The following is a 144,179-nucleotide window of genomic DNA, read 5'->3' as shown; positions in this document are numbered from 1 at the left end:
GTAACCAAAGGCAAACTGTGGACTGGTAGTTTTAGACACTGGTCTAGAGTTAGTGGTATGAATACAGATAGAATTGTAAAGTGTTTTATGGTCTTATATGAATGCAAATAGTAAGAAAATTGGTGTTATAAAATTATAGGGAGAAGTGTAAAGAGTGTAATTTTGAATGTTATAGTAATTTGGATACTTTCTTTTGCAAAAGTTTATCAGGTGGAAAATGTACTATTTGATAAGTTTAAAGTAGATTGGCAGAAGAGAATATTTTACAAGATGCTGCAAAAAAGTTAAGAAAATATAAGCTTTTCAAGGACATTTATGAGACAGAAAATTGTTTTTGCAAAATTCAGATGTGGAGTTGCTCCATTAAAGATAGAAACGGGCCGGTATGAAAATAAAAAGGTTGAGGAAATAGTATGTTTTAATTGTACAGAGGTGATTGAAGATGAAAAACACGCATTAATGGTATGCCCACTGTATGTATATTTGCGTTATTCAACTTACATAATGTTTACTGAGATTTTAATGTGTAGTAACAGTATTTAATTAGTTTTTTAACTGAAAATGAAAAAAAAAGTAAATTTATTCAAAAGCCCTGATTGTTTTAAAATAGTTGCCAAAACCTGTTTTAATATTTGAAGTAGAAGAAACTCTTTCATATATTCATAGTTTGAATGGACAGTCATTCCATAGTACATTAGTTTTATGTTTTTATATGTAAATTGTAAATTTGATAGTCTCTCATAATTCTTTATAGAATGGTACTTGTATTTTAATTATACTCATGTTTTGTATATATAATTCTATTGTTTATGTTTTACAAGTGGTAAGAATTTAATAAAATACTGAATCTCTGAATCTCTCTTGTTTTTCTGTTTTTCTTCCTAATCCTATATACACAACTCTATACTTACTTACTTCCTGCCCTTTACGCCACTGGCATGTAGGACAGCAACGAAGTTCCTCCACTCTTGTCTATCATTGGCAAGTTTCTGTAATGTGCCCCAGGTCTTCTTATGTTCTTTGACTTCTGCTTCAATGGTGCGTCTCCAGGTGATCTTTGGGCGTCCTCTCCTGCTTTTTCCCTCAGGTGTTCAGAATAGGGATGTTTTTGTGTTGTCTTTTGGGTCTTTTCGCAGGACATGTCCTAACCACTTCCATCTTCGTTTCATAATGATGGTGGCCATGTCTTCTTGTTGGCATCTATTAAGAAGGTCCTGATTACTGATCTTAAGAGGCCAAAATATTCTTAGGATCCTCCTCAGACTCATGGTGTGAAAGGTTGAGAGTTTGTGTTGGTCTAACTCTGTTATCCTCCAGCACTCTGACCCATAAAGCAGGATAGGCAAGACGCAACTGTTATACAATTTTAGTTTGGTGCGGATAGTGTACTGTCCTGATCTCCAGACAGGTTGCAAGCTATTAAATGCTCCTCTTGCTTTTGAGAGTCTAAGGTGGATGTCGCTCTCCGCACCTCCATCAGTTGTAACTATACTACCGAGGTATGTGAATTTGTTGGTAAAAGGTAGACATTGTTCGTGCAGTTTGATAGGTGTTGGTGTGTTTACATTCAACATCATAACCTCGGTTTTCTTTTGGTTGATGTTTAGCCCAATTTGTCCTGCAAAATTCTGAAGTTTCTTGGTCTTTTCTTGTATGTGTTGGTGGGTGTGCGGCAAAGTCTAGATCTTCCAGGATGGAGAAGGTATTCCATCTGATGCCTCTTGGTGTATCTTTCGTTGATTGTCGCATCACCCTATCAATGGCTATGATGAAAAGTGTTGATGACATAAAACAGCCTTGACGGACACCAGCTTTTACATTGAAATACATGTCGCTGTTGTTTCCGACTCTGCATCTGAAGTTCGTGTAGAAACTTTTGATGACGTCTATAAGTTGTTGTGGTATTCCGTATGATCTAATTATTTTCCATAACCTTTCTCTATGTATGCTATCAAAAGCTTTTTCAAAATCTATAAAGTTAATATAGAGTTGTCTCAGCCATTCAGTGCTCTGCTCAATAATATTGCGTAGCGTGAAAATTTGGTCGATGCAGCCTCTACCTGGTCTAAATCCAGCTTGTTCTTTTCTCAATTCATCTACAGATCTTGCAATTCTTTTGATGACAACTTTGGCTAGTATCTTACTTGGGACAAAAATCAAAGTAATACCTCGCCAGTTATTACAATCATTTAATGACCCTTTCTTTGGTAATTTTATGATGGTTCCTTTGTTCCACTCATCTGGTACTTTGGTCTTATTCCAGATATCTTGGAAGATGGGATGGAGAATTTTTGCGGATAGGTATGGATCGTTTTTAAAGAGTTCTGCATTGAGATTATCACTACCTGGTGCTTTGCCACTTTTCAGACTTTTGATTGCTGTTATGATTTCAGATATTTCTGGTGGTTCTATATCTATGTCAAGCTCTACTTCTGCATTTTTAATTTCCTGTTCTTGAGAAGGTGGTGGCCTGTTAGGTAACTCTTCAAAATGTTCTGTCCACCTTTTTTCTTGAGCGCTTTCTGAGGTTAATATGTTACCCTGTTTGTCTTTGACAGGTAAATTTGGAGATGATCTATTCTTCCCACATATAGTTCTTGTAATTGTGTATAATTTACTCTGTTCTCCTTTCTGTGCTGTTTCTTCTGCATTATTTGCTAGCTCTTCCATAAAATTCCGTTTGTTTGTTCGTACTAGTTTCTTAACTTCTTTTTGTATTGAGCTGTATTCTTGTTGGAGTCTTTCTTTTAGCCGAGGTGATTTGGTCTTATCTCTTTTGGCTTTAGTCTCTCTTCTATTATTTATTGTTTTCCAAGTTTCAGGTGTTATCCAGTCCTTATGTTTTTGCTTTTGTCGCAAACCTAAACACTCTTCGCTTGTTTTTGTATATATGTCGGTTATTTTGTTCCATTTTTCATCAATATCATCCACAACATCTTCCAAGATATTTGACGCTTCATAGCGATTTTGAGTGTTATCAAGATGTTAAGTTTCATAACGTATCATAACGAGTGGTTGTAACTTTCTTTCCAGCTGCTCTGAGCTTGAGTCTGATATTTGCTGTAACAAGTTGATGGTCACTTTCTACATCAGCGCCTCTTTTGACTCTTACATCTAGCAAAGATCGTCTCCACATTCCATTTATCATGATGTGGTCAATTTGATTTCTGTCTCTTAAGTTTGGTGAATACCACGTTAACTTGTGGATATCCTTATGAGGGAATAGTGTGCATCCAATGACATAGTTGTTGATGTTGCAGAAGTCAGTTAATCTTTCACCATTTTCATTCATACTACCACATCCATGTGTACCCATAGTTCTTTCAAAGTTCGAGTTGTTACTGCCTACTTTTGCATTCAGATCACCCATGATTATTTTGATGTCATGATGTGGGGTTTGATCTAACTCTTGTTGAAGTTGCTCATAGAATGCATCTTTGTCTTCATCGCTGGCATCATTTATTGGAGCATAGCACTGAAGTAGCGTCATATTAACTTGTTTACCCCTCAGTCTAGCCATGATCAATCTGTTGCTGACTGGTTTCCATTCCATCAGGGTTCTGTCTACTCCTTTCTTTAGAATGATGGCTACTCCCTTCTGATGTTTCCCATTTTCTCTTCCTGAGTATAGTACTGTTTTACCTGTTGTTGTTTTTATCTTTCCAGATCCTGTCCATCTACTTTCACTGACACCTAAAATTTGTAGTTTGTACCGTTGCATCTCAGCTGTTATCTGTGCGAGCTTGTCTGTTGCATACATCGTTCTCACGTTCCAACACCCGATGTTTGTATTGGTTTTTACCATGTTGAGGGCCTCCCTAGTCATGTTGGTAGTCTCCTCTCGGCCTTTTCTACCTACAGTCATGAAAGCTCCACTGTTGGTGCGGTGGGGGCTCTCCTCCACAGTTGTAGATTTTTTCTTCGTTGCTGTTTCCGCAACATATCTTTTTTTTACAAGTTAGGGTTGTTAGCCCTAAGCTTAACCCCCATAACTTGGAGGACCAGTAGATTTTCTGTAGGGGAATCCTTCCCTTAGATGGATGCATCACCATGCTAACGAGTACCATCTTTACGGATTTTCTGTCTGGGTTTTCTCCCATAGCCTTTGACTGTCCAAAGCCTTCTACAAGGCAGTAGTGTGATGCTATTTAACCCATAGCTGGATCAAGGTTGATGAGTGCTAGGGCGTATCCACACGCCGATGGGTCTACACACTGCATCTTTAGGGTCCTTGATAGTCCGAGATCCTCTACAGTTTAGCCTAGGATACTAGACCCTAGTTACCGTGTGCTGTCGCGAGGAGGCACTGTAGAGGTCTTAGACTGGTAGAGGCTTTGTACTGACAAGAAAGACTTATGCACTCGGCTTTCTTTTTCACCTACAAGTAGGCTAGTCAGCGGCAGTAGTAGAGTCTTCGACTCCCCCTGCACAAGGCGCATATCCAATCCCTGTGATAATAATCACTAGTACACCACTCTATAGGGCATTAGTTAAACCAACATAATGTGATTACTAACAAAGAAATAAAGTTACATGGCTTTTTGACTAATATTTCTATAAAAACATAATATCAAACGGTTAAATTAGCTACACCTTTTAATTGAGTAACTGTTAAAAATACACCGGTAAGGCCAGAAAGTGTCAATTTTTTTATTACATTTTGGAAACTTTGTGCAGTAAACAGGAATGTCTCTAGACCTACGCATTTCGGTTCTTAAAAATGCTATATATAATTAACAGAAGAAATATGCAATAATCAATTATGCAATAAGTGGAATCTTCTGTATATAAATTGGCTTTTCTAGAGTAATGTGTAGTTGAATATTGCAATTGTAGATTTCATTCAAATACATAGATAAGCGAATCTGTCTTCTAAAAAGTCCATTGCAACATTTCCCGCTAAATTTGGGACATATTTCAGGTCCAGCAATGTCACCTGTCGGATATACATGTAGTAGAGACTTTGCCTTGTATTATGGAGAATGAACTTCATTTAATAATGTCTTAAGTAATAAACATAAAAGTAACACATTCCTTGATATAGAACCCAAACCATATATTTAGGTAACCCGGATTTGAGCATTTAAATTTTCAAAAAAAAAAAATTAGGCTGGAAATAAAATTTCTGACCTTAAAAAAAATTCCTTAGGGATAAAATTTGTAATACCGGGACATTGATATTTGACATTCTTTGGTAAAATTGGGTTGCCGAAGTGACCGAATTTTTTCCCATTGAAACCTATGTATAAAATTGTTACTTCGGGGGTCCACTCTGTCTTCCCATAGAATACTATATTGATTGGTACTTGAATTAAATACTAAAGTACTGGTAGATAGATAAATAGTTTTGTTCGATTAAGTAATTCTTCGTCTAAAAGACGGGCACACTATGAATAAAATGTGGCACATGAAGAAAAAAAAACACAGAGATTTTATTGCATTAACCAAGTATTTATACCTGATAACCCCCGAAATAAACATCGAAGTGTCGGCAAATTTTGCCGTTTATAGATATTGATAGGTCTTAAGTTGAAATGCACCATGCAAAAATGGCGGGAAAATTTTCCCGCAATTTTCTCCTTACATATGCAGTAAAAATATCTACTTCACAGATGCTTCAGGATAAATTTAAATAGCTTTTAAGTTGTTTTCTAGATGTATTAAATATATTTTAGGCAAAAAAAAAAGACCAAATTGAGAATTATGATGTGCCACCCATTGCTTGATTCTTTCACCAGCATTATACTGAATAAAATACTGTTTAAACTATACACTGAATGGTATTTAAATATCAGCACAAACAATACAATTTGCATAAAAACACATAGATAAAGGACAGGATATAGAAAGTATGAATAGCCATGCCATGATGATAAATTACATCAAACCTTGAAAAGTAAGGGTAAAAATGACGAAAAGATAAAATGTTGATATCTAATCGGGATAACCCTTGAAAGCCACTTGGCTTATTTCCAAAGAGGTCCCTTTGCGTCTGCATCTTACTCATAACCACGGAACAGATTGATAAAGTATGAGAACCTGCGAAAATAAGTACAAACGATAAAGTACAAATATAAATAAAATACGTGCCCACTTTAAAAAAAGACTTCCATATGTTAGACGGTAATCTTTAGTTTCATTTATAGTTTCTGCCTGCTTTTCACATCTAAACTCAATCTAGTACCAGCATGTATAGTCTTACAATCGCAATCCGCTGGAGGAAAGTGTTTTTAACTAAGACTCGACATATTTCACACCTGAGGTTTGTACTATTTCTACCTTGTTTGTGCTACACTTCACTGTTTTCAGTTACCATTATATATTTCCAGACTCCAGATTTTAAAATAACGTTTCTTCAACCCGGATTTCAAACTTGCTGTTTTGAATGACTTTCTCATAATGTTTCTTACTGTCAGGCTCTAAGCTTGCTGTTTGATACGATTTTAGCATAATGGGAAAAAGATTTTCTTTGAAATTTTCCACTGTGGTTGTAGATTCAACATGTTCATCAGAATTTTCTTTTTTTAGGTTCTAACAAGCCCAGAATTTCTGTATTGCGAACTATCAGTTTTGCAATAGCTATGTATATCACTTGTATCATTTTTGTTCATCAAAAGATACTTTTCAAATGTTATAATATATTAAATATCTACTTTCATGAGAGCTGCTAGTTAAAAGTCATTACTGTCATATTTTTCCATTTTCCTCTACACCGGAAGTGATATTTTTTAGCAAATCGGCGGGTGTTTCTAGAAAAGCAGAGAACGCTTACCTTACCGGTGCACCTGGTCCATGTTCCCAATTTTAGTGGAGTTCAGGTTACTCATTTACTTTGGTTTCTTTGTACGCGTTGTTTTGGTTACTTCTTGCATGTTCTTTGTTGTTTGAATCCTGTTCAAATCACGTGGTTTCCCTTTCAATAATGCAAGAAGTAAACCCAAATAATCTCTTACAAATGGCTTTTATGTATGTACCCAAGTTTAAAAGATCTGACAGTTGTTCTTTAACAACGTAAAAAGTGGGAATTCTGTTCATTCATACTTAAGTTGACACCAGGTCAGAAATACCGTATAGGTGGGTATTCATTTTGGCGAGGTTTTGCAGTTAGTCTATAACGCCAAATTAAAGTCCGTAAAATATTTTCTCTGTGCTTATGCACTAAGTGTAACACTTATCTGCCGAAAAAAAAATTCATACATTTTTTCTATGTCAAATTTTACACCCCCCCCAAAAAAAAGCAGCCAGCGGTAGACTGCACGATAAATGAACTGTTGCAGCTCTTTAGTGGTGATTCACGCAATATTTTTAGGTAACCTTTTTATTGCTGAAACACACAATGGATATAATTAAAATTGGTAAAATAGGGTGGTGAAAGCGGATAATCATTGAATGATGCTCATTTAAATACAGAATATGCATTTTGGCCCTTTTATTTCCTGATAACATTCATGAAATGAGATTGAAAACTGTTTCTGCTTTTAATCGGATACTGTTTTAAGATGTTCCTGTAACTTATTCTAAAACTCGAAGGAAATAATATTTTATTAGTTACTGTCCTCTACTTTCGGGAAATCTACTAAATAATGTATCCAATATTTGGCATGCATTTTTGTTGACATTTTTGGAATGAGTCAAAGCGATTTCCATTACCACCACATCCCCAGTACGTAAATGTCTTGCATCGTTTCCACTTGCTATCGTAGTAATATCGTGTGATTCCTTTACTACAGTGAGTTCCTGGGTTAAATGGAAGCTCGCACACTAAAATAAAGAATTGTATATTGTATTATCAGATATGAATCGCGTATGGTCAGGAGGTTTAAAATAGAGAAAACCAGTTGCAACATATTTTGTTTTTGTAACGTTGATAAAGTTAATGCTAATATTATGCATGTATAAAAAACATCAAGGATGCAGACCTAGGGCAAGTGGCACAACTCTTACAAATCTTTAGAACGTTTGTATTCAGCATTTTACACCAATTTCATGTTTAACTAATTTCATTCTGTTTTAAATGAAAGCTTGAAAGGTTTTAGTGAAATTGAATATGATACAAACATATCACTAATTTCAAGAGTTATATCCCTTACCCTAGGTCTACTTCCTTAAACAATACAATAAAATCATATTTTGATATGCAGTTGCTAATAAATCTTCAAAATTAGAATTATATAAACTATATACAGATAGTAAAATTGACGTATTGCAGGAAGCAAGATCCATCCAAATGAGATCTGTATATATGAGGGTGTGTGCATGTATGGTACCACCTTTCACCTCCAACCTATTTTCCCCTACCACCCATCCACCTTTCTTCCCATCTCCCATTCCATTCGTCAACCTTCTGCTCAATTTATCTTATCTCTTTATCCCTTGTCTCCCAATTCCCACCCCTTTGTTGATTCATATCTCCCTTTGTAAATGTCAATATAAAGACAGTTAAGCAGTTAACGCGCCCTATTGACCAGTACTGCAATACATTAACATAGTATTTTGTCCCTATATGTATATCAACGCTCTTGTTTCATGATATAGATACAGCACTAAACGGACGGATGTTTATCTGGTTTCATGACCAGTAAGGGAAATGGCGGGTGCTGCTAGAGTAGCAGATGGCGCTTACGCTTCCAGTGTACCTGTTCCATGCTCCCAGCTTCCAGTTTTATAGTAGAGTCCAGGTTGCGCATTAACTTTTGCTTCCATTTGCGTAATACTTTTTTGGCTACTACATGTTCCTTATTATTTGTGTCTATTTTCGTTGTCTAGTCGTTATCATGATCGTTGATTTCCATTTCAAATGAATTCTTTAAGTAGCAGTCTTTGTAAGAATCATGCAAAATCTGAAATTGTGATACACCCCAAAAAAGGCTACATATTTTTATTTTTATAATTACGTTGTTTTAAGGGTCTATATTATGAAATGTGTAATTATTCATTCAAATCTACCTGCTCTTAAGAGATAATCAACATTGAAAATCCAATAGATTATATTGTATTTGAGTCTCATTTACAGAATCATCTCCCTTAATTTTGTATTGTACAGTGCATTCTATACATTTTTATTTCCTATGAGCACAGGTTATACGAAAAACTACATGTTAATTTCCGTTGACTAAAGGATTTTAAACAAAATATCAAAAATAAAAAGATGTAGGCTTTTTACACATGAATCACATTTTGCATGATTCTTAGCTGGAGTGCTACTTAAGACGCCTGTTTACATTGGATGTGCTTTTTTTTTATATATATTTTTCAATTGTAAGAGTTCATTTTTATTTCGTGCTATAAAGACCTATATACCGTTGATGAACTAGCATGACATTACTCCCGTGAGATGGAGCAAAAGAGTTTTCCTCGCGGAAATTGACTAACCCCACAGTTTATAAACGTAAAGTATAATTTAGATTTTTGTCTATGTCTGTGTTAAGTGCCAGACTTTGTAAGAACCAGGCAGTTTGTGAAACATGGTAGGAAAAAAAAACCACCAATTTGAAAGTTTGATTTAACTATTGGCACCATTAGAATCAAAGAAAAGACAAGATTTTCTGTATCATTTTGGTAAATTGAGTTTTATTTTCATTGAAATGCACTGAAAATTAACATTTCAAGGGCAGATAACTCCGTAAAAACGCTCAATTTTCTAACTTTCTATTGAAAATTTCTGAGCAAATCCAGCGATGCAGAGATGAAATAATGTTCTTTTCATAAAGAGAAAACATCTTTGAATGAATTTATATCGTCAGATCGGTGGGTTTTTGATACGAATATTTCTGATTTTTCCCATTTTGCCCGATTCTTACAAAAACTTACACTCAAGGGTATTTTAACGAGTAAATATAGAGAATTTCTACTTGTTTAACTTACTTTGCGATATGAAACATGTCAACTTACCGTTACAGTACTTTTCTGTACAAGTAACCTTGCCATTCGTATTACAGGTACATGTATTACAGCCATCATTGGCATAGAAAGTTTGCCATATTTTGTATGTGTTACCATTGTACTTGCATTCGCAAGCTTTGTTGGTACAAGTGACAACATTATGATTTGTACATGTACAAGTGTTACAACTGTCAACAGCTGGAAAAGTTACACCAACTTTATACCATTTGTTGTTGTAGTCACAACCGCATTCAGTGTCAGAACAGTCAAATTGTCCATATGAGTTACAAGTACAGACTGTACACTTGTCGGGTTTAGTATAGGACTTGCCCACATCATAGGTCTTGCCTCCGTATTTACAACAATGATTATCAGAACAATCAACATTAAGATTTTTCTTACATGTACATGTATTACACCCATCGCCTTTTGGAAAGGTCTGGCCTATATTGTAATATATTCCGTTGTATTTACAACGACATTTCACATCGGAACAGACAAATTGTCCATATGAGTTACAAGTACAGACTGTACACTTGTCGGGTTTAGTGTAGGACTTGCCCACATCGTAAGTCTTGCCTCCGTATTTACAACATTGATTATCCGAACAATCAACATTGAGATCTTTCTTACATGTACATGTATTACACCCATCGCCTTTTGGAAAGGTCTGGCCTACATTGTAATATATTCCGTTGTATTTACAACGACATTTCACATCGGAACAGACAAATTGTCCATATGAGTTACAAGTACAGACTGTACACTTGTCAGGTTTAGTATAGGACTTGCCCACATCATAGGCCTTGCCTTCGTATTTACAACAAGGATTATCAGAACAATCAACATTAAAATTTTTCTTACATGTACATGTATTACACCCATCGCCTTCTGGAAAGGTCTGGCCTATATTGTAATATATTCCGTTGTATTGACAACGACATTTCACATCGGAACAGACAAATTGTCCATATGAGTTACAAGTGCAAACTGTACACTTGTCGGGTTTAGTATAGGACTTGCCCACATCATAGGTCTTGCCTCCGTATTTACAACATTGATTATCCGAACAATCAACATTGAAATCTTTCTTACATGTACATGTATTACACCCATCGCCTTCTGGAAAGGTCTGGCCCACATTGTAATATATTCCATTGTATTTACAACGACATTTCACATCGGAACAGACAAATTGTCCATATGAGTTACAAGTACAGACTGTACACTTGTCAGGTTTAGTATAGGACTTGCCCACATCATAGGTCTTGCCTCCGTATTTACAACAAGGATTATCAGAACAATCAACATTAAGATTTTTCTTACATGTACATGTATTACACCCATCGCCTTCTGGAAAGGTCTGGCCTATATTGTAATATATTCCGTTGTATTTACAACGACATTTCACACCGGAACAGACAAATTGTCCATATGAGTTACAAGTGCAGACTGTACACTTGTCGGGTTTAGTGTAGGATTTGCCGACATCGTAAGTCTTGCCTCCGTATATACAACATTGATTATCTGAACATTGAACTTTTCCGGTTTTCTTACATGTACATGTATTACACCTGTCGCCTTGTGGAAATGTTTCTCCCACAGTGTATTTTGTTCCTCTGTATGTGCATCCACACTGTACGTCAGTGCAGTAAATAAATCCGTACTGTTTACAGGTGCATTTCTTACATCCACCATTTTTATAAAAGACATCGCCTTCGTTATAAGTCTCCGAACCGTCCACACATCCTATAAGAAAGTACAATGTATTGTAATTATATACAGTAGCTTATAAGACTTGCAGAATTGTGCAAACAGTATTCGGAATGGGAAATTTACTGAAATATTTACACGTTTAGTTACATTAGAATTTTATTGAAAGAGATACTATGATAATATGGACGGCAGTGGTAGATCCAGGGGGAGGGCGGCCTCCTTAGAAAATTTCAATTTTAAAAAAAATGTTGAAAATTTGTTCAAGATATCCTCAGAATGCCGGATTTGAGGCTTAATATTTCAAGATTTTCTCGGGGAGGGGCATGCCCCCAAACCCCCCTAGAAAATTCGGATCACTTCGAGATCATCACCGGTGATCCTGTCAAGAATTTTTTTTGTTTTTGTTTTTGGGGCCTCCTATACCTAAAACTCTGGATCCGCCACTTTTGTGGGGCCTCCCATACCTGAAACTCTGGATCCGCCACTGGACGGAGCGGCAGCTACATCCTATATGTAATGATGCTCAGAAACATGAATGGTATAGAGTGTTCATATCACAACTCATATGTTATGCCAGAGCTTGCAGAAACTACAAAGTTTTTTTGTATCGCGATAGAATTCTAACAAATAGGCTTCTGGAACAGGGTTATGTTGCTTTTGTTAATTTGTTTGTATGATTTTAGTTACTTTATGTTCTTTGTTGTGTATGTCTGTTTTCTATGTCTGGTCTTTGTTCCTGGATTACATTCTTTTGATTACTGCTATAACCTTGGTTCTCTTGATGACTCTTTCAAAATCGTCGGAAGTGTCGTATTTAGGAAATGATGACAGATGTATGCAATTAGGAAGTGATAACTTTTAACGCAGACGCATAGGAAGTCTCGATTATTCATGTTGATCAGTGATGTAAGACATTCAAATATCATTTGAGACCAAATAGCTCCGTCCATCAAAGACAAAGCCTAAAATCATATTTTATTAGAAGATCGTTCTGCTCTAGTTATTTATTATTGAACTTTGACCACAAACAATTCAGCCGTTATCGGAAATCAATTTCAGGAGTAAAGAGAAACTTCTTAATTGGGTGTACACTGTTTGAATATTCTCTGAAAGAAGTAGTTAAGCGGAAACAGTAAAAAGAAATGTACGTTGTTTTCCTGATATAATATATATATATATAACTTACTAAAAAAAGGGCATCAAATGTCCTTAAAAAGTTTATACATTTGTTGGGCATCAAATTACAGTATATTGATTTTTAAACCACAGTAGTCCGAAGTGGTTAACCTTCACCTAAATATTTTTAAAGCATTAAAAAGGGCTTATATTTCTTATGAAGCTTGTCTTATCTTGCACATTGTCACAAATAGTACAATTTATCACTTGTACGTTCAAATTTTTTCAATTTAGGTTATTCAAAGATCATTCTCATTGCTATATATTTTGTGTAAACGAAAATCCATGTTCTATTGTACAATTACTTCTGTTGAACAATTTTAGGAAGTCCAAAGTGTTCATTCATGAAAATCAATACATTTTTATTATTCAGAAAAATTAAAGTCGTCCCGATTTTGGTGAAACAATAACCCATTGGTTATTGTTGTGACTGTCTACGCGCCTGTAATTAAGTGTGAACGTTGCTTCATGTTATGTTTTAGTGAAGTTAAGAAAAGGATTCGTTTGATAGGTGAAGTGGAGGACTAGGTCTACATAGCGACAGACGTTGGTTCCTTCTCTTATTAACAGCTGGAGACAATTGTTCGGAATTCTCAGCGCGGGTTATAATCAAATGAAACGTCAACATGTTGCGTAAAATCATTCACTATCCTACGATATTTCCGGATTTATTAGTCATTAGAAGAATGTCTGCATGCAGTGTCTAGACTTAATTTCGAATTTAAGATAAAGCTCCGAGTCTGTTTTGAGGAATAAAGAGAATAGTTGAACTGATGTGAACTGCGGCGTTTTTTTTTGTATTAGCTTAGTAACATTCGAAGGTTAAGTATGCAGTTTGAATAAATCTTGTTATTTTCTTCAATGATGACGTTTTATAAGTACCAATCCATACAAAATTCATACCCTACTATAATAGAGGGTATTCATTGAGTAGAACATGTTCTACATATGTTAATTTTTACCTAATGATAGTCCATTCTGTATTTAGATCTGTGTTTTTGAGAAACCATACAATCATCTCCCACTAAATTCAACCAAAATCAGACTAAATCAAGAACAATAACTCTTGCAATTTGCCAATTTCAAGTACAATCAGATTTTATTATCTCAAGTACAAGAATTAAATGACATGCTAAGACCGATGTTATGGTCTGCAACCATTACTTATTAAGAAATAAAAGTGAATTTGGTGCGCTTATGACATGAATGACCTTCTTCAGTCTGATTTATATATATATATATATATATAAATAAAAAACCTTATACTTAAAAAAATATGACTCTTGTAGTTCTACGTTTACAACAGCCATATTTACTGTCTATGTACTGGTACATCTAAAAATAGTTTCAGATTTATGTTCATCATACAGTGTATATTAGAAATGAAACTGGGCACACGCGTACTTAAAAGACTGTTTCAGCCGTTATAGTATAAAATTATTTGTCTTTGCTTAATACAGGTCGTTTATAATGTAGAATACTTTTATACCAGCCTTTGAAAAAAAGATTTGCAAGTGACTTACAATGTACATCACATAGTCAGAAAACGTAAATATTCGAATGGTAAAAAGTAATCATAATTCTTATGCAACTAAATCTGCTGTGAAAAAAGCCATCAGCATAAAAATATGTGCGGATTCGAACAAAAATTGAGGAAGTCCGCTCTGGAATTGATAGTTTGAAAAATCATGACTGCGACATTTGATTAAATGTTGTATTGAAATGTGACATAAATAAAGAAAATAATGAATTGAATCAGAATTACTGCAATGTGCATGACGTTCCTGAGTAGTTGAGGCGTATTTTGTGGCAAAAAGGAAAAAAAAATCCATTTAAAAACAAACTGTTACATAACGAGGAGATTTTCTTATTTGAACTTAACTTCTTACCTGGTTCCTTAAAGTACTGTGGTGTTGTTTGAACCTGAAAACGAAAGTATACAAGATCTGTCATTTAATGTGTTAAAATCATTGTTTTAGGATTCTACTTTCCCGTCACCTGGGGCAAGTGAAAATTTGGTTTGACCGGAAAGACATTGATACATGTGCCGAGCATCGCATGCGAGGCTAACGATAGACGTTCAGTCAAACCGGGACAGGCCCGCAGAAATGAGTCAAGGAAGTGAATTTAAAGTAAAGTGGCCTTTACATCTATTTAAATTTAAAATACACAATTCAAAAACAAAGAGATCAGTGAAATCAGTCCGGATTTTGACTGATCCGAATTTACAATGATATTTTTACCGGTTAAAATTTATCCGACGCGGTCGGTATAGTTTCGCTTTTTACCCTTTGGCCATATAGACGCTCTTCCATGGAAACGCAAGTCACCTGATTGCAATTCTGTTTCCCGATTGGCCAAAATCTGATAACATAGTGGCGTTCGAAAAAAAAAACTGTATCGAAATTTCGTGCCATGTGTTTCCTGAATGAAATGCAGAAAATTATAAGTAGAAGGAACAAAATTTTACCCCGTCGTCTATCTTTTTTTTAAAGATAGTACTTGTTTACGTTTTCCTCATTATGGCATCTGTGCTGATTCAGAAAAAAAAACAACAAATAATTGTGAAAATTGAAGTGAAATTTTGTTTGAAGACCTAACGAAGTACTACACATGTATTATGATATAAAGAAACAAAATGCAAAAAGAGCAATCTTTGCCTAATAAGGCGCCAACATTTATTCAGTATTTAAATGGTGTTAGTAACAAAACACTTTGATAAAACAGTTAAATAAGGAGTCGAAAGAGATTCTGGGAGGGAAAATCAAACAACTGTTTTGTGGAAAAATTTTTGTATATTGTCTGTATAAGTAATCAGCCATTGTAATAATATCCTTACAAAGGTCACGTTATCTCAAGCACCAATCCTCTGAACGCATTTGCTAAAGTAGTGAGGGACATAAAGAAAAATCAAGATAGTTGCTTAACTTATTTAAATGGTTATTCTTCAACATAAAATCAGTCATTGAAATAATTTAACATTCATATTTTCCTCATTTTGGGACCTCGGCTGATTAAAAATAAAACACAAATGGTATTTTGTTAGATATCGTATATTCATGTATTATAAGGATTTAAAAGGAAGAATATCCATAATGCAAACATAAAAATTGAAAAATTTCCTAAAACAAAAGCTTGGCCTAATAAGGGGTCAGTCTAACCATGAAAAAAATACAGGTCTATCCTGCATCACAAAAGGCCAAGATTAGGTATAATTAAATTATAATATAAAAATCATATATAACAAGCTGAAGTATTCATATAGACAATTATGAGGTATAAGGAAACGCATTCCATGGCCTCAAACACATGTATTTTCTCATTTAAATTTTTGGTTTTAATAAACCGTTAAAAAATATGTACTGCAAATTTTAAATAGCATATTTACACATACCGGTTTTCAGACAATACTAAAACATCCCAAGGCATCGAACTACTGTATCTTTAGTTTTTAGTTTTTATTAACCGTAAAAAAACCAATTTGTACTGCAAATTTTAAATAGCATACTTACACAGATGCAGATAGCACACAACACTACCAAAAGACCAAAACACTCCATAATGGTTAAGTGGCTTTTCTGCCTATCAGTATCATTTATGCGAAACATCCGTCTTATATACCATTTTTTTTATGTTAATGATAATTGTACTTAAAGACCATTTAACAGCCTTTCGCTTGATATCCTATTAGAGACCATTACATTCCTGATATGACAGATTTTGACTCACGGAATTATTGCAAATATTATACTTAACTGATTCTTTTTTGCACCGTACAATCCTCAAAAATGTCTCTTATGGCAGATTGAACTTCACCGATATGCATTTAATTGCAAAATTATGCAGCGTTTGGTTTAACGGAGGACATTTATTAAAGTAATCTCATTATTCAATGATACTTATGTAACAGTCGTGGTTAAGTTTAAATTGTCATATGCAGTGATTGGTTGTGTGCAGATACCCACCCAAACAAGCGACAAGTTACCACTTATTACATCTAAAATGGCAAGAATCGGACCTCGGAGTCGTCCCTCAAGGGAGATACTTAGAGATATTTAGAACCAGCAAAGGGGCATGCGTACGATAATGCGAACAAACGTAAACGTAGAACTGAAGGACAAAATCCCGGTGATGACAACGCTGTTCAAAAGAAGTCGTATTTAACAGGTGTGTATTTGACATTTATCATTCTACCCTTGACATGCAGAAAAAAAAAATCAGCGTTTTAATTTCTGATTTTTCCCCTTTTTTATAAAAAAAAATGGCGGTGCAAATTTTGTTGATATTTTTCAATTTCATTTTAAAATATTTCAAATGTTAGCTGTATTTTGTCACTCATTTTCAAGAACCTCGAATTAATGGTTTAATCCATTTGAGGCTTAAAGAACAAAATCTATAAGTGGACATTGCAATTCATTATCACAGGCCTGTAATTTAATTCTGTCAAAAAATGAACAGTTGTAATAGATAAAATAATAATAAGTAATGATAATAAAGAGTAAACCTATCAACTATTTTATTCACGCAGATTGACCCGTCGTTATTGACAACCCATTATTCTTGGGATACTTCAGTCAAGTATATCAGACGGCCGTGTATCCAGACCGTAGATTGAAAAAAAACCCCATAGTATTATTACGTAAGGTTTTTCATATTGGCATAGTTGTAGGTCTGAGGCTAGCCATAGTGAACTGAGGCGTAGACGGAGTCCAATATTTCTAGCCGAGGACCAATTACGCAGCCAATATGGAAAACCTTACGCAATTATACCTTTATTGATTAACTAGTCCAATACGCTAGGGCAATATGGATTTTAACCAGTCCAATATGACGTATTGGACGAGTAAAAGCCGTATTGGACGGCTAAATACCGATCATTGTACAAATTGACAAACTACAGATTCCAACTGGTGGGTTATTTATTACCTTATTTCAGTCTTTCACTAACTCCTTTTTACTTATACAAACTTACACTTCACAGACTCCTTGACAAAATCGAGTACTATCAAATAACTTAAAAAATTAAGTGCATACTCATAATATATACTGTAAACGTATTAATTTTCGCGGGTGAACAGATTTGCGGGTATCAATTTTCGAGGTTTAAAAAAGATAAGCTTTATATAGTATTTAAAGGCAATTTCGCGGATACAATTTTTCGCGATTTTCTGTCCGCCGCGAAAACAGCGAAAATTAGTACGTTTACAGTATCACAAGGCAGATTGTGTATACAGTAATGAATGACTTCTGGTTTACCATAAAAAAGCAGGAATTTGGTGACACGCAACAAACGTACCAGCGTATAACCTAAATACAAAACGCTTTATACATTTAGAGGTCACAACAAAACGCACCTTTAATAGGATCGAAGAAATTAAAGGCCCAAATAACTACATGTATAACAGATAGTTGTAGATTCCACTTAATCAAAATATGAAGTAATTAAACGACTCATTAGGGTATTAAGTCTCGTCACGAGACTCCGTGGTTACATGAGGGTGGGTACTCGTCTACCATTCAAATGCATGGGGATTCATCATTATCATAGCACTGAGTTCAGTAGAAAGAGCAAAATATCTTTTTGTGTACAAATACTGATAAAACATGACAATTAATCGAGTTCTACAAGATAAAAATGTTAAGAAAAGCATAAAATAGAATGTTTTGCATTGTGATGATGCAGCGTTTTGATTTCCCGGAAGTAAACGTTAAAATGCACATCGGTCTTCGGATTTCAATGTGTTCTACATAGGAAATTCAGGAACAGAAATTGAACCTAGAACGAGACTTACAAACCCTATAATGACCAACATCTCCTGAATGTGAGCTGGCGCATTAAAGCATTAAATGTGTGATACATCTGCCAGCATTGTGAATGTGTAGGTTGAGAAGCATTTCTGTCGGTTGTTGCTTTTCAATGAGCTCGCTTCAATATTTTAATATAATAGGTATCTCTTTCATTATTATTTTGTTCTTTTGGTCAAATGTCATTTGAGTACCAATAGCTCCGTCCCTCATTGGCAAAGCCTGTTATCACATTTCGATTCCTACAATCTTGATATTACTAGAAAAGGAACAATAGTACCAATTTTTACCATAATTTCCTTCTACATGTTTCACTTTCTGTGCCTCAAACATTAAATAATCAAAACAGTATTATTGAAATGATAATTTCTATGTGTTTCATTAGAGTTCAGTTTTCAGATATGCAATGTAATTTACATTTGTACCAAACTTTATACAGTGAAACCTGTTTAAATAGAACCATGGATATAAACCCATAACCTGTGTAAACCAAACATTCCCTGAAGTGCTTTTATATCAATTTCAATACTTTTTGAACCTGTGTAAACCGAACGCCTACCGTACACGATAAAACCGCTCAGTCCAAACGTGGTTCATCCTCCCAAGTCAGGTTTTTGAGTCCGCCCTTGCTCCCTCAAACCCCTGATATCACTAATTCATATTTAGCGGGTATCGTCCAGCCAATTCCGATTGGTTGCTTCTTTGGGTGCGAAACACCAATGAAAATTGATTTGACATAAAATGTCTGTGGAATGGTAAACAATGATACGAGTAACTGATAGTTGTAAGATGATTCAATATGACCAAAAATGATAACTGTAGATTCTGTTTAGAGTCTTTAGCGACAAAAATGACGTTATGTGTATGTAGCCATTTTGTAAGTTATTATCGAAGAGTTTCTATTACGAGTGATTTGATTGGATTTTGGATCCGGGTTAAAGTTAGGTAAGATACTAGATGGCGCTGGACGATATCCGCTACATATGAATGAGTGATGTCAGGGGTTTGAGGGAGCGAGGCTGGACTTAAAACCCTGACTTGGGAGGATGAACGTGCTTCAGTTAGACAGTTTCACTGTAACAAGTTTGATAAATATATTAATTAGCAGTCTTTGTAAGCTTCATGCAAATTCTGCAAAACGTGACATATCCTCAAAAAGGCTACATATTTTTATTTTTGATATTAAGTTTGTTTTCTGGGCCTATATGGTGAAATATATAATTATTCATTCCAGTTTTTCTGCTCTTAGGAGATAATCCATATTGAAAATTCAACAGTTTCTATTGTATTTTAATGTCATTTACAGAGTTATCTCTCTTAATTTTGAATTCGACCTTACAAATGTTTAGCTGTTATAGAGTTGTTAAACAGTACAGGAATTTGAATTTTAATTCGGTGCTTCAGAAATTAAGCCCAAGAGCCATTACTGGCGCAATACGTGTTCTGTAACGAGCCTTTTTATATTGTTTTTACACTATTTTTTAAAATTATTAGACGTTGAAGTCTTTTTTCTGATTAATGTTCAAAAAAGTTAAAGCAGGGCCATGTCCAGACACTTTGGAAAAAGGGAGGTGCCAGCCGAGGTTCTTCAGAAAGGGAAGGGGTACTAGGACATTATTTGCCATTCTTTGTTAATTTTACACATGAAAATGACAAATTTTCCAATTAAAAGTGTTGGGGGGGGGGGTGTGGTGCCAAATCCCTGCAGCCCTTTGGGTCCGCCACTGGTTAAAGCATGTTAGTTTCTCGTAAATAGCGCGTGCGTTAATTAGCACTATTATACTGCAGGTTAAGAAAATAACTGTAAGTCTTTCGTCGTTTGTCAGCGTTTACATAGTTTGATATGTTTTCCTATGAACTTTGACCTTTGAACTGGATGTCTTATAAGTTTTGATTTCTGTCATATATAAATGTGATACAGAACGGAAGGGCTAAGCAACATGTATGTTCGGTAGAACATTTTAAGTGGTACTCCATCTAAGGTTCATGCAAATTCAGTAATATATGAATGTGATTCATCCCTTAAAAGACTACACATTTTTATTTTTGTGATTAAGTTGCTTTATAGATCTACATGATGAAGTGTATTTCATTTCAAACTGTCTGCTCTTAAGAGATAATTCACATTGAAAATCCAACAGTTTCTATTGTATTATAGTGTCGTTTACAAAGTTATCTCCCTTAATTTTGAATTCTACAGTACATTCTCTACATATTTTATTTTCTAAAAACAAGGGTTATATGAATAGCCACATGTTAATTTCTATTTACTATAATATTTCAAACAATATCAAAAATAAAAAAATATGTAGGCTTTTCAACCATGAACCTGATTTTGCATGATTCTTAGCTAGAGTACTACTTTAAGACTTTGATATTCCTGTTATTTCCTCTTATTTCTTTCTTTACTGTTTTATATGAAAATTATATTTAATCTCATCAAAATAATTAAAAAATATGAAAGTTAAGTAGACAATGAAATTATTTAACAAAGAAGAATCTAATTGGAATTTTATTGGAAAATGGGAATGTTTCAACAGTCCTGTCCTAAATAAAAGCTATCGAAAGGAAAGAGAGGAATACTGGATACACAGATTAGGTACTGCAATACCTTTCGGGTGCAATGACAGTATCAAAAGTATACGAAACCTTAAGTAAATGCTTACACGTATGAAAGTTTTAAGATGGTCAATGAGTGTCAATGCTACATAAGTTTTTCAAATAGCCGGATGTAGCAAAAACAGTCTACTATACAGGATAAATATGTTGTCGTATCAGCAGACAAAGCCTAAAACAACATTGTTTTTGTATGTAAAACATATTACATCCAATGTTTAGTATCAGAGGTAGACTTAGGAAATAAAAACAGTAATAAGACCTAAACTGTTACCACACTATCCATAGAAGAGAAACCGTAAATATGTGCTATTCTCTTTTGGTCTCTCTACCAAAGATGATGATTGTGATCTACCGGATTCCTAAACTCCACAACAATCCATACAGCACTACATAGCCGGATTTGCAAAATGTACCATGGAACCTCTTTCAACTCTTTTTAACTGATATACTCACAGCTGCCAATGAGGGTTTCCAGTGTTACCACGACATTTGTTACTCCCGTAGTGGTATTAATTTTATGTTGATCCTGAAAAATTCGGAAGATCTTCTGGAAACCCTCCAATTCCTGACTATTATACATCGTTGTTACTCAAAAAGAAAAGAAAACAAAAACAAAACAAAAACAAAAAAAAACAAAAACAAAAAAAAAACAAAAACAAAACAAAAACAAAAACAAAAAAAAGACAAAACAAAACAAACAAACAAAAAAAAAAAAAAACAAAAAAAAACAAAAAACAAAACAAAACAAAAAAACCAAAAAAAAAAAAAAAATAAATAAAATAAAATAAAAACCGGTACACCTAGATACAAATATGTACTTCTTGGTTGAGATTCCTCGTACTTGTAAAAAAAACAATTCCACATCTACTTCTTAAAATACCGTAGATGTTTTCAACTTTCTGGAATTTTTAATCGACAGCATATTTGTCCAATGTGGTAGACGTGTTTTTCAACAAACAGTCAACATTCTAATGGGAACAAATTGTGCTCCTTTACTTGCTTACCTATTCCTTCACTCTTATGAGCTGACTTTATAGCTGATCTAATCCAAAAGAAGGATTTTTAACGTTTTGTTAGATCCTTTAATCTCAGTTTCCGCTATATAGATGACGTACTGTCGTTAAACAATCCTAGTTTCGAGGATTTGATACATCGCATCTACCTCCAAAGAAATTAAGATAAAGGATATTACAGACACTGACACTGTGAAGTCAGCCTCATATCTTGACCTACATTTAGAAATTGGTGGTAACGGAAAACTATTTATCACATTATTCGAGAAACGCGATGACTTTTCATTCCGTATTATCAACTTTCTATTCATCTGTGGCAACATCTCTTCAGCACCTGCGTATGAAGCTTTCATATCACAACTCATACATTATGCTAGAGCTTGCCGTAACTATGAAGACTTTTTGTATTGCACTAGACTTCTTACAATAAGGTTTCTAGAACAGGGTGTTTTTGCTATAAGATAGAAGTCATCACTACAGAAATTTTATAGTCGTCATCATGAACTCGTGGATCGTTACGGTGTATCCATTTGCCCCATGAAAACTAATTTGTTCAGCGTGTCATTGTTTTCCTTTCGTCTACCATGGACTTGACGACTTTTTATGAGCAACTCGGCGGGTGTTTCTAGAAAAGCAGAGGACGATTACCCTACCGGTGCACCTGGTCCATGCTCCTAGTTTTTAGTGGAGTCCGAATAGCTGTTTTTCATGCTAGAATCAATCTTGGTTCCCTTGATTATTTTTTCAATCGGGGAATTGGGTATGGGTGGTGGTGGTGGTGGTGGTGTGTGTGTGTGTGGGTGGGTATATAATGTGAATGCGGCCGTAAGTGAACTCTTTTGCGCGATGTATGATGTATTCGATCGAGCCCCTAAATAAAAAAATATAGACATGGAAAAATAATTTACTTCATTTACTGATATTATTTCTATTCTGTTATACTAAATTCAGTTAGAGGAACTGCTAATTCTTCAAAAACTTTGGAGGGTTCATATTTTGTTTGTTTCAAGCATATTCCATTGAATCTGTGTCATCTGTTATCGGCGGATCTAATATATAATGTATCCTTTGTTCATGCACTTTTTCCGGCAAGCTTGAAAGGAGTTAAAACGGTTTCCATTGCCACCACATCCCGCGTACAGAAATGTTTTGCATCGCCGTAACTTGTTGTCATAGTAATATTTTGTGGTTCCTTTACTACAGTGGGTTCCTGGGTCCAATGGAAGTTTACAAACTGAAAAATTAACATGTAGTAAGTGGGGATCTATAGAAGGCCCGAGTCCAACTACGAAACATATGAAAATTAATATATCTTACATGTACATGTAAAATACAGCGTTTCGGTATTATATATTTAAATAGCATGTTTCAGTCGTGCAAATTATGTAACAGGGGATTAGTATGGATACTAATTTTTGTTACTAAGTTGTTTTTGGCTTGTATCATAAACTTTGTAATTATTCATTCCAACGTGATTTGTCTTAGGAAGGAAACTCGTATAGAAAATCCAATACTTTCTTTTGTATTTCATTGTCATTAACATCATTTATAACTCCCAAGACCAATAGTTATTTGTTAATTTCTGTTTTCTATAACATTCTAAACAAAATATCAAAAATAAAAATATGTAGGCTTTCCAACCATGTTTCACATTTTGCTTTATTCTGAGCTGGAGCGCTTCTTCATATGTACATGTAGATATTACCAAATACTCTCAAATAACTTGTTTTCCAATTTAGTTAAATATCTAAATTGGTCACTGATTATTAATCTTTGATGAAATATTATATAATTCAGATTTAATAATACTTCTTTGAGTATTAGACACTGAAGACGAACTTGTAGACTGACTCTTGAATTTTTGTATTTGTTATTAAGTGCTTCTCTGTTTAAGAATCAGACAAAATGTGTATAAGGTGTGGCACATAAATGAAAAAAAAAAAAACAAAAAAAAAAAAAAAAAAACGCAGAGATTTTATTGGACCTCATAACCTAAAAATAAGTATCAAACTGTCTGTAAAGATATTGGTAGGTCAAATTCAGTTGAAATGCAATGCGGAAAAATGGCGGAAAAATTCCCCGCACTTCTTCCCTGTATAAGCAGACAAAAAATATATACGGTAGACGCTTCAGGGTTTTTATAGCTTTTCGGGTTTTAACTAGATGTATTGAACACGTTGAATATAGTTGGGGCAAAAAGAACCAAACAGAAAAAAAAGATGTGCCACCCATTGCCTGATTCTGACATAGAATTGTACTTTAATGTTTTTGAAGTTAGAGCGATACGCCCTTAATACAAAAAGTAAAGAAAAATAATAATAAAAATGAAAAGTACCAATTTAAATATATAAAAAAACGGATGACGAGATTGTGATATTTTTTATACATAATCTTGGTTTTTTTACGTGAAGTTCTACGTCACTTTAAAATGTTTTGTTCTATTGTTTTGATTCGTTTCAATATTTTGGGGTGTGAAATAAATTTCCTTTAAGTGAGTTTCATTTTTATACATGAATGATATATGTACAGGCATGAATGAATATCTTTTTGAATTTTTGTACATTATCATACTGGGTATAATCGCTGTTCTGCTGACGGTAACATGTATCTATACACACTTTAAACTTACCGTCACAGAACTTCTTCGTACAAGAAACAGATCCTCCGTAACTACATTTGCACGTGTTACAGCCGTCACCCTTTGGGAAGGTTTCTCCGACATTGTAATATTTACCATCGTATTTGCATTTACAAACTTTGTTAGTACAAGAAACAGTTCCTCCATAAGTACAGGTGCATGTGTTACATCCGTCACTCTTTGGGAAGGTTTCTCCGACGTTGTAATATTTACCATCGTATTTGCATTTACAAATCTTTTTGGTGCAAGAAACGGTCCCTCCGTAGTTACATTTGCACGTGTTACAACCGTCACCCTTAGGAAAGGTTTGTCCGACATTGTTATATTGTCCCTTGTATTCACATTTACAGACCTTTTTGGTACAAGAAACAGTTCCACCATAATTACAGGTACATGTGCTACAGCTGTCACCCTTAGGGAAAGTTTCTCCGACATTGTAATATTTACCATCGTATTTACATTTACAAATTTTGTTAGTACAAGAAACCGTTCCGCCATAATTACAGGTACACGTATTACAGCCGTCACCCTTAGGAAAGGTTTGTCCGACATTGTAATATTGTCCCTTGTATTCACATTTACAGATCTTTTTGGTACAAGAAACGGTTCCACCATAATTACAGGTACATGTGTTACAGCCGTCACCCTTAGGGAAAGTTTGTCCAACGTTGTAATACTGTCCATTGTATTCACACTGGCAAATCTTTTTGGTGCAAGAAACGGTTCCTCCGTAGTTACATTTGCATGTGTTACAGCCGTCACCCTTTGGGAAGGTTTCTCCGACGTTGTAATATTTACCATCGTATTTACATTTACAAATTTTGCTAGTACAAGAAACCGTTCCGCCATAATTACAGGTACAGGTGTTACAACCGTCACCCTTAGGAAAGGTTTGTCCTACGTTGTAATACTGTCCTTTATATTCACATTTACAGACCTTTTTGGTACAAGAAACCGTTCCACCATAATTACAGGTACATGTGTTACAGCCGTCACCCTTTGGGAAGGTTTCTCCGACGTTGTAATATTTACCATCGTATTTACATTTACAAATTTTGCTAGTACAAGAAACCGTTCCGCCATAATTACAGGTACACGTATTACAGCCGTCACCCTTGGGAAAGGTTTGTCCTACGTTGTAATACTGTCCTTTATATTCACATTTACAGATCTTTTTGGTACAAGAAACCGTTCCACCATAATTACAGGTACATGTGTTACAGCCGTCACCCTTAGGGAAAGTTTGTCCAACGTTGTAATATTGTCCCTTGTATTCACACTGGCAAATCTTTTTGGTGCAAGAAACGGTTCCTCCGTAGTTACATTTGCATGTGTTACAGCCGTCACCCTTTGGGAAGGTTTCTCCGACGTTGTAATATTTACCATCGTATTTACATTTACAAATTTTGCTAGTACAAGAAACCGTTCCGCCATAATTACAGGTACACGTATTACAGCCGTCACCCTTAGGAAAGGTTTGTCCTACGTTGTAATACTGTCCTTTATATTCACATTTACAGACCTTTTTGGTACAAGAAACCGTTCCACCATAATTACAGGTACATGTGTTACAGCCGTCACCCTTAGGGAAAGTTTCTCCGACGTTGTAATATTTACCATCGTATTTACATTTACAAATTTTGTTAGTACAAGAAACAGTTCCGCCATAATTACAGGTACACGTATTACAGCCGTCACCCTTAGGAAAGGTTTGTCCGACATTGTAATATTGTCCCTTGTATTCACATTTACAGACTTTTTTGGTACAAGAAACAGTTCCACCATAGTTACAGGTACATGTGTTACAGCCGTCACCCTTAGGGAAAGTTTGTCCAACGTTGTAATATTGTCCATTGTATTCACACTGGCAAATCTTTTTGGTGCAAGAAACGGTTCCTCCGTAGTTACATTTGCATGTGTTACAGCCGTCACCCTTTGGGAAGGTTTCTCCGACGTTGTAATATTTACCATCGTATTTACATTTACAAATTTTGCTAGTACAAGAAACCGTTCCGCCATAATTACAGGTACACGTATTACAGCCGTCACCCTTAGGAAAGGTTTGTCCTACGTTGTAATACTGTCCTTTATATTCACATTTACAGACCTTTTTGGTACAAGAAACCGTTCCACCATAATTACAGGTACATGTGTTACAGCCGTCACCCTTAGGGAAAGTTTCTCCGACGTTGTAATATTTACCATCGTATTTACATTTACAAATTTTGTTAGTACAAGAAACAGTTCCGCCATAATTACAGGTACACGTATTACAGCCGTCACCCTTAGGAAAGGTTTGTCCGACATTGTAATATTGTCCCTTGTATTCACATTTACAGACTTTTTTGGTACAAGAAACAGTTCCACCATAGTTACAGGTACATGTGTTACAGCCGTCACCCTTAGGGAAAGTTTCTCCGACGTTGTAATATTTACCATCGTATTTACATTTACAAATTTTGTTAGTACAAGAAACAGTTCCGCCATAATTACAGGTACATGTGTTACAGCCGTCACCCTTAGGGAAAGTTTGTCCAACGTTGTAATATTGTCCTTTGTATTCACACTGGCAAATCTTTTTGGTGCAAGAAACGGTTCCTCCGTAGTTACATTTGCATGTGTTACAGCCGTCACCCTTTGGGAAGGTTTCTCCGACGTTGTAATATGTACCATCGTATTTACATTTACAAATTTTGCTAGTACAAGAAACCGTTCCGCCATAATTACAGGTACACGTATTACAGCCGTCACCCTTAGGAAAGGTTTGTCCTACGTTGTAATGCTGTCCTTTATATTCACATTTACAGACCTTTTTGGTACAAGAAACCGTTCCACCATAATTACAGGTACATGTGTTACAGCCGTCACCCTTAGGGAAAGTTTGTCCAACGTTGTAATATTGTCCCTTGTATTCACACTGGCAAATCTTTTTGGTGCAAGAAACGGTTCCTCCGTAGTTACATTTGCATGTGTTACAGCCGTCACCCTTTGGGAAGGTTTCTCCGACGTTGTAATATTTACCATCGTATTTACATTTACAAATTTTGCTAGTACAAGAAACCGTTCCGCCATAATTACAGGTACACGTATTACAGCCGTCACCCTTAGGAAAGGTTTGTCCTACGTTGTAATACTGTCCTTTATATTCACATTTACAGACCTTTTTGGTACAAGAAACCGTTCCACCATAATTACAGGTACATGTGTTACAGCCGTCACCCTTTGGGAAGGTTTCTCCGACGTTGTAATATTTACCATCGTATTTACATTTACAAATTTTGTTAGTACAAGAAACAGTTCCGCCATAATTACAGGTACATGTGTTACAGCCGTCACCCTTAGGGAAAGTTTGTCCAACGTTGTAATATTGTCCTTTGTATTCACACTGGCAAATCTTTTTGGTGCAAGAAACGGTTCCTCCGTAGTTACATTTGCATGTGTTACAGCCGTCACCCTTTGGGAAGGTTTCTCCGACGTTGTAATATTTACCATCGTATTTACATTTACAAATTTTGCTAGTACAAGAAACCGTTCCGCCATAATTACAGGTACACGTATTACAGCCGTCACCCTTAGGAAAGGTTTGTCCTACGTTGTAATACTGTCCTTTATATTCACATTTACAGACCTTTTTGGTACAAGAAACGGTTCCTCCGTAGTTACATTTGCATGTGTTACAGCCGTCACCCTTTGGGAAGGTTTCTCCGACGTTGTAATATTTACCATCGTATTTACATTTACAAATTTTGTTAGTACAAGAAACAGTTCCGCCATAATTACAGGTACACGTATTACAGCCGTCACCCTTAGGAAAGGTTTGTCCGACATTGTAATATTGTCCCTTGTATTCACATTTACAGACTTTTTTGGTACAAGAAGCAGTTCCACCATAGTTACAGGTACATGTGTTACAGCCGTCACTCTTAGGGAAAGTTTGTCCAACGTTGTAATATTGTCCATTGTATTCACACTGGCAAATCTTTTTGGTGCAAGAAACGGTTCCTCCGTAGTTACATTTGCATGTGTTACAGCCGTCACCCTTTGGGAAGGTTTCTCCGACGTTGTAATATTTACCATCGTATTTACATTTACAGATTTTGTTAGTACAAGAAACAGTTCCGCCATAATTACAGGTACACGTATTACAGCCGTCACCCTTAGGAAAGGTTTGTCCTACGTTGTAATACTGTCCTTTATATTCACATTTACAGATCTTTTTGGTACAAGAAACCGTTCCACCATAGTTACAGGTACATGTGTTACAGCCGTCACCCTTAGGGAAAGTTTCTCCGACGTTGTAATATTTACCATCGTATTTACATTTACAAATTTTGTTAGTACAAGAAACAGTTCCGCCATAATTACAGGTACATGTGTTACAGCCGTCACCCTTAGGGAAAGTTTGTCCAACGTTGTAATATTGTCCCTTGTATTCACACTGGCAAATCTTTTTGGTGCAAGAAACGGTTCCTCCGTAGTTACATTTGCATGTGTTACAGCCGTCACCCTTTGGGAAGGTTTCTCCGACGTTGTAATATTTACCATCGTATTTACATTTACAAATTTTGTTGGTACAAGAAACTTTTCCTTTTGTTAGACATGTGCATGTATTACATCCATCGGCTGATTTAAAAGTTTGTCCAATATTATATTCAGTTCCCTTATACACACAACCACATTTGACATCAACGCAGGAGATAAAACCATATTGTTTGCAGTAGCACTTCTTGCAGCCGTCATTTTTGTAAAAGATATCACCTTCATTGTAAATCTTCGAGCCATCTTTACACCCTGTAGTAATGTAAATTAAAATATGATGTTACTAATAGCGACAAAAAGATACCGAAACCGATATGAATATGAACACTATTCATTTCATTTCAAATCCAAATTTTTTTTAGAAATTACTGTAAATTAAGTGATTTTGTCGTGGATTTATTCCGATTATAGTCACCAATAATAGGGTGCGTATGGAAGTCTATTTCTGTCATCAAGATAAATAAAAGTCGCGAAAAATTATCCCGAAAAGTCGTGATGGTGTATTTGTCGACATAAATGACAATTTCATCTCAAAAAGTCACGATAATTTTTCGTGATAGTTAAGATAATTATGTCGACCGTTCGAGTTAATTATCATGACTTATAGAGAGTCATGCCAATATGTAGCTTTGACATAAATATTTTTGCGAAAGCTTTTTACCAAAATCACGACATTACAGCTAATTTTTGTGACAAAATGGAGACAAGTTATCTCAACTTGTCGTGAACGTATTGATATCTGTCGACATGAAGTATCGCAATTTTATAGTTTAAAGTTATGAAAATGCCGAGTAGTGTCAGCTACAAAATGTATATATTGTGATAAATCATATTGACTTTTTTGTGAAATAGCTTGAATTGTTGACGTAATATTTCGACGAACGTGAAATTTTGTCATAAGTTATCGTAACTTACCACGAAAAACTAGCTTTTGTCGAGATATAAAGTCAATAAGTCAAGCTATTTCACGAAAAAGTCAACATAATATATCGTAATTCACATGTTTTGTTGTTGACACTACTTTTCACAACTTTAAATTCTCAGATTGCGATAGTTTATGTCGACAAATATCTTAGACATCACAACTTTTACGAACAGTTGAAATAATAAATCACGATTTGTCATGATAATTAGCACATAAAGTCGTTGTATTAATATAAAGTTGTCACATCTTATCGTGAAAATATTTTATGTCAAAGGCATAAGTTGTCGTCGGTTCCCTTAAAGTCGCGATAATTCATGTTATTATATCGAACGGTCGACATAATTATCTTAACTATTGCGAAAAATTATCGCGACTTTTTGAGATAAAATTGTCATTTATGTCGACAAAATACCCAAATTATCACGACTTTTCGAGATAATTTTTCGCGACATTTACTTATCACGATGACAGCAATAAACTTCCATACAAAGGCACAAGTTGTCGTCGGTTCCCTTAAAGTCACGGTAATTTATGTTATTATATCGAACGATCGACATAATTATATTTACTATTGCAAAAAATTATCGTGACATTTTGAGATAAAATTGTCATTTATGTCGACAAAATACCCAAATTATCACGACTTTTCGAGATAATTTTTCGCGACATTTACTTATCACGATGAGATTCGCCAATATGTTTAAATATGTACAATTGGGATTTTTCTTTGTTTGCAGTTAATATATTCCTAGCGACAGATCTTCACCTTCAATTAACAAATACATCACGAAAACTCCATTTTTTTTATTGCTGGTCATTTATGCCGCATTGTTTTACCCCGAGCGATAGGAAGGGAGTAAATAATAACATAAAAGGCCAGCCCGTGGTAAAACAACGATAAAATGGATTTATTTCTATTCTAGTTTCTTCAAATTTTTGAATAGAAACAGTCTATGAGAATGTTGGTCATGTGTCTATCACTTTTTTTACCATGGCTGTGGTCTAAAGAGCTCTGAAGCGCGTCATAAAAGAATTAAAGTTTATTCTGTTAATTGGGATCTTGAAATACAAAAAAAAAAAAAAAAAAGTTTTATACGCCCCCGAGCGTAAATGGCTGTATTATCAACTAGGACATGTATACTTATGGGCAGAAAAGGCATCAATATCCAGTTTGTGCATGTAAATTCAGGAATTTAAAAACAGTACATTGGCAGCTGCATTTTCGTACACTTCGACAAAAAATAAATGATGCATGTCACAACAAATCAATATTATACAACGTCTCAGAATGTGACGACTCTATTCTCTACACTGCTCCATCGGATCAAATTGATACAGGGAAGATATATTGATTTGTTGTGACATGCATCATTAATTTGATCCTCTATCCTACATAATAACACCTAGATGAACTGTTCCGTACTACTATACATCGTGTACTAAGTTACAGCCCTAGATTAATCCTACCAGGAGGAATCACTCGGCCAACGAAAGCTATATTTTTATATAGTCTAGCTGGCCGAATCGTCTAGGGCGCTGGACTTAGTGCAGGCTGTGTTGCCATAGATGTCACAGCGGTATAAGTTCGAGTCCCGCGGAGGGAACGACAAAAATTTGATTCGCAAATTTGACAGTTCTAACATCGTTGGGAATTTTTCAGACCTATATATATGTGTGTGTTGTCAAGTCATGTGAATATCTTCTATCTGTATGTTGTACGTGTTGCCTTGTATCAGTAAAAATTTTTTGAGGTTAAATTTGGAAATATTCTTCTACAGTGGGTAAAATGTGGATAGCTTGTGTGGTAAAATTAGGGAGACATTACAGTTTCAACCTAAAAGCGCCAAAATCTATCCCTGGCAACCCATGTTTTGCAAATTTTCGGGGGGGGGGGCGCCCGCCCGCCACGCCCCGCCTGAATCCGCCCCTTTGTATGGAGAGGACATATATATTGGCGTTACCTGCTATCCAATCCTATTCAATTTATTTATTGAATAAAATATGTTTAAATCATCAAATCAGAGCTGACAAAAAAAATATCAGTTGTTTTTTATTAATGTTTCGTAGCGTTAAAAGGTTTCACTTTCATCATATTATATATAATTGTAAATTTCGATATGCTGTACACATGTTTCAAGGAGTAACCTCTCATCAACCGCATTGAAATAAAAAATGTAGGAAGATCATAATCAAAATATTAGTTGTATACAATAAGTACTCATAATCAAAACTACCGGAAAAGGAAGTTAAATCCATCACCGAGAGGTTCTACCTCATTCAGTGCAAGGAATGAAGCCTCAGTGTTTTACGTATTTTTAAATTTGGAATACTTCATGATTTCATAAACAGGGTAGATAAGTCTGACTACTGGGTTGGTAGAAATAAAGAAAACAATGTCACATACTATAGATGGTTGAGCATTAGCTTGGGGAACTAATAGCTTCTAATGTAGATCAATCATATCGCTTAACATATAACACGGTTTCTTGTATTACATCCTTTAATGTAGACAATCTTAGTCGAGATAAAATATCTCAATATCAAAACTATTAGCTGGTTGCGTATTTTACTTAAGTAGCAGTCTTTGTAAGAATCGTGCAAATTCTGTAAAATGTGATACACCTCATAAAAAACTACATATTTTTTTTTATGTTAAGTTGCTTTATACGTCTATATGATGAAATGTATAATTATTCATTCCAATCTGTCTGTTTTTAAGAGATAATCTACATAAAAAATCCAATAGTTTCAATGGTATGTTAGTGTAATCTCCCTTAATTTTGAAATCTAAAGTACATTCCATATGAATTTTATCTCATATGAACAAAGGTTATATGAATAACATGTTACATTCTAATTACAATGACATTTTAAACAAAATATCAAAAAATGAAAACATGTAGGCTTTCCAACCACGAATCACATTTTGCATGATTCTTACGTAAAGTGTTACTAAAAAGATAAAGAAAACATGAAATGAATTGGATTGCACAGCACAGGTACGAAGTTACAATTGCCAATTAAAGCATTGACAGAGGAGTGTAAAGCTGCAAAGACCAGACAGGTTATAACTGAGAGAGACAGGAACGATGCAAAAGTGAGAGGCGCAAAAGTTAAGATAAAACCAGAGGGAATGGAAAGCAGAAGATAGGACCAGACTAAGACACCAAGTCATTATTGGTGTAAACGAGCTTGGTAGACATATGTGACATCAACGCCAAGGTAGGACATAGTAAATTTGAAGAGTCGAAGGGAACTGATACAACAAGAGATGCGTCTGATTGAAAAGGCAATTAGAATTTTCTTTTGAGATTCAATCCTTGAACCGATCAGCGCAACGATTTGACGGATCGATGACCGTTGACTGATTGATCGCTGACGGATCGATAACTGATGACCGGTGACCGATCTGATCGCAGTTTTGTTATGTAAAATGATGTAAGATTTGTTTGAAATGAAAGTAATGTAAAATAAAAGTATAAATTGATTTTTAAATCTATTACATTATGTAAATATGTGTAAAACTGATAAAGAAAACAACAAAAAACGTAAACAACGGTGACCGCTCTGTGGTCACGTAATGCGATCACAGGTATAATGGATCGGTTTGACGGATCGATGACTGACTGGAAACTGATCGATGACCGATCGCAATTTTTGTTGCACGGATCGGTTCAGGTATTGTATGACATTCTACAAAGCCCATATAATCACCATTCATGGGGTTTGATAGCGGACGACCAAAACTACGTTCTCTGCAAAAGCAAACTTATTACGTTAAGGCATATATCGTCGGCATGCCCAGTGGCGTTGAGTGTTGGTAGATATACATGGAGACATTAAAGATGGTAATAGCAAAGTGGTAAACCATAATTTTGGGAGGGTTTGAGAAAAAGCAACCGAGCAGAAAGTGTAGGCATATTTTTAACAATATCAGACGACTGGTAAATGACTGTAAACCTTCAGCAGCGCATGTGTTTAGCTGTAGAATTAGCAGCAACAATGTTGATTTTAGACATAGAGCTATGTTCGATGGGAAACAGACAGGAAGCCTTGTCGGATCTTACAGTCCCTTGAAAAGAAATGATGAAGGAGGCTAACAAAAGATAGACTGCAAAATACCAGCAACACGTAGATGATTGTAAATAGCGTGGAATGGAGGACTTGAAGGACACTCATTGTTGCAGGCACTTAGGACTTTGGGAGTGGTTGGTAGAGAGAAGAAGAGGCATATTTCAAAAGTGTGCAGAGAGGCAGAAGTTGCATCCCGTCGGACTTGGAGAAGGAGAGAGAAAATGCAGTTAAATAATGAAAATTGATAGTAATGAAAAATATGCCATGGACTAAGATTATACTTTGAAGCGTTAGAACAGAACAGCTGTTACATTAGCCGAAACTTCGAAGTTGTGTAGGCCATCCAGTTCCTGGTTCAGACTGGTTACCTGAGCCGATGCATCACTGGAGGTTGCTAGATTGTGGTGGAATAGCACCGAAACAGCCAAGGAAGAAGGACTCCATCTGATTAGCGTTCCTTAGATGTCTAAAAGGTAATGAGTTTTTTTTTTAATTTACTTAACGTACAATCGAAACACAAGTAAAAGGAAGGTTAATATTAAGGCGCTTTAATTGGACGACAGTAGTGTTCAAGTTAACTAAATAGGAAGACTATTAAATAATTCAAACAAAACAGATTGTAAACTTTCCCGTTGGATTCTTTAATCCCATCTTTTAGAGGAAATTGATATCGTGGTAAAACATTCGGTGCCCAAGTATATTAGAACACTTGTTTTAAGACACTCGGGTAGACTTTTACAATGCGAATTTTTACTAATGCGATCGTCGGACTATCGTATTTTTACAAAAAAAATGTCTTAAAATATCTAAACTGCCGCGTCTATTTATTTGGAAGTTACATCCAGCACAAAGAAGTAATACCAAGTGTTGTCCAAAAATGAACCTCAGTGTGCTAGGGATTTTTTATTTTGTAATACTGCGAATTTTGTAAAATAATCTGTAATATAAAATCATTGGAAAAAAAATGAAATACAGAGTTAAATGCTATTTAAATTTGGGAATTCTTTTGTGTAATTGTAACAGGGAGTAGTCATCTGCGTTCATGGGAGGAATTATCATCTTCGTCGATACATCTTTTTGATAAAACTGATGTTTATTATACAGTGTTTTTTTGATAATATTGTTTTAAAAATAATTGCAAGGGATTTAATATATTGAATTGAAGACTGGAAGAGAGTGAAAAAAAACCCACACATTCTGCGCAAAAGACTTTTGTTTTTTTTTATTTACAAAACCTATCGTTCACAAATACAAAATTTGAATCGGCACAGTCGGAGAGTATTTAAATGTCCTTCACTACACAAAATAAACAACGAATTTTATCCCGCATGACCAACATGTAAAGAATATCACAGCGTGTAGATTTGAAGGATCACTAAATACAACTTAGATGTATATAGACATTCATTGTTTAATATAGAAGCAGAAAGTTTTTTTCAAAAAATTATTTATGTTGTCGAAGCTCTTTCCACCTTCAACATAATGTTATATCCCATGAATCAAAATACTAGTTCGACTAGTAGTACTTCTAGCGACATTATTTCATGACCCCTTTGGTCTATTTCTAGTTCGACTAGTAGTACTTCTAACGACATTATTTTATGACCCCTTTGGTCTATTTCTAGTTACATTGGCCCGCACCATTTACAGTAAGGGCACACTATCTTTAAAAAAAAAATCCAGCAAAGTTTGGTTCTTTTTTGTGAGGTTGTTTCAAGGGTGAATAGGTTTGGAAATAAAAGTATGAAAACAGAACAAAAAGTATTTAAATTGTTGATTCAGGTGAAATTACCCCAAAAGGAAATGTACATTTTCTTACATTTTGACTGATGAAAGTACTTGTCCTGCGAGTAATCTTGTCAATTGTCATCTGGAATTTTGTGTGGTAGTCACAGCGAAGAAGAAATTTAACAGACGACGACAGATGCATATAATGACGATAGTTCATATTGCCTTCAGCCAGATATGCTAAAGTGTAAAATATATAAATGAAGAACAAGGTGGAAGGGCTAGGAGCAAATTTGAATTAAAAGTAGGACGATGATGTATAGTTAAAAAATACATGATAAAAAGTCAGGTAAATCAAGGCCATGTAAGAGTAAAATATAAAAGTCAGGTAAGTCCCCCAATAGAAATCACATGGTTGCTCCTTTACTGAAGACGCCATGGAATGTTGTGGATTACTTTTATAGTAGACAAACTAATATGAAAATATACAGTGTAATCTTAAAAAATAATATATTTTTTTTAATTTTAAGTGCTATCAAAACGTATGTCCTCAAGTTGCAAGAAAGTTTTATCATATCCCATTTTATTAATTGTGGGCTATATTGAAATTATCGTGACAGTCCGTCAGACCGTCCTTCCAATACACATTTCTGTAAAAGAATTCTCAGCTTCTTTTGGAACCAATACTTAGATATTTAGTATATCAATTTCGGATTAATACTCGAATCGTGCCTACCCTTTTCAGATGACTCTTTCTTTCCTGTTTATCGTACGACTAAGATACTTTTAAGTAACATATTTCTTGGTTTCTATCGGCCAATATAATATGTATATTACTTGCACCGTGTCTCTCATTACAGAAATATTTGAGTTTATTAAGCTACTAATTGTTAATCCCTAGACTTTAAGTGGTATCTATTAAAACTTTGATTATGTCTAAGGAGGTAGACCTAGGGTAAGGGACACAACTCTTGTAAATCAATAGAACGTTTATATTGAGCATTTTACATCAATCTCATGTAAGCAACAAATAACTTTGACTCATTTCATTCTGTTTCAAATTGATCTGCATTCAGATTCATAAGTGAAATTTAATATGATACAAACATATTACTGAATTCAAGAGTTATGTCCCTTACCCCTAAAGTACTTTTGTAGTTTTAAATAAAAAGTGACAAGCTTTTATCGACCTTCCATGTAATATAAATCTTCGTATTAAGTCACTATTAATTTAGGAACTAAAATAATAAATCAAAGACAACCACGAAACTTGACATGTATTCAATCTTGTATGTCTTTCTTCTTGCTTTTGGTTCGTATGTTATTTGATAATATTTGAACAAATTCATTGAACAACATGTAGATGTACTGCATGCCGATTTCTTTATATAAAATTAGTATTTTTGTTTTTGAAAACTGAAAGTTTCTTATTTCGATTCGTTTGATAATGAGTACATGTACATACTATCTCTTGAAGCCTATTTGTTTTTCTTTTATCTTAATTGTCCAATGTGGTTGGTTCGAATACTACTGACGACGATTACCCCATTGATGTGTGTAGCATACCAAAAGCTGCAATCGTTAGATTAGATTATTACTGTTTCGAATTTCTTATCACGATATTTAAGCCTATGTTATAATTTATGTGCGTCGTTGTCGTCATGAACATTCATAAACCACATTGTCTACCCCGTTCAGGTCCGGGTGTTAAAAGAATAGGCCTGTAGCAGCGCTAAGCTTGTCGTAAAAGGCGATTAAATAGTGCTCAGAACTATGTGCACACAGCAACTGGGTTGTGTGTCCCAGGTGGTGGAATGGGGTACCCCTGGCGTGTTACATGCTGGGGTTGTCAGGCTATAATACGGAAAATCTGACCGCAAACCATAGTGATGCACCGTGTTGGGAAAGATGCCACGTTCCTCGCACGTTAAAGAACCCTACTGTGGTATTCTTCCGAGAAGGAACCGTTTGGCTCCGGTACAGGAGGCTAAATTGCCCGACCTACCCACCTCTCCCTATTTCCAGTGGCAATCAAAATTTGTTGACCCCATTTTCCTTGTGTCCCATCCCATTTTTTATTTCAGCATCATTTCATGTTTATTTTACCATCCACTTCATGTTCATCGCCTGAACATAGCTGAAATACTGCTGCTCGGGCGTTGAATCCCATCAATCAATCAATCAATCAATCAATCAATCAATCAATCAATTAACCAATCAATCAATCGTCCTGAAGCCTCATTGCTTTGTTATTTAATTGAGTCATCAGTATTCTTTAGAAATCTCCTTAAGTAGCTGTCTTTGTAAGAATCATGCAAAATCTGAAAAATGCGGTACACACATATTTTTATTTTTGATATTAAGTTGTTTTACTGGTCTATACTGTGAAATGTGTAATATTTCATTCACATCTGTTTTTAGGAGATAATCAACACTGAAAATCCAATAGATTCTATTGTATTTTAGTGTCATTTTTTTCCCTTAATTTTGAAATATTTCTATCTTCTAACAACATGGGTTATATGAAAAACTTAATGCTAATTTCTGTTTATTATGGCAGTTCAAACCAAATATCAAAAATAAAAATATGTGGGCTCTTTACCCATGAATCATATTTTGCATGATCCTTAGCCAAAGTACTACTTAAAAAGTTATGAACACAACGTCTGTTTCGCACCTATAAAACAAAGACGCCCCCCCCCTAAAAAAATGATAAAAAAACACAAAAATTAAAAAAAACCCTAAAAAATCTGAATAAACTTACCTGGTGTTGTTAAGTACTGCGGGGTTGACTGAACCTGTAAAAAAATATTTCTTAAATTGATGTCCATACAAAATAATACATTACTTTTCGGCATTTCTTATTGTATTAAGTGTGGTGTCCTTGAAATAACATTTGGAGTATTTTTGTGAACCCACCTATGATTTTGTTGGATAATACTTTGTAAACAGCCAAGCATTACTGTACACATGTAAATTTTCGCGGATTCTGGCCAGTGAATATATTTGTGAGTATCAATTTCTTAAAAGTTGTTAAATTTCGAGGAATCTGACCAGTGAACATATTCGCCATTACCATTAAAAATGGTAATAGTTATGTAGTGTTTTAAAGCAGTTTCAGGAATATTATTTTTCGCAATCTTCTGTCCACCTCGAAAATAGTGAAAATTAATACGTTTGCAGTACTTCACATAACTGGTCAGTGCAGTTGTACCATTGATGTAAGATAATTTCCTTGATCATGTTACAATAAGCCTTTAATAGCCAACTGGGTCCATCATGAATTTTTGGACCTAATTCCAATAAGATCTTGAAACATCCCCTAAATCTGCCTTTTAAGGACCGCAGAAAGTAGTGTCATGAAGTTGATTTTTTAATCCTCTTTTAACTGTATTATTAGTTGCAAATTAATGGTTGACTTTGAGTTACTTAAAGTCAGTGTTTGAATGACATTTATTTTGTATTAATGATATCGGAAATGTGGAAAAAGACAGCCGTACATAAACAAATAATGATTCACGAATGGCGAAATCAAATAACAAAGACAATCAATTGAGGCCATAGAACTTTGCTTTCAAATCTTTAACGTCTCGGTGCATGTCCAAGAAACAGTTACAATTTTGAATCCGAAGTGTTCTGGTGCTTACATTTTAACTGAAATGATGAATTTATCGCACACATTTTAAAATCAGTTTACGCAAAATTAGAGAAGTTTTTCCCCATCACATTTCAAATCAATTCACTCGTAGTATTTTATGGAAGACGGTATAATTTCATTGAAGGAAAATGAAATCATAGGAACACAAAAAGTGTTCTGAAAGATTACGCCCATTGGTTGTATTACCACTGTTAACCTCCGTGTTCTTAGTAAGAAAGTAAGAAATTAAAGAGTTTTGTCTTTTGAACTTATTCCAAAACGGGTGTTAAGCTTTGTTTTGTGCATTGACTGTTCCGACGTAAAAACCGTGAAAAATAGTATCCGAAAAAATGATTTTCAACACTGTATAACGCTTATCAGTTTTTAAACCTTGAAAATTGAAACTCGCTAATATGTTCCCTCGACACAATTTGCAAAAATTAACAAATTAACACATTTACAGCATTTGAGCCAACAAAATACTTACATATATAAAGAGAAAACAAATCACTACAAATGAGCCTAAACCTCCCATTATGGTTAAAACTTATTCTGAACATACCATCTGCAACCGAATAATCTTACTTTTATACAACTTTTTAAAAGTTTTCAACGATTATTATGTAAATGATCATTTGATTGTTTTACCGGTCGTTAATGATATCCTCTTATAGAACATTAAATTCATGATGTAAATGGTCTTGACCCATGGCATTATAGTAAATATTTACTACACTTATCTGAACTCTTTTTTACTGAAAAATCTTCAAAAAAGACTTTGTTTTATGAGTGATTTAACTCTGCCAATATGAATTTTATTACAAAATTATACAGCTTTTGACTTAATCGGTCAAATATTATTATAATTTTACTAATCTTATTATTTTTCTATACTTATGACATTGTATATTGTAACAGTCTTGATTGAATAATGCAAGAAAAGTGTTTATTCAACATAGTTTTATTTTTCGGTGACTTTTAAAATAAAAGATTAGACTATTTTCCTCTTTTGAATTTTTAACGGAATGCTCATTTGAAATTGAAATAGAGTTTTATGTAACAGGCGGATATGCTAAATATAGATATTTTATCACAGTAAATTCAAACATTATTTATGAAGTATGAAGAGACAGACCTGAATATTGCATGAAAATAATATATCCCCTACCTAAGACATAATGGAAGACGTAAAGAGGCTGTCCATGTAAAAAATCAGGCAGATCCTATGTCATAGTTGGCATAGTGAAATTTTTATCCCACTTTGTCAAGTAGAAAATGAATGGCTCAGAATTTGACTTTAAAATTTACCAAAAATATAAGTCTCACTAACCACTTCCAGGTCAAATAGCCATTTTATTTAGTACCAAAAACACACTGAATATATATCTATGTATTGTACAGGAGTAATCAAGGGAACCAAGGCTATAGCGGTAATCAAACGAATGTATTCCAGGGATAAAGACCAGACATGGAAAACAGACATACACAACAAAGAACATAAAGTAACTAAAATCATACATACAAAGTAACAAAAGTAAATCAGCAACTCGGACTCCACTAAAAACTAGGAGCATGGACCAGGTGCACCGGTAGGGTAAGCGTCCTCTGCTTTTCTAGAAGCTTCCGCCGAGTTGCTCATAAAAAGTAAAGTTCGGGGTAGACAAACGAGGAAAGGAAAACTATGACCCGTTGAATAAATCAGTTTTCATGGTGCTGATGGATACATCATAACGATCCACGAGTTCATGATGACGACCATAAAACTTCTGTAGTAATGACTTCAATCATGTAGCAACATAACCCTGTTCCAGAAGCCTATTCGTTAGAGTTTTAGCGCGATACAAAAAGTCTGCGTAGTTTCGGCAAGCTCTGGCATAACGTATGAGTTGTGATATGAATACTCCATACGCAGGAGCCGAAGGGATGTTGCCACAGATGAAAGGAAAGTTGACAATTCTGAATGAAGTCATCACGTTTGTCGTAAAGTTTGGTCAGTAGTTTTCCTTTACCATCGATTTCTAAGTGTAGGTCAAGATATGAGGCTGACTTCACAGTGTCTGTAGTATCCTTTATCTCAAGTTCTTTTGGGTAGATGCGATGTATCAAATCCCCGAAATTAGGATTGTTTAAAGATAATACGTCATCTATATAGCGGAAACTGAGATTAAAGGATCTAGCCAAACGATATTCTTTCTTTCTGATCAGATCAGCTATAAAGTCAGCCTCATAAGAGTGAAGGAATAGGTCAACAAGTAAAGGAGCACAATTTGTTCCCATTGGAATGGCCGACCGTTTGTTGAAAGACACGTCCACCACACTGGACAAATTCCAGCATTTCGTAATCATCTTCCTCTGTATATTTGGAAGATGATTTGGAATTATTTCTTACGAAGTATGAGGAATCTCTACCAAGAACTATATATTTGTATCTAGGTGTACCATCTTTTTGGGAAAAACAACGATGTATAATGTTTTTAAGTCGGGATTTTAACTGAGTATGGGGAATAGAAGTATACAGTGTTGAATAATCATAGGTTTTAATGCTATCATATTCAGATAATAGTCTTGAACATATTGTCTTCAAAAGATCTTTCGAATTTTTCAGGATCCACATTGAATTAATACCACTTTTTAATGATGAATCGCATATTTATAAAAGTTGTACGTTGCTATATCACACTCTCTCAAATAGCAAGTTGTATATGCATTACTTTCCATTTACATATGAACACCAATGTAGGAGTAATCTGGTTAACTATAGCTCATTAAATGCATTAAAACAACCGCAAAAATGTACACATATTGCATTTCTACATTAAAAGCAGTTCATTTTGTTCAATGCATATTGCAATGAATTCATACCGGTCGTCGCTTCATAGGAAAAATGCAACATATACGATGTACGATACACGATATACGATTTACGATACACATTTTTTCGCGATCCGATTGCTGTATGTTTATAAAATCACCTGCAAAGCACGCGTTTCTCATGTTTCATTTACTCATAATCAACATGAAAGATACACTTTAAGAACAAAAGAATTAATTCAGGTAGAATATGTATGTATTATCATATCGTGGTTACATGTTTTCCATAGGACTTATAGCACAAAGAATATATATTCATATCGAACAACAAATGTATTACCAAATGTTTTAAAACATATTTTGTATCTTGTCATAGTAAGTTATTTTTTTCGAATCAACTTTTCTTGAAAGGGTCAGAAGAAATATTGCTTACAAGGTTAAAAGACTAAAGTCAGACAAACGGACGCCATAAGTTACTCCTTTATATCGTTTAGATTGATTGATGAAGCATTTCATTCGATCACAAATAAACACCCATAAGATACATCAAACCTTATAATTGTTAGTCTTCAAGATGCCACTTTACTTTCTAATAATGTACCAACTTTAATCTTACGGAAGTACTTTGATTCCCTAAACAAATGATTAACTGAGTTATTTAATTTATGACCTATAGTAATAAAAAATGTGTTAGCTATACATCTGTAACATACTGGTTTGACGTATATCATAGAGGACACAAATCATTCATTAAACTTATTCATTTAACAAACTGTGTCTTTGGGTGTCATTTAATCCCGTGTCCGGTTTCATTTTCATTAAACCCTTCCCCAACTCAAATTGGACCAAGCAGATCACCAGAAACAGGAGATTTAAGTAAATTCTCAACTTGAAATTTTTTTATGAAACCGGATTCTAATCTCAGAAATTTGAAAAAAAATCAAATAAAACGGTAAATGGATTACCTTTTCGTAAAGTCGTAAAATTTGTTACATTATACTGTATACACTTTTTGATATAGAGAGCAGTGTATTCTTGAATGTTCCCTGTATAAAACGTTTAGATATTTCGCATGTGAAATACATTTTATATTTTCACTCTCGAATTTTCTCTCGCCCACCAGAAATCTTTTCTTTACTACATTTGACGTCACTGATGACTTGGAATAGCCATACGCCGATCCCATAATTTCATTTTAGATTTCTTGGTAAATAATAATGAAATATTATGAAGATTTATGTAAAATGTTGGGTAATCAATTCGTTAACGTGTGAATCCAAACTATATATATTGGATCCTAGTACGCTTGTCCCTGAAATATTTATATAAATTTTACATAATCACGTCAAATATTTCCTCCTGTAGTACATTTCTGATGGTTCGGATGTATTGATCAATTCGTTTTGTCTTAGTAGATATGTTATCTGATACTCGGGCAAACTATTTCAATTATTTTTCACGCACATTTTATTCTATATTCATCCTTTTGAAAAAAATAGACCAAATTCCTTTATATTAAGCCCTCGAGTGTAATTCACAATACATATTTCTGTAGAAGTAAGTAAGTAAGTGAATTAATTTTAAGGAGACATGCGTAATAACACATATATATCACAAAAACGCAAACACTAATATATACACCCGACCCAAAGGATGTATAAGTCACTGTCAGGAAGAATGCCTTATTCGGATCACTAACTTGATAATTAACTTATTTCGAACAAAGGTAAAAATAATTTTATAAATTAACTAGACAAATTATACATTCAAGCAAATCTTGAAAAAAAAATAAAAAAATAAAATAAGTTATCAAAAGTAAATAAAGGATTAAATAGTTACATTCAGCAAATCCAAATGATACCAGATGGCACTGGACAGGACAACATCATTGCGAACGGGTTGTCCCAAATAGCTACCTTCTTTTTAATCAAACCAATATAAAATAGGTAAAATGATGGATGGGAAAATTAAGTAATTAAGTAAAAACAAACAATGGCAGCCCAGTGTTAAATGATTATTATATTAGCAATATTCTATCCCATAAACTCATGTATCAAGTTAAACAGACACTTTCACAGATATAATGGCATGATATTATATAAATTCTATGGCGCTCTTTGAACGATTTGTCAGTATATTTCGGCAAATTTCCATTGATAGTTTGTCATTAGAGAGTTTCATTATTCCTTACTAGACCTGTCTCTGAAATCACTTTCTGATAAGATATTATGACGATGATTTTTTTTTATATAATGTGAATTGAAAATCAAAATGGCGCTCTTCTTCTACTGCACCTTGATCGTAGAAGCGACAAAAGCGTTTATTTGGTTGCTCGCCAGTGTACCTTCCAGTTTCTATTCTAAGGGTCAGAGTACACACCTTGACTTCCTGAATAAAGACATTTAGATTTGTCCATATTTATAAGAATACGCAATCTCTTACACCAATCGCCAACAGTTCGTAAATCTATTTCGAACTTTGCCAATCTTGTTCATTCTCCAATCATGAATTTCTAGGTTCATATAGTTTTTTCACCTGTTTACATAATAAAAGTACTAAACCACATCTCAAAATTTCAATTGTTATGAAATCCAATGGACTACTCCAAAGAAAGATAGTCCAACTTACATTTAACATATTGCTCAATTTGGAGTGAAGTTTTTGTCTTTGTGAACAGTAATTCTGTTTTGATTATCCACTGTGAGTGACATGGTTAACAATTTTAAACAATTTTGCAGAAGGTATGGGACTAACAAGTTCTTATATTTTTCTGCTACCTTACATTTCTTTGCGATAATATTCATAAACAATCCACCGACAGTGATTATGACTTATTTACACAAATTGTAATCCTTTGATGAAAACGTAAAGGTTCAAAGTCGTGAGAATTTTTTTTATAAATCTGCTGTATCAACAAGTTCTAATTTTTGTGTTTTGTTCTTTGATTTTCAAAGGTGTCTTTTAGCAGTGTTTAAAATTGCTTCTTTTTTTTAATTGCAAAAAAAAAAAACATTTTGATTGAACTTGCAATGGAAATAACAGATAAGATTTACTAGCATTGGGAAAACTACAAATGTGAAATAATAAGCTAATTACAATTTGAAATATAATTTCTGTGGGGCTGATCCCTAGTAAATTTTAATCTAAAACATAATTTCTACGGGCTTGTTCCGAGTAAATTAAAATCTGAAATATAATTTCTGTGGAGCCATTTCCAAGTTAATTATGATAAATTGATATGCTCATTCAGCTAATATCTTAAAGTAATGCCTACAGCTTCAGAAATTAATGACAGGTTTTGCATTTGATTTGAATATTATTGCCTTTGTTAATATATATATATAGTCCAGAGGACAACTTCAGTGGTTGAGTTATATTTTGTATCAATGAAAGGATGTTTGAAATTCAATAGATATCTTGAAGACATGCACAAGACGATCAGTATATCTGTGAAATAAATATCGATTATTTCCTTTCACAGATGTAAACAACTATGAATATGAATATTGTCAGTAAGGGTGTTCTCTACAGGTATGATTATTGTCAGTAAGGGTGTTCTCTACAGGTATGATTATTGTCAGTAAGGGTGTTCTCTACAGGTATGATTATTGTCAGTAAGGGTGTTCTCTACAGGTATGAATATTGTCAGTAAGGGTGTTCTCTACAGGTATGATTATTCAGTTTCGGATCTAATTCATCTACTAGCGGTAATAACAATCATTACAACATTAGTTTTTTTCACTGAGGCATTATTTCTTGCATTAAAAATGGTAGCTCTAATAATCCATCTCCGTTGACTAGTTATAGAAAAACTTACCAGTGTTGGATTTGGTTTCCTGGTTCGATATTTTTGGTTTTGAGTAATAAATGTTTATTCCTCATTTTAAGTATTTCGTTATACTGCTGCCAATGGGAGGTATCTCCTTGGAACACGTATACCGCATACCAAAATGTTCAATATTAAGATGGTTTTGGTTTTGTATTTACGTAACATCGCCAGAATATGTATGTAAATGGCATTTTGACCTAAATAGAAACAGCAACATTTTTTATTTTGAAATGATATTTATATACTTATATTATTGATTCATATTGAAAAAAATATACGTTATTTGTAACATTAGCAAACAATTCCTTTAATAATATCCTACGAAACAAATCCTATAAAACAATTTATTTTAATCGCGTTTTAGGATATCAATTTGAAAACACTACCTATGGCCAAATGATTATCCTATCTATTGTATAGGTTTTCCTTGTCGATATTTTCATTATGTATTTTAAATTCTGTGATTGGCAGATTGTTATCAGAGTTTTGACGTTCTGACGGGAGAAAGTCCGAAATTGAAATTTTATCGAATTCATTTCACAGTGTGAATTATCAAAATTTATTACACATGGAACTTTTGATAAAATACTGCATCTATATGACAATTCACAATAATAATATGACGATGGTGAAACGTTAAACGCTCTCGGAGAAACATACTAACACTTAAGTCCTTTCATAATTTTTGTAATTGGTGAAAATGTGTAATGATATGCGTTAATTATGTCCTTATGCATTCTCCTATTTTTATGGTCTGAAATAAGTATGGGCCGAAATATCCAATTAATTGTGGTTTGTCATGGTCCGATGTGTTTTGCATTGAATTGTCCAGTATTGATTACGTCAATTCGTAAGCATACGGGTGCCATGCTTTGACTTTCCTATCTTAAACAAAGCTCAGATTCGATTTGTATTTAATCATCGAAACTGGTGAATGTATCATCGGCTAGAGTGGTCTGCATTTACCAAGAATACGAAAATGAAGCTGGCATTATACTGGTTTTATGCTCCTGATTTTACATGCACAAACCGGATATTGATGCTTTTTCTGCCATTAAGTATGCAGGACCCAGTTGATAATACATCCATTTACGCTCCCACGGGAGAAAATAAAGTTCTATAAACTACCTATCTACTTCAACAGCATTAGGTCCAAAAACCACGAAAGTATCAAATTCAGAATAGGCGATCGCTTTATGGTAGGAATTTAAAGATTCACGAATACTTGTGTGCCGGATAACACAAGTTCCATTGTATGTAAGGAGTGATTGTAACTAATCGAGAAGTTTTTTTTTAAAGTTCACTTTGAACAGAATGAAACATCAACTCGTTTATATCGAAAGTTTCATCGATTACCTCGTCAATAATAACTTATCTGGGAAAAATAATCAATATAGAAACAATGAACAAACTGAAAATACCACACGACCATACTGAAGTAGAATATAAAAAAGAATTGATCAGCGCAACGATTTGACGGATCGATGACCGGTGACCGATCTGATCGCAGTGTTGTTATATAAAATGACGTAAGATTTGTTTGAAATAAAAGAAATGTAAAATAAAAGTATAAATTGATTTTTAAACCAATTACATTATGTAAATATGTGTAAAATTGACAAAGAAAACAACAAAAAAACGTAAAAAACGGTGACCACTCTGTGGTCACGTGATGCGATCACAGGTATAATGGATCGGTTTGACGGATCGATGACTGACCGGAAACTGGTCGGTGATCGATGATCGATCGCAATTTTGGTTGCACGGGTCGGTTCAGGTACTGTCGAAGCTTTAAACTGGACTGGTTCTCTTTTTATCACGATTTTGATAGTATAATCGGAGTTATATTTTTTCCGAGGCGGGGTAGGTACTTGACAACAGCCACAGTCGAACAGAAAAGGAAGTATATTTTTATTTTCCCTTTTTTAGAAGAAATATGGGAAAGTTTGTCCCACGGACAAACAGACTGTTTTTGAGACAACTCGTACTATGGTAATGATAAAGGAGATATAAAAGAATTATACTTGATACTTCAAGAATTATCAAAAGACCAATGGGCCCGTCCATAAAAATAAAGGTAATAGCGACTATAACCCATTTATAATGGAGTAAATTTTATGAATAAATAAATAATATTTAAAACTTAAGTATGATTGGCTGTTAATATCCATGATCCAAATACTACCTTGAATCATCAAGTATAAATGACAACCTGAAGAAATGACATTGATTTTTTTGTGTATCACATTCGCACAAGCTACCATTCGTTTTGCACAAAGTACAATACTATAGGAATAAATGGTATTTTGTTTTTGATATTGACTTTATCACAGTTGGGGGTTAAATGAGAACTTTTTTTTATCGAATTACCATTGATCGTCATGATTTATGATTCTGTCCAGTCATATTTTAGCACGTGCGTCAGTACATGAAGCAGAGGACGGTTGGCATTCCACAAAATTAAGCTGTTAACGTCTGTTGAGCATTATTATCGGGATTATTATGAGGATTATTTTAATGCAACAATGGTGAGTTACGATTTTGCCAAAAATCCTGAAAATAAGGTCACTCCCGAATAAGAAGATTTGTGATTGAAAATGTACATGTATCGTATTTTTGTATTTGTCTACGATATTGTTTACAGTAACGGTTTCAGGTATAGATTTGCCGGTCGTTGCAACGTCATAGTAAATCGTTATTTCATTAGCCTCCCCAAAAAGGGGAGCCTACGCAGTCAATTGACGCACGCTTATTGCACACTGACCCGATAATTTCTTGTATTAAGTCAGTTTGCCGTTCCAAGAATTATCAACAAGTAGACATCTAAGGAATTTTGCTCAAATTATCATCACTACAGAAGTTTTATGGTCGTCATCATGAACTAGTGGATCGCCATTGACTGGACGACTTTATATGAGCAACTCATTGGGTTTTTCTAGAAAAGCAGAGGACGCTTGCCTTGTCTTGTCAATACACCTTGTCAATGCTCCAAGTTTTTACTGGAGTCTAAGTTGCTCACTTACTTTTGTTACTGTGTATGTATCATTTTTGTTATTTTATGTCCTTTGTTATTTTTTGCTGTTTTCCATATCTGGTCTAAATTACATTCTTTTGTTATCCGCTAGGATCTTGGTTCTCTTGATTACTCTTAGAAGGCATGGCAAATAAAACATGTAATAGAGAAAACCTTAAAGAATGTTTTCTTATGTTATTTCTGTGACGAAAAGAAAAAGATAAATGTATATTTCTCTGACTTTCTAGAGAGGAAAACTTTTTTCCGCAGAATAGAAAATTTAACTTATAAATAGAAAGTATCAATATTATTTGAAAGGTCCAACGTCAACTTTGCAAAAAATTCCGATGATATTGCTGCATTTTGAGTACACCAACTACTTTTAATTACGTAATTTTTTTTAAGGAATGAAGTGTTTTTTACAGTCATGAATGACATATCATAGGTATATCTCGTAAACAAACATGCGAAATTTTTCTTGTGAAATATGGTGGTTTTTTGTAAATTACCCGTAAAAATGAGTGTAAAGAAGCGAAATATTCGAAATCAAGAGTACGGCCCATATATTTCGTTTTATATTTCAATGTATTTGGCTCATTCTAACAATATGCAAAGTATTAGACAAATCTGGATGTCCTTCCTTTGGTTACGTCCCATTTTAACCACAACTTAACGAATTCCATTGGGAAATCGGTTAAAAGTTTACGTTATACCATCAAGAAAAAAAAAACTCTTTCAATTTTTATTTTTATTTTCTAGTTCTGTATAACATCTTGAGATTTACTGCTGTTCTGACTCTGTCTTTAGAAGTTAAATATTTTGGTTATTTTCCGTAACCTAAAAAAATAAAAGAAAGGTGCCTTATTCACAATGTAACACAATGTCAAATTCTGTACACTCAAAATATTGATTAAAGGAGGTAGATCCAAGGTAAGGGACATAACTCGTGAAATCAGTGATATGTTTGTAACATATTCGATTTCACCAAAGCCTATCAAGCTTTTGTTTGAAGCAGAATAAAATCAATCCAAGTTAATTAGATGCTTTCTTAAGACGGATGCAAAATGCTGCAAACAAACGTTCCGATGATTTTTAGGAATTGTGTCCCTTACCCTAGGTCTACCTCATTAAGCCACATCCCTGGACCAATGTTAAAACAAACCAGTAAGAGGCATAGTTGAAATAGTAATTAACACTTTATAACTAATTTAAAATCCCCCTTTTAACATATTCAGTAATATTCGAACTCACGATACTCAAGTGTTAAAAATCATTTTTAAACAACATAATCAATCTGGAACAAAATTATATGCTATAATGACACTAACATTCACACTGCATACTGAAATTCAGTATTGAGAAAAAAAGAGCAAAATAAAAAAGCGAACTATTAGACCATACATGCGTAAAAAGATAACAGAGATAAAGTGATATAACGAGTTGCACACGTATTTTTTTGAATGAGAATCAACACAAAATGAGATATTTTGCACTTTTTAGCAGAGATAATTATGAATAGGGTCACTTTTCATGAATTTGTTTTAAATCCAACAACTCTTAGAAGCCCAACATGATTCCACAGAATCCCCTGTTTTAAACAGTTTTTTTTGTTAAATGGCGGCCAACAGTGGTGTTCATGGCAGCTCCCACTTAGATCAAAATAGTAATATGTCTAAATTTTCATTCTATTGGTAATGAGGCGAGTTACAGCCAATAGTCGCCGCGGAATGATGATTTTAAGGCCCACGTATTGACATGCACATAAGACCAAAATCAAACTATCGCGAATTGTTTTCGTGTCATTATACTAAAAGGCTCCACCCCGTTCAAAATAATATACATTCAATGGACAGAGTTTCTTCCCAAGTAAGATTGATTTTATTGCTAATCTTGATCACGAACTAGGGGATATTCCAAAAGTTTCGTACATTAAAAGTTCAAGAGCCCAACCAATAATTTTGATGATTGTATTACATGGTGTAGAAATTCACTGATGAGTGGATAAATATATCCAATGGTGTGCTCCAGGAAATCTACGAATGACTGGTCCTTAACAGACAAATATGCTATGATAACCAAAATGCTCCAAAATATATACAGTTATGTGTTTATACTACATACCACATGTTTTGTCTGTAGCGCAAACTGCTTTAGGTGTTGAGTTAACCAATTTACAATGGCATGTGTTACATCCATCCTTTGCTGGGAATTGTGATCCAATCTTATGCTCTTTACCATTGTATACACAAACTGAAGTAGTTAACAATATCATTATAATAATATATTTTTATTACAATAAATAAACATTATTTAAGGTAAATCTAACCTAATATTTCTAGTTGATATTTGCTTTTAGTTTTTCTCAATGATTACCAAGAATTAACACACTTTTGAATTCTAATGTGAAAAAAAGTCACCGAACATGACTAGGAGATAATTGAGTCTTATCAAAGCCAATATTTTACAACATTTTATATGGATTCTGTAAGGAATGTTTGATATTTTGCAAATTTCTCAAACAGTTGTAGATCAAATTTCTTATAATTTTATATAAAGAACACAAATAAACCAAATAGAGCATTTTGCAACCAAATATTTCAACTTGAAAGATGCTTGTTGAAAATGATGCTTTTAATTTTTCCATTCTGTATTTTATGTACAAAAATAATTTGAAATAATTTAAAGATATTATATCATTTCAAACACTTTTAGTTGATAGAAAATATTAACGTTAGTACGATTTTGCAAGATGACAGAAAAGTTTGCTCCGTGTAATAGGTATGATCTACCTTAATAACGGAAAGCATGATGAAGGCGACAACTTTATAGCAAGAGGAAGGGGACAAAGCCAAAGAAACGAAAACGGAAACAGAAAAATAAATAAAGCAAGCAAACATCAGCATTGTTTCTCTTCCAAGCCAGGTAAATGTCTTTTATCTATTGTGAGCATTTGTAACGTTCAAAATTAATTGAAATCTCCTTTATGTATATATATAAAAAGGTGTCTGATTGTAATAAGTGTCCTTTACCGCATGACTTTTTAGTACAGGCGACAATTGAAGATGACCCGACAACTTTAGTACATTCACAAGTATTACATCCATCCTTGTCTGGGAATGTTTGGCCGATCTTGTACATTACACCTAAGTATTCACAGTCTAAAAAACATACAAATTAAACCATTTTACCAACCATATGTAAAGGGTTAAAGTTTAATAAACAAAATAGCTTTTCAATGTAAATAGCAAAATATTTATAATATAGATAGCAGTGTTTATCGAACGTTCCCAGTGAAAGTTCGATAATTCACACTGTGAAATCAGCTCGGTAATTTCATTTTGGGACTTTCTCCCGATAAAACGACAAAACTTTGATAGCAATTCGCCAAACACGGAAATTAAATTCATGTTGAAATTATCGATTAGCTATGAAAAAAATCTATATAATAAATAGGATTATCAAGTAGTCATCGTGTATAACAAAATTATGATCACTCATGCCAGGAACGCTTGAGGATTAAACTCGTGATAATATTGTGGTTATGCACTCTTTCAAATAAATTATCCTATTAGTATATAATTTATTTTATATAGATATATATTTGTATATTACATTATTTGTTTACGTATTTTTCTGTAACAATAATGTCTGAATAAAAAGAAATTAGAAACAAATAAAAAAACCTAAATAAATAAATTAGTCAATAAATGAAGACCAATCTCTGAATTAGCTTAAATGATACTAAATATTAGATGTTGATAAAATTATTTTGTTTTCAGTACTTACTGCATTTATATAATGTGCAAGAAATTGTTCCGTCAACCTTACAATCGCATGTGTTACATCCGTCACCGACCGGGAAAGTTTGTCCGATTTTATATTCCACTCCACCTTTTGAACAGGCTGAAAATGATAGAAATCTGCTTTCATTTCTGTTTCAAGGAATTAACAACTACTAAAGGATTAAGTGATCAAACGTACACTACAAAAAAGGAAAATTTATCGAAAAGGGTTAAAAAAAATCTCGAAGAGGACTTCACACTTGATTTTTTTTTCAGAAATCTTCACTGAAAAGCAAATAATTTGAACAACTGAGGAAAGATCAATTGCCTTCGCAGAATATGAATATGAAGTAACTCAGTGATAAATAAACAATCTTTACAAATGTAAATGACAGGCTCAGATAGCAATAATTACAATGTATTATGTGTAGAAGTTCTAAAAGCAGATATGTATATTATCCCAATATTTGGGAAATTCAATATAGACATATAATGCTTATTATTTATACAGAAGTTTTCAGAAAGTTAATCAGAGACACACACATTTGAATCTCGCACTTTCGTGAATGTTCTTTATTGCTGAATCAATGATATTAAATGATAGGAACTTACAACATGGCTTATTTGTGCAACTAATAATTCCATCGGGGTTACATGTACATTGATTGCAACCATCTTTAGCTGGAAACACGTCTTGATAATTGTATTTTACACCATCCTTGATACAGCCTGAAAAATAGGAACAAGTAAAGTTCAGTTTTGTATTCTTTATAAATCAACAATCATTAAAGTACCAGGTCACATGAAATGCAGACATTGCCATTGGTTAAGTGATACATGGTGAAGAAAAACCAACCAAACAAACCAGGCTTTTTCAGTCTATATATGCTATACATTTACATAACGATAATCATTTCTGCAATCAATATAATTTTTATCTCAAAAGCCCAACAACCACATGAAAAACTAAGGCTGGTGTTACGTGACCATTAACTGTTTCTAAACAAGAAATAATAAAACAAATGAATTCGTAGGGTTTATGACATGCATGAATCACCTTCTGTCTGATTTTTAGAAAGACTGCTACTTAAATTGTTCAGCTTTTGCTTTGACGTTTACTAGAACTGAAAACTTGAGTGTTTAAGTTTTCTCAATATTATCTCCATCACAGAAACGAAATGTTTACATAATAAAAACTTCACTTCAAGACATATTTTATGCAAATGACGCGACTGTACAAAACAGTCCTATCAAGACAGAACCTATCAAAACTTCTAATTGACCGTATCGATTATCTGTGAAATTGCTACGTTATTGATATGCATTAAAGAGATCAAGGGCAAGACAACATGGATGCTTTTTTACTACTGGGTAACACGACAGTCTAATTTTGTTCTTTGTTGAGGACGACACAAAACTTTCTAGAAATAATGATGGTATATTATCAGAGCATATTAAATCTACTTAAAAAAATAAACACAACACAACACAACACACAAATGACAAAGATAGAAAATGCATGTATTAGCTGAGCAAGGTCTAGTTGACGTACGAAAATTGCATTTTGCCTTTTACTTATCCAAGTGTAGGTTATCTCTCACAGTTAATATATTGTTGCTTTGCATGTCATCATCAACAATTGAACTAAATCAAAATTTCTATCTAAATTTCAGAGTAAGCCATCATAATGGCATTTAAACTTACCGCAAAAATCAGTTCCACATTTAATTGTCCCGTCAACAAGACATTCACATTTATTACATCCATCACCAGCCGGAAATACTTGTCCAATTTTATAGACAACTCCCCCCTTTGAGCAACCTTTAAGAAAAGAAAGACATATAATAGTTCGGACATTGATTCCGTCATTGAGTTTGAGTTTTCATCTGTACTTGTTCGGTTGTTATGTATTAAAACAACATGGAAAATAGGTCTCGTATTGAAATGTATTAAATTGCTTCCAAGTTGAGAATGTTTAACAAAGAATGTAGAATTATGAATAATGAATGCTGTCTTGGAGTTTATTGATATTCAAACTCGTCCTTTACTCTTAACCTTTAACAATAATCCTTTTGAATGAGTTTTTTACTCATTCATACATCAAGAAACTCTCCCAATATAGCTTTTATTAATTAATTAAGCGAATTTTAAGTATTTTACCACACAATCATTCGCTTATTAATCAATACTTTACCTAAAAAGAAATAAGTTAGGCCAATATTCTAGTTTTATTAAATAGATTCTATAAAAGGTCATCAGTAAGTATTGAGTAAGATCAGTTATGTTTTGTTAATCAATTAAATACTTACTGCATGGTTTATTTGTACAAGTTATAGTTCCGTCTGTATTACAAGTACAGGTATTACAACTATCAGATGCAGGGAATGTTTGTCCAATGGCGTATGTATTGCTTCCCTTTTTACAATCTGAAATATTTGCATGACATCATTACACTCGTTGACAAAGTTAAATAAGGTGTATACAATAACTTGTTACATTCGTAATATCATCAATTAGTTTCGAAATGTAATGACTTGCAGTTGTTTCGTCACCTCACCTTAAATTGTAGACATAACTGCTAGATAATCTAACCTATAGCTGTTACTCATATTGAAAAAACGATGAAAAACTTTTGCTTGGCCAATTTAAGAATAACTTATTTTTCATGATGAAACATAGCAAGTACAAATTGTCACCAATGTTTAAAAGAAGACGTCCTCATAATGGTAATCTGAACAAATTGACATAGGATTCAACGAGGGACTGATATCGGTCGTACCGGAAGTGCCTTACAAATACCGAAATTAAAATAAAATCGCAAAACTCGACCCAGAGACAAGTCATCTACTTGGATGATATTTATTTTACGATAAAGAACATATCTGTTGAAACGCTTCTATAATTTCGTATAATAAACTAAAACTTATTTTACAAACACGATATGGAAAATAATGTCATTTTGTCCTAGTTTCTGATGTAAAAGAAAATTAAACTACCAAAGTGGTGCGTCATTTATATCATTTTTCGACCACTGCCCGAGTCTTAGAGAGACTGATACCTAAAGGATAAATACTTACTACATGCATTGTTGTCACAGACAATTTTATCTTTGGTACATTTGCATTTGTTGCATTCATCTCCTTTCGAAAATACGTCGTTAATCCAGTAAGTTTTGCCATTATAATAACAGTCTGAAAACAAAGAAGACTTAGTTAGCATGTTCGATAAAAAGAGTAAAGAAAATCATACGTATGAAGCAGTTATCAAGGGAGCCAAGAATCTAGCGGAAATAAAATGAATGTAATCAAGGGACAAATACAACACAGTGACATCTGACACACTCACAAAGAACTTTAAATAGCCAAAATAATACATACAAAGCAACAAAAGTAAATGAGCAACTCGAACTCTACTAAAAAATGGGAGCATGGACCAGGTGCACCGGAAGGGTAAGAAAAACGATGATATAGAATGATTTGTTTTGTTCAATTTACATTTGCCACATACTGAGACAGAGACAATGAGACAAGAGAGTTTGTATTCACTGTAGATTAACGTATAATAACCCGAGATGTTAAGGCATGCGTTCGTTAGACAATAACTTAAGATTGAATATATCAGGATCATGCTACATTTAAACATGTCATGTAAACATGTCGTCAGCTTACTGCAAAAACAAAAAAAAAAGAAGATTGATGGCACTATTATAGTGTTTGGTAAAAAAGCCTCGATCTTATTGGTCTTATTGAAACTATTCCTATACAGCATTCTAAAACAAATTCTTTATTGATATAAATGTTCTAACTTTAAGAAATAACTGACAGAGACCCCATGTTTTGATCACTGAATGATGACATAATTGACCAGCACACACGGTAAAAATAATTTAATGGAGTCTTTGTTAACTATTTCGAGTCTAATACATGTAGTACCAAAGTTAAAGATCTTTGATGTAGACCATATTAGAATCATGAATACGACTATTCTAGAAGCCGCACCATACTTTTAGTTTCATTTAACGGCCCCGTAAGTATTAATTCACCAAAGTTAATATTTTATATATCTAACATACCTCCAGGCTTTACACATGATTTGCCACATGTACATCCAAGATCACAACATTTGTAAGCTAGAATAAGAAATAATACATTGAAAAACTTAATAAAATATGATACTTAATTTTGTTATGGCGTTTAAATATTTAAATGTGTTTTATCTAATTTTTTGTATGTTGACTTCATGCATTCTTTAGTTATGTACCATTCTGTGTAAGAATCAGGCAATGGGTGGCACACCATCTCCCCCAATTAAGGCATTTTTGCCTAAATATTTTCAGTACATCTTTAAAACAACCAAAAACTTGATAAAATATGATACTTAATTTTGTGATGGCGTTAAAATATTTAAATATTTATCTAATTTTTTTATCTTGACTTCATGCATTCTTTAGTTATGTATCATTCTGTGGAAGAATCAAGCAATGGCTGGCACAAAATCTCCCCCAATTAAGGCATTTTTACCTAAAATATTTTCAGAACATCTTTAAAACAACCAAAAACTTGATAAAATATGATACTTAATTTTGTTATGGCGTTTAAATATTTAAATATTTATCTAATGTTTTGTATGTTGACTTCATGCATTCTTTAGTTATGTATCATTCTGTGTAAGAATCAAGGAATGGGTGGCATACCATCTCCCCCAATTAAGGCATTTTTACCTAAAATATTTTCAGTACATCTTTAAAACAACCAAAAAGCTATTTAAGTTTATTCTGAATCATCCGTGACGTAGATATTTTTGACTGCTTATATAGTGAAAGAGTGGGTAAAAATTTTCCCGCCATTATTCCTAGTGCATTTCAACTGACCTGACCTATCAATATCTTAAAAAGGCATTTTTTGCAAACGCTTTGATGGTTATTTCTGGCGGTTATCAGGTATAATAAATTGGTAAATGCAATAAAATCTCTGCCTTTTATTCCTTTATGTGCCACATGTTATTTACATTTTGCCCGATTCCTAGACGGAGAAGTACTTAAATATTTTAGCGGTTTTGATTTGCTGTTTATCTAACTACATATATTCTAAATATATCGACATGATATGCATAATTAAACTCACATATTATCTGGAAAAACTCATAATTAATTTAAATTGCTAGAAAACTAATACAATATAATTCTAACAAATTTTGGTATGCTTTACATTTGTTTTAGGAGTAACCTCTTATCAGCAACAAATAAACTTCAAAATTAGAACAAAAATGAATAGCCAAATCATATTTTTAATCTTTATACTTACTTGGATTTGTTTTGCAATCGGCGTCTACCTTGCATTCTCCAGGCTTAGCACAAGCACATATCGGTGCTACACCTCCTACTATCATTGTTATCGGGCATGTTCCTGGTCTAACTTCTACGCGGTATGCATGTACCTAAATATTACAATGAATAAGGAACACATTATTGTCATAATTTTATACTATCTCAAACCATGTTTTTTCCTTTTGCATTTACCAAAGAAAACTCATGCAGGCACCTAAATATTACAATTAGTAAGGAACAAATTATGTCTTAGTTTTATACTATCCCAACGCGTGTTTTTCTTTTGCATTTACCAAAGCAAGACCCGTAGACCACAAAGGGTACGCTGTCGCAGCTGTCGATTAGTAAAAAAAGTTTATCCAAAGAGTCAGTAAAGAATTATGCCATGTGGCGACAACAACAATAAAAGGCAAGTAAAACAAAGTTTAATTAAGATGTAAAACGATTCTATCCTTCAGAAGGTTTTTTAAAAGTCACCTATTTCGAAGTTTTCTTTAAACAAATGAAAATGAGAGCGTTTAATTTCATTCTTTTCATATTAAAATGTTTCTTTTAATATACTTACTGTGGCCACAAGGGCTGTTACAACGAATACTGTTTTTATCATAATATCTCTAAGTATTTAACTTCACTTCCAGATCTTACCTTTTCTGCGATTAGTTCCAAAATCTAACCTGTATTTATAGCATATATTTTCCGTAAGAAATAAACACAATATAATTACGTAATAACAAAAATAATGACAATGCGGTCATTAATCATATTATTATGTCGAAAGTCTACAGTTTATACTTTATGCAAAGCATAATTTATATCGTAAATTGTGACTTTTGAACAAAGTTAACATTAAATGTATTAATCAAGCAATGCGCCATGCATAATTAGTGTAATTTCTAAATACTTTGACTAGAGTAACTGGAAAAACTACAAGGAAATGCCAGTTGGTACTAAGAACCCTACAATTCTAAGTACAAATGTATGTGATTTCTATATAATTTGCATGGGTTACTTGAAACGTTTTGAGGAAATGAAAACTGTTGATCCAGTTACCTTCAATATTAGCCTAGTGTCATACTGAGAACATGTTCTAAGTGCTTGTCGGATCCCAGGTCATATATTTGCCCCCAAAGGTCAATTGTGGCTAAGACTGTTTTTGTTTAAGTTTATTCTGAGTCATGTCTTCGTTTATTTTTCATCTATGCACTCATAGTAATAAAACACGAAGTCCTCATAACGGTATTTAATGCGAAATAAAGTAAAAGCTTGGAAGCACCGAGAGCCTGATTTCAGATAAGATGCGACGTCTTTCGGAGCTTTGCGTATAAAATTCTGTGTTCACTTATCTTCTCCACTAAAAAGCGTTTATCAATGGTTCTCAATAATTATATAAATTCAAATACATTTTTTTTTTGTTTTCCACTTGCCGTAAGAGTAGAACTTTCTGGCTTTAGCCATATTGGCCGAAGTACAAACACTTAGTAATACAAGTTTCACTAATTAGCGCAAAGAAGTGTCAAGAAGAGGCAAGAAGTGACAGGAACCACCAAAATGTCTAGAAAAAGCGACATAAGATTACGGGTACATTCTGCCTCATATTATTGCAAATTACGTAATGCTGTTAACATGTTACAAGGAGTTATTCCACAATAGCAGCATGAGAACAAAATACACCGGAAGATATAAATTCAAAAATAAATGTATACAAGACGTAATTAAATTTAAACATATCGTCAAATCAAACATTGACATGTTCTACAATGTGCAATACAGGGCGAATAACCCAAGTTTTAAAGCGCTTTTGAATTTGTTATACTGACAATTACGGTAAATTTGCATTGTAAAAACTCGGATCAGACTAGTCTTACGAATGGGTTGATGAATACCTTCTGGTATCAAACCAATTGTTGTAAAATACAAAATTACGGCACTGACGACAAAAGCACTCCTAATAAATGATGTATAGCATATATTGATACATTGTACTTAAGTACGGTTCCATATAAAATTCAAACATATATTTACATGAAAGGATAGGTTGCACATGATATTTTCGTAATTGTAATAAAAGTGTTTACATTCAAGAATCAAATTCATAGCTTACATTGCGCAGATAAACCACTAGTTTATTTTTTATAACCCATTTAATTTGCAGTAGTAGATAATATCTATGAATTAGCTCCCTTTTTACATACCTTTCTAGTGCTTTTTTGAAGATGATATCTCAATAGAAGAAAAATATATAAGTATGAAGAGTGTAACATCTAGTTTAACAAAGTAAAAAAAAAAAAACAAAAAAAAAAAAAAAAAAAACAAAAAAAAAAAAAAATGAGTAAATTAATTTTTAATTTCATATTGAATGATAATTTAATTGGATACTGACGATGCAACTATATACCCGTGTAATGTGGTTCAAAATTACTTTATGAAGTAGTTTAAGGTTTAAGGTTTAAGGTTAAAAAACCTTAGCATGGGGAAAGTATCAAACTTTTGAATAAATGTATCAAACTTTTGAAAAATTCAAAGTTAAAATTTTCAAAACGATTAATATGTTGACCTGATGATAATTAGATTATTAAGTTGAAATTAGTTAATGATTTTAACGAATAGAAATACAAATATACCAACCATTTAAGTATCGCAAGTATTTCAGTATGCTGTACAGTTGTTAACCTCTCATGAGTGGCACTATAATCAAATACTAAGGGACTTCTATATTAAAAAACAATGTAACACAAGAAATACTCCAGAACTAAAAAAATGAATTGGGAAATCAAATCTAGCACCGATACATTCCGTAAATTTCAGAAATAAATATATGATATATAGTTTGAGGTCTTTCAAGTCTGATTCCTTGTTTGGTATGTTTGACCTCGGGACCTAATTCAATAGGATATGCGACATTTGGTAATAAGGAATGGTGAGATGTTATATGGTTTAGATGGGAAGTTTATATCATTTAAGAGCTGTAATACATGTTTGTTATGTAAGGGGTGACGTTGAATATTAATGGGTAAAAAGAGTAAGGTAAATAGGAAAATGAGAATAGGAAATGGAGCAGTGCAGTGGAAGATTGGAAAATAGAGCAATGGAGAACGGGTAACGAAGCAATTTTGGATGGGGCATGAAGCAATGGGGGATGTGGAATAATGAATAGTGCGAATGGGACGTATATTATCAAACCGATGATCGAAGTTATAGCGGTAATGAAAAGAATGCAATTCAGGGACAGAGACCAGACATGGAAAACAGACACACACAAAGAACATAAAGTAACTGAAATAAAACATACAAAGTAACAAAAGTAAATGAGCAAACCGGACTCCATTAAAAACTGGGAGCATGGACAAGGTGCACCGGTAGGGTAAGCGTCCTCTGCTTTTCTGGAAACACCCGCCGAGTTGCTCATAAATAGTCGAGTCCGGAGTAGACAAACGAGGAAAGGCAAACTATGACCCGTTGAATAAATCAGTTTTCATGGTGCAGATGGATACACAATAACGATCCACGAGCTCATGATGACGTCCATAAAACTTCTGTGGTGATGACCTCAATCTTGTAGCAACTGTAGAGCTTTATTTGTTTCTAATGCTGCAGTTGAAGTTATTCAAAGCATATTTACAGCATACCGAAATTGTCAATATTAATATTATTGTTATTTTTGTATCTCATAGCTTGTCTTTATTACCTGCATTGAAATAACTTTAATGTAGATGGCTCGTAATAATGACAAACATTATCATTTGTGATTTTCATGAAACACTTTGCTAGTACTTTGTTTAACTCCGCGACGGGGATATCCTTAATATAACCATCACCATACTTCGTCAAGTTCATCGAAATATGTTTATTACTTATTGACTTTTCCATGTTTGGTTTTACATTTTCAAAATTATCGATTTATATTGTAATCGAATAAATCCCCTCGGTGCACGGTCATGTTTTTTTAGCAATATTAGATGCGTTTCAATTACGGAAATGACCGAATACATAATTACGAATGAACGTCAGAAACCGCAAAGAGTTAATGTAACCTGGACACTTTAAATAACAAATTTTTCAAAGAATATAATGTTACCGTTATTCTCTATTAAAATATGATAAACACATATAAAAGTATGACGACAAACGTGAGTTTTAAAAAAAAGTTTAAAATTCTGCACAGGCATATTCCAAATTTCACTTGTCAAAATATGTTTCTGTAATTTCTTTTTTTTTCTGTATGTTTTCTTTAGAAGAAAGGACTCAAATATCATAATTACTTCTTTTTTTTTGTTATATGTACCACCTGACTCATTGTATCTTTATGAAAAAGAAAAGACAAAAAAAAAAAAAGACAAAAAACAAAAAACAAACAAACAGTGATCTTGATAATACTATTACATGAAACATACAGACATATTTATTTTCTATAAACTGAAAGTATTTGAAATGATGCAAAATTAATTTACTTTTATTATTTCAAATGATTGTTTTACATAAAAATTGGAACATTGTTTTTGACTTATGGAATTCTAAATGTTTTGGTTTTGTATTATACCGTCATAACAGTCAATTCAATCTGCATGAATAGAACAGTTTTCTATAATTCGAATTCTTCGGGATTGTATAAAGCAAATGTTGAAGCTTTTGTATGTATGTAATTATTTTTTTTTTCAATTTTAATGTTAACGTTGTGTATGTTGATAGTCAATTTCTTTTTTCGTTTTCACGTTTTGTTCATGTCTTTTGATTCTAATATCTCTAATTTGTTTTTTTTTAGTTTTACACTTCCACATGTTTTCTCGACTGTGTTTAGTCGGTTGAACTATTGTAACTTTCATTTGGTTACCAACATATCTGCGTGTTACCTAGCCCTTTAATCTGCCAATTTCCTATCAAATATTCAATCATGAGATCTTTTGGAACAAAAGAAATACAACATAAATAAAATATCAATATTTATTGGAACTTAAAATATTTAAAAAAAGAAAAATAAAAATGTTGGGTAAATAATAAATAACATTTTCACAAGAACTCTCACAAATTGTTCGAAAATCATGAATTATAAAAACAAGTACGCAGACAAGTGAACATGACAGTTACACGAATCTTAACACACAGGAGTAAAAACAAATATTTTTCAAAAAATAATTGATTTAAACCGACATGCATTTTTACTATATGTTTTATCATTATACGTCTGCATGACAAAACAAAACTAACAAAATTTAGTTAAAACAACACAGAGAAATTAACACATGACAGTCACCTATGCATATACAGTTGACCTAATTTATAAGTAGAAGAACACAAGAATAGAACGAAACACTAATAAAATTCATACTAGACAAAACATGTTCTGTATAGAAAACAGATTTAGAGTTGAATGAAATAAGACTGCTGTCTTATTCAAAGGATTTAAATTATAATCTTGAAATTCAACAAACGTCTTATTTGCCATACCCTGAAAAAGAAAATATATGTAAATTATAAACAGGTGGTAAAGTAAATGAGTAGCTCAATGTTAATGTGAACTGCAAGTATATGACATTATGAACACAAAACATCTATTGAAATAGTCACCACTATCCAACCCCCTAAAACAAAAGACAAAATATTGAATCAGTGTTGATTTTAATCAATTAGCATGATATGGAAAATAAAACCATAAGTATATACACTAAATTCGTAATATTAAATTATAACATACCGCATGTTTTGTCTGTTGCACAAACAGCTTTAGGGACTAAATTGACAAGTTTACAAAGGCAAGTGTTGCAGCCATCCTTTGCGGGGAATTGTAATCCTATGTCATATTTCTTGGCATTGTAAACACATTCTGCAATTTAAAAAAAATCATCAATTAAAATGTAAAATGTTAAGCGTAAACGTTTTTTATACAAGAATTACTTGCAGGTAATAGCTAAGATGACCCGACTTACGATTTTTAAAACAAGTAGAAAGAGAGAGAGAGAGAAAACACATTTAATAGTAAAAGGACAACCCATTCCAGTCACTCAAAAAAGGAGAAGAGTAAAACAGCTTATATAAGTAAACACGAGTTGCCTTTGATACATTGTTGGCGTTTTTCTTGTAATTAATATTCACATTTTAATAATAAAAAATGAAAGTGTATGAATTATTTCAATAATTATTCAATTCTCATACCGCATGCTTTACTGGTACAACTGATAATTGAAGAAGAACCAACCACTTTGTTACATTCACAAGTATTACATCTGTCTTGTGCTAGAAATGTTTGACCGATTTTGTACACATTACTTCCGTACGTACAATCTAAAACGAAAGATGTTTATTGAATGTGTATTAAACGATTACATTTATAAGTGTTGATGACATAAAACTACGACTAATGTTAATCTTAAGCCTTCCCACGGTACAAAATTATAATAGTTAAATGCAAAATAAAAGACCCGAATAATTTATTATCTCAACGACACCTATCTGCCCCATTTGCATCATTGTCAGATAGTTAGCCATAATTACAAAAAAATCAGAGTTCTATTAAAATTTCAACTCTTGATAATCAACGCTAAAAATGGAAGTTATTTTAGGTTTGGTTTGAACCCCTGTTTTGCATTTCCTATTTGTCATGGAAAATAGGACCCAACGACATATGTAGTACCTACCACATTTTCTCAATGTGCACACAATTGTACCGTCATCTTTACATTCGCATGTATTACAACCGTCACCAGCGGAAAATATTTCTCCGATTTTGTATACTACTCCACCTTTAGAACATGCTGAAATAAAATGGGAATCTGATGAAACACAAATGTAACATTATACCATTTTCTGCTATGAAGCGGGGTAAAATATTAGTATGTGCCTTACTGAAGTCATACAATTTGACTGAGTGAGGGATTTGCAGTGAATATTAATGTCAAATTTTTTGCCAAGCTAAAATTGCGATATTATGGACAGTGTTTATTCCTTCTGTCATCCCCTGCTTATTGCTTTAATGATCGGTTGCCTTTGTTAAATCTTTCAGTTAGTTAAGAGTGCATAATGTCTAAAATGTGTGGGAATAAAATAATCAGACGTAGATGCTTATCAAAGACCGAAACCTTCATATGTATACATATATATTTGATATCTCAATCAAATTTGTCAAAACTTACAACACGGCTTAGTTGTACAATCAATAAGACCACCAGCGTTACAGGTACATTTATTACATCCATCACCAGCTGGAAATATTTCTCCAATGTTGTATTTCATGGAACCTTTTGTACAACCTAAAACATTTTAAAGGAATAGAAAATAGTTGGTAAGAATATATGTGAAGTAAATTGCTTTTTGCTTTAAAAAAGCATGGAAAAACAAAAAGCAAACTTTTTCATTTAGTTCCAGTTGAGATCAATAGGGTAAGCTGTCTTATTGTTTATGTTTGAGAATTGACAAATAATTTGATATTTTAGAGTGTCGGTATGAAATTGTAATTTCAACTGTGTGATTTGTGCACCTTTATCTCGTGTCAATTAAGATCTGTTTGATTGTATCATCAAGATTGCCTTTTTTTCAATCTAACAGAACAAGCCATATAATTGAATCGAGTAATGAATGCAATGTAAAATTATTGATAGCTGTAGTTTATTACTCCTCTTGAACATACCACAAAATTTAGATCCACACACAATTGTTCCATCTCCCATACATTCACATGTATTACAACCGCATGGAATTTTTGTCCAATTTTGTATTCCACGCCACCTTTAGAACATGCTAAAATAAAGTAATAACATAAAAATCTGATGATTTCGTGATCTGTTGCAATTAATGTATTGGTTACTGGCATAATCATCTAAGAATTAATAAAATAAGTCATGCGAATGATAAGATGTATAAGTTAAAAAAAACCTTACAGACCAAACATGTGATACTACTTAACACTCTATCTTCTTCTCTTTGAACCCCCATTTTATTTTTTAATTATTGATAGCTTTGTTACAAATTACAATATAACATTCAGAAAAAAATGTGTGTATCAAATAGTTTATTTTGGCTTATTCATAAGGATTGGTAGTTTACAGTTACATTCCTAGGTGAGAATACTTTGTCAATATCTAATATTACCTTGGATAATAATAGAAATAGGAAATATTTTGTTTTTGCTAAAACATTGAATTAATTATGAAAATCTATTACTGTAAACGTATTAATTTTCGCGGTTGCTTATTATCGTGAATTCTGTCAAGTGAACACATTCTCTAAAATTAGGAATTTTCGCTTTCCACAAAAAAGTTAATCGTTCTATAGTGTTAAAGCTCAGTTTTGCGGGTACTATATTTCGCACTTTTCTGTCCACCGCGCAAATAGTGAAAATTAATATGCTTACTGTATATATTTCAGATAAGATATTAAAAGAACTTACAGCATGGCTTATTTGTACATTCAATCATACCATCTTCTTTACAGGTACATTTGTTACATCCATCAACAGATGGAAATATTTCTCCAACGTTGTATTTCATAGAACCTTCAGTACAACCTAAAACAATATAAAATGATTGAAAAGTCTGTCAGAATATAAGTATAGGCAATTAAATCATGTCCCATTTCTAGGAGGAAAAATGCAAAGCAGGTATTTTTATTGAAGTGCCAGATGAAATTGGACTTCTGGAAAAGTTTTAAATCTATCTTATTCAATTTTGCAAAACTCTTGCTTTGCTGTTTTTCCAAAAGTTATAAAATTATAAATTAGCTTACACCCTTAAATTCCAAAACATGTTTTTAGTGTCCGACTTGTTTACGTCATCAGGCATCATGTGTACCTGTTAATTATTTTTTCTCCCTCATAGAGTATCAAAATGTTCATTACTTAAATGAAGCAATAATAGCATTGCAATTATTTACTGAGTTCAAACGTACCACAAAATTTTGATCCACATACTATCGTTCCGTCTACCATACACTCGCACGTATTACAACCATCACCAGCTGGGAATATTTCTCCAATTTTGTATTCTACCCCACCTTTAGAACAAGCTAGAATAAAGAAAGAATTAGTTGAAACTTAGTCCTGGTTACATATAAACATGTCCATGACTAGAATAAAATTCAATACAAAATTCAATAAAACATAACCTAGACTTACAACATGGCTTATTTGAACAATCAATCAGACCACCAGCTCTACAGGTACATTTATTACAACCATCTCCAGCAGGAAATATTTCTCCAACGTTGTATTTTATCGAACCTTTATTACAGCCTAAAACAATATAAAATGATTGCAAAATGAATACAACGAGAATGGATATGGTGAATATTTATAGACGAAAACAACCCCACCGTTATTAAAAAATGCCAGCTCAAGGCCTGTCAGAATAGCAGATGTCCATTTAGTTTATCCAAACAGAAAAGGGAAATAAAAGATATTTTTTGCTAAGAACCAAACGTAGGTCACCTTTTCATTAGAAGCAAAAGGTATAATAATGATCTCTTCTTACCTCCACCATGTGCATGATCCATGTGCGTTCTTAAACTGACAAATGCATAATGTTTTACCGCGTTAGTTTAAAAGTGTGAAACTTGTGTACGACCGAATAATAAATATGGTATTTTCCATCTTCATTTACATATCTTCTTCTTAACCGTAGTAAACCATCTCGTTGATACTTGAGTTATATAATGCTATAGAGTATTATACAATCATTCGAAATTGTTATTTTTTACTGATTTTAAACCTACCACAAAATTTATTTCCACATACTATAGTTCCGTCAACCATACATTCACATGTATTGCAACTGTCACCAGCAGGAAATATTTCTCCAATCTTATAGACATTAGATCCCTTGGAACAACCTGTGTTATGAAATTGTGTATTGAATGATACTTTTGACCTTTCTATAGATATATTTGTTTTGTAAGATGTGATCTTATCTTATCAGGGATAATACCAAGAAATTTTGTACTTAAATACATTCATATATATATATATTGTTACATAGGACTCGAAAATGGCTGTAACATTTTAACATATCAATAAAGAAAGAGGCCAATTTTTATTAGTTGTGTGATAAAAGGAAAATTTGAATTTGTTTACAACATTTTATATTTGCTGTAAACAAGTAACTTTAAATTAATCACTTACTACATGGCTTATTTGAACAAATTATAATTCCGTCCGATTTACAGGTACAGGTATTGCAACTGTCGGAGGAAGGGAACGTTTGCCCAATGGCGTATGTGTTTCCACCTTTTTTACAATCTAACAAAAACATACATTGATATATTAAATTCTCGTTCAATAGGATAAAAAGGAAATAATGTTTTAATGATAATCAATTCTTACTTAAAAATAAATATCTGACTGCATGGATTAAATGTATAATAAATGAAAATATGTTTTTAGCCATTCAATATTCTTTGGAAAATTTCACATCTTTTGTAAGATATTTTTTAAAGACAATAAGTCATTCATTACAAAAGAGAAAACAAAACTATTATGTATAACAAAGTTAGAAATACTGTACTATCGGATCAAACAGATTATCGAAATGAACAATGTATGCAAAAAAACACTCGAAATACTTTTTTGTATATAATCGTAAAAACAAATTTATAGTCCATTTTGCGTGTTAGTTTCTCATGTTACATAATACTGTTACTTACTGCATGCATTGTTGTCACATATAATTTTATCTTTAGTACATTTACATTTATTGCATTCATCTCCCTTAGAAAATACGTCGTTGATCCAGTAAGTTTTGCCATTATAATAACAGTCTAAAATGAAACAAAAGGATGAGTTAGTACGTTTTTCAATTCGTTTTTCAAACACGTCCTATAGGGTATATTTCAAGCAGGACGAGGGCTATTCTTTGACGCGCGGAACCGGATTGTAATTGTACATGATGAAGACGGCAGGTAGACAAGTCTATCCACTTATAATGCGGGGAAGCAGTGAAAAAATAATTGGAAGGACCCGACAGTGATAAAACCCAAACCTCGGACAAACACGAAACCGTGCACAATACGATTATTCCTATGTGACCGGAATGGCTTTGATGAATTTTTGAGAATTATTAATTAATTGAAATTTCATTATTCTACTTAAAAAATAGTAAAGAACGATGAATCAAATTTTCATTGGTGTATCCTCTAAATTGTCATTACTGTATATTAACGTGTATGAAATAATGGATCTTACCTCCAGGCTTTACACATCTTTTACTGCATGAACATCCAAGATCACAGCATTTGTACGCTAAATGAAATTAATGAAAAACATAAATTCATTTTGAATTTGTATTGTAAAAAAACTGTTACATAAAAATATCAATCACTTTTTACAATTTTTTGATTGATATCAAAATAACACATTCATTAATTGAAATTTTATTAACATTGCGTGATACTTTGTATCAAGAAAACGCCCGCCATAAAAAAAGGAAGGGCTATTACTTAAGGTTATGGTCTGTTATAAAACCCTTCGTGCATGCATTATCTTATTTACTTGGATTTGCTTTACAGTCACCGTCCACTTTGCATGCTCCCAGTGTATTACATGCACATATAGGAGATAACCCTCCAGTTGTTATAGGACATGTTCCTGATCTAACTTCTACTCGATATGCATGGACCTATTAAATAAATTATAGATGTCAGTTTTCGGAATTGCTACTACGTTTTGATTTATTTCAATCAAAGTTAGCCTACAATAGTAAACGGTAGATTTCCGGATCTTTCCTGGCACGTTTAAATCTTCGCTAAGAAACGAGACTAAATAATTAATTCATCTGCTACTAAACCTTAAGTAACTAATATAACTTTGCAGTATATCTAAAAATCTGGAAAAATCATTTGTAATTATGCATTGTTATTTGATAGACCGATTATGCCAATATTATGACTTTGTTTAAAATAATTTGAAAATAGAATATTCATTTTTATTTATTAAATATTCTGAGATGAAACAGAGGCGGTAAAAATGTCTCTTAAACAGTATGTAATAAGATACCTACGACAACTAAAATGGCTGCTATATAGAAAACCGTTTTCAACATTTTGTACGGAGAGCTTTACTTCACTGCTAGATCTTACCTTTTCTGTGTTTCTTTTAGGATTGAAATTTGTATTTATAGCAAATCATTTCCGTACGAAATAAACGCAAATTAATTTCGAAATGATAAAAAAGGACATTGTAATAATTAGTCATTATGGTATACAAAGTTAATACTACTATACTTTTTTCCAAGAATCATAACTGATGTCATAGTCTTTGACTTTTGACCTAAGTACACATTACCATACTCCATGTAATCAAACATTGCATCGACCACTGCTTCTTTTAACAGGGTTTATCAAAAACAAGGAAATATCGGTTATTATTTAGAACTTGGTTTTTCCATATAAAATGAAAAGCTTACCTCAGCAATGTTTCCCGATACGCTTTGTGAAACTAATAAACCAGCCCTGAAACTTCACAATTGAAAAAAGAGACAAAATTCATGTTATCGTTTAATATAACTTTCGATTAAATCCCCCCACATTATATATATATATATGCAATAGTATCTCGTCATTCAAAAATATAACACATTGGTCAAGTACGAATAGCGGAGAGGAGACGTGTTTCATTATTTATTTATTTTTCAGAAAACTTGGCTTTCATGGGGATAAAATCATCTTTTAGCCTAACCATAAATATGATCTTAAAGCAAAATGATCTGCAATAAAACGTTTTTATAAATCAAATAAATCAACAAAACAGTAAAGTTATAATTTACATGTGACGTACCAAATTCAACATAATTTTTTGTTGGCCAAAACTTGTTTTATATTTATTAAGTTATTATGAACTAGATGTAATTTTCTCCAGTGAAATGTAACTGTCTTCGTTTAAAATAAGATATCAAAATGCTCATTAATTGCACAACCAGAGTAAAAGAACACTTTCTGTGATCACCCTAAACATGATTGTGAACTTTGAAGTGGCATATAATTTTCGAAATGTTACAAATGATTTTAAAACGTTTGGTTTGCCTATCATTTAGTTACTAACGTGGCATCTAGTGTACTCTTTATCACTCTGATTGTTAAGTCAAACGCTTTTTTTCCTCAACGTCTTACAGATACTTGAATTATTCTTTTTTTTTATCTTTTTTAAAAGAATGTAATCCAGGGACAAAGACCAGACATGGAAAACAGACAACAAAGAACGTAAAGTACCTACAATTATACATACAAAGTAACAAAAGCAAATGTGCAACTCGTACTCCAGGTACCAGGTACACCGGTAGTTTAAGCGTCCTCTACTTTTGTAGAAAAATCCGCCGAGGTGCCCATGAAAAGTCAAGTCCCGGGTAGACGAGAAATGAAAGGAAAACTATGACACGTCACACAAACCAGTTTTTATGGCGCAGATTGATACGCCGTAGCGATCCACGAATTCATGATGACGACCACAAAAATTGTTTATTTGTCATGCTTGAGTTTCGTGGAATGGATTGCCATGAGTATTCAGTATAAGTTGTAATATGGGTATTGATTTATCCTATCTGAATTTTTTTCTGTGTCACTGTCTAATTGTTTTATTCATAAAATTAGTAATCATTAAAAATAAAATTATTTTGAAATACCAAGAGTAAACACGACCATACTTCATAAAACCACATTGAAATGTATACTAATTGACGTAAACATCATAAATGTATTAATTGTGTTACTTCTAGATATCACAAAGGTCAGACACTTTGTGGTGAATATAATTGTTTTATGATTTAATTTACCGCGAAATGTGGGTTAAGAAAAAGAAGAAGAAAAAATGTAATACAATTTTCATGTACACTATAGGACGTGTTTCACCTGAGAATCAATTGATTGACATTGACTTACTCTTCAGAAAGGTTTTATATTAGAATCCAACATTCGATTACATAATACACAAAAGCAAAAGAAAGCTGCAAATGAAAGTGAATCGATCAGAAGATATAAAACAGAATATATCATCACAAATTAATTATGAAAAAATGCATAGCAAAAATATACACAAATAAATAAGTCACAAATTAAAGTTAAGAAATAAAAAATAAAAAAAACTGGAGTAATAAAGACCAAAAACAAAGAAAAAAATAAAAAAAATAAAAAAATAAATAAAATGAAGGTTGAGGTTACCTTAAACCTAAGGTAAGTGACACAACTCTACAAATTATCGGAAACTTTGTATTCAGCATTTCACAGCAATGTAAGCATCAAAGTAACTTGGACTGATTTCATTCTTTTTCAAATGAAAGCTTAATAGGCTTTGGTGAAATTTAATAAGATACAAACAAATCCCTGATTTCATGAGTTATGTCCCTTACATTAGGTCTACCTCCTTAAGGCAGGTTTTCAGACTGTTGAGAACGTAGTTGTGACTTTTTTTTTTTTTTTTTATAATACTCTCTTTCTTATTTGTTTTGAAGAAAAAAGGATTCAAAATGGCTTTGTTTTTACTCTCAAAATATCTTGAATTGATGACTTAAAAAAAAATGAAGGTAATATTATCGATGGTGTTTTATCCCGATTTTATTTATTTTGAATACAAAATATTATCAAGGAAGAAAAGAAAAGTTTCTACCATGAAAATGTCAAAGCGTTCCTTACAGTTTCAAGTATAATGCATATGTTATGATAGAATGATAATTCTCTCATTTAAAAAAAAACTAAAAAAAAAAAAAAAAAAAACAGAAAGACAAAAATTGGTACACTGAGCACCAGATGATCAAAGTGCTAGAGGTTCTCCTTGGCAACATGTTTGTCACTAAGTAATGACAATTTTTTAACGAGGTATCGGGATTCCATAGGGCACTTACTGTACCACTCTCCTAGCCGATTGGATTCTTTTATTCTAACAAATCGGAGTGCCTTTAAAATCTTGTGATAAACTAAAATGTTGAAGAGGGTAGATCCTTAAATTGCATATATCAAGATATTGACGATATCCGCCAGTTGATAATCCTTTAATTTGGAGAATTAATTACTGATGATACATTTTCCCCGCGTCATTTTTAGACCATCACATCGTAATTGACGACGGTAGTCATTTAAGTACTAAACCATATGACAAACATGACGATTTTGATTTAAGAATTAAAAATTTCGATTCCATATTCATTGATATAACAGCTTTCTCTGTACATGACGTTTATGTTTGCCTGTTGGTAAGGTATGTCAAAGCAAGTAGCACCTTTTCTGATATCAATAGACACCATCGCTGCTTTAAACACAGGCTTTTGGACCAAGCTGATTATTCAATACGCAGCCTAAAAAGATATATCAATATCAATAGAACATTATTTTATTTCTGACAAACAGATTATAGAAGACGCATCCTCCTAACAAACAGATTATAGAAGACGCATCTTCCTTACAAAGTTACTTTGTTGAAACTCGTGGTATGGATTAACATTATATGTACTGTATTTACTTCATTGTTGAAATATATCGAAAACAACGAATCGTAATGAAAGTGGAAGATAAATAAGGTAGACCTAGGGTAAGGGACATAACTCATGAAATCAGTGATATGTTTGTATCATTGTATCAATTTCACCAAAGCCTATCAAGCTTTTGCTTGAAACAGAGTAAAATGAACCCAAGTTAATTAGATGCTTACATAAGATTGATGTAAAATGCTGAATGCAAACGTTCCAATGATTAGTAAGAGTTGTGTCCCTTATCTTAGATCCACCTCCTTAGGTCCGCTATAAAAGCTGGTTTAACCTATCTTTATTTTGAAATCCCTGTGACATGTTAGGACCATTGCGACGGTTTCAAACTTTCTGTTTTGTTCCTGATATTGCCATTTGTTGACTTTCTTTCTGATCATTTCTTTTGACTACTACCTATATTTTATCATTTTAGTAATGCTGTTATTACATTTTATATGTAAAATTTTATAGCGTTTTGTTTTCTCAAAATGTGTACAGCTTTTTTTTCATTTAAAAATGATATTGTTTTTCAAGAACGGTTTCAAGACTTAAATAATATGTTGAGCAATTTTTTTGGTAGAAAGTCAATAGACCTATACCAGACAATGCAAGTTTGTATATTAATATTTTATTGTGCCGTTATTATGTGACACACCAAGGGGTATACTAACTTTGTATTCCATGTACAGCGATTATTAAAAACTCGAACGCGTGCTTGATTTTATAAGTGACACAAACAAATATGTAATAAATGTAAAAGATATATTTTTGCTTTTTTGTAAATGCAGTGTGTTGTGCAATTGTCAAACGTAATTGATGATGTTTTTGTTTCAACAGAAAAGGCCGATCTTCTTTTGTCTTAAAATAGATCTCCTAAAGACTGATAAACAGATTTTGTGTCATGGTTTATGACAAAATTCATCTGAATATTTCATTTATTTTCACAGACAACGTGTATGATTTTGATACAGTATTTTTGTATTAATTTTACACGTGTAAAACAATCACGTGAGCATTCCGTTATTTGTAATATTTTTTCGACTTAATTTTACTTGATTCTAAACAAGATCTTCGTCCTTATGTCACTTCTAACAATTAAATCCTGTTGAAGTGATTGATTTTTTTTATTTTACTTTCTCTTTAAGCTACAAACATTTTCACATTTTGCGTCCGTCGTCGTCGTTGTTGTCTATCGCCGTTAACAATTTTTAGCACTCTTATTCGCTGACACTACTTGACCAATTGGAACCAAACTAAATATAAATGTTGCTTCGGATATCCTGCACATAACTGATGTGGGAATTTTTGATCCATCGAAAAACATGGCCGCCATTAGTACAAATAAAACATAGGGGGTCACACAGTAGTTTTTCGCATATATCTCCAAATCAAATAGGTTTAGCGAAATTCTGACATAGGGTAAAACTGTTCAGTATAATTATATCTTCCCGTGTTCATGTTTTCGTTTTAATCTATTAAGCCATGGTATTTTCCTTTTGACATTTTTTAGTTATTTTTAATGTTATTTCTTTCAAAAATCTTCTCCTGTGACACACTTTGACCAATCGGAACCAAACTTGACATGACTGTTGCTTGGGATATTTTACATAGAACTCATCTGGGGATTTTAGATCCGTCGAAAACAAATGGCTACCATTACTAAAAATGAAACATAGGGGTCACTCAATTGTTTTTCACACATTTCACCAAAACCATTAGGTTCAGCCAAATTATTTCAGTAGCTGAAATGATCCTTATTATTAGAAATACAAAAGTCGTCAGGGGTAAAAGTTGTCAGACGACTCCTTGGAAGAGTTATTGCCTTGGAAAGGAAAAACGACGAGTTTTTTTTAATAGTTTTCAGCCAATATCTTGAAAACTATGATAGATGGACAAAATCGACTGACTGCTGAAATGATCCTTATGATAAGTCCTACCAAAGTCTTCTAGAGTCAAAATTGTTGGACAACCTCTTGTTAAATTTATTGCCTTTGTAAGGCAAAACTCAACAAGGTAAGTGATTCAGGCTCCCCGTAGCCTCTTGTTTCATTCAATGTTGTTTGAAAGAGTAAGCAAGGGAAGCATATTTCAGCGAAAAAAAACCAAACGCAATCAAGTGATAAAGAACAGAACAGACCCGGACAATGAAAATCTGGAAGCATGGCCAAGGTGCACTGGTAGGTGAAGCATCCCCTTGCTTTTCCAGATACACTTGTCGAGTTGCTCATAAATGGTGAAGTCCGGTGTACACGAAAATACAAAAGAAAAACGATGACACGTTAAACACTTGGTTATCATGGTGTAAATAAAACAATTTGTTGTATGATTATATGCTATATTATAAATGCTACAGATGATGATAGAATCCAATTTTTACATGGCTCTAATTTTGTTTTTGTTATTTTCGACCTATGACAAATTAATAAATTGCCTGTCATTTGGATCCAGGCAGCATAATAGAAGGACAGCTATAAAAAAGTTTGGGGATAAATATAAATAAATAAATCTGCAAAAAAGGAACATTACTCTACGTATATCTACCTATCAACGTACGACTACTTTTTGCAACCTAGCGTATTCAAGCATGACGCAAATGGATCGCTTGTTTTGTGCAATCATAATAAATTAAAATGCATGGAATGAAATTCTCACATCTATATTTCTAATCTAAAATATTGTATTTAATGTACATTTTGTATGATCGTGTTATTGTTATCATATTACTTCTAAATACTTACTATATAATAAAAATGCACATCGTTCAAACGAAATTGAAATAGAGAAACGCTCGTTATTTTGAATGGAGATAAAACCAATCTTCAGATAAATGTCTTAATTACTGGGGCCTTTATTTCGAGGGTTGTGACTTCAAATCATACTATTGTAATTAATTATATGTATATATATAACATATTATAATAGCAGTAGTACACGCATTAAAAAAAATACCAAGGTTTTACCAGAATCATAGGGACGTCCTCTCTTGTGAATCTTTTTGTTTATGTAGTTAGATAGCAGTCCATGTAAGATTCATGCAAAATGAGTAAATCATGCATTAAAAAGGTAAAATGTATCTTACTTGTTTAGTCCTTAATAATATTCTACAGTGAAACGAGCTTTAAATGACCTAAGCTCTAAAATAACGTCTAACTCTAAACTCACTCTAGAGGCTGCAGCCAGCCTTCTTAGAAAACGCAAAGTCGATTTGGGGCAACGTTATCCGATTATCAAACGACGTATGATTTGAGTATTGTTCGAGAATTTCGAAAGGCCCGTCTGCAGTAAGAGAATAAAAGAACGACTGCCGCTGTGGGTCTGCATGCAATTGACTACGGTTATGGGAAGTATAATTTACCTGGCTATAAAGGAAAAACATATGGGGAATTTTTTTACTGCCAAACGTGCCCCTACATAATGAATGATTTGTTTGTAGACCAAATTGAACAGATTGCAAAGATAAAACACATGCAGCGTCGCCCTTTGCACATTTCTTAGCTTGACTGTTACTTATTTCTTTTATTTGTCTACATGTCAATGTTAGTATTTCCCTTATTGAGAGCTAAACGCGTTGAGACTGAGTCTGAATTTCCGTTTTTTGAATAGTGTTTTTCTTTCACAAAAACAAGCAAATTGATCCAAAATGTTGAACATCGACGTAGCATTGTTGATAATTCCAACCATGCCTTTCACATTTTCACTCACCTTTAGATCAGTATGTTAAACTTCCATATACTTGATCTTGGTACTTGAAGTGGTCCTGTTTAGTCGCTTTATCTTCAGTGTCAGATATATTTATACGTCTGGACAAGAGGATATTAGGAAAACTATACATTATATAAAAGACTGAAAAGGTAATTTGGCATAGTTTACAAAAGGATGATTTGGTACAAATATTATAAAACAAAAATAATTATTTTAGTGGGCATAACTTAGTATTTTCGATTTAAACTACTTTTACTTTATTTTTGATTGATATGCTTAGTAGATATACAAGAAGACACATATAGTCATTCAATCAAGAACTGTAACCGTGGTAGCTGTTTCCAAGCATGTACGAGAACGTATTGAAACGTAATCCGACCTGTTGTTAAAGCGATAAAATCTGCACATTAAACTGTTTTGTGAGAGAAGGCTTATAGTGTTAGTAAAGTCAATGAAATGAAGAAATAAAATTACTGCACTATGTCACTGTAAATTTGTATTCAAAATACCATTTTTGTCGCTATTTCACTCTCATAGAAGAATAACAAAATATTTTGGAAGCCTTAGATTTCATACATACACTGCTTAATATCATCTTCTCTCACTCATTATTTGTCACATAAGTAAAGACAAATGCATTAAGACGTTCATTTATCCTGTTGGGGTTGTCTATCTAAGTAAAGACAAAATACTCAAAATGGAATGGAACCCACAAAACATGACAAAAGTTTGACCAAACAAAGCAAATATTTTGAGATGAGTCTTTTATTTCATGGAATGGTTTAGCCTAATTTTCATAGTTAACTACGTACCTCTTGACGTAACGCATTTCTTATTACAAGAGCATTCAACTTCACAACATTAAACTTATTTTTTATAAGGAAACAAAAAAAAAAAAAAAAAAAAAAAGAAAAAAAAACAGAATAATAATAAGATAAAAACAAGTGAAATCTAGGTAACAGTGGTAACAGTAATTCACAAATGAGGGATTAATGACATTAAAATTTGCTCAATAACACACAAATTGTTAAATCTGACAAATGAAAAAAAAGCAAAACAATTCCAATATATGAAAAAAAAATAACATTCCCTTCCACGAATTAAAATAACTGGTAGCTATGTAATAGCTTAAGCATTATTAGCAAACATTGCTTGTCATGCTCGGTATAATTGGATCTCAGTAAAACGTCAAATGATGTCACTTGAAATCGACAGAACACTTGCGAAAAAACAAGAAGCAAAATCAGTGATATTAACGAGGGAAAATGTCCGGAAAACCCAAATGGGAAAACAAACAAACACAATCGTATTGTTTAGTTAAAATCTTTACAATCTTGTTAACTTCATCTTATCACTTTGGAGAGCCTTATAGTTTGTTAAAGGCTTAAGGGGAAATAAAGAGGAAAAATACAAAACATTTGATTACGACAGAGACAAACATAAAATGAGAAAGTCATTCAATAAACATGCTAATGCACTATTCTTGAGGTCGAACTGTTTCAGTTCTAAAAAGTGTCTGCTCAAGATTGTATATTATCTTGTTTTAACAGCGTATGCTTCAATGACATATATTGACATTCCTCTGATCTAGAAATCATAAAATGCTTTGCAATTTCGAGCAAAAAATAGCTACCGGATGTTGAATAAAAAATGATAAAAATCAATAATTTACTTGGGGAACATATTGCTAATATAAAATATTTTCCATCTCCCAATTAAAAGAACCCAACTTTTTGAAACTACCAGGTGTTTGTTTGTTTTTTTTTATAAAAATTTATCACAACTGTCGGTTGAACAAACAATGACCCTTGAACTTTAAATTTCCAAAGACAACAACCAAAACCTATTTGGTAGATCTTTATGACATGTTGCTTTCATCTGTATAAACGTTTTCGTCCTGTCGAATGTATTAAGGTTATTTTCAATTCATTTTAGAGATGCAATAGACATCGATCAATTAGTGTCGACAAATATGGACGTGGCTTATTTATAGATAATCAGATCAACGTCTCATCAACTCTTGATACTTTATTGTATAAAGGCCAATACAGAATTGAAATAAGCGCCTTTCAATGACATTTATATAAACTTTATGTTATGTCTTATTTGAAAACCTAATTAGGAATGGCAAGTTTTCAACTTTTATTACATTCATTTATACTTGATATCTTAGTTTTTTTTTGTATTTTTATTGTGTTCTGAATTTTTGTTTATATATTTTTGCATATTGGAGGGTTTGCAAAATGTAATTAAATTCGCATGTTTAAATGATCATATAAAAGGATGAAAATAATATAGCAAACACTGAATTGATATACCACTAGTCAAACTGCAATCGTTCTATTTTAGCAACCAAAACGTATTGAAAGTATACTCGGTCATTGACAGTATATAACACTTTGGATCCGCTTACTTTCCCACCTTTGCATGAACAACCCGTTAGTCGTTGCGTCATTATCGGAGACACAGATATGAGGAGGACTTGTAACTAACACATCGAACAGAAATCAGCAACTAAAACGCACTGAAAATATACGAATTAATGATTGAGGTCATTGACAGTATATAACACTTTGGATCCGCTTACTTTCCCACCTCTGCGTGAAAAAACCCGTTAGTCCTTGCGTCACTATCGGGGACACAGATGGGGAGCACTTGTTACTAACACATCGAATAGAAATCAAACGATTAGAAAAATCGCTAAGGCCTCGCGTTTTACCCTGATTCTAAGCCTGATTCGTATACCGTTTTTATTTTAAATCAATACACTGTTATTTTCTATGTAAACAATTTGATTTGTAGTGATTTTTTGCATAGTTATATAAATGATCTCTCTTTGAAACAGTGTGCTGTAGTGTTTCTGTAGTTAATATCTTTAAAGAGTACAATAATATTAGTCTAGAAAACCATTCAAGCAAATATCTACAATCATTAATGTGTGTTTTTCAAAGACTCCCTTTCAGCAACAACATGAATTTGCGAAGAATATTATTCACAAATGATTGATCTAACTTGTCTTCCCAAGTCAGAATGTTTTATAATTTTAACATTTATCCGAAAGGAAAAATGCCAATATCCGAATCATAAAAAAATCTGAAAAGAAATGTTCAAAATGAAGTAAAAAAAAAACAACACAATAATATGGACTAAGTTCTTATCATGTGCTCCATAATTTGTTATTTTCATATTGAAAAACACTCAATTATGTGTTTAGATTGTGTAAATTGGTCGTCATTGATCTTCTGTTTTATGTTACGGTCATACATTTGGTTCTGATGTCCCTGAATTGTCTCTTCGTTTTCAGTATATGTCCAGAAAATGTTTAGGGGGATAAACTACAGTGTTATATAACTAAATACCATGCTAATTGTATCCTCCTTTTTCCACCTGATAAATGGTAATGTGTATTTAAGTCGATACAAAATACTCATCTTTTAGTGTTTTTGAAAATTAAAAAAGAACAAAAATACAATATCTATATTTATTAGAACTTAATATGTTTTACAAAATAGTAAAAAAAAATATTGGATATATATATAACACTTTGTTAGAAAGTAACCATTAGAAACATGCACTCACAGTAGTAAAATATGACAGTTAAACGATTCTTCACAAATAAACTATTCTTTTGGCCCCTTATCAAACAGGTAAGAACATCTGATTTAAACGACATGCATTTTCACTACGAACCTTATCATCATACGTTTGCATAACAAAACAAAACAAAATTTGGTTGAAAAGCACAGAAAACTTTACACATGAGAATGATATATACACATTCAGTGGACAAACAAACAAACAATATTAAAACAAACACACTAAGTAAACCTACACTAGAAAAACAAGTGTTCTGAATTGGATATAATGACTGTATCATAATGATTCGTTTTAAGACGGCTGTCTTATTAATGGTTTTCTTTATAATCTTGAAATTCATTTGCCATATCCTGAAAAATAAAGTGAAAATTTTATACAGGTGGTAAAGTATATGATTAGCTAAATTTTAAAGTAAAATACACGTACATAACGTTTTGAACACAAAACAAAACACCTATTAAAATAGCTACACGTAAAAAAACTATAAACATTTTACCAGTCAATTACAGTGTTGATAAAGCAATAAGCTTGTTGTTGAAAATGATACCATCAGTATATAGTGTATTACTAAAAACGAAATATCAAATTATAACATACCGCATGTTTTGTCTGTTGCACAAACAGCTTTAGGGTATAAATTGACAAGTTTACAATGGCAAGTGTTGCAGCCATCTTTTGCTGGAAATTGTGCTCCTATGTCATATTTCTTGGCATTGTAAACACATACTGCAATTTAAACATTAAAACATTGATTAAAATTAAAATTTTTATGCATTAACTTTTAAAAACTTGCAAGTAATAGGTTAGATGGCCTGATTTACGATTTTTCATAACTGCAATAACAATTATTTGACAAACAAATCAAAGTGACAAGGCAATGGAAAAGTGAGAATAAAATGGTAAACAGTGAAAACAAAAATATAAGTTACTAAAGATGAAAGAGAATACAACTTGTTTTATGATTAATTAAATAACTGATCAATTTTTGGCTTGATGGAACGTTTTTTTTTTCTTAAATGTTCTGTTTTTAATTGAATAACTTTTGTTATATTGTTGGCATTTGTTTGCGTTAGATTCTTGCTGTTATTAGCATTCACATCTTAATAATAAAAAAAGAAAATGTATGATTTATTTAAATGAACATTTAGGTCCCATACCGCATGATTTACTGGTACAGCTGACAACTGAAGAAGAACCGACTACTTTGTTACATTCACAAGTATTACATCCATCTTGTGCGGCAAATGTTTGGCCGATTTTGTACACATTACTTCCATACGTACAATCTGAAAATAAAGATATTTAATGTGTATAAAACAATTACATCTATACGTGGATGATATTAAATTACAACTAATCCTTATCTAAAACCTCCCAGCGGCACAAAAGTAATAATGATCAAACGTAAATGTAAAACAAAAACCGCAACTATTCAATATTCTCAACAACACATATTTGCCTCATTCGCATCATTGTCAGATAATCAGCTATGATTACGAAAAATAACCGGTCTACAGCAAGATCAAATCATGATAGTCAACGCAAAGCAGGAACTTATTTTTTGTTTCGAGCATCTGTTTTGTATTTCCTGTTTGTCATGAAACAAAGGACGTCAAGATAATAAAAGTACCTACCACATGTACTCAATGTGCATACAATAGTACCGTCATTTCTGCATTCGCATGTATTACAACCGTCACCAGCGGGGAATATTTCTCCGATTTTGTACACTACACCACCTTTAGAACATGCTAGAATAAAGAGGAAATCTGGTAAAACACAGATGATAGAGTGTACTCCCTCTGCTACTGAGCTTGGTAAAATAATAGTCAGTGCCTTATTTAAGTTATACAATATGCCAAGTGAAGGATTTACTGTCAATGTCAATTTCGTCAACAAGCTAAAGGTGTATGTATCAAATATTTTGTTTATCTGCTGTAAAATACTAATACATATATATTAATGTATATTTATATATACATGATGTCTCAAGAAAATATGAGAAGAACTTACAACATGGCTTATTTGTGCAGTCAATCAGACCACCGGCGTTACAGGTACATTTATTACATTCATCTCCAGCTGGAAATATATCTCCAATGTTGTATTTCATAGAACCTTTTGTACAACCTAAAACATTTCAAAGGAATAAACAAAAATAGTTTGCGATAATATCAGTGATTTCAACTGTGTGAATTTGTTTTGTATCATCAAAATAACTGTTTTAACAGTAAACAGAATAAGCTATAGTAATAGAATAGAGTAATGAATGCAGTCTAAAGTCATTGATAGTTGTAGTTAATTACTCCGTTTAAACATACCACAAAATTTAGATCCACACACAATTGTTCCATCTCCCATACATTCACATGTATTACAGCCGTCACCAGCAGGGAATATTTCTCCAATTTTGTACACTACACCACCTTTAGAACATGCTAGAATAAAGAGGAAAGCTGGTAAAACACAGATGATAGAGTATACCCCTCAGCTACTGAGCTTGGTAAAATAATAGTCAGTGCCTTATTTAAGTTATACAATATGCCAAGTGAAGGATTTACTGTCAATGTCAATTTCGTCAACAAGCTAAAGGTGTATGTATCAAATATTTTGTTTATCTGCTGTAAAATACTAATACATTTATATTAATGTATATTCATATATACATGATGTCTCAAGAAAATATGAGAAGAACTTACAACATGGCTTATTTGTGCAGTCAATCAGACCACCGGCGTTACAGGTACATTTATTACATTCATCACCAGCTGGAAATATATCTCCAATGTTGTATTTCATAGAACCTTTTGTACAACCTAAAACATTTCAAAGGAATAAAAAAAATAGTTTGCGATAATATCAGTGATTTCAACTGTGTGAATTTGTTTTGTATCATCAAAATAACTGTTTTTAACAGTAAACAGAATGAGCTATAGTAATAAAATCGAGTAATGAATGCAGTCTAAAGTCATTGATAGTTGTAGTTAATTACTCCGTTTAAACATACCACAAAATTTAGATCCACACACAATTGTTCCATCTCCCATACATTCACATGTATTACAGCCGTCACCAGCAGGGAATATTTCTCCACTTTTGTACACTACACCACCTTTAGAACATGCTAGAATAAAGAGGAAAGCTGGTAAAACACAGATGATAGAGTATACCCCCTCAGCTACTGAGCTTGGTAAAATAATAGTCAGTGCCTTATTTAAGTTATACAATATGCCAAGTGAAGGATTTACTGTCAATGTCAATTTCTTCAACAAGCTAAAGGTGTATGTATCAAATATTTTGTTTATCTGCTGTAAAATACTAATACATTTATATTAATGTATATTCATATATACATGATGTCTCAAGAAAATATGAGAAGAACTTACAACATGGCTTAGTTGTACAATCAATCAGACCACCAGCGTTACAGGTACATTTATTACATTCATCACCAGCTGGAAATATATCTCCAATGTTGTATTTCATAGAACCTTTTGTACAACCTAAAACATTTCAAAGGAATAAAAAAAATAGCTTGCGATAATATCAGTGATTTTAACTGTGTGAATTTGTTTTGTATCATCAAAATAACTGTTTTTAACAGTAAACAGAATGAGCTATAGTAATAAAATTGAGTAATGAATGCAGTCTAAAGTCATTGATAGTTGTAGTTAATTACTCCGTTTAAACATACCACAAAATTTAGATCCACACACAATTGTTCCATCTCCCATACATTCACATGTATTACAGCCGTCACCAGCAGGGAATATTTCTCCAATTTTGTATTCTACACCACCTTTAGAACATGCTAAAATAAATGAATAACATAAAAATCTGGTGCATTTAATGTACCGGTTACATTTATATTCATTTTAATATCAGAATTAATGAAATAAGTCATGCAAGTGATAAAATGCATAAGTAAAAAAGCTTATAGACCAAATACGTGATACTACACAATACTCTATTTTCTTCCTTCAACACCCGTCTTATTGTTTGATGATTGATAGCTTTGTCACACATTTAGCAACTTAAAACTACAACGGTTTGAAAAATATGTGTATGAAATGATTCATTGTTTCATAAGGATTGACATTCCTAGATAAGTGTATTTTGTCAATATCTTATATGGAACTGTATTGACACACTCTTCATTTAAGGTTTAACAAAAATTAAGATTATGAAAATAATGAAAATAGGAAACATTTTGCGTTCTTTGAAACATTGACTGGGTTATGAAAATTATAAAATATTTCAATTAAAATGATATAAACTTACAACATGGCTTATTTGTACATTCAATCAGACCACCTGCTGTACAGGTGCATTTGTTACATACATCACCAGCTGGAAATATTTCTCCAACGTTGTATTTCATAGAATCTTTAGTACAGCCTACAATAATATCACATTAATGAAAAGTCTGTAAGGATATAAATGAAATTCGTTAAATTATTTCCAAGAGGTAAACATATCTAGATATAATTGGTTAAGAGCCAAATGAAGTTGACGATGAAGTTGACTTTGTCCCGAAAAATGTCGCAAAAACCCTTGATTTGTTGTTTTTTCTCCAGAAGTGACAATTATTTTTAGCGTCTAGATCCGGTACGCTGAATTATTTAAAAACAGAGTGGATCACTGTTCACCTATCCCACATCTCCCCTTTCAGCTTCCTCCCATTTTCAATGCCTTAACAAACGAAAACAAAGAACAAAACGTAAAAGCGCAATGCTCGGTTATAGGGTTTGACTAATTCATATTAAATTGCATCTTTAAATTTCAAAATTGTTTTTAGTGTGGGACTTGTCTACCTCAGATGTCCAGTGTCAATTATCAAAACATTTATCGTGTCATCCACATATTTATTATCTTTCCCCACACATAGAGTATCAAAATTGTCAAACTTAAATCAAGTAATGAGAGCATTTTGAAATGATTAAAAACTGAATTTCTTTACTGAGTTCAAACGTACCACAAAATTTAGATCCACACACAATCGTTCCATCTACCATACATTCACATGTATTACAGCCGTCACCAGCAGGGAATATTTCTCCAATTTTGTATTCTACACCACCTTTAGAACATGCTGAAAAAAGAAAGTAATGAAATATGGTCCTGGTGGTTACATGTACATCTGTAATTATGTCTTTGACTGAACGTATGTAATATGTGAGGCGAATGATTAGGTTTTCAATGCATACTAAGTATACAGTTACTAGCTAAAGGCGTAATAATATAGAAAGTTTTATTTTGGTTTTTGCTTCTACCATCCCCTACTTAGTGTTTAACAAGTAGTTAAGTATGGTGAAATGAATAAAATTCTGAAAGGTGTGGGTATCATATAATGCATTGCTGTTAAATAAGGACGCCATACTCATCGGCAAAATATTTTGTCGGTATCTAATACAAACAATGTATCGCCATTAGTATCATTAAGTACGTTACTGCTTAATTGAATTGAAATTAAAACGACATTGGGATTTCGTTTGTGGAACCTGAATATGTTCCTTAATGTATTTTGGAACATGCTTTATTAAAACGATTGGACTAGATATTACAATTAAATATGAAATGAACTTACAACATGGCTTGTTTGTACAGTCAATCAGACCACCAGCTTTACAGGTACATTTATTACATCCATCACCAGCCGGAAATATTTCTCCAACGTTGTATTTCATAGAATCTTTAGTACAGCCTAAAACAATATCAAATGATTGCAAAATGACTATAACGAGAATGGATATGGTGAAAGATTGTATCTGTTAAAAAGTCCTATAAGTTTATTCAAAGAGTTAAAGGAAAGAAGAAACCAGTTTTGTATAGAAACAGTTGAAGGATTTTTTTTATAAGAACCAGTAAGTATATTATAGATCTCTCTCAATTGATTTCCCTACCGTTTACATGGTTCATGTCCCTGAACGGACAAATGACATACTATTTAACAACTAATGTGTAATTTTTTTTTAAAGATCGAGACACAATTGACAAAAAAAATATTTCTTTATTCTTCCATCTACATTTAATTTCTTTTCTTCTCAACCAAAACCAAATAGAATCAAATTGTTGACGTTTGATTATATAATATTATACAACATTTTAAAATCATTTGAACTTTATTCAAACGTACCACAAAATTTAGAACCACATAAAATAGTTCCGTCAACCAAACATTCGCATTGGTTACAACCGTCGCCAGCAGGAAATATTTCTCCAATTTTATAGATCATAGATCCTTTGGAACAACCTGTGTTGTAAAACATGATTTTGACTAAAATCTTATTGATCTTACTAGAGATCTGTAGAATGTGATCATATATAAATAGGGAGAAACATCAAGTACATTTGAACTGAAGTATATGTCACAAAACGTCCATTTATATGACTTGAGAATGCATTTTATCCTTTAATAACATTTTCATTTTGGAATTATACGAATTATATGAATTGTATGGTTTTCTTTTGCAAATATTTGTGGATACACTCAGTGGAATATTCATATTAGAAATTTTATTACATATTTATGAAAGTTATATACGTATGGCAGTGTCAGTTAAAAAAGTCTTACAATTGAATGAAAAAGGAAACAAGTACTTAACATTAATATCGTTTTTATCAGTGAAAAAAAAAAACAAATTATGAACGTTGTCCAGTTATACGAATTACATCTGCTATAGACAAGTCAACTTAACATTATTAACTTACTACATGGCTTATTTGTGCAAATTATAATTCCGTCCGAATTACAGGTACATGTATTGCAACTGTCGGAAGCAGGGAACGTTTGCCCAATTGCGTATGTGTTTCCACCTTTTTTACAATCTGAAAATGAACCTTGATATATTAGACTCTCGTCCCAAAAAATGATGTAAAATGGAATTAATTGCTTTTATATTTATTGATACTTATGTAATAGCAGACTGCTCATACTAAATGTACACTAAATGTACACTAAATGTACATATTTTTTATGGACAATATAAGTTATGAAAATAAGTTACCCATTATCAGAGTGTACAAAAATATATTATGCACAACAATGTAAAAATACGGATTTACTGAATCAAATAAATTATCGAAATTAAAACTGTCTGATTTAAAAAAAAAAGAATGATCTATATGTTATTAATCGTAAAAGGAAAATTCAATTGGTCAACATTGCGTGTCTGTTAGTCTACTTTAAATCATTACTTACTGCATGCATTATTGTCACATATGATTTTATGTTTTTTACATGTACATTTGTTGCATTCATCTCCCTTAGAAAATACGTCGTTGATCCAGTAAGTTTTGCCATTATAATAGCAGTCTAAAATGAAAACGGATGTGTTTAATGACATCACGATTCATTGCAGAATGAATCAATCACAACAAAATCATTCTCAAAAAAAAAAAATAAAATAAATAAAATAAAATAAAATAAAATAAAAAAAAAATAAAATAAATAAAAAAAGAAAAAAGAATCAAATTACGACTGGATGCCTTTAATTGATTGAATAATTGATTGATCAATTGCATGTCATATATGGTATACATGTATTTCAAGCAGGACGAGGACGTGTGTTTAGTTGCACTTGCTTGACATGTTCATCCGGATTTTGAATGTAGTAGTTGGCAAAATCAACAGACCGCAGGTTTAAAATACTACCTAGTGAAACAAATAATGTTCTCTCCGAGTCTAGTAGCTGTCATTCGAAGCCATGCATAGCACATGGCGAGGAAGTAGTGACTATCAAAATCTTTGGTGGGACTCGACTGGAGATACACCCCATCCCCGACGCGAAAAATAAACCACAATACTACCTATGTGACCAAGATGGCTTTAACAAAGTATTGAGAATTGATTTATTGATTAAATTAATTGTTAAAATTGTAGTATCATAATTCTACGGAATTAAACAGAAAATAAAATTGTCACCGTTGTATCTAAATTGTCATTACGGCATATCGACATTTTGAAATAATTGATCTTACCTCCAGGCTTTACACAGGTTTTACTGCATGAACATCCAAGATCACAGCATTTGTAAGCTAAATAAAAAAATATAAAATTCAGAATTTCAGAATTTGTTTTAAAGAAGTTTTACAGAAATGCTTTTCATCACTTTTCATCCATATTTTGATAGAGATTAAAATAAAATAATTAATTTCAGATGTATTTAGGGGATATTAACCCATTCATTATTGATAAGTACATGGCCCCTTTTTTCTTGTTTGCAACAGATATATGAACCTTATCTAGAAAACGCCCAATCTTTACAAAAGGACAAGGCTAATACTTAAACTTGCGGACTGTAATAAATCCCTTATTGCATGAACTATCATACTTACTTGGATTTGTTTTGCAGTCAGCGTCTACTTTGCATTCTCCTGGTGTAGTACATGCACATTTAGGTAATATCCCTCCGGTTGTTATTGGACATATTCCTGGCCTAACTTCTACTCGATATGCATGGACCTATTGAAAGATGTCAGTTTTCGATATTTGCTAAAACATTTTGATTTCTTTTGATCTTTGTTATCAAGTAAAGTAAATATACAACAGTAAATTCTATATTTCGGAACCTCCTGGAACACAAATGTATGTTAAAATATTCTTTTAAAAAACGAAACACAAAATTAGTAAAAGTTAATTCATCTGCAAAAAAGCCCAAAGGAACAAATGTAACTAAATAACAAATCCGAATATTATGAACTTAAACACAACATTTGTTATTATACATTGATATCTAATAGACCAATAATGACAATAAAATTACTTTATTGAAAATCATTTAAATATCCAACATTAATATTTGAATTACTCTGAAATCAAACTGGGAAGGTAAAAAGTAGTTCAAAACAGTATGTGATAAGATACTTACGACAACCACACTGGCTGCTATATAGAGAACTGTTTTCAACATTTTTCACCGAGAGCTGTACTTCACTTCTAAATCTTACCTTTTCTGCGTTATGTAGAAGATTGACAACTGTATTTATAGTAGATATATTTCGTACGAGATAAATGCAAATTAATTACGTTGTTATAAAAACAAGCAGATTGTAATAATCAATCATATTGTTACAGAGAAGTTATACTGACTATAACTTTCTTTCCAAGAAACATATTTGATGTCATAGACTGTGACTTTAGAAAGAGGTTAACCTACAGCGTACACATCAAATATTGTATCGTACATGTTTTTTTTTGTTTTTTAAATTTAATTTGACTGGATTTATTTTAAAAACAAGGAAATATCAGTTCGTACTTTAAACCTTGTTTTTCCAGGTCAAAGGCAAACCTTAAATCAGTAATGCATTATTAAAGGAGTTTCCTGTAACGTCTTATAGAACTTATAATCTAGATTTGTCCCTTCTCGATTTCAAAAACAAGAATTTATTTAAAAATTACACAATCACGCACAATATGAATAGTACGCAAACAATGACTCTTGAAAAAAAATAAACAACAAAACTACACACACACACACACATTCTCTCCGTATCCCCCTTTTAAATGGACTGGAGACTTAATGTGGGGATAAGGAAACGATTTTATTAACAAAATTGCAATTGAAATGACGTAAAAACAAATGTGACATTATGTGTAAATAGGAAACAAATACGATTATTTCAAGAGGTGCTGATAAGGTTAATTTTGAAACCTATTAAATAGATTAAGGTTTCTCAATTGCAAAAATGTTTGGATATTCTAAATGATTGTGTCCTCATATTCATTAACTTAAGGATCGATTAATATTACTTTTGACAAAGTAATATGCAATTACCTTCACTTAAAAACGTATTCAAAAACATTTATGACGATACATCTTCACTAAAAAATCATTCCCAGTAAGAAATACTTAGTTGAACAATTTTTGCAGATAAAATAAGGCTATCATTAAGCTACAATCACAAATAATTAATTAGCTCTTAATGTCACTACGAGTACGATCAAAATACAGTGTATGCTGCTGTAAATTTGATCTTTTTTTTCGTAACTGAACATAAAAGTAATGGTTTAATGTGCATGTGCATAATCTAATTCAAGAAGTGTATTTTTGTACCCAAAACTAATTTAATATCTATTAAGGTTCTTTGAAGTGGATGTACTTTTATCCAGAGTAAATATAACTCTTCCTCTTAATAAGAATCGGAACCCTCAACAAACTTGGCGTTGGGGACTTACAGCAGAATTACAGAAGATAAACAAAACCTGGAGAGAGGCAAAAACAGCAGCCATGGACAGAAAAAAGATGGGAAAAAACACTGCAGTCACTCTATGTCACCTTGAGGACTAAATGGATTAAGTCAAGTCAAGTTAAAATAAGACATAGCCGAATAACACCTGGTCTATCAAACTGCTCATAAATTGCACAAGCAGAGAAAAACAACACTTTCTGCGAACACCCTTAACATGACTGTGAACTTTAATGTGACATGTAATTAATTGTTGAAATGTTCAAAGATGTTAAAAACGTTTGGTTTGTCATTAATTTCATTACTTTTGTGTGTTAAGCGTTCCTATTGTCACGTTAAGGAAGTGAATATTTAGTCAAAGTGTATCTTTTCAATGTTAAGCCAGTGGATAAGTGATTTTGATTTCATTGCATTCTTTATCAAAGTTCTTCATATATTATATTGACAAAACCTTGTTTTGAGCTCCAAAACCTTATTGTTTTTGAACAAAGGTAAAACTCACATTAACCATTTTGTGAAAGGCATGACTTTTTTGAATAAACTACATGTAAATAACGATGGTAAAAAAACATGACTGCGCCTAACTTTCCATTTGAAACAAATACAACGTTTTTCTTTTCATAATATGTGTAAACATTTAATGCTATATTGTATATGTGAATAGTATTTGATCTAGAGAAGTGGTATATTGTAGGTATATTACCTTATATGTTGGACAAGTACTGGGCAAAAATCTTGATCTCAACTTCTATTGAAACCATGTGGTAACTGGATGTTTAAACATATTTCACGTCCTGCAATATCAAGAGATAACAAAAGTATAGAACCCGCATTTTTCCGTAACGATCATTCTGATCTGTTAACGAAAGAATGCAATGCCTAGTTGGTCACCTTGTCGTAAAAATTGACAACAAACATGAAGGGAACGAAACGGACACTAGGGCATAAAATTATCAAATGTTAAATGGTTAGGTATACCATTTTCAGTATTACAAATTGACCTTATATTTTATTTATTTTCGACCAATATGTTTTTTGAACATGTATTCACATTTGTAATAAAGTACCGTTAACAAAATACAAATAAACATATCTTGCTATCTCAAGCCTTCAATGATGCTTTTAATGCAGATAAAAAACGAGTTTTATGGTCTGTCTAATGTATAAAGTAGAAATTGCCTTGGACAACGGTATAAAAGTTTAAATTGTTTAATTAAATAACACAATCTGTTTGTCATTAAATTAATTCATTCAAAACTAGAATAAGTGATTTAAAAAAACAAGAAGAAAAACAAACATACAAGAACATTAAGTTCCAGTTTTTTCATCTATCTTTTACGTATAAAACCACATTTAAATGCACAAGTATTGATGTAAACAGTTTACATCTAATGCATGTGTTACTTTTCAATATCAAAAAGGTCAGACATTTTGTGATAGCTATAATTGTTTACTGTATTAATTCCTAGATGTGAATACGGGTTCAAAAATAGTATGTTTATTTATTAATAAACAGCATACATTTACACCCAATATAGAAATAATTGTATTAGAATTGCGAATCAACCGACACAAGTATATTCATAATTTACATCATTACACATTTTAAATTTTAAAACACTAAGGCTTATTCCTCGAATTGTTTGACAAGTGTCACCAAATTGCATTATTTTTGCTAGATTATTACAAGATTATACTCGCTTGTAATATGGCGGATACCGCTGGTAGAGAAGGAAATGCTTACCCTAACTGGGCGCCTAACTGGGCGCCTAAAGTTAGTCCCGGTTTTTATGATTCATATATTGCTAGTGTTTTAGTTTCTTTTGTGCGACGCACTAATTCTCTTATCTTCAGTTTTTATTTTTTATTTTTTTATTTAGTTTATTACATTATGTATGTAGATCGTTCTCAGGATACTCCCTTAAAAATGATTACCGCATATTGAAATTGCAACATTTCATTGATTGCTTCCTTAGTATATTTTATAACTGCCAATGGTAAAGTGAGTCATAGTGTAAAAAACACAACAAACAAACGATGTTTTCAGTCTAATTATGCTATACTTTCACAAAACAACAATCTTTTTTCCATTCATATATGCACTTTTTACAAAATCATGCAACCATTTCCCACTACTAAAATCATCCAAATCAAGTCAAATTAAGACCAATAACCCTTGCAAAGAGCGAACTTCAATCTATATATTTTTTTATTATCTCAAAAGCGCAACAATCAAATAAAACACTAAGACTGGATATGTGTTAAGTAACTGTTTTCGAACAAGAATTAAAACTGAATGCGATGGGTTTTTGAAATGCATAAATTACCTTCTGTTTTAATTATTTATCCAAAACTGTCACTGCTACGTTAAATAAAATTAACAACTACAATAACAATGAAATGTTACAAAACAACGTGTTTTTGTTTGGTTTTATTTGAGGTGATTCTTTTACATTCAGTGAATAAACAAATGTGAATTTTGGTTCTAAATTCGATGAAGTTACCATTGCAGGTCAAACGAATAAATGATTGCAATATATTTATGAGTGTCTTAAAGATAATGATCAATAGTTCGAACTAATAGTTCATGCAATATCAATGTGCTTATAAGCTCTGCTAAAAGTTTTTTCTTTAATTTCATACACTGAAACATGACTTAATCAAGCCATTTTTAGATTTTAAAATGTTTTTTTTTAAGACAAGTGTCCTGTTTAGTAATGCTAAAATAAGGGGATTTTAAAAAGAAGGTTATCAGATTATTCACGATTCTGTTTTGACAGGTTCCCTTGAATTATGTTTAGTTCAGGTTATTAAACAAGCTTTTTTTTAGCGTTTTGCCTTCTTATAATACGCAGCTGTTTTCATCAAATGGTACTGTTCTATAAGAACGGTTATAAAATTGATCGCCAATATTCGTGTAGAACGTTTACTTGGTCGATAGCCGTGAAGCCAATGACAGAAACTTTTGTTTCGTACAGAAATATTTCGTTGTGTTGTAATTGTGTGACACATCAAGGGAATATCAACTTTGTATTCCACCTACAAATGTATGTCTATCATTAAAGATTTGAACGCGTGCTTAAATTTATAAATAATATAAACAAGGGTGTTATAAATGTAAAAGAAGTTTAAAAAAAGAATTTTCGACCTTCACACCCAATTTGTTTTTGAAGTGTCATTCGTGATTAATAATGCTTTTATTTGAAGAGAAAACATCCATCTTTTTGTCTCAAAATAGATCTCCTAAAGATTGTTAAAAACCCAGATATCATGATTAATGACAAAATTTGAATGAATATTTCACCAATTTTCATGGAAAATGTGCATGATGTGTTACACATGCTTATTTTGATACAAAATCTTTTTTTTGTTTCTACACGCATATAGTATTCACGTTAGCATTCTTTTATTTCTATTTCGACCTAACATTTATCGAAATAAAAAAAAATTTTCCTCTTGCCATTTTTTATTTTTTTCTTTTGTCGGAGTAAACATTAAAAATGTAGATAAATTTTACACCGCCAATAAATTTTGTGTGTATAAAAAAATCAAAGAGAGTAAAAGTAACTTTTTAAATTTGATCTTAACGTTATAAAACTTCTTCATATCTTAGAATAATACAAGTAGTACCCATTTCATTATCTTCTTGTTGTATTAAAGCATTGTCAGCTCATATTGTTTTTGTCGTAAAATCATATTTCAAATTTATTCTGTTTAGCAATCAGTGTTGTTTTAAAATAATTTCTTCTTTGATCATACCATATACGCAGTTATTCGTTTTCATGAGCAGTGTGCATTCAATTGTTGTTGCTGTTTAAGTTGTCTAATTAGGATAATCATTAATCAGCTATGAGCTATGTCATGTAGTATATGCATGTGTTATAATATGGGAAATTTTTGACAAATTTGTAAAAAAGCCATGGACATAACGTGCCTGGTTCATTCAAGTAGTTGATGGAATCCAAATGTACTTTTTGAAAAACATTTTTAAAGTTCTTGTTTTATTTTTTGTCTCTGTTAATTAATTGAAAATACAATGGGTAAAATATCCAAGGATTGTTTTAAAAACGGTACATATATGTAGAAAATTTGAAAAAAAAAATTAAAATTAAAAATAAAAAAAAAATAAAAAAAGTTGCTTGTCATACTCCTTTTAGGTGCATGATTTAAGCATATAAATGAATTGATAATCTGTAGATTGTTTCTGTTAGGTCTCCCCCTTTTTCAGAAATAACATATTCAAAACATAAAGGACGTTGGTAGAAATGACACATTCCTCCATTCTATTTTTAGTTTAAAGATAATATAAGATGTAACTATATTTGTGCAATATCTATTCATTTCGCCTACTCTGTAAAACTTTGTTACTTTGAAGTTGTTGTAATCTTTTATCTTTTATCACTTGTTACACTTTGAAAAAAACATAACATCATTTTTGCCTTAGGTGTTATGCATGCGCTATTTTAATCAGCTTTATTTAACTCATTATATATCAAACCATAATAAACAAGATAACGAAATTAAGAACAGTGTTCCAGAACCATTTAAGGCATCAAAAACTAAAATTAAAAAAAAAATGTTATTAACTTAAATTTTCTTTGGTCTTGCTTTACTGCTTATAGACGGTTAACAAAATAGCACAAGTGTTCCAGATCAAATAATACATCGCAAACTTAAGGAGGTAAACCTAGGTTAAGGGACATAACTCATGAAATCAGTGATATGTTTGTATTATATTCAATTTCACCAAAGCCTCTCAAGCTTTCGATTGATGTAAAATGCTGAATACAAACGTTCCAATGAGTTTTAACAGTTGTGTCACTTACCCTACGTCTACCTCCTTTAACTGAAACAAGAAATGTTTTACAGTTATTTTTTTACTTCTCATAGGGTAGACGACTTATGAAGGCATATTTAATTATACGCTTCTAAATAAATATTACTAAAGTGATACGGTTCAAATAGTTTGGTGTTAGTTAGCATCCCCCATCATTTTTTCAGCTTCGTGTATTTTGCTGGAGATGAAAACATTGAAAATTTGCAGAAATGAAAAATGATGACTGCTGTAGTAATTAGGCATAAATACTTTAATATTTAATGAAAGAATGAACATGTAATTTATTTTGCAATGGTTCATTTATTTTCAATGTCGTAAGAACCTTCTTTTAATGATGTTGTGACTTCAATGACAATGTGAGACACAATCTTTTTCATCTAACAGAATTTGATAAGTAATATACAAAGTGAGACATTTAAAACCTAATTGGTTTCGTAACTTTGAATGACTTGATTTAAACTGGATTTAGTATCTTTATGCATCATATCATATTACAAAATTAGGCAGTGTTATAAATTGTTGTTGTTAAGTAACATGGCTACAGGTAGATGACATAGTATGTGTTGTATTTAGAATAGACAGAAAACGTACAAAAATGAAATAAAAGGACAAATCTACTTACATAAAAAATGATCAACCCTAACATGTAATCTGTGTAGAACTTATCATATGCATCATACAAATTCTTTGTGTGAATGTGATGTTTGATTGCTTTTAAGTTGCACAAGAGATATTTGTTATGCACAATTTTATTATCTTATAATTAGATCACGCTTCGTGAATGTATGTCCGGCATGCTATCTTCTACCATATCCTGAAAATTACAATGTGTATCTATATTTTCACATACAGTAAAATACATTTACCACAGGCAAGACATTGATATCAATTTGTTTATACTTAAGTATGCATTTGGTATGACCAACTCTCGAAAAACAGAGGACGCTTACCCTACGGTTGCAGCTGGTCCATGCTGCCAGTTTTTGGTGGAGTCTGAGTTGCTCATTTGCTTTTGTTGCTTTGTGTGTATGATTTCAGTTGCTTTGTGTTCTTTGTTGTGTATGTCTGTTGTCCATGTCTGGTCTTTGTCCCTGGATTACATTCTTTTGATTACCGCTATAACCTTGGTTCCCTTGATTACTCTTTTATTCACCGTACACAGATATTATATATGTAAAGGCAATGGACATAAATTAATTTTGATTCGAACTTTATGATGCGCTTATATGTTGATGTGAGTGTAATTATTACTATTTAAAAAGTAAAAATCAAAGCAACAAAGTATGATATCTTATGTTGTTTTTCATGATAGTAATTTTAAACTCGTGGAAGTCTATCATAGTCTATATTGTAACATGTTGAGCGATTATTGAACAACTACTTTTAGTGCACTATTACTCTAGATCTGTATTAAATGTGCTTTCTAGTGACAGACAAAAGACAGTCAATTCTCTATTCTAATAACTCAAAAGGCGAAAATGACAGAAATTAAGAATTTTATTGGCAAAGATTCAAGAAAATTTATAAAACATACTTTCTGAACATATCGATATTTTCTTTTTGACATGCGATTCAAGTGCTTGAAGTTCAATATACTTTAAATATATCGACTTTCAAGTTTTGGCGGTGGTCAAGTAAGAGAGCAGCGTAGTTTCTAGAAATATTTAACTTTTAACATTATAAAAACTACTCTTTTCTTTTCCAATCGCAAAGATTCAAAACCTTGACAAACTGCTCGCTTGATATAATTAATGAAAAGTAGCGCAAAATTAAACCATACACTGTATTCTTAGAGTCTTATTTCGTTCATTCCATAAAGGTAGAAAATTCATATACAGATGGAAGAAAATTATTTGTCTTATCATTAAAAGATTAAAAAGCATTCAGGCGTAAAATTTAGGTCAGGCGCGGTTTTTGTTGTGTAACATTTCAGTATTTGAACCCCGATTTTTTGAATGCTAAATCATTGAACGTAAACGTGGCAAGCCGACGCTTATCGGAGGCCCAGAGATGAGGAATTGTCGATATGCACCACAACGAGAATGTCAGAGAAGGCAATTGAACGTTCGTTGGGGTAACAATTAACAGTCATCAGCCGTTTGATTAGAAAAGATGCTGCAACACAAGGAGTAAAATACATTCTTAAATCTGGTAGACCATCTGTGACAACCCAAAGTGAACACATCATACAATTCAAGAAACATTGTACCCACATTTTCCTTTGGTGAAGGATCAGTTAAGGTGTATGACTGTATTTTGTATGACTGCAAGACTGGTGAGATTCAATGGCAACCTTACCGGTGAAAAGGACATCCAGGACGTGCTTAGACTTGAAGTTTCCTTAATTTTGACAACCATGCGCTGGAATGATGACCTGTATTTATGAATGACAATGATAGATCTCACCGATCTAGGACAGTAAGGGCAGATCTTGAGAACGACTTGTTTTAATCTTTCCTGTCCGATATTAAAATTATTGTGACTGATATTCCTTGTATAGATCATTCGTCAGTACGAATTGAAAAACAAATAGCGTTTCGAAACTTTCAGTGCTAATCCTTTTCAATGACTGTGTTATTTTGCAAACACTGTCCATGTTTTGTTGTTAAGATTTACAAATAAAACATTATGATTTTATAATTGTCTTACTTTTTTTCTAGTGCCAAACGATGAATATTTACTAGCATTATGCGCATCAAAATTTAACACGACCATTATTTCAATCCAAATTTCCTTTGGTATTTAATCTTTATCCAGGTGTACGGTCAAACCTGCATATAGTAGACACCTCTAGGGAATACTCAAAGTGACCTTTGAATTGAGGCTAAAAACTGTGATGTAGAAAGAATTCGATGTCAGCATAGAATCTCATATTTATTTAGATTATACTACCTGTGATTGTGATTAAATAACATGTATTTATCATTCATTTTCAGATGCAGATTCATGTATACCGGGAACAAAATATCATTTAGAAAAAAATATATTAAAATAAATAATGTCTGTTTAAGTACTTACGATAAAAAAACTTTTAAACCTGTGCAGTGTGTATTTCCTCATTTCCCATTTTATGTCGTTTCCTTTTTCGCTCACTGTCTACATTATTTTCAATGTCCTATATAATTTCTGCTTGTTATTTCTTTATTTTTCCGACATCCATTTCCCTTGCAACGGCTCGGGCACTTTTCCACTACTTAATTTTTTTATTGCCTCATATTTTTCGATCAGAGTAAAATGTTCTGTTCTGAGACATTTTGTAGCAACTCAATTTTTTCATAAATAAACTGAAGACTGAAGTTTTTAATCACCGACCAATAAGTAAATTTCAAACCTTAACCATCTTTAATGTTGTTTTCATTGAAATATTGATTTTATACCTTCACCAACCTAATTATCTTTATTTACATGTACTAAATATAATTAAATCACGTGATAGGGTACTGTCATGGGGTCATGTGATAAACCGAATGTTTACAAAATGGCCGGAATAAGAAGTCAGAAAGACGATTTCGGTCAAGCAATAAGTACCCGTTGGCCACGTTAGGGAGGTGATCGCTGACTTGAGTTAAAATATATAGAAAAGACAGTTGGGCGGGTTTTAAAATGACCGATTTTAGGTAAGTGGCAGAGCAGGTTTGACTGTATGTATATTAAGTTTTGAGTGAATCCATTTTTGCAAAAATATCGGAGAAATCGGAATTATCATAATTTCATTAAAAGGATGTTGCTCAAATATAGAACTTTTACATGGAGTTTAAAACCAAACTTACTACAATCAATACGCGTACAAACAACGTCCTCATGTTTCCTACATTCACAAGTATTACAACCATCGTCGTCTAAAAATGTTTCCCCAACGGTGTAGGTTTTGCCATCCACATTACAGCCTGAATTGAAAACATGTAACAGTAGGCAATGAGTTCCGAAAAAATCATATTTATTAATTAGCAATTTACAGATTATTTCTCAGTTTTTCGCCAGAACTTGGTTTCGTTTCGTTGCGGCAAAATAGAATTTACAAGGCATGAAAAGGCAAAAATCATGCTCCTTTCCGTGCCCACCTTGCATTAGTGCTCAAATTAATTAATAATTCAATTCAAGTGCATTATGCGGTTAAGTACGAACGATTTGAGTTTATACGATATTTCAATCGTAAAATAATCTCCTTTTTATGACATATATTTATTATCTGTCATGTGCATATGCATAAAATCACCCCTAACCTGGCAATAAAATTTCGTCAAAATCATTGAACGATTTAGGCAAGGGTTTCATCTACATACTAGAGGACGAAGTTTAATGCAAAATTAAATCATAGCTTAGTACTGAGAGCCTGATTATCAGTCTGACAGGAATTCACGGAGATTTCTTTACAAAGTTTAGCATTTTCGTATATTCGTCACTAAAAAAGCGCTCATTATATGTTCTTCAATAAATATTTACATTCAAATACTATTGTTGATTTCCGATTTGCGATAAGAGTAGGCCTCTCTGGCTTTAGCAAAGTAATATCGGTCTCACAAATTAACACCAAGACGAGCCAGGAAGCGTCTAAATGTCTCTAAAAAGCGATAAGAGGGGACAGACTTAAAAAAATATACCTATAAATTTGACTTCGTTCTCTTACAGATTACATCTGTCTCATAATATGTGTGGAAACTTATAAATCGATCGGTTTGTGTTATGATTAAGACCCTTTAAACGAAATGATTTAAACTATTAAGAACTTACTACACTCTATATTTGTACACACAACGTCCTCGTGTTTTCTACATCCGCATGTATTACAACCATCCTCGGCTAAGAACGTTTCTCCAACGGAGTAGGTTTTATCGCCCACTGTACAGCCTGAATAGGTAAATGAATTTGACAAAAATTCAAATATTTTTGAGGCATTATATTCATTGATTTGATTTGCATACTCACCGATATTCTATTAGTTATTCATCAGAACATCATGAACTTACTCTGCTTCTATTGATTTGTAACGGGTTTCGCGTACGATGTATGAAAATGAAAAAAAGAATCTGACATTTGATAAATCTCGACTAAAAGTGATTTAATGATTATTACGTTCACCTGTATATTATGCTTATGCTATCCAGAAAGTTAAAGAAAAAAAAAACCCGTGATGTATAAACTTGACCCATATTTACGATATGTAAAATTATTTAAACTTTTAACTTGTATTGTTTCCTTTAAAAGCACTACAAACGCATCTTCAATTCTACGCTTCTTAAAATTGGAACTTAAATATCATGAGTAAGTTTATTTAATTACATACGTACATATGATCGGCAAGATGTTCACATGACAAAGTTTTTCTTTTAACACCACTACCATAGAATATTGCATGTCATGCATAAAGTTAGGCAATACAGTTTCGGTCGAGCTCGTTGAAGATATATGCATGAATATTCTCTATTATGGAACCTCTACTGTACATGTTTTATTCATTAAAAAACTTACTACAATCTATATTTGTACAAACAATGTACTCATGTTTTATACATTCACATGTATTACAACCATCAACGGCTAAGAACGTTTCTCCAATGGAATAGGTTTGGTTGCCCACAGTACAGCCTGAACAAAGTAAAACATTAGAGATTAAGTAAAGATGTACACATACTCATTTCAATTCATTTGCTTACTTACTTGTTTCAAGCCAGATTCTCCCAGAAAGTTAAATTAAAATATTTTGTGTCAAACACAGAGTAATGTGCAGTGGCAAATCAGCCATGATATAATAACCAAAGTAATCATTTAACGATCTATTAAAACAGTTGCAAGAAGTATAAAAATATAAATCATGCTTTATTTACACATCAATCATGTACAACTTTTTGGTTAATCATCGTTCCATTAAGACGCAGATAGCGAAACGTGCGCAAAAAAGGAGATGTAAAAGATGTGTATAGGGCAGTTGATGGTTTAAACAGATAATCAGACAGCCTTATTCCTTCTTTAGATTTGGACACAACAAAAACATTGAGTGTACGTAACTAAACATTATCTTTTTTTTTGAACGTTTTAAAAATCAATGGAATACAATTAGGAATCTAAGAAGTAGGACAATGAAACCAAGAATGTAATGATTCGGACGTCAAAATATGTACATTTTTAATTTTGTAACGAGAGTGATGTTTCCCTTGATGCATACCGAATATGATATTTTTTTTTCTTTCTAACCTAAAAATGCACAAAATGTAGTAGTTTTAACTTTGGGGGATGGTTAAGGCCGTTTTAAGTGAAATTTAAAGAAACATTCGGATTCCACACGGTAAAACTGCTTTTAAAATGACTGAAATTGATATTATAAAATTTTTAATGATGTTTGTTTGATAAAACCGGTTTTTAAATATGCAATTTATCTACGTTCGATTCATGGCGATTTTCCCTTGTGAATCACGTGCTCATTTCCTGAACTCAACTATTAAATGCTTTTGCCTGACCCGTTAATCGCAACCAAATTTATTAAAATTTGGCAAGATAATTTGTATTAATTTTTTTTGTCCTGAAAAAACAATCGCTAGATTTGCCAAGAAATGCATGTTAGAAATATGTTGTGCAGTAAAATTTGTTAATCTGTCAAAGTCAGTGAAAGATTATTTTCTTCCACTATCCATCACGATTTATGACACATACAGATAGATTCCTTATTTCACTCCGATTCTATTTATGTATAACACAAGTTAGTCGGCTGATAGGTACAGGTCAGGCGAGATGAAAAACCGACGTGTCCAACTTTTGTTTCTCTTTTTGTTTACAAACGCTCGAATGATCTACTTTTAGATTAAAAATTAAGTGACATAGTGATATGCTTTAAGTTTGCAATACAAGTATGCATGATGATGCACATTTCATTAATCTATATATAGCACTAATACACGTTGTGGAGGAGATGCATTTTATTGCATTTACATGCTTTTGTTCATAATTTCATGGATGTTTTTAATCTTATAAATGTATGGACTATTATGAGCCTGTGGGTAATATTAAAAAAATGAAACACCAGGTAAATAATTATACTGAAAGGGGATGCCGTGAGATGCTATAGCTTGCAAACCACGCCGTTTGCGTATATGGAAAATAAGCCGTGCCTTCTTAAATAAAAAAATGTGTAATAAGCAAACTTCTTAAAAATATTTAAGCCGAAAACTGACGTGATGCTTGAAACTCTTTATTTATTTTCTATTTTCTTCCAATGTTTTTAGATAGAATTTTTGAGAAGTGTCTGTTTAATGGGAAATTTTGATCGCTGCAGACGTTGACGTAGCAATTGCTAATGACATTGTAGCATTTTATGACTTTGTAATATAACGTAGAAAATATACTTGAAGTACCTTAAAAATCCTGCTTTTTTATCCTCATTGAGATCTTTTAAATGCAGATTGGCGATATTGTGCAAGCAAAAACCACAGATGTCAGTGACAGAGTTCTCCTGAACAGATGAAGTTTGTATTAAGGATCCATTCTTTTGCATTTCCGCACCATTAGAACATATATATCCACCCTGTTCTAGTTATTTTCTCTTTCATCAACCCTGAACGTAGCATTTTATTAGCGACTTGGTGGGTGTTTCTAGAAAAGAAGGGGACGCGTACCCTACCGGAGCACCTGGTCCCTGCTCCCATTCTTGCGTGGAGTACGGATTGCTCATTTACTTTTGGTCTTTGTACGTTTCATTTTGGTTATTTCATGTTTTTGGGCGTGTTTATTTTCCCTGTATAGTAGTTATCCTTGTTATAATATTTGATTGAATTCCACTCGAATCTTCCAAAAACTTTACATTTTGTTTCAAATTCTACGTACGTTTTTTGCCAAAATGTTCTTTACACACATGTATATGTAATTATCTACAGAGTCTGGCGGATGTCCGTACAGTAAAGTCTTTCACGATAACACAAAAGTGTAACAGCTGAATATCATATATCAAAAACGCCCACTTAAAGTTGATGTATAATGCTTTTATATTTTAGTTTGATAAATTTAAGAAATAGGGGTGATATTTTGTCTTTGGTGTAAGTCATGTCTTTTGTTCTCTTCAAAATCAAATATCCGGTGATAACCTACATGCATCTCCCCTCGAAGTTGTATGTATTTTGAGTATTTTGCAGTAACTTTTCATGAACAAATATTTATCAATAAAGTTTGATTAAACTGTCTGCACTGGTTGATTTTTTCGTAGCATTTTAACAATTTTTATTTGAATTGAGCCTTCAATTTAAGGCGAATATGATGTTTAACACAGGCTGCGCGGTCATTAATTCTTCGATATACATAAATTATGATAAATACTATTTTACACACCACATGTCTTATCTGTACACACAATTTTTGAAGCACCATTTACAATTTCACACTCGCAAAAAGTACATCCGTCGTTTCTAAAAAACTCTTGACCGACCTTGTAATACCTTCCTCCATCAGAACAAACTATAACGATAGTATACAACAGCATTTATTAATGTTTAACATTCACAAACCATAAATAAGTTCGTTCATCACAAGGGCTCTATACAAGGAAATTATTACAGCATTTTGAGATAAATGGGTTAAGAAAAAGTAAACAAAAACTTCATAGCAGTCTTTGTAAGAATCATGGAAATTCTACAAAATGTGATACACCCCCCAAATGCTCCACATTTTTATATTTGTTGCTTTATGGGTCTATATGATGAAATGTATCATCATGCATTCCAATTGAAAATCCAACAGTTTCTATAGTTTTAAGTATCATTTACAGAGATCCTTAATTTTGAATTCTACAGTACATTCTATATAATTTATATCCCGTATGAACACGGGCTTACGAAAAGCCACATGCTGTCGTCTGTTTGCTTTAACTTTAAACAAAACAAAAATAAAAATATCTAGGCTTTCCAACCATGAACTACATTTTGGATGATTCTTAGATGCAGTGCTACTTAAGACCTCAAACCATATTACACGACGTCTTAGTGAAAAACTAAATGTACAATAAATCAAGCCTTCTAGAACTTACAGCAAGGTACACAAACAAATCTCCCCTTTTTAGTACAAATACATGGACTACAACCATCAAGGGCCTTGAATTTTTCTCCTGTTGAGTATGCTTTTCCATTGTAAATACAACCTAGAATGACATTAAAGAAATGAACATGCAGGCAAAGAACACAAGCAATATTGGATGAGATTCTTTGACACAGGAGGAAGATGAGACCAATAAGCTGATGAATTGCTTCACAAACTTTCTTCAAATATACTGAGACTCGAGTAACTGTTTTCCTGGTATTAGCTATTTATCTAGTTTAACGAAGTCTTAAATTATCGATCTTTCCCCACATTTAAAAAAATGCATTTAAAGAAAAATAACGGAAATTGTATTGTTGTAATACAGGGTGTCATGCAAAGGAGACCAAAACGAAACTGCCGCCTAAATTTCACGATTTACAACTTATGAGTATAAACAAATATGTCTTATGAAATAATCGGTATTAGAGATTTGAACCATTATTTTACCTTAATGCAATTATATACATCAAAGGAACCCTCTGTGTAACACCTTAATATTAAATTTTCTTAGTTATTGTTTAGATATTTACACGGTTTAGTGCCACAAACTATGCCACTCTTCGTACATTTGCATTCGTTGCATTTATCTCCATTGGGGATAATATCATCAAGATTGTATGTCTTTCCGTTGTAATAACAGTCTACAAAATATAAAAACGACATACAATGTACATATGATCACTCATACATACGTACAGGCACTATTAATTTTTACTCGCGTTTTCGTTGTTTCGTGGTTTATTTACGTTGTTTAGTTTCATACACTTGGAAACTAACAGGCCATGTATTGAACTCACTTGTGTAGTAAATACTTTTGAAATGTCGAAACTTAAGACTGAATAAAACGGTAACTTGTCTACACCATACATGTACTGCAGTCTACTCATATCCATACTAATACCATGAAAATGTGTAAAACGAGAAAAATTGTCTGAACCGAAACAATTATTCAATAAAGAATCCAAAATAGCTAGGACAATACAGATACATCATATATCCAAACCCAAAAAAACGTGAAAACACAAAAACAAACACGACCTACATACAAATTCTAGCAAACCAAAAGCTGAAGATAAGGAAAACAAGACTTAATCAAGGGACAGCAATAAGCAATATGAACCCTGACAGAAACCGAAAATAACATCACTTGTAAGCATGTCTCAATCAGCCCACCGTTTCCGTCGTATGTCACGTGAACATTCTTTGTCATTAAACCGGTTCTTCGACGCGAGTCACAAAAGGTTCCCAATACAATGGCGACAGGTTTTCTGTATTATTTATTTCCTTTTTTCCAACAAGAGTTTTGTTTTTTTATGGCGGTTTCATCTTATGGAATCGTGTGACGTTACTGTATTAATTTTGACCATCTTTTAGCTTCTAGGTACGTTTAAAATTAGTATATTTACATACTAGCGTATATCGGGATATGTTTGCGAGTCTCCAACTTCCTTCCTTTGTCGCGAGGTTAGGGGAATCGCAAAAAAAGCCTGTGAAATTAAAGTCCAGGAATTGTACAAATAATGTTTTTCCATTAAATCTGAAATACACACACCAAAAAGTCGCAAACATTGGGTACCCCTATGCATAGATCAAATTGCGAAAATTTATAAACAACAAAGCAAATATTTTAGATAAAGTTGATTTTTGCAAGTAAAATTATAAAAGTACTATCTATAAAAAAAAGACATTTTCTACATCCTATTCAGGAAATAACACGTGGCAGGCAATTTCAATTTTCGATACAGTTTTTGTTCGAACGCCACTAAGTTATCAGTATTTGTCCACTCGGGAAACAGAATCGCCATCAGGTGACTTGCGTTTCCATGGAAGAGCGTCTTTAAAGTCAAAGGGTAAAAGGCAAAACTATAACGAGTGCGTAATTAGTTTTATCATTATATTGGGAAATAGATGAGTTTAGGTTTCAAACATTCATATATTATTAGAGAACATTAGTGTTTTGGAGTAAAGCGATATAGTTTGAGGTCACCCCGAAGGAATACGTTTGGTTCACATGAAACTCGGCCCTAAAAAGTAAAATTGTCAAATAAGTATGAATATTACATAATAACTAGTGTTTTGTAATAAGCATAGTTTTGCCATCAAAAACATTTTTGGTCAGTCTTCTATTAATTTCAGTGGTCTCGATAACTCATCAAATCTTTTCGTATATAACTAATACATTCCAAGCAATTTGTTCTTACATAACGACGTTTTTTAACATTTAGTAATGACATTCAATTTATTAATCAAATCTTTCATAAAAAAAAAATCAAATACACTACCTATTGAATTAGGCAGAGTAATTTTATAACATAATTATATACTCATTACAATGCAACCTGGCTACACCAATTTTTTCTTAACTTAGGTTTTTGTTCGGTCAATACAGATTTTTGGTTATAACAGGTTCAAGGTTCAAATTTAGATTTCAGGACTTTTGAATATTACACATATTTCCGGTATATTCTTGGCTCGATTTAAACAGGTTTCAAAGTATATTTTAATCTTACAAGAGTCAAGTTATTGATTTTAAGAACACAAAACATGATCGTAAAATAATGATTTCTAACTAAACTTACTTTCCATCATATCGTAGCCAAACTTCCCAGCCTTATTCAAGAACTGTTTGATATGATTTCAGCTAGTTTGCATCACTGTGATCGATATGGCGTTCCATAACTACATAATCGTATTAGAAGTTATTGATAAAGTATTTTGACGTTTTAGCATTGAAACATTTTTGTATTATAATATAAATACTATAGCATAAGTTTACTCTTACCTCCTGCCGTAACGCACTCCTTATTACAAGAGCATCCAAGTTCACAACATTTTAAACCTAAAAAAGAAATCAAGTAGTTTCTAAAAGTTCAAATTAATTTTAAAGTGTATGTTGAATAAAACACGTTAAATCAAGGGGAATCAGGGTAACAGTTTAAAAGTTATTTAAAATTTGCACATAAACACACTAATTAGAGAATTCGATACTAATATAAAATTTCTATTTTCTTTGCATTTACAGAACACATTGTGGGGTCACTTTCGGGTATAAAAAGTAATTCATTGTCAAGCAATAAGGGTCTACATGTATGTCTGTCTGTCAGTGTGCAATCGAATTTGAGCATATCCTTTGCAACATTTTGTTTTTTGCCCTTAAACATTAGCAACATTTTAAATACCATGATACAGAAAAATATCTCCACCACATTGTTTTAATAAGATGTTGTATGGTTTCAGTATTCCTGAATACAAAAAAAATCAAATAAGACAAAAACAAGAACAAAAAATTGAAACAAAAATCAAACAAATAACTAAACGAAGATTAATCGACGCGCAAAAGTCTATCTATAGTAGAATATATATTTTTGAAACACAAAATGAAACAATCGCAAAACATGGTTGTCTTCTGGAAAGTCGAAAATTATTAGCCGTATCCGTGGTATTTATTTGGTTCACATTACGCTGTTTTATTTGCATACGTACTTGATTTGCAGTCAGCATCAACCTCACAGTCGGATTTGCAATCACATTCAAACCCAGTAGTTTTCGGGCATGTTCCAGGCTTCGAGTTATATCCATTAACCTTCACACAAGGAAAGTATAATAGTTCATGACCATATATTGTGTTCAGTTAAAAGTATATTTTGCATACACTTTACGTCTGAAAATAATACTTTCTATAAAGCATATTATTACCAAAGTAATAGGTGTAGTGTATCTTATTTTTCCATGGGAGTTCCCATAGCTAGTGCTTTAGGTTTTTGTGTTTTCCTTATCTTCAGTTTTAAGTCTATATATTATTTTATTCTTTTCACTACATTGTGTATGAAGATTGACATTGTTTCCTGTGCTCACGTTCAAGTCATGCATTACGATTTTAACGTATTGACGGTATTTGCATTGTCCCATTATTACAACGCTTCGGTAGATTTCACAAAATTTGCATATAAGAATAATACTCATATTCTGACAAAACAAAATAATAATAAAATGACGATTAGTAAAACAAGACAAAAAAAAAAACAAAAAAAAAAACAAACAAACAAAAACAAAAATAACAAATAGTAACAAACGAACTTTTCGTATACGTTGAAAATTAAATTTTGGTGACCGTTATGTTTTTTTTTGTTCTTTTTATCGTATGTTTTAACATTTCAATTTTAAAAATTGTTGCTGTCATTTTAAATTATGATGTATTACGTTTGTTCTCAAGAATCTTGTTTTCAGTATTATAATAAAACAAACATTGCAGGATCCGTTACTCGCTGTGAACTAAATCCTTTTAAGACTAGAGGTAAACCTAGGGTAAGTGGCATAATTTTTGATATTAATGATATGTTTGCATTATATTTAATTTCACAAAGTCCTATCAAATTTTCAAATGAAATCAATCCAAGTTACTTTGTTGTTAACAAGAGATTGGTTAAAATGCCGAATACAAACATTCAAATGATTTGTAAGAGTTATGTCTCTAACTCTAAATCTACCACCTTAAACTTGGTTTGATTTAGACAGGTGTTCTGTATACCAAGCTTAAAAGTACATTCAAGTTGATATAAAGGGTTGAAAAAGGTTTGGTATAAACATGTTTTTGGTTTATTCCGGGTTCGTTCGGAAAAGACAGGTTTCACGGTTCCAAAATATATAACACTTACAGAAACGACCAGAGCAGCTACAAATAGTATTATTTTCTTCATTTTCTATATCCTATATTTTTATAGTGCTTTAGCAGTTTCCTTTCTGCCTATTCTACATAATCCTGAACCATATGGACGCATGGAGCAGAAAACAGTCATGTATTTATTTTTAGAACCATTACGATGAATAATGGGACATTATCCTGAAATCTGACACAGAAATACTAGCATTTTACATACAGGATTTTCATTTTTCAGAAAAATTGCAAAGGTAGAAGGTGGATTAGTCTGTCAAAGTCGATTTAAGAAATAAATTTTTCGATTATATTTGATGAAGTTAGCTTAGTTGCTTATTTTCATAAGATTCGCATTCAATTTTAAGTGCAGACAATGGATAACTAGAATATAACATACTGTAACATATGCAATTATAAAGAAGTATAGTTTTGTTGCTGACAAACCGTATGCACTATGTTAACAGCTATGAAAGTACGCGTGCTCAGAATGATATAAAAGTTTCTGTGCACCAATGCAACGTCTGAAATGGTGTTTCTAGAAAAGCAGAAAAGTTTCCCCTACAAGTGAACCTAAATCATGTTCTCAGTTTTTATCAGCGTCCAGATTGTTCATTCACTGTTATTTCCTGGTACGTGTTATTCGTTTTGCCATATTCTTAGTTGTATGAGTCTTTTTTTTTTCGTATTTAGTCTTTATTCTTGGAATATATGCTTTTGAGTTTTGCTCGAATATTGATTCGCTTGATTACTCTCTAGTATTGTCATTTAATATATTTGTTAAAGGGAACATTGGAATAAATCTCATGCTTATAGGAGGTTGTAACATATTACCATTATGACTATATGTTACATGTTGAACAAGGACAAAAAAAAGAGTTATTTTCAGTTATATAGTTTTTTCTGTACTCATGACATGAAAATACAAGACTTTAGGTCCATTTGTACTATATATATACAATAAACATTGCATTGTGTTTTTCCTCTATAATTACAGGTTTGATATCGATGTTATATAAAAAGTACACAAAAATAAAAAATCCCACCAACAAAAATTGTCAAACAATGTATGAATAAAAGTGCAATAGAAATGTTGCTAAGTGCCATGTTCGTGAATGAAATTGGATCAGAATATTTTATTTAAGATAGAACTAAATTTCTGAGTAAGAATAAATGCTATCATTTTAAACTGGACCAACATTTTAGTAACACTGAAACAAAATATGCAAATGAGATTAATTCAAAGAAAAACTGAATGTATAAGAATGGGGATATGTTAACAAAAATAGGGGAACAATCAATTTGACAACTTGTTAAGAACAAATCGAAAAGCTAAAAAAATATTTAGCCTACAATATATATATAGCATGTATTGATCTTAACTGAAAAGTTAAATCACTAAACAATTAACGAAAGCAGTTTGATTTTAGGTTGATATTAAAATAATTGCTATGTACAGTGATCAATTTATTAATTTGCTTAATGTTCGAATTATCTTCATATTCAATCGTTCAAATAAGTGTTGCAATTTTTATCTATGATTTAACAATCAACACATTGTTATGTGTATTTTCGTTTTTCCTGGTATATTTAAAGTGAAGTCAGCACTTTTGTGAGGAAATCTATCAACGTATTGCGTTTTGGAAGCTTTTGTAGTGGTTTTGTACTTTTGCGTGATAAGAATGATATTTAAAAAAATATGATAATTGATATAAAGCATTCTTAATTGCACCTTCTACTTCTTTCATATGCACGGCTAAAGTAAAATGTCAGTTGACTATTTACCTTTTTTTCATATTATTTACGAATATGGACACATCACACTTCATAAGTGTTGATATTACCATAATCAAAGTTTGTTGTCAATACCCAAAAATGTTTGCTTACATACATTTAAGTGCATCGTTTATTTTCAAATTCTTACAATATTTTCATAGAAAAAACAATGAAGTTTAATTCTAGAATATTTCAGCTGCAATGTAAATTTCCTTGCCAATATTGTATATGTAATGCTAGCATGTGTTTGTTATATAACTGTTTTTGGTGTCTATGTTGTAACAAGTGGTTTACCTCGCATAAATATTGCTTTTTTGAAAGTATATATATCTATATTGTTAATTTGATTTTTGTTTTATCAGCATATTTAACTCAGTAGGGATGGCTTTCCTCATAATTGGTTTCATTAAAAGATGAAAAAAATCATTATATTTAAAAACATTTATTGTAGCATAAAAAAAGGATTAACAAATAAAAGTCATCCCTAAAACATTATTTGATTCTTAAAGTAATGGTACAAAAGTGTGGCAAGGAGTTTGCAGTGCACACAATAAGCATTACGATAACCCTTAAATAAATAAAGATTATTTATTGCACAAACATATGATAAACAAAACTAAACCTGTTATACATGGATATTGTATATAAAAATACAAAAGCAAAAACAAAAACAACCTAGCATTTCATAATAAAACCATTAAATTCAAAACATTGTATGGTACAAACATGTCACCCTTGTAACTAAAAAAAAGAAGAATAAACAAATAAGCAACCACAACTTGTCCATTGTATCAAACTTATAACACCAGTTTATAAAGAAACCGTATATGTATCTTCCTGTACGCAGGTGCATGTGTGATTTTAAAACGCACAATATAAGATAGCAGATCCTTTTGGTATAGCTGCATTTAAATACAAATTTGTTGAATCAACCGAAACGTAATCTGTTTGTTATCATCTTTATTTACCATACCCTGAAATAAACACAAACGAAATGATATAAAGTACAATTCGGTTGATCGAACCACGATAAACAACGGATATTCAGTGTTTAATTGATAAAATTTGATTTACCGTTATATCATTCAATGGAAAAGCGTTTCGGACGCCCCCCCCCCCAAAAAAAAAATAATAATAAAAATATTGATAATAATATCAACTGTCTTAATTACGGACTAGACAGATCTCACCCTATATAATTATTAAAATATGTACATGGAGAAAATTTCAATATTTACCTTTACTCACTTCTTTTACTTAAGAGAAAGGTTGTCTTTCTATTTCATATGAAATAAACTATTATATAATATTTTATAAAAAGATGCAGACCTTTTCACAAACATTCGTAATTGTAACATTAGTCGTAAGTTCTGACAACATAATAGATCAAAGTATCGTGACGTTGAATTTACAACTTGTTTTACACTTACGATTTTTTGTGTAATCTACCACTGTCTTTTATGTATAATGTAAGGTTAATACATACCACATTTCTTTTCGGTACAGCTTACAACTGGTGATGATCCAATGACTGCTGTACATTCACAAGTATTACACCCATCTTTTGATTTGAAAGTTTGCCCGATTGCATACATCCTTCCAGCATATGTACATTCTGGAAAGGAAACGTGATACCGACATGATATACACAGTAATCTTGTCGAAAAGAGAGCATACATTTACAAAATGAACACTTGATAGTTTCTATAGTTAACAAAATTTACCTTTGTACAACATTATTGTTAACTGAGGTAGTGCAATACTGAGAATTTGGTCTCATTTTGTTAAAATAAGGTTGTTTTGAGGCAGTCCGCACAAAAATGTCTAGTGTTTTGTCATAAGAAAAGTGCATATTTGGGAAATCCTTGGTGTGTAGAGGGTTAAGTCAATTATAAGTAATTTAGTGATTATTGTTATAAAATCCAGTAGCCATGGTAACATACTGAAAAATAAAAATATATTACTGAGTTTTAGTACAAAGCAGGGGTGCCTTTCCAAAACTAACAGCCAAATACTATGTCTTATAAAATACCAGGCACTTAGACACTCCCACAGAATTAAAACATGTATAGAGTAGGTGGAAAATGGGTAAAAATAATAAGATCCTTTTCGAATCATTCTCTCACAATTTTAGTTCCAAACGCTCGTGCGAAATAAGGTATTTTGAAAATCAGCCACCCGATGCTGAGGAGGGAACCTAATACGGCAGAGGACTGAAACGTTCCAGATACCATTCTTCATTTAAATTACACCCGTTTATCATTACATATATTACATCTGTCTATGTATAAATGCCTAATTTCATTTAAACAATATATCCACCAAATTTCAACTTTTGATATTATTTTTTACAAAATTTGACGGTGGTAACTTGGTGTGCGAAACCTTGCCCCTTAATGCAACTGTATAGTGCACCCTGAAGTAAACTCGAACCAATTACTGTGGAGGTAGATGTTCTAAGGAGGTAGAAATAAGAGTAGGGGCATTACTCATGGAATCAGTGATATGTTTGTATCATATTCAATTTCACCAAAGCTTACCAAGGATTCATTTGAAACAGAATGAACTCAGTCCAAATGTTTTTGATGCTTACATAAATTGATGTAAAATGGTGAAAACACACGTAGGAGTTGTAATAAGAGAGGGATAAAATTAACTTTGAAGAGTGATAGATCCTGGATTAAAAAAAATCAAATGTAAGGGCCTCTTGAGGAGTTGATGTTCATAGTTAAGTGTCAATAAAGGAGTTAGTTGTCAAGGACTATTTGAAAAAAATATAAAGAGATTTAAATTGCCATTATGTATTCATGGTCTTGGACGAGTTATAGTTAGAAAGAACCCCTGGGATTATTTAGAACATGAATCTATTACGTAAAAAGAATGCATTGTGTCTGTGAATAAGGTAATACTTACTGCATGAGTATGATGAACATTTTATGATGCCGTCCGTTGTACATGTACATTTATTACAACTGTCATTGGCTGGAACAATGTCTCCTACGTTGTATCTTATTCCGTTCTTTAAACATCCTATATATGTATATATTTAAGACATTTATAGCATTCACATATAGGTAACTTTATTGCAACCTTGTCATACTCTAAACATTTTCTGTCACTTTGAAGTCAACGAAAAAAAAGACGAAAACCAAGTTTTAAATTATACCCGTAGTTGAAAAATATTCGTAGTACTTTGCTTTATGTGGGAGCAATTGGCAAACGTCAGTAGCAATATTGAAGGAAAATTTTGAACTTAAGTAGCAGTCTTTACAAATGTCAGAGTGTTGTTAGTCAATCATGTCATAGACCACCCAATCGCTTTGATTTCTAATTCTTTAACAGTATCAGACCACGTTACCCTTTCGAGATTGAGATTTATATATAGAATGTGAATGGGATTAGTACTTTTAGAAAACTGATTTGTTCGACGTTTTGTTCGACTTGACTTTTTATGAGGAACTCGGCGGGGGTTTCTAGAAGAACAGAGAACCCTTACCTTACCGGTGCATCTGGTCCATGGTCCCAGTTTTTAGTGGAGTCGAAGTTGCTCATTTACTTTTATTACTTTGTATGTATTATTTTGTTTATTATATGTTCTTTGTTTATGATTCCACCTGATGTACATTTACATTTACATTTACATTTGTTGTATTTGTCTACTTTCCATGTCTGGTCTTTGTCTCTGGATTACATTCTTTTGATTTTCGCTAGAATTCGCTAGAATCCTGCCTCCCTTGATTACTTTTGTAAGAGTTATCTTTCTTGTATTAGTCGATTATATTTAGTGATAAATATATGGTTTTCTGTCAAATACAGATTTGAATAGAGAGATACTATCGTAATGTACAAGTACAGTATTTATAAACCGAAAAAGCATCGTTTGTTAAATGGTTTTTTTTCTACAATATGAAAAATCTCTACCATAGACAGTATCTAAATTTAATTTGGCCAGTACCATGCCGAAAACCTTGATGATAAATTGAACGCGTTTTCGATACTTTAAATGGACTCCAAATTTCGAATTATCAGGTCATATCGACGAACAAAATCTAAAGGCAACATATTTGTGCATCCTCCTTGCTTCATTACTGCAGAATATTTTTAATTTAACTACTGAACTTTATCTGGGATGAGCATGTAAAAAACAATCCTGCTCAAGATACATGTGAAAGTGTTGTTGAATGAGTTTTAACTTGTTAGTTTAAATGTGAGTAAATAAAATCATCTAGGTGAGGTAGTTAATATACAACTTACCACAATTATCGGTTGAACAGACAATGTTTCCTCCAACTTTACATTGGCAAAGATTACAGCCATCACTTTTTGGGAAGTTTTCTCCAATCTGATATTTTATTCCAGCCTCTGTACAAACTTAAAATGAAAAACGGTTCTGAATACAGATATATGTACTTGTGCTTACATTGCTTCATTTAGTTGGCAAAGAAGTCATTCGGAAAATAACAACACCAGTAACTAAATTAGATTTTTGATTTCGTTGAAATAATCCTAGGAAAGGCGATTCAACACCATTTTTATATTTCATAATATGATTTTAGGCTATGCATTTGATGGGTGGAGTTCAATGTATGCCCTCAAACTGTCGTTAAAACACACGTGGACGGTATTAAATCTTTGTTTACGGTGCCTCTCTATGTTGCTATCGGCGAAATTTCATTTGGTAAGGTTAATGTGTGAGACTTTCTTCCTTTCAACTTTTTAACTATTAAGAAAACAAAGCAACTCCGCACTTGCTCAGTATTTTTCTTCCGTGTCGACTCACTGCCGTCCAAATAGTGTAGCTATACATAATTCTGGTCTTACATTCTACACATAACAGACGTCGCAGACGCTCTGTCCATGTCAATTAGATTTGACGCACTGTATGTTCCCAAAAGAATTGTTTTACTTTTATTGTTTTGAATAGTAGACAAATTCTGACTAGAAATATTTTATGTATTTCATTTTCATAGTGGAATTCACTGCAATTCAACAACTTTCTACTTAGTCCACATTCAACTGATATAGACATTACCAAACCATTTTCAAGCCATTTTCAATCTCAATAATTTATCACATTTCTGTAATGAAGAAATGCATGATCCACTATTTATTAACCTTAAATCGCTGAGAAATTTTGGGATTTAATTAAGTATAAGATTTGCAAGTACTATAATATTTACTGAAAGGTCCAAGTACTTACAGCATGGATCTGTAGAACACAAAATAGTTCCATCAGCCTGGCATGTGCATTCGTTACAACTGTCTGGTGCTGGAAATTTTTCTCCGATTTGGTATTGTATACCACCCTTTGTACAACCTAAAATCATATTGAAGTGTAATGAATATTGGGAACATGTTTAAAGTTTAGAAACTATGCATATTCTTTGCAAAAATTAAACACTTACAGACATTTTCATAACTTTAAAATAGATAACACGTCCAAATGGATTAAAAGTCAGGTAAAAAATGCAATCATATTTACTGTGAAAGTATTTGTATGCTCTTTGTATCTAGGCCAAAATACGAAATGTCGGTCCTAACGAAAAGGAGAATCCCATTAATGTGTATACTTAAAACCTTAAAACTACGATCTCAAGAATCGTTTCTTCTCTAATACACGAAAATGTATCTTTCACAGTAACTTAAAATCAATTCTGCATTTACAAGTAAAATTTATTAAAAAACAATTACACACTTGACAACTTACCACATGCACTACTATCACAGGCAATTTTGTCACCATAACATGTACATTTGCTGCAGCCATCTCCCTTAGGGAATACATCATTCACAAGGTAAGATCTTCCCTTGTGATAGCAAACTAAAAAGATACAATAATTTGGATGTTATAAAACAATGTTTGTGAGTGCTGATTGTTGGATTGATCAATACGGTTCGCTACATTGTGCATTTAGACTGTCTCTGTTTCATGTGTTTACATCAAAGTCATGTTTTGTGATTTTGACGTATTTGAATCATCCCACTGCTGACATTTCAGTATTATTTTACCGATATTCTTTCGAAAGATTCCTAAATAATTCTACGATCTGAATAAAAGTACAAATAAAAAACCTGCATCAAGAGATAGCAATATTGTATAGAAAAACATAATCAAAATCATTAAATGTCAACAATTGCTGTGATAAAATATTCAGATATTTTCTCCTTATACATTAATTTTGAATTTTAGTACATCATGCATTGTGTAAAGGAGATATTCCTTTGACACATGTTCTGAATTATTCAGATATAGTGTCGTGCTGTGTACAAAGATAAAGAAACAAGCGTGCTTTAGTGGATGATTTTGTTGTGATTTATGGCATGTTAATTAAAATGGTAGATATTATAATGATCTTACCTCCTGGCTTAACGCATGTTAAAATGGTAGATATTATAATGATCTTACCTCCTGGCTTAACGCATGTTTTGGTACATGTACATCCAAGATCACAACATTTAAGGGCTGCAAAAGAAAACAAAGATTACAATGATTTATAAAAAAGATAACGTATTACTATTATACAAAAAGTTTGATGATGTCATCATGTTATCTTACTAAATTCAGTTAGTACCAAGTTTTTATGATAATAGAACATATAGCATAAAAAACAATATTTAAGTAGAAGTCTGAAGTATACTGGTTTACAAGTACATTTGTGCAGCCGGAGATTCCTTATAATACTTCTCAAATAAATGTAAATTTTAAGTTGTTTAGTTAATAATTTATGGTTTAAAGTTTAAATGGTGGCTAGTACTATCAGTTTAAAACTAAATATTTAGATATTTTTATCATACAATAATTTGTACTCGTCAATTACTGCTACAATTCATAACGGACAATTCATGTACTGAAATAAATTGTGATGGCTGTATAATTAACAAATAAAAATGTGGTTAATTTAAACACACACAAGTGTTGCAATAATACAAAAATGCCAGTTTTATGTATTGTTAATTTCGATATGCTCTCATCAGCAGCATTAAAATCAAATATGTAGGAAGATCATAATCAAAATATTAGTGTATGTAAGAAGTACTCATAACCAAATCTATTGAAAGAGGAAGCCAAATCCATCAACGAGAATTTCTACCATATGCAGTGCAAGGAATGAAGCCTCGGTGTTTAACGTATTTTAAATTTGGAATACTGCAAGATTTCATAAGTAGGGTAGATAAAATGTGATATTATTCGGGGTCAGACAAATCTGACTACTGGGTTTCATTTTTTACTGATTTGATTGTACGTTGGATTATGAACACAAGTGGAAGTTATATTTGTGCAATAAATAACAGAAATGACATAAGGCATTGTCACTTACTTGGTTTACAATCGGAATCAACTTTACATTCGGAAGGTTGTGTACTGCATGCACATATTGTTGATAAAAGTGTTACTCTCGGGCATGTACCTGGTCTTACCTCAACACGGTATGATTGGACCTGCAATATTTTACAATATTAAACAAAAAAAAAAAAAAAAATCACAGAAAGTGTATTTATCATTGTTTTACCTCGGAATGGCCATTTATGTCGTTAGTTAACCCCTTGCACGTTATGTTGGTCATTTTACCACGGACTGGCCATTTATGTCGTTAGTTAACCCCTTGAACATTATTTTGTCGTTTTACAACGGAATTGTCATTTATGTCGTTATAACCACTTGCACATTATTTTTGTCATTTTACCACGTACTGGCCATTTATGTCGTTAGTTAACCCCTTGTACGTTATTTTGGCCATGTGTAGAGCTTTGAGTTATATTTGAAGAAAAGTACTAATAAAAAAAACAATAGCAGCAATAAAGCAATTGAAAAAAACATAAAAAACGGCATATAAGAAAATATTCACAATTTATCACAATTTTTTGTTACAAATATATCTCCTTAATGGAAATGCTAACAGTAATGTGTTGTCTTTAATAATAATACCACAATTGCTTTAAGATCGATCAATTGAATTTCAATTAAATGTTGAAATTCAGAAGGTCTACAAAATAATATATCGAGCGTAATATAAAAGATAGAAAAACTAAAGAAAACTTACACTAGCTACAACGGCTGCGGCAATTAATACTGCTTTTATCATTATTGCACTTATGGTAATACTGCACTTCAAGATCTTACCTTTTTGTGATCTATTCCCAAAACTAAATCTGTATTTATACTATATTCATATTGTTTGTTGTAAGCAAGACATGCTTACGTAAGTACAAAAATAATGGCAATGTTTATCATTAATCATGTTTGAATGTCACCTTTTACTGATTAATCTTTCTTTTAAAAAAAGAATATTATGACGTTTGAGCATATTAAACGATAGACGTTAAGCCCAAGCGTGACCCATATTTAGTACAATTTCTGTGTATTACGTTGGATTACCTAGAAAGTAAACAAGGAAATAAACACTCTTTTTCTTTACCTATGTAAAATGATTGTAATGTATTATAATTGCATGCCTAGGCGTAATATAAGGAAATGTTAACAAGTTTATATGTTACTTTTTATTTTCAAGTTTCAGAGAAAATTGACACGATTAATTAAGACAAAGAAAATTCGAGTGGAAATAAAAAAAGTATATACCAGGGATAAAGACTAGACAGGGGAACAGGGACACTCAACAAAGAACAAGAAATAAAAAAAACTTAACAAGTACAAGGAAACAAAAGAAATGAGCAAGTCTGACTCCACTAAAAACTGGTAGCATGGACCAGTTGCATTGGTAGGTAGATGTCCTCTGCTTTTCCAGAAACATCCTACGATTTGCTCGTAAAAATCCGAAGTAGACTAATGAGGAACGGAAAAGTATGGCATGGTGAACAAATTGGTTTTCATTTTTCAGGTAGATACACCGTAACGATTCAAGTTTTCACGCCCGAAAGATTTCATTGTGATGACTTCCATCATACAGCAACAAAACCCTGTTCAAACAGGATTAAATACGCTAAGTAGCTTTCTGTTTGAGAAGTATGCGATGAGTGGCACATCATATTTCTCATTTAATTTGGTCGTTTTTCCCCAGATATATTTAAAACATCTAGAAAACAAATGAAAAGCTTTTTAAATTTAGACGTAGATATTTTGGATTGCCTATATAGAGAAAAAAGTGCGGGAAAATTTTTAACTGTGCATTTCAACGAAATTTGACAAATCAATATCTTCAAAATGCAAACTAGATTAGTAGGATATTGCACATCTATTACAAATACTAGCTTTATCGTATAAGGCTTTGGTCAAATCACATGGAACTAGGAAATGCAGAATTGTTTATAATTATCTTTTTACGATTAATAGTCTAGTTTATAATATAAAAACATGCAAGGCTAAAACATGTTACGTACCGTTCTGTGAAATAATCAGGCAATGAGTAACACATCATTTTTATCAATTTGGTCTTTTTAGCCTCAAACATATTCAATTCATCTAGAAAACAACTGAAAAGACACTTAAATTTATCCTGAAGCATATGTGACTGGGATACTTCTTACTGCTTATATAGGGAAATTGTGCTGAAAAAATTGTCGTGCCATTTTTCACAATACACTTCAACTATTTAAAAAAAAACAAACTTTACAAATACTTTAATAATAATTTCTGGAGGCTACGAGGGGTAAATATCTGGAGTTTTGTACATATATTAATGGGCCACACCTTATACCTTATACAAAATAAATAGAAACTTATGTGGACAATTTATTTCCAGATTGTAAACATGATCACATAGTACACTGGCATGCAAATTTATCAATTTAAAAGTAACCACATACAGGTACATGTTCAAATTTAGCTAGTACTATTTGTTATAATAAATTTAATTCACGGATTGCTAATTAATCATGGCGTTCATTGGCACGACGTGGTAAACAATACCGTTTCTCATTGAATTTTGTAAAACTATCCATTATATAGATAGTAGTGTTTTATCAAATGTTCCCAGTGCAATAAATTTTGATAATTCACACTTTGAAAAAAAATCGGTAAGGTAATTTCACTCTCGCGCATTCTCCCGCTAAAACGTCACAACTTTGATATCAATCCACAAATCAGAGAATTTAAGATTCATATTAAATATATCAATAAATTATGAAAAAATCTATATAATAAATAGGATAATCAGTTGGTTATCGTGAATGACCAAAGTATTGTATTCTTTTCTAGAACGGTTGAGGATTTAATTCGTGCGCGGAACAAGTTCCGCACACTCATTAAAACTAGGTGTTTTTCGGCACTGGTGATACTATTTTTCACTCTTTCCAATTAATTATCCTGTTATTTTTTTAAATAGGGAATGGGGTATAGGGATTTTGAATGGGGAGGATGGAGAATTGTTTTATTGATATGAAGAATATATAAAATTTAATTGAAAATAAGAAGTACGCAATGGGGATTATATGGGGGAGGAGGAATTTTCCATGGGGAATGGGTGAGACATATGGTACAAGTGGAAAGTTTATACCACACATAAATCCCCGAAACACGGATTATTTACGTATAATGCGTCATCTATATAGCATAAACTAAGATAACAGGATCTTGTTAAACAATGTGCATTCTTTTAATCAGATAAACTTTAAAATAAGCCTCATATAAGTAAAGAAAAGGTCAGCAAGTTGCGAAGCACAATGTATTCTTATTGGTATGCCGTTCTTTTGCCGGTTAAAAATTCGTATCTGAATCTAAGTGTACCTTTTTGTAGTAACAACGATGTATAATGTTTACCTTTGAATCGGGAGACAAACTGAGTATCGGGAAGAGTAGTATAAAGTTTTAAAAGAAGCATGGGTCTTGATGCCATTGTATTTAGAAAATAATCTACCATTTAAGAATTCCAAAAGATGGCAGTAACAAATGCAGTGGTATGACTGACGACTCTCATTAAAAGCTGTGACTATGGTCGTTGTAAGTTTTAAAAGAGGTTTGGTAGTACATTTTGCAGATACAGCAATAAAATGTTATTTATAAACCATAACGATAATAATCGAGCAATAATCGCTTTTTTTTACCGGACTTTGTGCACACAATTTCTCAAAAATAATCTGTGGTAATTGTTTGCAAAGTTAAATGTACTCAATCAATGATGGATAACTCCATAAGAAAGGCAGTATCTTTTGTCAAATCAGTATTAGATTGTTCTATATACAAGTAACAAGTGAAGCTTGACAGACGTCATCGGAAAGCAAAAGGCTTTATATAAGTGGTATAGCCGTACAAAAATCCTCATTTTACTGACAAGTCAGTATTCCGAATGTATTCATTGCTCTTTAAATGTTTATTTGTATTATCTTTCTTTCAAATGTATTTTTGGATACTTATCTACTATTTCCGCATCATTAATTTTATTAACATCAAAATACCATATTGAATTGAATGAAATCGCCCAAATGTGAATTGCCTCTGAAAGCTTTGTGACTTGTGTCGAGGAGCTTTATTACTGTTGCTGGACTATTACCGGATTACACTTAATTTGCAATATGCCGCATAGAGACCAAGACATGCTTACCCTTCCTGAGCACCTAATGTTGTTTAGTCTTATATTGCTAGTGCTTTAGTTTTCTTTCGTGTGTGTTACATCTTGTTTTCCTTATTTTTATATTTTGTATTTAATCTTTTTTATTCGGTTCGCTAAACTGTTGTGAATATCATTTCATGCCTTCACGGACTGATCATGCGTTTGGAATTTGACGTACTAGTAAATTTATTGTCCAATTATTCACGTTTATGTCGTTTGCTGCGTGTTGTCTTTTTGTCATAAATGTCTCATGATACATAATATCTTTAATTCAAATATCTCTATAAAACTTATGATATACTAAGTTTATGATATGCAGTCTTTTATCGAATATATAAATAACAACGCATCGCCATAGTTGAATTACATTCTATTATTTCTTTGATTACATAAGCACAGTTGTGTAATAATAAACTCCACTTTCTGTCAATCATTTGTGATTTAAGTGGGCATTAGGCATAATATGTTTTTTACCACCATGTGTATTGAATATTGTAGGATTCTTAGGAGGTGGTGGCGGTGGTGGATTTGTTGGCCTCGAATGAGTATTTCCGGCTATTGTAATAGGCTTCGGTGGACCTGCAAAGTAATCAAACACAATACAAATTAATGTTTAAAAGCAAATACTACATATCTTTTATCATGCCACCTGATCATCGATGCATTATTTATTTTAAACATAGTCCGTTTTTCTAATCTTCAAGTTATTCTCCAATGATCATATTGTGATATTTGGCTAATGTACCCGAATTGTTGAGAGTCCTAAAGAAATTTCCGAACACACAAGCCACGCCCAATAAGTCGCGTGCTGCTGATATGGCAATCGAAAATCGATCAAAGTTGTGGTTTCAAATCCTGTTAAGGACGTTATATTATAATTCTAAAATTTTCGATGCATTATTTATTGTAAACATAGACCATTTTTCTAATCTTTAATGTTTAAAAGCAAATACTACATATCTTTTATCATGCTACCTGATTATCGATGCATTATTTATTTTAAAAATAAACCGTTAAATTTTATCGAAAGACTTATGCAGGGCCAAAAACATTTTTCTTTTTCTGGAACAGGATTATGTTGCTACAAGATTGAATTCATCACTACTGAAGTTTTATGGTCGTCATCATGAACTAGTTGATCGTTATGGTGTATCCATCTGCACCATGAAAACTGATTTATTCAACGGATCATAGTTTTCCTTTCCTCGTTTGTCTACCCCTGACTTGACTTTTTATGAAGAACTCGGCGGGTGTTTCAAGAAAAAAAGAGGACACTTACCCTATCGGTGCACCTGGTCCATGCTACCAGTTTTTAGTGGAGTCCGAGTTGCTCATTTACTTTTGTTACTTTGTATGTATGATTTTAGTTACTTTATGTTCTTTGTTGCGTATGTCTGTTTTTCATGTCTGGTCTTTGTCCCTGGATTACATTCTTTTGATTTTCGCTATAACCTTGGTTCCCTTGATTGCTCCTTCACATTATTCGCCCCTTATCATAATTGCGATTTTTGGCTAATTTACCCGAAATGTTGAGATTCCTAATGAAATTTCTATACATATGTATGAACATGTCTAAAATGATCTTTTCAGTTATCTAGTATTTATAGCAAAAACACGAATGACATCTTGTTTTAATTAGATTTATATTCAATTTTAACAATAAAGTCTTTCATATTTTTAGAAATTATAGCTTAATGTTCATTAGTCAATTAATTTAATGTTTCCAAAAAACAACTTATATTTGTATTATCGCCAATTCCTAAAACAGCTTCTTTTCGCTTTTCTGTTTAAAAAAAGATATAACCAACCGATGTCACAATTTCTATCAGAAATATCTCGAAAAATATCCCTTTAGGAAAGTGTAATCAATACACAAAGAAAAATGATAAGTTTTTAATAATATTTAAAAAAAAACACATATTATAAATATTTCATCATTCTGTCATAGTCACCTATACAATTCTGACAGTTTCTACGTGTAGCAAACGGACTGGTTTGATTACCATCAATTAAGCAATCGAACAATTTATAACATTCTTACACACATACCTTTGTCGCTTGTTGTCGTCCACTCATTTTTTGCAGACAAATTGAAAGCGCAGCTATCAATATTTGCTTGAGAACAACTTATAGCTGTATTCTTACATTTGAGTTATTAATAGATTTGAGGTGGAAAAATTAGATTTTATTTTTATTTTATCATTATGTTTTTCCGAAGGATCATTGCATGATTACTTAATATATTACTTTCATATAAATAGCGTATCGCATTATAATATAATATGTTTACTTGATAAATATGTGTATAGTATAACTGTATCTCACAGATCAGTCTTGCATATGTAAATACATGTATGTATATACGTATGTATTAAAATCAAATAAAAATTGATGTATTTTAAATTGTTATATGACTAAAATTTTAAACCAAATAAAGTGTTTGAAAACTCATTGCTATGCTGATATTAGAAAAAGAAGCCATTAACAAATTACTAAGAAGCAGCCTTTATACGAATCATGCACACCAAAATAGGCTACACATTTCTTTTGGTTATTAGGCAGCTTCATATATCTATATGATGAAATGTATAATTATTCATTCCAATCTGTCTGCTCTTAATTCCCTTTATTTTTAAATTATCCAATAAATTTTATATAATTTGTATTTCCTAAGAACAAGGGTTATACATAATGCCATGTATTAATTTCTGTTTAATATAACATTTTAAACAAAGTTTCAAAAATATAAAAAATATGTAGGCTTCCCAACTATGAATCACCTTTTGCATGATTCGTATCTGGAGTGCAACTTACGAACTTGTTCTTTATGGCATTGAAATAGATAAAGCGATATTGACTTTTAATTTGACCTTAACCAGTGTTTAAAAGTGTAAAGAGTACTTATTTCATTTACTTAGGATGGTATTAGTTCTCCAAAATATCTATATCATCTTTCGAAATCTTCTTTTTGACTAAATCTATCACATGAAGGTGTTATTCTGAAGATGCAAAGGCTCAATATAAAACTTACACGTTTCGCTGTATATGTTATTATAATGTTCTGAGGTAATAATAAACGAAAGATAATACAAATATCATAAAGAAAATGACGTGGAATTTATTTTAGCAATATTGCCTTCAAATGTACTTCTATTCTATCCGAACTGCATCGTAGAAGATGAGCACGCTTTATATATACTTCTGCTAGGTATTTAGAGCTTGTGACGGAACAAAACAATCTTTATGATAGTATATGTATTAAGTATATGACGTAATCTCATTGAATTGTATATAACGGTATGAGGAATTGGGAAGGAGAACTAGGATTTTGCACGATAAATGGGGTTGGAGAACGAGACTTTCATATGGGAACTAGGATTGGGATGACGAACGAGGATTTCGCATGATGAATGGGGGTGGAGAACGAGACTTTCATATGAGGACTGGGGATGATATGTACAGTGTGCGTTTATTTATACGCTACGATATTGTGATGAAGTAGTGCTTACTCAAAGATAAAAAGATAAAATCGAAGCTGTAATTGTTACAATTTTTAAAAATTAGGCAATCAAAAAAGAATTATAAGTAAATAAATTACTTTATGTAAAAATATATATTGCTACAAACTGTTCAATATCTCGGAAACCCAGGTGACCAAAAACTTGACATTTAGTACAAGTTCGCATGTTGAACAAGATTATGCAATAACAAAAAAAAATGTCGCCAGTTGCCAAGGCAACCAACTTCCCGCCAAAAGTTCAAAAAGCTCCGATTTTGGTGAAACTTGGCATGCCAAGTCATGATGTCGAAAACACAAAACGTAATATTTTTTTTCCAAAATGCACTTTTTACCTTAATATGTAAAATAAAAATTACAGACTCTGCTAAACGTTATATATCGACCATAAGACTTCGTCCTCGGTCAATTTAATCTTACCGGGTCCATATGTAACGTATTGACTTCGTTAAAAGAATCACAAATGTAAAAAAAAAACATGCCAACACATGACAACACATGGCAACACACTCCAACTGATGTCTTAAATCATTTTTGCTGTAATTATTTTACATAAACCGGAAAGAATAAATCCTCGTCTTTACCTAATTTTAGAATATGTAATGGATGGAAAATCCTTTAGAATGTTGTTTGTTTTCTCATTTTGGACTTTAATTGGAACTTATTTGTTTATATAAAAGTAAACACACATGCAATGTTATGAAACATATGCGAAATTAACTTAATACTTCAATCAAAATACAATAGAAACTTAGTGATAAACGGATAAGCTCTGTACGCGTGCAACAATACATGTATATCGTGCCTGAATATAATTCGTCAATTTAAACTGGAAGAAAGTTGTTTTCGATTCAAATAATTTGGACATCGTTGCAATGATCCTGAAAATGACCCGATCACATAAATTGGCCATTGTTGCTATACAATGTAGTATTTTAGTATGTGCACACTCTGTTTAAAATTTCATCGACGTTTCTACGCGTCGCTGATGATTATATAATGTATGAATAACTCTGGAATGTGTCAAGACATGATTTTAAATTCGCAAAGAGCAGATGCACTTACATAAAGAAGATGCTGGTAGCGATACATCATCTATTTACCCTTTAAAAGACAAGATTTGTTTAGTTATATTTCACGTTGCATCGAATTGGACAACCAAACGAACTTGACACTTACAGGATATGCTTTGATTTTTATGTCTCTGAGTTATCCTTTTATTGTAAAGCTTTGGTGTAATATGCATATATTATCGGTATTATTTTAAAGAGTGCATCAATAGCAATGACTGACTTCACATGAATTAGTAATCAAGGGAACCAAGAATATGGCAGTAATCAAAATAATGTAATCCAGGGACAAAGACCAGACATGGACAATAGAAATACACAAAAAGAACATAAGGTAACGAAAATCACACAAACAAAGTAACACAAGCAAATGAGCAACTCGGACTCCACTAAAAACTGAGAGCATGGACCAGGTGCATCGGTAGGGTAAGCGTCCTCTGCTTTTCTGGAAGCACCTGTCGAGTTGCTTATAAACAAGTCAAGTCTGTTGTAGACGAAAGAAGAAAGGAAAAATATGACACGTTGAACAAATCAGTTTTCATGACGTAGATGGATTCACCGTAACGATCCACGAGTTTATGATGACGACCATAAAACTTCTGCAGTGATGACTTCAGTCTTGTAGCAACATAACCCTGTTCCAGAAGCCTATTTGTAAGAATTCTAACGCAATGTGTACTGCCATACACGCAACAATGTTAACAATTTGATGCTTAATCTTTTAATATGATTTTTATGACTGTTTTATTACACAAAGGAAATGATGTCAAACGTGAACAAAATTATTTCCACCCCCATCAAGTAAAAGTACAGCCTTTCAAATATGTCATTGTCTTAAAGGTTGAATTTCAAAGTTCGCAGGAAAAAAAATAAATTGAAATTTCATAGTAAAGCTCCAGACAGATGATTACACATTAAAGCTTAGTTCAAGTTGACAGCATTGTATAACCTTGATGAGATATAGAGTGGATGAGCCTATTTCTCCCTTTTCTTTAGTTAATTTTGGTTGAACTGTATTTTAAATAACAACGATATGGCTTTGTTTTAACTCCGTAGACTTGTTACAGTACCTGAACCGATTGGTGCAACAAAAATTGCGATCAGTCATCGATCACCGATCAGTTTCCGGTCAGTCACCGATACATCAAACTGATCCATTAAAAGGGTAATCGCATCACGTGCCACCGGGCGGTCACTGTATTTTACGGTTTTTATTGTTTTCCTTGTCAATTTTGCACATATTTATATAAAGTTATTTAATAATAGATTTAAACATCAATTTATACTTTTATTTTACATTTATTTTATTTTAAACACATCTTACGTCATTTTACATTACAAAACTGCGATCAGATCGGTCACCGGTCTTCGGTCATCGATCCATCAGCAATCAATCAGTCAACGGTCATCGATCCGTCGAATTGATGTGCGGTTTGGTTCAAGGACTGTACTTAGAAATATCTAACGGAATGCAAATATCTAAAATTGATTTAACTGATTAAATAACCATGTTTTAACGGCCTATTGCAAATATTTCATGCGAGAAGGATTTACAAATCGAACTGATCATTTTTGTGCTGGTCCAACTCGCATATTTGAGAAGCAGAAAAAGTGACCACCAGTTTTATAGTTTTGGCGTAAATCGGCCGTGGGTCGCACACGTGTATTTCCGCATTCGAAGCGATCTAAGGTAACTTGCATTGTAAATATTGATGACAACAGAACTTATTATTCGACAAATATCTTCAAAAGAGTTATTATGACAGATAGGAGGAGACATGATATATGATGAAAACATTACTTTAGTTTTGGAAAATTTCACGTAATTTTTTAAAAACACCAAGAAAACATCTGTGTTCTTATAAATATTTTTGAAGGTTGTATAATGATGCAGATAAGGATGATGAAGTATAAAAACATATAAAAAGGCAACATTTTCAGTCAACTGATAGCCTTCTGCAGTGTCTGAAACATAAACTGAGTGTGTAGGATAGTCATATAAACACAACTTACATAGTCAAGCGAATAGTTATGATGTATTATTTTTTTCGATAGTGTAACATTGTGTAATCAAAACTCAAATTTTCTGTTAAATATAACTAAATCATCACTGTGAAGAAAAACTATAAGAAGCATGAAAAACCTTTAATTTTCATTAATTTCATGTGGATATATATTAGACACATATTTTTTACATATATTTTATATATCCAAAGTCCGTCACGCTTTACTCTTTGAGTTCTGTCCCACAATTGAGATTTGCGTTTGGTTGAAATAGTCCATATTATATCAAGTTCAAGATATATATTATAGTAAGGTCTTTGTTATGTTTTTTTTTAGATACCCGAAAGGTGTTTGACACTGTACAGAGGAAGGGTTTAATGGTGAAATTATATGATTTAAAAGTGAAGTGTAAATTATGGTCAATTGTTTATGATTTTAATTATATCTTAACACAAAGATTGCCGTAATTGTTAACCAATATCAATCACCTTCATTTTCGGTGTTAGAGTGTGTTTGACAAGGTAGTGTTTTGTCAGATTTTTTTTATGTTTGGTATTAAATAATGATTTCATTTGTAACATTGATAATCATAGTATGAACATTTTTTTTTAACATTGTAAATTCATCACCTTCTTTAGCTGATGATATATCTTGTGTGGTGTGGCGACTACCGTCATCTCGCTCCAAAGTATACTCGATATTTGTTTCCAATGTTCAAAAACATGGAGATTCCGATTTAATGAGAGCAAATGTGAAATAATTCAGGTTTCAAAGAACCCAAGAGAACGTAATGTCCAATTAGTTTGGCGTATGGGTGACAAAATAATTTCATTGGTCGATGAGTATACCCACTTAGGTGTAAAACTTAATTCTCGTTTTAAATAAAAGAAGAGAACTGAAGATGGCTGCAGGAAAGGAAAACACTTTCTTTACAGTGTAATGTCAAGTTCGACACATCCATATGTCATAATTAAAATTTATAAATCTGTAATCATACCGAGTGTACTTTATAGATATGAAATGTGGACAGACTTGCCAAGCCAAGAAACCGCTATCTTAAATAGATTTCAACATTTCATTTTAAAATTTATTTTTGATTTACACATACCCACAAGATCTGATATGTGTGAAAGTATCATTGAACTGCACCAGTTGCATTCACAAAAGAAAACTATTTCTACTACATAAATGTGTTAGTTGGGGTATGAAAACACTGAAATGGATTTTCCTTGTTAGACTTTTCACATATTTATCCAACTCAGGAAGAAAACTCTACGGGTTTATTCCGGATATTATCAACATTCTATGTTTGTACAACCTTACTTTATACCTGACAGACTATATTAATATAGGATTATTACCTCAAAAAAAAAAAAAAAAAAAAAAAAAAACAAAAAAACCAAAAAACATTGGAGATTAATTGTAAACTGTGCAATTCCGCATAGCAAAAAAAAATGGACAAACCGAATTGACACCGACGATAACTTTATTTGTTTATTCACAAGACGGTCTCAATAGCAACCTTTTGGGAAACAGTCGAAATCGTTCAGTGAAATACGGTACTTTTACATTATCACAAAACTGATAACTACCATTCCAAACAGTACTCAAGATACCTGCAAAGTATTTAATGCGGTTTTTGAAGACGTTTATGTACATGCATGTTGTTCTTGTTCGTGTACTAATACCTTTAGGGACATATTTGGGACATTAACTATATAAAATTACGAACTTCACTTATATTATTGAACTCTCTACTCACGATGATGAACTTTTTTTCCAAGTCCTACTCGGTCGGTTTCTATTGTCATACGAATTTTATGACTTTGAAGACCACAGTGATTTCATGAAGTTGTGCCACACGCACGTCGTTAAAACTATTGCCGATTATAGCTGATCAATTCGATCCCATATATGATATATATGTTGTCTAACATGCTGTTCAGTTGATTGCATATCTTAGTTTGAAATAAAACTTCTTCCATGTATGTTTTTCTCTAATTATTGAATGCATGCATTTATTTATATATGTTGTTTGTATGTATTTACTTGTATATAATTCTATGATATCATGTAATGTGGAAATAAAGATATGAATGAATGAATGAATGAATAATTGCTAGATTACCGGATTATATGAAGTGAGGAGCCCCACTCTGTCCCAAAACAAAGAAAAAGTTCAATTACAATTGCTAGTATTAAAAATTTCAAAATACCTGAAACACTGAAGCCTTATGTCATGGATTTGGCTTCATATTTCTACAATTTTGATTTTGAGTATTTCTTGTGTGCAATTATTTTTTTTTTGGATTGAGATCTTTTATCTATATAATTGTAATGATGCTAAGAAAAGGTTAGTCCCTAAAAAACGTGTACAGCATATTGCAATATATACAATGTATTTATGATTGGTATATGTATTTATTTCATAATGTTGCATTTTTAGCTCACCTGTCCGTAGGCCATGTGAGCTGTTGCCATCACTTGTCGTCCGTCGTCGTCGTTAACAATTTCTTCAAATATCTTTCCCTCTGAAATTACCGAATAGATTTGAATGAAACTTATAATGATTATTCTTTAAAGTATCCTTGGATTTTTGATCGGTTGAAAAACATGGCCGACATAGGGGTCAGACAGCAGATTTTTGCACATATCTCCAAAAACCGTTAGGTTTAGCCAAATTCTGACACGGGGTGAAATTATTCAGCATGATGAGATCTATCTGTATTCAAATTTTGGTGAAAATCTGTTGATCCATGTTGAAGTTATTGCCCTTTTTGGACCTTTTTTTGCGCCCCGTGCAGGTTCGGGTGTCAAAAGAATAGGCCTGCAGCAGCGCTAAGCTTGTCTAAAAGGCGACTAAATAGTGCTCAGAAACCTAGCCGGGGACTAGGCGCTCTGCCCACATAGCAACTGGGATGTGTGCCCCAGGTGGTGGAATGGGGTACCCCTGGAATGTTAATGCTGGGGTTGTCAGGCTATAATACGGAAAACCTGACCGCAAACCATAGTGGTGCACTGTGTTGGGAAAGATGCCACGTTCCTCGCACGTTAAAGAACCCTGCTGTGGTATTCGATAGGAGTAGGAACCTTTGCGCTCCGCCACAGGAGGCTAAATTGCCCGACCTTACCCATTCCCCCTTTTTCCAGTGGCAATCAAAATTTGTCGACCATATTATCCTTGTGACCCATCCTTTTTTTTTCATTTCATGTTCATTTTATCATCCATTTCATGTTCATTGTCTGAATATAGCTGAAATATTGCTGCTCGGACGTTAAACCCCAACAAACAAATGGACCTTTTTTGCTGTTTTTGATGTTATTACATTCAAAAATCTTCTCAATAACTACTATACAGAATTCAATGAAAGTTTGAATATTTGTTTTTTTAAGAAACAAAATGACCGTTTGGATTTTTGATCAATTAAAAACATGGCCCTCGTTACTAAAAATAGGACATAGGGGTCAGGCAGTAGTTTTGTGCATATATCTCTAAAGCCTTTAGGTTTAGTTAATATCTTTCAATTGCTGAAATGAACCTTATAGTAAGGCCTACAAAAGTCTCCAAGGATCAAAGTTGTCCGACAAATCCTTGTAAGAGTTATTGCTCTTGAAAGGCAAAAAAAAATGTTTTTAGCAGTTTATAGCCAATATCATGAAAACTAGAATAATAGTTAGAATGAAACTTTCAGTTGATGAAATGATCCTTATGACAAGTTCTACCAAAGTCTTCATTGAGTCAAAATTGTCAGACAACTCCTTGTTAGAGTTATTGTCCTTGAAAGGCAAAAATTTAACCAGGTGAGCGATTCAGGCTCCTGTGAGCATCTTGTTATTTGTACATTAAAAATATAATAGAAAAAGGAACAGATATCATAAAACGCAACAAGTGTGACATCGTGTAACCTTGATAAAAATAGTAATACCAACAAAGATCACCAAAATGTCTTCGATAAGTGTAAAGACACTTTCATCATGAACTCGTGGATCGTTATGGTATATCCATTTGTACCATGAAAACTGATTTATTCAACGGGTCATAGTTTTCCTTTTCTCGTTTGTCTACCCCTACTAATGAATTGGTGCAATTGTATAATACGCAGGTTATGATATAGGTCAGTTGAACAAAGGTTATGTTTGTTGTATAAATGTACAAAAAATGTATACATTTGTCTTCTATTGATGTAATTAAGCAGACTTTTGTGGTAAAATGTAGAAAACCATATTCCAACTGTTTTAGAGGAACTAACATTATCATATACTTTTGTAACTTAATGTGTTATTTGACGTTTTTGTCTATTAATGTTTTCGGATGTGTTTTATTAGCAGACTTCTGGACCATGATTTACCATTGTTTTATTTTCTACTTTTCTTGCATAAATTTTATTTTTTATATTCTCTTAGTTACACGTATTTTCCTACGACATTGTTTTCATAAAAAAAGATACCGTGTGCACACATAACCTTTGAACTTAACCCAAATAGTTAAAAATTGTGGTTAAAGAGAGACAACCCTGGTGTATTTCATTACACAAAAATATATACGTTTGTCAATAATGTAAGATAGGTACGCCAATAAATGGTAATTCTCTATATAACGTAAATAACAATCGCTAATTCAATTTTCCGTCCGATTAAATATACGAATATGAATTGTTTTTTTTTTGTGTATTCAAAGAAAAAAAAACTTATTGAGAGATAATTTAACAACAAAGAAATGTGATGTTGGTTTTTTTTTATAATGGAACATGGAATGTAATAGCGTTCATTCATTGTATGTAAGGAAAAACCTTTGTATTATCATTTTTCGGTTTTGTTGATATTATAGCTTTTTAGTTTCACTAAACCGGTTGGTTTTAAAAATAAACTAGTCATATTAAAAAACGTAAGTGATGTATATTTCCCTATTCTTTAGTCAGTTAACACTTATTTGGAATTCATTTTCCTTTTCAGCATAGGGATTCTAAGATTGATTTGAAATCTAAACGCCTTTTAAACAAAAATAAAGATCTGTTCGTAAATTAGATTTTGAAACAGAAAAGATAAAATATTTTAAATTACTATTTTTTTTTAAAAGAAACATGTGACTATTAAAAAGTTGTTATGTTGTAGCACGAAAGCATTAACTGCATTGGTAGAGCATTCGCCCGTTTAATTTACTTCAAAAACTTTGAACAAGGTTATTAAAAATACACATATTTCTATGGAAAATAATAATAATAATAAACTGACGTCTTTACCATATTTGACATTGTTTGATTTAACAGGTCTAGCAATGTGTTATTTATAAAATTTTGAATTTTTTTCTTCAAGGAACAAAACTTTATTTTGAACAAAAATGGATGACACAAAAATTATATATATCTGGCGTCAGTTTCAAAAAAAGTCGTAAGTGTAAAATTGATCGTAAGTAATGACGCTATGTTCTGTTATGACGTCATTACTTACGATCAATTTTACACTTACGACTTTTCGTAAAACTGTCGCTTGACGTTGTTTCAAAAAATGTTAAATGCAATAGAAAAATATCAAGAAAAAAGGGCGAGAGAAGAAAATGAACAGGTCAAAACATTCCACTTTCTAATTGGATAAAGTCATGAAGTATTTAATATTTTTCAAAAAAATTGGCATCTCAAAACGTTTTGTCAATTTCCCGCCAAAAAGATTTGTGAAAACCGTAATATTGATAAATCAAACGGTGAGCCCTATTTTTTATTTCCTGTTTTAAGGTAACTTATCACTCTAGCCATATTTAAAAAAAAATTAGGCATATCTGGACGTAGTCCAGTGCATTTGGTATCATGCCACCTGAAAACAACAGAGGACATTTTTATTGATTTAAAATAAGAGAAAGGGTGATTTGTATACAAACTTCAGTTCATATACTCGCAAAAATTGCCAAATAGATAAACACCAAAATTTGATTTCATTTTGCCATGGCTATATTTTTGCTGATGAAAACATAAAAAGTGACAAATGACAAATTAGTGCATTTTGAATGAAGTTCTTAAATTTAAGTTTTGCTTTATTTTAAAAAAAAGTTTCATTGTTTTCATTTAATAAATGGACACTTTTATCAGCTTCATTAAAGAAATTAAATATTGATTTAATTATTTTAGTTGATTGAGAGAGTTTTGTCATTGAAACATATATATTTTCTATTAACTAATAGTGTTTGAAATGATGTTTAAATTATTTCAAATGATTATTATAAAAATAAACCTTAGATTGGTAAAGGTTAAAACATTAGTTTAGGAAAGCTCCTTCTATAGATGAGAAAAATAGCAGGAAAATATTCTTTTGAAATGTAAAGGGAATGTTTTTTTTTATTATTGCAAGTATGATTGATTACTCTTTAACATTGAAATTTTAAGGAATGTTGATTCAAGGTCATCTTATAGAAAGACTTTCCCCATTCCCCATGCTCCAATCCCCATAGCTCCTTCCCTCCTGCTCCACCCCCATTGCCATATGCCCCATTTCACATATCCCATAACATCGCATAATTTCATGTTGTCCAATGCCCATTCCCAATGCCGAAAAGAAAAAGTAAAGTATATGTTTATTAAAAACATATAATACATTAGGATGCACAAAGTTTTCTGCAGTCAATATCGATTTTAGAATCTCATAGCCGGGTTCGGGAATTACCGAAATCACGCAATAGCTAACTTGAATTGTGTATTATCGCCACTCCGAGCTGCATGAGAAATAATCATGTAAATATTATTAAAACTATAGATATATGTATATAGTGTGAACGAATTTAATTTATTATTGCTTAATATCAAAATCATGCGAGTGTCTGTGACCAAACATTATTTTTGTCCAAATGATATATGTTAACATATCGTATAAGCGCAAACATTTTAATCTATAATGACCAGACATTTAATATTGTACAAATGTACTACATATGTCAATGAATAATGATTCGTAATCATTAAAAATAATTCTAAAAAGGCGTTTTTTTTAAAACTATTTCAATTGCTGTCATTTTGTTTTAACAATCCCAATTATTCCCTCGCCCCATTCCCAATTGCTCCATTCTAATACCCTATTCCCTATTCCCCGTGCACCGTGCCTCATTACCTCATCACCTAACCCCCATTGTCCTATGCCCCATTGCCCAATACCCCATGCAATATACTCGATTACATATAGTTAATCAAGGTTACATATCATTACATCATGTTTGCATATACAATTTCCTACATATTTCCATACATGAGTAAACAAAAATAAATTGACTCCCTGGAATAAGTTATATAATGACAAATTGCCCACAATAATTTATACAATTGAAAAGCCGAAGAAATGAATAAAGTATTAAATACATAATTTAAATTCTGTGGTAAACATGAATGTGTCGAATGCATGACAATTAAAAATGAACTATTGACAAAAAATTGTATACCCTAAACGGAATTTAATTTAAAAAAAATAACTATTTCATATTTGAAGCTTTGTGGACGTCCAACTGTATTTGTACTGTTGCAGATTGAGTTTTTCTTGGCCACGCGTAACACGAAACTAAAATCTTATCATTCATTTGACCCGTGTTGACCGCCGTACAAAATCCTTCCTCGAAGACAATTATAGTTCGTTCAAAGATATTTGGTAGCAACCTTATGGTTAAGTCATCTTGGTTATTAAGAATTTCAAATAAGCCGGTTTGGAAGCGAAAAAAATATCATTCAATAACGATAAAAATCTTCAAAATCTTCGTCATTATACATTTTGCCATTAAGAAGGTCAACTGATTTAATTGTTATGCAAACTATCTAGACTGCTTTATTCATACGCGCTTATTTTTTGAAGGTAAATAAATAATTTTACGTTTGGGTCGAGCCAATTAAAATCCTTATATATAATTTGTGTACTAGAATTAGAACAAAATCATTTAATTTTATGTTTGTGATATAATAATATACAGAGTGTGTCTAACAATAGATCCATCCGAGTACCATCAAATTTACAGGTGGTGGAGCAGAATAAATATATTTTTCTATTTCATTATTCATATTTATATAATTTGAGAAATTTTCTCAAATTAATAGGGCGCTGTGTTTCATGCATCGCCTTAACTTGTGTATATGAAGGCTTACTTTAGAACACTCGGTCAATGTCAATTTTACACTGTGGACATGTAAATAAAGGTTTATTTGTAATTTACATAATTGTATTGACTGATCTTTTTTTTATTCATTTTTAAAGTAATATATATATATGTTTTTGTTAGTATTATGTGAAATTAAAAATGGGAGCCAAGTGAAATGTAGAAAAAATAAAACTCTTGAAAAATTACCCGATATCGCAAAATAAGCCTTAGGGGCAGAAAATACTTAGGTTTTCATTTAGCTTTGAGACATTTTGAGACTATACAGTATATCAGTATATTTAAGTTCATAATTTAATAATAATGATTGATTATCTTTTTTAATATACAGAATTTCTACTCATTTTATACAATGTAGCAATTTTCAAATAAATTTTGAATTCTACAGTGTTTTGGCAGGAGAAAGTCCGAAAGTAAAATTACAGATTTTATTTCACAGTCATGTGACATATTAGAATTTGTTACACAGGGAACATTCTATAATTCATTGTCCCTTATATCAACAATTATGACATCACTTTGTATCTTATTGATATAACCACACCGATTACAATATACACGCGGTACACACTGTTACATATCATTCAGGCTACATCCTGTATATTGTGTCCATTTCACATATACATGTATTATGTCTATTTACTTGAATCGATATTCAATTTGAGGCATAAAATGATACGGTGAAATTTTATATTTTCTTTAAAATTTCCTCAATTTTGCATATATTTATTGGATATTTGATGTTTGATGATACATCATTATTACATTATTATTTCTTATAGTTATGGTTGGTAAAATTGAGTTGCATATACATAGTATTACTTAATATTAATTAATTCGTGTATTTTGACAGCATTATATCGCACATTGAAAACATTTAGAGTTAGTAACTGATGTAACATGAAGACCGTGTGGTTCCTTCGACTTACAAAGAACATGACCAATGCACTAGTCCGAATGTCTCAACCTAATACATGTATAGGTTAAGTAGTTAATCGTCATTTTCGTTTGATGCGCCAGAATCGTAATCCGATACATGTATGTAAGTATTTGTATAGAATAGCGTCACGCTACATGTATAGAAGTGGACATCTGCAGTGAACAATAAAAAGTATGCATTCGAATATTTTTTACCGTCATTTAAGGAATGTAGTGGCGATCCAGCTGTTTCTTGGTTATGAAAATCCTCTTGACCGTAACTCAATATGCATTACTTCCATTCGCCAGGAACTTCAGTATACACAACCTGTTGAGTCTATCCCGATCGGCTTATTTTACCCTTCAATAAAACAAGCAATCCACAGTATTGTAGAACTGCCTAATTATGGTCTTGTAATATGATGCTTTGTAACATTTATCACTTTAAAAATTGTCAACCATCTGTAAATCTATATATATAGAAATAGTTCAAGCCCAGGCCTTCAGAATGCAGTAAAAATTTTCTGGAAAAAATTACACAGAGCAAATACGGCTACCATAGAAAGCATGCAAAAATAAGCGAAAATTTGCGAAAAAGTTGATAAAATCAGGATTGAAATATCAAATTTCCTGCAAAATATTCGAAATTTTTATTTCATGCCCTGAAACTATCCAAACTTTTCCCTTGGAAAACCCCTTCCGCATATGGGCATCTCCCGTGTGATTTTAAGCTATTTCACTTAGTAATCCACTTATCAAATTTAGCATTGTAAAAAATTGATTTACTTTCACTTTCACAATGAAGTCAAATTGTCATTAAAAAAAAGCCCCTTCAACATTGAAAATACAAGAAACATTGCAAAATACCTTTAACAGTCCCCTTCTTCAGAAAATATTTTATCAACAATAATCAATAAAAATTCTTCATTTTTAATCACTATAGCAACCACCGGTTTCCATTAATGTCATTTTTCATCCCTAGCCAAAAGTGAGAAAGTAAACTAAACTGTGGAGTATTGACATAGCCGACGCAGTAAAATTTGTGCTTTTTACTTATAATTTTCATCAGGAAATAACGCAGTGCACGCAATTTCAATAGTCTTTTTCGAACCCCACTAAGTTATCAGTATTTGGACAATCTGGAAACAGAATTTTGATAAGGTGACTTGCGTTTCCATGGAAGAGCGTCTTTAAGGTCAAAAGGTAAAAACCGAAACTATACCGACTGCGTCGGAAAAAAATACGGGGTAGCAAGACCAGAGAATATATCTGGACTATTCGGCGATGCACACGTATATCCAGGGACGTATAATTATGTTCTCGTTCAGCTTCAATACAAGTGGACTTGCATACTAGTAGTATACAGTGAGTAAATAGTGTTATATTCCTATTTTCTATGTCTGGTTTCTGGGACTGAATAAATTATTACTACGTTGAAATTGGTTTCGACTCTGGGATTCTAAAACTTAAGGGCGGATTCGGGATTTCAGGTTGGAGAGGGGGTTAGAGTTGCAATACAATTGGGAAAGAGATTACTGAAGAAGCAGATTTCTTGCAACAAAAACCCCTAATTTTATGGGGCGTGAGCCCGGTACGCCCTTTCTTGGATTCGCGCGATGAAATATGAAATAGCGGTTATAGGGCTGCTAACAATATCAAGGATTTTTATATTTTTTTGTGACCTCTGAGAATGTTTTGTATTCGGTAATACGCTTGTGCGTTTGTTGCGTTTTACCATATTGATTTTTTATCTTTTCTAGTATAAATTGTGGAGATTTGTTTAATGTCGTATATTTTTAAATACACCAGACGATGATCCTAAGGAAGATGTGCGGGCGTATGGTCCACTCAAATTGGGATGGAATAATTGCCAGATTTATAGTATAGTATTAATGCGTAAGGTTTTCCATATTGGCTTAGTTATTGGTCCGAGGCTAGCCATATTGGACTGAAGCGTAGACGAAATCTTATAATTCTAGCCGATGACCAATAAATCAGCCAATACGAAAAAACATGTACCTTTATTGACTAACTAGTCCAATACACTAGGACAATATGGACTTCACCCAGTCCAGTATGACGGCTTAATCCCGAATTTGACGGCTAGATTCCGTATTGCCGCACTTTTTATTTTGTATTGTATCGGCAGTTTTTATCATATTTAGCTAATATTCGAACTGTAGTCAATAAAACTCTTTATTCCTTGAATGTACTTACACCTAATCTACATTTACTTCCACGAAGTCTACATATATTCGTCCGCTTAAAATTACGCATATATTGTGCAAATGAAAAGGGTGTGAACGGCGGCCGGACCAAGAGATTCCTAAATAGGAGGTGATCTTTCGAAGGGTTTCAAACATTTTTTCATGTTCATGCACATGTTACGGCTGTAAGTCGTTTCTAATGATATTATTAATTCGGTATTTACCTGCCACATTACATGTCACTGTAGTATCATAGACCTATAGTTACAGGTCTATGGTTGTGCAGTACAAAAGAAACTAATATTCAACTAAACGGCAAAACTGAGCTACGGAAAGTGCCGGAAATTTGGATGACTTATAATTACAGTTTTACTTCTGACATTAGCTTTACAAAGCATATTCTCAAAAAATATTACATTTTTACTTAAAATTATTTTGTATACATGTACGTACAGGTACCAGAATACTTTTTTAGAACTTTTAGAACTGTACCAGGGACTGTATATGCATGTAATGTTATAGGTTTACTACTTGAAATCCTAATTCCATGATCAATACATACATGTACATTGTACATGCATATAGTCCCAAGCGAATACTATCTTATAACTTTTAAATCCTTTCCTCAATGACAAATTTCATATTTTTTAGAAAAAAAGGGGAAATGAGATGAGTACATGGAAAAAAATTGTAAACATTTTTTTGTTAAGATTTTTCAGTAAATTTTAAGACGATCTAAGGTCGAAATGGACGAGTAAGACTTAAAACTCAGTACTAGTGAGAGTATGTGAATGCATGCAGTATTTCTAATTCATAAGATTAACATGAGCTTGCTCTATAATGAATGTAAGTCTTTTATGTACGGTTCCACGATACATGTATACTCTTTTGAAAGCGTAAGATGAAATGTCTTCCCTGTAAATTATACATTATTACCACGATTATTAGACATTTATAGGGGAATAATTCATGGAACTTTAATGTGTTCGATCCAGAGTGCTTGCTTGTATTCACAATATCCTCTGTATTTTTGCTCTATATGGTCTAATTTTATATGTAAAAAATAGTGCAAACTCGTACAAGTATGTAAGCGCTCATACTATAACAATTGTACTGCTTTACAAATACAATGTAATCACGTTTGGCCGATTTGTGCGAATAATGGCGTATCTCGGCATAGACTGACAGAACATATTCCTCTAAAAATATCAAACCTCCGAAATGTAATACTGTAAATTGTACATTGGACTAGACTAAATCAAGCAGTAATTTACAATAAAACTTGTTAGTCACACATTTTAAATAAAAAAAAATGAAATAACAGATTCGCACTATAGGTGATTTTTTTTTCATCGCACCTGGACGTTATTATCTTTATTTCATTTTGGATTAATCAGTGTTTCAAATTTGATACTCAAAATATGTCCAAAAAGCACAGAAGTTAGATTTAGATGTAATGTTGCCCCTTTAACAACAGAAACTGGACGTTATAAAAATAAACCAGTATCTAAGCGCATTTGTTTTAATTGTACAGATATCGAAGATGAAAAACATGTTTTAACTTGATGTTCATTATATGCAGATTTCGTAATTTATTGTTTGAGGAAGCGCGTAAATATAATGACCTAGTTTATACATTATCTGAGAACGATGAATTTATTTAAATATTTATCTGTGAAGAATTGTGTAAATTAGCTGCTTAGGCCTGTTATAATATTTTATGTACGAGGACTAGTTTTTTTTTATATAAATAGTTAACTTTTTATAAATGTGCTGTATATTTCTTCTTGTATTTTATTTTACATGTGTACATATATGAATATATCTTATTAGTTTCTCACAATTCTTAATAGGATGTCACTTGTATACTGCTTTTCATACATTTATGTCTTTTATTGTTGACTTTTAAGCATAAGTATGTTGTATAAATTATGGTATTGTATATGTTGTGCAAGTGGTGAGACTTTAATAAAATATTGAATCTGAATCTGAATCTAGTTAGAATTGCAATGTGCAATCTAAGCCCCGGGCATTCTACGGTCAGTTGAATCCATAGTTCTTTGAGTCCAGGTGCACAGGTAAAGATCAAAGGAATACCGAATTACGTAATATTGACACCTCAGGCGGTAACCTTTATTCATTACCTGAACTACAGGTAGAAAGACTTGCCTTTCCTTTAATATGATACCCTGCATAGCTCATTACAATCACGACCTTTTGATTAAGATTTTTTTGTTTCATTCATACATATAGACGGTACCGTATAAGAAAAATAAATGTGGCTCTTATACAATTCCCGGGTTTTCATGACTACGCCTAAGACCTCATCGCGGTTGGTTATGTTTATAAGGTATACTAGTACGCATTAACAACACTGGTTAAAATCAATTTTCTGTCCAGTAGGTTTAATGGCAGTATGCTCTATCGAATAGATATTTTCTTAATCTTCGATTTCTCTGTTAAGAGACTAGATAAACTAATGTAAAGTTACATAAGTTGTCGTGCTATGAGAATCTACCTCCACTCGCACAGTTACAAAAATCGCTGACAACATGTGACCCACGGATATTATGCCGCATGCCAACGTGGCAAATTGTTTCAAATCAACCCATCAAGTTGGACCTGGAGTTCTTGTGGCAAAATAGTCTGTATCATTCTGAAAGTTAAAATGGAAGTCCAATTAAACCGGAGGTTAATACTGGATACTAACTAAGATTGTCCCATGCCCCATTCATATATTGCTGCAAACAAAACTAGAAATTAACTTGTCCAGTGGAAGGCAAGATGGTTTTGATGAAATACGTACAGACGGATGGACCAACCCACAAGGTGATTCCAATATATTACCTATTCGCATAGTTCGTGTAGAGCATGATACCAGTTTAAAGTGATTAGTTTATATACATTAGACAAGTGCCTATATGCATACAGATTTAGGGACTTTATGTTGATAGAAATAAGTAATTTGTTTATATGTACATGGTACTTATACATGACTGATATAGTATCAGGGCCCCATATTAAACTTAATTTCTTCTACGTTTTAAGTAGCACTCCAGCTAAGATTCATGTAAAATGTGATACATGGTTGGAA

General features: G+C 32.4%; 7 protein-coding genes and 3 long non-coding RNA genes across 12 annotated transcripts; 1 reads left to right on the top strand and 9 right to left on the bottom strand.

Moving 5' to 3' along the window:
• Positions 1–2,992: 2,992 nt before the first annotated feature.
• On the bottom strand, positions 2,993–3,826 carry LOC148607392 (protein CFDP2-like). Its single transcript, XM_088543532.1, has one exon. It carries the CDS (start codon positions 3,824–3,826, stop codon positions 2,993–2,995), a length of 834 nt encoding a protein of 277 aa, XP_088399658.1.
• Positions 3,827–7,414: 3,588 nt separating this feature from the next.
• Positions 7,415–16,383, bottom strand: LOC148607391 (uncharacterized). The gene is made up of 4 exons (XM_088545939.1): positions 16,287–16,383; positions 14,664–14,697; positions 9,892–11,631; positions 7,415–7,761 (listed from the first exon to the last, which is right to left on the bottom strand). The coding sequence occupies exons 1-4, from the start codon at positions 16,380–16,382 to the stop codon at positions 7,577–7,579; spliced, it is 2,055 nt and encodes a 684-aa protein (XP_088402065.1). The 5' UTR covers position 16,383; the 3' UTR covers positions 7,415–7,576.
• A 6,740-nt stretch (positions 16,384–23,123) lies between these two features.
• LOC148607390 (uncharacterized) lies at positions 23,124–40,337 on the bottom strand. Its single transcript, XM_088544630.1, has 4 exons — positions 40,240–40,337; positions 38,880–38,913; positions 24,841–29,640; positions 23,124–23,445 (listed from the first exon to the last, which is right to left on the bottom strand). The coding sequence occupies exons 1-4, from the start codon at positions 40,285–40,287 to the stop codon at positions 23,261–23,263; spliced, it is 5,067 nt and encodes a 1,688-aa protein (XP_088400756.1). The 5' UTR covers positions 40,288–40,337; the 3' UTR covers positions 23,124–23,260.
• Positions 40,338–46,850: 6,513 nt separating this feature from the next.
• LOC148607389 (uncharacterized) lies at positions 46,851–53,780 on the top strand. The gene is made up of 3 exons (XR_015915135.1): positions 46,851–48,920; positions 52,184–52,327; positions 53,464–53,780. It is a non-coding gene; the product is annotated as an uncharacterized LOC148607389 (long non-coding RNA).
• On the bottom strand, positions 50,139–59,200 carry LOC148607388 (uncharacterized). The gene is made up of 11 exons (XM_088545064.1): positions 59,079–59,200; positions 58,491–58,623; positions 57,260–57,316; positions 56,265–56,378; positions 55,497–55,613; positions 54,892–55,008; positions 53,800–53,916; positions 53,192–53,308; positions 52,435–52,563; positions 51,527–51,655; positions 50,139–50,242 (listed from the first exon to the last, which is right to left on the bottom strand). Exons 1-11 carry the CDS (start codon positions 59,118–59,120, stop codon positions 50,229–50,231), a joined length of 1,086 nt encoding a protein of 361 aa, XP_088401190.1. The 5' UTR covers positions 59,121–59,200; the 3' UTR covers positions 50,139–50,228.
• A 4,316-nt stretch (positions 59,201–63,516) lies between these two features.
• LOC148607387 (uncharacterized) lies at positions 63,517–66,187 on the bottom strand. Its single transcript, XM_088545065.1, has 6 exons — positions 66,132–66,187; positions 65,638–65,754; positions 65,143–65,259; positions 64,661–64,789; positions 64,203–64,331; positions 63,517–63,956 (listed from the first exon to the last, which is right to left on the bottom strand). The coding sequence occupies exons 1-6, from the start codon at positions 66,169–66,171 to the stop codon at positions 63,943–63,945; spliced, it is 546 nt and encodes a 181-aa protein (XP_088401191.1). The 5' UTR covers positions 66,172–66,187; the 3' UTR covers positions 63,517–63,942.
• Positions 66,188–68,622: 2,435 nt separating this feature from the next.
• On the bottom strand, positions 68,623–70,102 carry LOC148607386 (uncharacterized). The gene is made up of 4 exons (XR_015915134.1): positions 69,981–70,102; positions 69,675–69,731; positions 69,137–69,250; positions 68,623–68,732 (listed from the first exon to the last, which is right to left on the bottom strand). It is a non-coding gene; the product is annotated as an uncharacterized LOC148607386 (long non-coding RNA).
• Positions 70,103–81,107: 11,005 nt separating this feature from the next.
• Positions 81,108–90,202, bottom strand: LOC148607385 (uncharacterized). Of its 3 annotated transcripts, XM_088545061.1 has the most exons (19): positions 90,108–90,202; positions 89,575–89,701; positions 89,218–89,274; positions 88,439–88,552; positions 87,949–88,065; positions 87,374–87,490; positions 86,825–86,941; positions 86,213–86,329; positions 85,519–85,635; positions 84,932–85,048; positions 84,624–84,740; positions 84,245–84,361; positions 83,937–84,053; positions 83,559–83,675; positions 83,251–83,367; positions 82,872–82,988; positions 82,395–82,523; positions 81,835–81,963; positions 81,108–81,587 (listed from the first exon to the last, which is right to left on the bottom strand). In XM_088545061.1, the coding sequence occupies exons 1-19, from the start codon at positions 90,147–90,149 to the stop codon at positions 81,574–81,576; spliced, it is 2,016 nt and encodes a 671-aa protein (XP_088401187.1). In that variant the 5' UTR covers positions 90,150–90,202; the 3' UTR covers positions 81,108–81,573. The 3 variants fall into 3 exon arrangements, with proteins under 3 accessions (XP_088401187.1, XP_088401189.1, XP_088401188.1); XM_088545063.1 differs by lacking the exons at positions 83,937–84,053; positions 84,245–84,361 and having other exon boundaries at positions 81,434–81,587; XM_088545062.1 differs by lacking the exons at positions 84,932–85,048; positions 85,519–85,635 and having other exon boundaries at positions 81,434–81,587.
• A 6,783-nt stretch (positions 90,203–96,985) lies between these two features.
• LOC148607384 (uncharacterized) lies at positions 96,986–119,871 on the bottom strand. The gene is made up of 18 exons (XM_088543531.1): positions 119,789–119,871; positions 119,066–119,186; positions 118,153–118,209; positions 117,454–117,567; positions 116,947–117,063; positions 116,001–116,117; positions 114,660–114,776; positions 113,233–113,361; positions 112,710–112,720; positions 108,803–108,902; positions 108,102–108,158; positions 105,850–105,960; positions 105,270–105,380; positions 104,576–104,701; positions 101,732–101,848; positions 100,994–101,110; positions 100,033–100,149; positions 96,986–97,076 (listed from the first exon to the last, which is right to left on the bottom strand). Exons 1-18 carry the CDS (start codon positions 119,828–119,830, stop codon positions 97,060–97,062), a joined length of 1,698 nt encoding a protein of 565 aa, XP_088399657.1. The 5' UTR covers positions 119,831–119,871; the 3' UTR covers positions 96,986–97,059.
• A 3,734-nt stretch (positions 119,872–123,605) lies between these two features.
• LOC148607383 (uncharacterized) lies at positions 123,606–126,039 on the bottom strand. Its single transcript, XR_015914864.1, has 3 exons — positions 126,031–126,039; positions 125,300–125,390; positions 123,606–123,829 (listed from the first exon to the last, which is right to left on the bottom strand). It is a non-coding gene; the product is annotated as an uncharacterized LOC148607383 (long non-coding RNA).
• Positions 126,040–144,179: the final 18,140 nt, after the last annotated feature.

This window comes from Perna viridis, chromosome 9 (assembly GCF_037379345.1).
Source record: "Perna viridis isolate PV_CMFRI_1.1 ecotype Kerala chromosome 9, ASM3737934v1, whole genome shotgun sequence".
Taxonomy (NCBI): domain Eukaryota; kingdom Metazoa; phylum Mollusca; class Bivalvia; order Mytilida; family Mytilidae; genus Perna; species Perna viridis.
Note: the sequence above shows the minus strand (reverse complement) of the source record. Positions and strands in the feature narration are given on the sequence as shown.

Bases quoted from the DNA above. Each gene is read 5' to 3' on its own strand.
- LOC148607388 (XM_088545064.1), bottom strand. From the start codon at position 59,120: ATGATAAAAACAGTATTCGTTGTAACAGCCCTTGTGGCCACA. The intron at 55,009-55,496 runs GTAAGTATTTAA...CTTTTCTTAAAG, and splicing joins TTGTACAAATAAACCATGCA to GTTGCTCAAAGGGGGGAGTT. The intron at 51,656-52,434 runs GTAAAGGACACT...TAACTACTTCAG, and splicing joins CTGTACTAAAAAGTCATGCG to TTTGTGTATACAATGGTAAA.
- LOC148607392 (XM_088543532.1), bottom strand. From the start codon at position 3,826: ATGACTAGGGAGGCCCTCAACATGGTAAAAACCAATACAAACATCGGG.
- LOC148607387 (XM_088545065.1), bottom strand. From the start codon at position 66,171: ATGGGAGATGGAACAATTGTGTGTGGATCTAAATTTTGTG. The intron at 65,755-66,131 runs GTATGTTCAAGA...AAAATGTTTTAG, and splicing joins GTGTGGATCTAAATTTTGTG to GTTGTACAAAAGGTTCCATG. The intron at 64,332-64,660 runs GTATGAGAATTG...TTTAAATTGCAG, and splicing joins TTGTACCAGTAAAGCATGCG to AATGTGTTTACAATGCCAAG.
- LOC148607385 (XM_088545061.1), bottom strand. From the start codon at position 90,149: ATGTTGAAAACAGTTCTCTATATAGCAGCCAGTGTGGTTGTC. The intron at 85,636-86,212 runs GTACGTTTGAAC...ATATTATTGTAG, and splicing joins GTGTGGATCTAAATTTTGTG to GCTGTACTAAAGATTCTATG. The intron at 84,054-84,244 runs GTATGTTTAAAC...GAAATGTTTTAG, and splicing joins GTGTGGATCTAAATTTTGTG to GTTGTACAAAAGGTTCTATG.
- LOC148607390 (XM_088544630.1), bottom strand. From the start codon at position 40,287: ATGGGAGGTTTAGGCTCATTTGTAGTGATTTGTTTTCTCTTTATATAT. The intron at 38,914-40,239 runs GTAAGTATTTTG...ATTTTTTTACAG, and splicing joins TTTGTTTTCTCTTTATATAT to GTTCAGTCAACCCCGCAGTA. The intron at 29,641-38,879 runs GTAAGTTTATTC...ACATTACTACAG, and splicing joins GCAGTACTTAACAACACCAG to GGTGTAAAGATGGCTCGAAG.
- LOC148607384 (XM_088543531.1), bottom strand. From the start codon at position 119,830: ATGATAAAAGCAGTATTAATTGCCGCAGCCGTTGTAGCTAGT. The intron at 118,210-119,065 runs GTAAGTGACAAT...TTTCTTTTGCAG, and splicing joins TGATTCCGATTGTAAACCAA to CCCTTAAATGTTGTGATCTT. The intron at 117,064-117,453 runs GTAAGTTGTCAA...ATATGATTTTAG, and splicing joins CTGTGATAGTAGTGCATGTG to GTTGTACAAAGGGTGGTATA.
- LOC148607391 (XM_088545939.1), bottom strand. From the start codon at position 16,382: ATGTTTCGCATAAATGATACTGATAGGCAGAAAAGCCACTTAACCATT. The intron at 11,632-14,663 runs GTAAGAAGTTAA...ACTTTCTTATAG, and splicing joins ACAGTACTTTAAGGAACCAG to GATGTGTGGACGGTTCGGAG. The intron at 7,762-9,891 runs GTAAGTTGACAT...TCTTTATTTTAG, and splicing joins TACAGAAAAGTACTGTAACG to TGTGCGAGCTTCCATTTAAC.